Source organism: Sesamum indicum, linkage group LG1, assembly GCF_026168435.1.
Source record: "Sesamum indicum cultivar Baizhima isolate 11 linkage group LG1, ASM2616843v1, whole genome shotgun sequence".
NCBI lineage: Eukaryota > Viridiplantae > Streptophyta > Magnoliopsida > Lamiales > Pedaliaceae > Sesamum > Sesamum indicum.
The window spans coordinates 11,019,199-11,163,377 of NC_142657.1; the positions used below are offsets into that span (position 1 = coordinate 11,019,199).

The 144,179-nt window shown below is 34.9% G+C and overlaps 5 protein-coding genes and 2 long non-coding RNA genes across 8 annotated transcripts; 4 read left to right on the top strand and 3 right to left on the bottom strand.

Moving 5' to 3' along the window:
- Positions 1–14,436: 14,436 nt before the first annotated feature.
- Positions 14,437–15,840, bottom strand: LOC105158800 (uncharacterized). The gene is made up of 2 exons (XM_020696323.2): positions 15,777–15,840; positions 14,437–15,572 (listed from the first exon to the last, which is right to left on the bottom strand). The coding sequence occupies exons 1-2, from the start codon at positions 15,795–15,797 to the stop codon at positions 14,796–14,798; spliced, it is 798 nt and encodes a 265-aa protein (XP_020551982.1). The 5' UTR covers positions 15,798–15,840; the 3' UTR covers positions 14,437–14,795.
- Positions 15,841–22,767: 6,927 nt separating this feature from the next.
- Positions 22,768–26,552, bottom strand: LOC110012199 (uncharacterized). The gene is made up of 2 exons (XR_002287369.2): positions 26,229–26,552; positions 22,768–24,428 (listed from the first exon to the last, which is right to left on the bottom strand). It is a non-coding gene; the product is annotated as an uncharacterized LOC110012199 (long non-coding RNA).
- Positions 26,553–49,272: 22,720 nt separating this feature from the next.
- Positions 49,273–50,196, top strand: LOC105157575 (thaumatin-like protein). Its single transcript, XM_011073988.3, has one exon. It carries the CDS (start codon positions 49,341–49,343, stop codon positions 50,019–50,021), a length of 681 nt encoding a protein of 226 aa, XP_011072290.1. The 5' UTR covers positions 49,273–49,340; the 3' UTR covers positions 50,022–50,196.
- Positions 50,197–53,085: 2,889 nt separating this feature from the next.
- Positions 53,086–53,909, top strand: LOC105157583 (thaumatin-like protein). Its single transcript, XM_011073997.3, has one exon. It carries the CDS (start codon positions 53,123–53,125, stop codon positions 53,792–53,794), a length of 672 nt encoding a protein of 223 aa, XP_011072299.1. The 5' UTR covers positions 53,086–53,122; the 3' UTR covers positions 53,795–53,909.
- Positions 53,910–63,296: 9,387 nt separating this feature from the next.
- Positions 63,297–64,262, top strand: LOC148789454 (uncharacterized). The gene is made up of 2 exons (XR_016066744.1): positions 63,297–63,428; positions 64,026–64,262. It is a non-coding gene; the product is annotated as an uncharacterized LOC148789454 (long non-coding RNA).
- A 5,580-nt stretch (positions 64,263–69,842) lies between these two features.
- On the top strand, positions 69,843–71,893 carry LOC105157589 (elicitor-responsive protein 3). Its single transcript, XM_088881819.1, has 5 exons — positions 69,843–70,115; positions 70,350–70,415; positions 70,523–70,649; positions 71,400–71,518; positions 71,635–71,893. Exons 1-5 carry the CDS (start codon positions 70,049–70,051, stop codon positions 71,697–71,699), a joined length of 444 nt encoding a protein of 147 aa, XP_088737945.1. The 5' UTR covers positions 69,843–70,048; the 3' UTR covers positions 71,700–71,893.
- A 393-nt stretch (positions 71,894–72,286) lies between these two features.
- LOC105157598 (uncharacterized) lies at positions 72,287–80,504 on the bottom strand. Of its 2 annotated transcripts, none has more exons than XM_011074010.3 (10): positions 80,220–80,504; positions 77,981–78,127; positions 77,788–77,892; positions 76,456–76,560; positions 75,748–75,849; positions 75,404–75,511; positions 75,229–75,324; positions 74,874–75,020; positions 73,745–73,811; positions 72,287–73,625 (listed from the first exon to the last, which is right to left on the bottom strand). In XM_011074010.3, exons 1-10 carry the CDS (start codon positions 80,298–80,300, stop codon positions 72,646–72,648), a joined length of 1,938 nt encoding a protein of 645 aa, XP_011072312.1. In that variant the 5' UTR covers positions 80,301–80,504; the 3' UTR covers positions 72,287–72,645. The 2 variants fall into 2 exon arrangements, with proteins under 2 accessions (XP_011072312.1, XP_011072316.1); XM_011074014.3 differs by having other exon boundaries at positions 77,788–77,889; positions 80,220–80,503.
- Positions 80,505–144,179: the final 63,675 nt, after the last annotated feature.

Consider the following 144,179-nt stretch of genomic DNA (forward strand, 5'->3'; position numbering starts at 1 on the left):
GAGAATAAATTGCATTATTTTTCTTGAGTATGGGTGCTTTCCATTTGGAATTTAACGAGAAATGATGGGACCTTATTAAGCAGACTCATTTTCTCATTTCTCGTATCAACCTTATTTTTGTGAAATTGTGACGATTCTCATGTGATATGAGAAATGAGAAAAACCAGACAAAACACACTGTTATTAAGCAGACTTGTCAATGTCTGAACCGTATCGTTCAAGATGGGACCTTGCTGTAGTTTTTATTGTGTAATTATAGAGAGTGCAGTTCTATTTGGAAACTACTCCCACGCATGCACGCAACGTCCGAGTCAATGGCAAAGCGGCCTGTTCCATCTAAATTATATGCTTTTTCTTTTTTTTTTGTCTATTTGTTTTCCTAATTAAGAGTTATATGTGTTCACATAAAATTTTGTATCTGTAAAAATAAATTACAACACAAGAAAAAATATGAGTAAACTAAAATTTATTGATTAGATGAAAGGTGGAAACATTTTTGGTAAAAAAGATAATCGTCTGATTCTTCGCTCTGAATTTCAATATAAGGATTTAAAGTATTTTGGATGTAGGTGTGTAATTTTCTTTAGATTTATAGAGCAAACTATACGGGACAGTAAAATATAATATCAAGATCTTAAGGTTTGATACCAAGAAAAAATTAGAAACTTTTCAATTGCAGAATTTTGTCGTGGCAAATAACTTTTGGATTTGAGTTTTTGTTTTTTTCTTTGGAATGTCTTCCCTTGTTCTGAGGTATGAACAAGCTTTGATTTTTAGTTTAAGCTCACTTCCATCGGGCTTGATACCATAGTCTTAAAAGTGGATCCATCTTCTGATGGGTCGTACGTGTAATTTATTTTATCTAATTTACCTAATTCAAAATTTTAAAAAGTCTTGTATTTATCTTGAATCAATCCATTCAAATACATAAGACCCAAATTTTATATGGGCTTAAGAATATATTGTCTCGAACACATTTAGAATCCAAATATACAACGGACTTTAATTTGGATCAAGTATTAGTCAATTGTTTTGGCCTTTTAATTGATAATTTATTCTAAGATTTTAGTATCAATAATATGCCATGTTGTGAGTCAGATAAATGTATAATGATTCTTGCAAGTTGATGAGCAATTGTTGTAAACTGGAGAAAATGTACAATGTTCTTGGGCAAACATATTGTCGTAGTACCATATAATAAAATTGTACATCAATATTACATTGTATTTTAATTTTTTTTATACAATATTATTCTCCAGTGTATTGTTATATGATAAGATCGCATTTTGTGCTTATTTCATATAATATTTTGACCTATTTTGTGATCAAAGTGCTCCTAATTAAATATTATCTTGCAGCATTAGAACAAACAAAATGAAAAATGAAGAAAAACACCCAAAATGGAAATTCGGACAAGACTCAAACTCAATTTTTGACAAGAATTTGGAGTTGCTCGGACTACCTTTTGATGAATGAGGAGTTTAACTAGGATTATAATTTTAGCCAATTGAACTTGCAAATCCGTAATTGTTTGTTTAGTTCAATAACTAGTGGTAACCTAGCATAATTGATTATGTAGAAGTTTTCGATTATGTTGTGGGGAATGCACAATCTAACTTAAATAAATCATCGTAGAAATTTATTGGTTAGAATTGGGCCTTTCTAGTTCTTAATGTTGTTGGTAAATTAAATCTTGAGGACGTTCCCAAGGTTGTTTACTGATTATGGATTTAGTCAACAAACGTTCCTTGACTATCCACAAGGTAAGGAAATGTGAGGTCGTTAGGTCGAACCAATGGCCATAACCAATTTATCTATCATGAATTATTGTTATCTTTGCATCTATGATCGATCGTGGAATTAAGCATGATCCTATCTTTAACTGGAATACTCTTATCTTTTATTTATCTCTTCTAATTTAATTAGCTTTTTAGTTTAATTTAGTTTTTATTTTTATTCTTCTTCACAATCATAAACACCTCGATTATTTTTATTTTTATTTTTTTGAAGGAATTAATTTAAAACCAATTCTTGTGGATTCAAACTTACTCACACTTCTACAAAAGTGTTCGTAGGAATTATTTTTGGTGGATTCGACACCCATCATTATATCTACCAAAGAGTGAATTTCTAAACTTATACACACACACACATATATATATATGTGTGTGTGTGTGTGTGTGTGATGCATGCAAAAGTCACAAGGAGGAGACGATTCATGACTTGAAATTTGTTGGGTCAAATTCGTTAAATAGCCTAAAACAGGAATCTGCAAAACAAATATTAGCACTCCGACTCCTAGTCAGTGTATGATTTTTGAATGTTGAAATTAAAACAAAGAGACATAGAGATGAAAGAAAGAGCTTAATGAAAGAATAATCGAGATAAGTGTGTGTGTGTGTGTTAGCTAGGTTGCTTGTATGAGTGAGAAAAATGTTACCCCACCCTAAGGGAGCTAGGTTTTATAGCGATAAATACTAGTGGATGAGCAGGCATGCTCTCGGAGGACTTAGGTTGGCAGATGCTCAGATATAAGTCTCCTCAAGGTCTGGAATTGTTGGTAGAAACACTCGAGGTATCCTAGCTCCACGGGGGATCTTCTAGGGGATATGCTCTCTATGGAATGAGCCTTGAGATTTCCTAAAGTAGTTAAGAGTGAGGTGTATTTTCTCGTCTTTATCACAAGCACTCCAATGCCCAAATTAGTATATGACTTTTAAATGTTGAAATTAAAAGAAAGAGATGTAGAGATGAGATAAGGAGCTACAATGAAAGAATAATCGAGATAAGCATATGCGAGTTAGCTAGATTGCTTGTATGAGTGAGAAAAACGTTACCCTACACCAAGAGAGGAGGGCTAGATTTTATAGTGATCAATCCCAGCGGATAAAGAGGCATCCTCCCCGAGGACTAGGGTTGGAGGTGCTTAGATATAAGGCTCTTCAGGTCTTGAATTGTTGGCAAAAACACTTGATGTATCCTAGATGCACAGGGATCTTGTAGAGGATATGCTCTATAGGGGATGGGTCCTGAGATTCCCGGAGTTAGTTAGGGGCCAAGTCATGTCTTCTAATCCTTATCACGATCCATGTGGGCGTCTTTATGCAAATGGTTGCCCATCACTCAAGAACAGTATCCAACCTAGTCGCCTTGTCAGCACCAGATGTCCTGGGTCAGTGGATCTGGACAGTAGCCCACCTCTAATGGGCCTGTTGGTATGGGATCTAGCCTATCAAGAAGCCATTCCCCTTTGGGCCCTGGGCGCCTCCGAGGTTCTTTGTTTTTGCAGACTAGGCCTTTGAGTGGATTAGGCCACCTAACTTGGTTGGGCATAGTAATTTTGGGTATCAATCTAGTATAATATAATATGATAAAATAAAATATAAAATAATAACATAAAGTATAATTTTAAGTGCGTTACTTCCAGTTTTGTATTGTTTGCTAAGGTTAGGGTACCGATGCTGAAGTGTATAAATTTGGTCCTCTGCTGTATGGTTGTCTTGAATTCTATGCACCTCGAATGGTATGACATATTTATGCATCACACCATTAAATTTCGTTTGATTTATTAATAAGACTTCATCGACTTTTGGGGATATAGAACAATGTATCCTTGATGAAGTCCAAGCGATGCATTGTCCATTGTTATTCCTTGCAACTGTGCCTAGACAACAGTCTCCATCTGCTTGGAATATCGTTGCATCATAATTAATCTTGATCATGCCTCCCTTAGGATTCTGCCATTGCGAGACTAAGGAAGGAGCCTTGGAGTAAACATCAAGGTAGTACCAGGCAAATGAAATCACCTCATCTGATTGATGAGAAACATCTTCACCCATTTCTTATTCCTGCACTACTAAAGTCTCCAACAAATGACAAGAAAGAGATGATAATCATAAGACGAGAGGTCACTAAAAATCTGAAAAATCTAGTTTTGAGCATTGTTGGTCCAAAGAGAAATTGTGGCCCATGGTAAATTAGAAAGGCACCACACCATTTGATTGAAGGACAAAGGAGGAAAGTGTGGCGAAGAGTTTCTTCACCGTCTAAACATAATGGACAACATGGTTCTGAGGTCGGGATTCTACTCTATAAATTAACAGCAACAAGTAATGAATCAGTGCAGAGACGCCAAGTGAAAACTCAGATTTTGTTAGGAACCTTAGCTTCCCAAAAGCTTTTCCAGCCCTTAACAATATACGGATATGAGAAAGATGAGGACGTTGGGTTGGAAGTGCGAGCATTGTTGCAGGCAAGGTGATAAGCAGATTTGACCGAGAAGAAGCTGAATTTCGTGTAGTGCCAAATTAATTCATCTTTGAGTTCAAAGCGATTGAGTGGGATGGAAAGAATTAAAGCACTTTAGTCCATTTTCAGTACTTTTTGCATTTTAATGCACATGCTCTTACCAAATGGTATCAAAGCCTGGGTTTATTGAAGAATATTTGTTTATATTATGTTTAAATATTTTAACCACTAATGGAGGGGACTTTTCAAAGTATGAAGCCAAATGAAAATTCGAGTTACAATAACAACAGTGAATATTTCCAAACCCTGGAAATACATAGAAGGATTTTTCTTATGGTAATTCTTGAAAAATTTGACAATAGTCCAAGAAGGATTGACTTGGATCTTCTCACGAAAGAAAAAAAGAGGAATGGTTGTAAAATTACAATGTCCGATAGATACTACTGGGGAATGTGATGAGATGCTTCCATTCCACCAAGATCCATGGTAGAATACCAGCTAGGAGAAACGGAGCGGATAAATTTTTGAAAACCTACAGTTCTAAAAATAATGATTGAAAAATATGATTGGAAAGAACTTGAGGCCGACATCGAAAATCTTTCAAGATCTAAGAGAGATTTAAAAGACATTTCAAGATTATAGACATAGGATAATCCATCTACCTATGAAAATGGATCTCTTGAGCCAGAAGATGGACGGGGTCTTCAAGATCCTCCAGTATCTACACAAGAATTTTATAGATTTGAAAGCCGAAGTCACAGTTATAAAGAGAAGCAAAAGGAATACCTCTGAAATATTCAGATCTCATCAAAAGCATATCAAAGACGCCTTCGGACCAGTACCTCTTCTACATCAAAAGGAAAAAAGCAACAGAAATTTCGAAGCCAAAGACAAGAGAAGATTTAATCTTTGAGGTCATAAGATCCATAAAATAATAGAGATAATGAGGGTAGATTTGTTAGATCTACAAGAGTTAGCAAAATCCTTTTTCCAACTTGAAAATTTGGATTTGGTAAATATCCAAACAAATAAAATCACTCTAGCAACACTGTTGGGGGGGGGGGGGGGAGTACGGATTCAATTGATCCATCACAGGATCATCCAATGAGAGGGAGTATAGATTCCCACACCACAGCCACTCCAATATTTATGGGAACCAGACTTAGATAAAATTGAGGATGGAAACCCCCAAAAAGTAATAGAAAATACATCATGGGAAAGGACAATGCTCCAACGCTTGTACCCATATGGCACTATACTTAACCTGGATATAATCGACTTCCAGAATACCAAGAAGCCAATGAGTGGGTTGTAGCTATGAAGATAGAAACAACCACATTGAAACTCGACAAGGAGAACTTCATAAACCTCTTGGAGTTAAGCTCGGAGGGTTCTGTGATAATAGGATGGGATAATACCCAGAAGGCACAAAAGCAAGTATCCTAGCCGAGAGTCTAAAAGTGCAATTGAAGAAAGACTCTGAAGGCTCATCAAAGTACATTTCATTGGACATGGATACTGCGAAGGAAGCAGAGCTAAGAAAGCTAGAGAGTATGCACAAGTTCTCTGTGGCCTCAGATTGAGAAATATTTGTGCGATATCTACTTTTTGCTAGTATTTTCCAGAGTTGAAGAGCAACAGAAATAGTTGCCGCTATGTTCTTTGGAAAGATATGTAGTCTATGGAGGGAAATGTTAATCCAATCATAAAAGTACCCGAGGGATAACTGGATTCAGTAGCAAAGAATGTCTTTTCGGAAAGATAAACTGAAAATTGGTGTTATTAAGAATTCATCCAAAATAATAATAGACTAAGAAGTAAGATTAGAAGAACTCCTCTCTATTGTGATCATTATGATTTTTCAATAATTACAGGAAAATCAATTGAGCCAAGGAAGAGGAAGAAGAAAATAAATGATTCTCTCCTTAGGAGTTCTAGGAAACCCACTTTCAGAAGGAAATCATGGTGTTCCAAAGAAAAAGCCTGATCATACAAATTTGGACAGAAAAAAGGACCAACAAGGGCTTCATCTCAAAGATCTAGATGAACGAACGCAAGATCTAGAGGAAGAAACCCTACAAAGAGAACTTTCAGGCATCCCATACTAGAGCCAATTAAAGTTTCAAAGACTGCAATTGTCAGACATGTTGAGCAAAAGGGCAAATATTGCCATAGAAACATGGTGAATTATGAAAATTTGAAGCCATGAATGACATCCTATATATAGTTTACTATGGCGACTTGGTACCAATATACAAATTTGAAGACGTTCCCTTAGATGTAAGTGTCTATAAGGAAGAAAGAGACTAATTTCGATGGATTTTCGACCAAATTAGAATAATTACAACAAACGAGATAGAATTCAGACCTCTTAAAGCCTGTCAGATTCTTTTCAAGGATGACTGTATCAAACAAAATGATGAAAAGAATCATGCGTCAAGACTCTAATCTCAGCTCATATGATGGATTTAGGATTGGAGGAATCGGGAGAGTCCTCAACCAAATAGGGTTGAATCAGAGAAAGCATCAGATAATCTAGTCCAGATGAGTTTGGCATTCCTATCAAACTTAATGGTAATGTGATGGAAATGCAACTTATTTCTAAAGAAGAAATTCTTGAAGAATTAAGTAAGATTTAGAGAAAAAGTGGTTGTTACTATGAAATGGATCCATATATGAACTATTGAAGTAATGATAAAAGTGACTTTTAAGGAAGGAATTAATTCAGAAATACATTTATCAATAAAGCATAGAAGAATCAATAGCTTAAGAGATGGATAGAAAATTTGTATGCAGGAAAATTAATGATTGAAATTTAGCCTATAATCGCATACGGCCTAGTTGACCAAGATTTCAATCGTGTCGTAACACTTCATCAAGATTTTAAGAGAAAAGACCTCACAAAAGAAGGAAATAAACCATACTCTACAACATATAGAATAACTTATGTCATTTGTTTCTTAGGATAAAGTATATTGAGATTCCTAAAATTTTCAAGAAATTTGCTAAAGCAATGACACCAGATTCAATTAGGATACCTAAAATAGATGGTGTTGATATTATAAGAAAGGATTGCGCAGTTTTTGATCGAACACTCTGCTCTAGAATTGAGTTTAATAGCAGGATGTATTTTTCAAAAGATAGGCATAAAGGCTGCAAAGGAAAAAAGAAGGAATTGTTAAAAGCTTTAACTCCTCAGGCAATTAGAAAAGATAATGTAAACTTAGATGGTCCGAAGGCTGAACTAAATTCAAGTTGTATTTGACATCACTAAAAAAGAAAATTATTTTCCGTGTGATGACTTATATCATTTGCAGCAACCTCTTTTGGTAAATACGAAGGCATGTTAGAAATAGCAAGCTATGAGTCATGGTTGCAAGTGTTGTAAGATAAGAAAATGGAAGTATGACTTTGCGGTTAAGTTTCCTCAAAGATCATAAACCTTGGGTAAGAAAAGGTAACGGAATAGATCAGTCTAGATGACCTTACCATAAGAATTGAATGACTAGTCCTTTTACTATATACATATGACTAGGTATGTTATATGAGCAATATAGCTTCAAATATCTTGCAGCTTATATTGATCCATGGTCAGGGATTTGTATAGCAAAACCTATAATTTTTCCTAGCGAAGCTGTGAAAACCTTACCTATTATTGCAAGAAGGGATTTTTCATAATGAAAACCTAGTACTCAACAAAGAAATTTGAGAAGCCAAAATCTTGATTAGATGAGCATTTGGAACAACTTGATGTAAAGTAAAAACACTTCCTATCTACTTTCATGATGCAGGGCAGGTATTTTGCTAGAAAATAATTTTATCCAAAGCTTTGTAAAATATGTACAGGATAACCATGGAATATATTTTTTTATTTTTTACTATTAACATGGTAGTGAGATACAGGTTTTGCAAAGAGAAATGCATTTAACAAGATAATGCCTAGAAATTTTCGCAGCAAACTTGGTGATTATGATGTCAAATTAACCTATCATAAAATACAGGATTAAAAGGAAATTTGGTATTCAGGCAATAAGGTTTCAGCAAAGTTCTGAAAAAGAATGTTGGAGTTTCGAACAAGCTATATAGGAGTAAAAGTCATTAAACATAAATAAAGAAAGTAAGCTTTCTCTCGGAAGCATCAATAGACGTATCAAGAGGAAATTCAATGATAACCCTCTAGCATGGTGAGATAGAAACAAAATCGAAGCTATTTTGGAAATCAAAGAGGAATACAAGTACGAGTATGTTTCATAAAAAACCTATCCAGATGAATATGGAGGATAAGAAAGATATGCAGAAGATCATCAAGGATCATATCAATCTTAAACTCATCTAGCCTGGAGTATCTACTTACAGTTGCCCCGATTTTCAGGTAAGCAATCATGGTGAGATAAAAGAGGTAAACTCAGGTTAGTAATAAACTATCAATGTATTAATAAGATATTAGGATTTGATGGTTATTACATTCAAATAGAGAACACTTAATTGACTGTAGTAAAGGCGCAAAAATGTTTTCCAAATTTAATAAAAATATTATTTTTTTCGGATCAAGATGGAAAATGAATCACAGAAATACACTGTATTTTTCACACCACAAGGACAATATATTTGGAACGTACTTCCCATGGGACTTGTTAATGCACCCTAGATATAATAAAGAAAAACGAATAGTATTCTTAAGACTATCTTGAGTTTATGTTTATCTATATAGATGACATTATAATTACATCTACAAATATACAAGATCATGTTAAACATCTTGAGATATATTATGATGCATGCCATAGAGAGGGTTTAGTGCTTTGTACAAAGAAATCCATTATAACTTTCAATAAAATTGAACTTATAGGAATTCTTATTGACAAAACATGTATTGTGTTATAGGAGCAATTGTCGAAAGAAATTGCAAATTTTCCGACATTCTTAAAGATAAGAAATAACTTCAAAACTTCTTGGGACTTGTTAATTTTGCAAGAATCTTTATTAAGGATCTTGCAAAGTACGAAAAATTGTTTAGGAACAGAATTAAGGTAGTAGGGTTGAAGAACTCCCTGAACAGAACAGTCACCACAAGGCTGTTTCTGGATATTGTCTGCTTCTCTGGAAGTATTGCTGTCTGAACCTCAGGATTTGCTGAGGTGAAGCAGATAGAAATCTGAGGTTGTGTTGTTGTCTGTTTCTATGAAACAGAAGGTTAAGAGTATATGTTTATATGCATTGAGAATCTAGTGGCATCCTTTTCTGAGTGATTACTCTCAAGCCTAGGGTGTTGCAGGATCAAAAGGACGGCCTCCTTTGTGGAATTAATACTTTCTCCCTAACTGAAGTTGGTGTTGTTTCTGAATGTGAAAATCAACAAAGTAGAGAAAATCTCGATCTTTGTTTTTTTTGTTTGTGTTCATGCAAGAATTCTCAAATTTCACCAAAGGAATTTAAGGACCAAGATGGAGCAAAAACAACAAAGCACATTGCTTGGAGAATAAATCTAACTTTTTTACTTGCTTGGAGACAAAAGTCGTAATTATGTATCCTCATATGTCTCATTTTCCATTGAACCTCATGATCATGCCTATGTTAGAATCATTCCATTCAATCTAGATAAACCAGAGTATAAGAATTGGGAGAATAAATCTAATGTGGGAGGCGTGACCAAAAGCTGAAGAGAGCTACCACGATTGCATCATCTGGTAAATGTTGTCTAAATGAGGACTTTGGATATAAAAAATATTAGCAAAATGATTCCACACAAATTGGCTCTTCTCACTAAGAAGGAAGAGGTGTTCCACTATTTTAGTTTGGCAGCAAAACTGGCATTTCAAAGCATGCTGAATTCCTTTTTGCTGAATTCGGTGATCGACTTGAATCGAACTGTGCAACACTCTCCAAGCAAAGACTGAGATGGTGGGGGTAAGGCATGTGTTTCAGATATCTTTCAATAAAATTTGAGTTGTTTTCTTCTAACGAATGAAGTCTGATTTCTGATATCATTGAGAACTTTCCATCCTGGGTAGGCTTCCATTTAATGTGATCATTAAAGTCAGGAAGAATTAAAATGATGCAAATCAACTTTGAGATGGGAGAGGGGACGACCTGGTTAAGCTTGTGTTTATCCCAAGTACCATCTGTCCAGTAGAATCTGACACTTTCAGATCCAACCTGAGGGGGATTAACCATTTGAATCCATGTTCACTATCAGATCCAGTTATCACACCAGAATGAGATTTTGCCAATGGAGTCCAAAATATATGCTCTTGTACTTCAGAATGGACTTTGCACTTATTTATCCATGTTGAGCTATCATTTTCAAAACTTTGACTAGGCCAGGGAACATGACTTTGCAGTATTTTGCTTGTAGAAATTGAGCCTAAAGGGAGTTACCATTTCGAAATCTCCACTAAAAGTTGAAGGAGAAAGTAGCAAAAACATTTGAAAGTTTCCGAATGGACAGCCTTCCATCCTCAACAGGTTAACAAATGTTCTTCCAAACTATCCAATGTATCCTTTTCTGATTATCTGATGATCCCCAAAAGAATCTTGCCATGATTTGTTCAAGGCAATTAAGAACTGTCTTAAGTGGGTTGAGACTTCAATAAGATGCAGAGGCATAGAGCAAAGTGTGCTTTTGATGAGTTTGAGCCTACCTCCATGAGAGAGGGAGGATTGTGTCTGGCCTTGTAGCTTATTCCTAAGCTTGTGAATAAGATCATCATATAAGATACATTTCTTGTTGTCTTTATCGAGTGGAGTATGAAAGTATGTTAAAGGAAAGGCCCTGAACGAAAAGCCTATCATGATGGGAATTCTTTGCTTGATCCGATTGGGGCATCTATTGCCTATAATGAATGAGCTCTTACTGATGTTGATCTGTTGCCCTGAGATGCATTGATATGCATGAAGAAAATCCACCAGTTTTTGTATGCTTTTTCTGCTAGCATTGGAGAAGATGATAATGTTGTCCACGTAGATAAGTGATTGACATCAATATCCCCCTGATCTCTCATAAAAGGATTATTCTGAAACAAGGTATCAAGTCCTATGAAGGGGGTATCCCTAAGCCTCAAACTGCTCCTTACAGTCTATGAAGTCATGCTCAAAGTAAGGTCCTGCTATCTAGACCACCTCCTACTAATATCCCTCAAACTTTTTGAACTCCTTAAGGCGGCTCTCTCAATAAGCATTTAAGTAGTTTATTGCCCTCCTCTGAATTGGGATAATCCAGTACCTTCTTCTTGAGGGCCCCTCATGGTCGGCGACCTCTTTCTACGGCTTCCTTACGTCCTTCTCCAATTGTTGGCAGCGTCTTGTGACTTCCTTTTTCGCCTCCCTCAATTTAGCATTTTCATTCCCCAGGGGTTCCACCTTATCCTCCACTTCCGCCTTTGGGCATTGGTTAGAGGAACCCCATGAGACCTGGAAGAAAGTTCTTCATACATAGAGACCGCTTGCAGAAAATACGAAGCATCAGAATATCGTTTCATAAACAAAAGAGACATATCAAGGAAACAATATCTTGAATAGATAATAAGCTCCCATCCCCTTAAGTTCCTCCTTAAGAATGGGGACCAGAAGTTGATTATTCCCAGGAGATAAAACCCCCCTTCTTAGTCAGCAACCAAGGGATTTCTCCCCCTTTTTTATCCAAGGATTGGCGATTATAAAGGCAAGCGAAAGAAGTGCGTGAGGATCTAGGGGGATTTGGAGGAGGGGGCAGGAGGAGGCACAGACGAAGGACGTGAAGGGGGAGGCCTCATGGAGCCTATACGAGGCCTTTTTAAAGAACTCCTAGCTACTGGGCCCAGAGAAAAGGAGGAAGAGGGACGCTTACCTTTGATTCACTAGAGGAGGGGGCCCCCTTCGAAGATCTTGGAGTAGGGGTCCCTCCAGCACAACCTCTCAAGAAATGATCCCTCATGAGTTTTCTAAACATGATGTTTCTGCCAAAATCGAAAGAGAAGTTAGTACTCCAATGATGCACAAAGAAAATATGCAGCAACAAATAGAAAACAAAGAGATATCCAAAGAATCCCCTAAATGTTCCATTTGAGGAGGCAAGCCAAAGTGCCCTAACAACCTTCGTCAATAAGGGATCAAAGGGGGGCTCATTTAATCTAGCCAACAAGGAAGACAGAGCTGCTGTTCTCGCCTCTACATATACAAGAGGCGGGATTTCTTGAACCAACTGGCTGAAGAACAGGCATGGGGGGGAGAGGATATAAAAATAACTATTTTTTTTTAATATTTGGGGTGATTAGGAGGCAGTAAGAAGGATACCCCCTTTTGAGGGACAAAGCAAAAGAAGCCTTTTCAGCCCGTTTGAGGTGATAACATTTACCGAAAACATGTGCTATTAAGGGGGTACCATTAAAGCGAAAAAAATCACCCAAAATTCTAAAGGAGTTGGGGACCAATTGGTTCAGGCGGACATGAAAAATACGAGCAACCTCTGAATAATAAAGGAGAACAGAAAAACGCAAACTTGAGCGTACTGCGAAAAAACACAAATAGTTGGGAGGAGGGTGGAATGGACGACTTGTAGGAGAATGAGTAACACAATAAAAGAAGAAGGGATATAAAATTTTTGAAGCAACTGATCTATGGAGGAAACCTTCAGAGTAGAGGACCCCCAATCTATCGCTGACTGAGGCACCCCCTCCCTTCTTCCTCCTCCTCCTGGTGAGACCTCTTCTCCTCTTACCTAGGAAGAGATCTAGACACCCTGTCCTCCTCAAAGGAAGACCCAGGTGTCTTTTCTTCCCCCAAAGGAAACTTTAGCTCCCTTTCTTTTCAGGGGAAGAACCCTCACCTTCATTTTTCCCTTCCTCCTTGTCGGAATCCTCGTCTTCAGAAGCCGTCGCCTGTCTTAGGCTCCTCCTCTGACCCCTGGTGAATCGATGTAAGACAGGACTTGTCTTCCTTGAGGTGGCCTCAGAGGGATCATCGCCTAATAAGGTCTCCCTGAGAAAACGTACAGACTCACTAGAAGAAGACATGAAGCAAAGATGAATCATGGAAAAACAAGAAGGAAGAAAAATACTTACTGTAGATGAAGATGTAAAACCCTTATGCTTCAAAAGGGAATTTTTTTGAAAGAGGAAGACAAAGGAAGGTTACACTTAGCCAAGATAATAGTGGGAGGGAGTTAAACCCACGACCTACTTGTAACCGCACAAGAGTGGGCGGTTACCAGGTGCTTGGATGGATGGTTACCAGGTGCACAGAGGGTGGTTACCAAAACATCGCCTGTTCCTGCAATGATTATGGTTATGAAATTGAGCTGGAAATTATTTTTCTATTCTTGCTGTAGCTATCAACTCGCGTTCTAACCAAATTTTACTCACAAATTTCTTATTTATCCCTCAATTTCTCATTACGATTTATTTCTACAATTATTTATTCCTAAAGTCGGAACTAATTTGAGCATCAGAGTACTAAAGTGTTGTTTTGCAGGTCCTATTTAAGTTCTTTTGCTTAATCAGCCCAAGTCTATCCAAACTCGTTGGACCCGTGCTAAAAACGCACGCATCAAATATATATATTTTGTATTTATAAAGTTATGATAGTATTTTTTTAATTTTCAAAAATTACAAAATCAGGAGATTAGTAGATCCACCCGTCGGGTCCCCATACGGGTCTTGATCCAAGAATTTAGGCTGATTGGATCTAGGTTTTGACAAACCCGCTTCACTATTATACCGAAAGTCAGAAATTTTTTTACTTAAATTAGATCTGGTCATATTAAATTAATCTCAAAATATATGTATTATACTTGTCATCCGATTGATTACTTTTATTAAATATAACAATCACACAATAAATATATTACACTTTTTATATAATTAATTTCGATCTCACCAAACTCTTTCGAATTATAATTTTCTGAAAAGTTATAATTGACTTCAAGGTACAACGCTGTTTTAAATTATACAATAATTGAAGAACCATGTTTGAGTTTTCCAAGAAAATAATCACTGCCACATATATTGATAATTTATTTTTGAGCAAAATATAGTTTAAAATTATAATTCAAGAGTTTGAAATCTTTTGCAACATTTCATAAATTTGTTATCCTGAAATTAAAATCTTTAGTTTTATATTTATAGATAGAAGCAAAAATATTAAAGAAGGAAAGTAAACAATTGGGATCTAACAAGTAAATAAAACAAAAATGACAACATAATCATGAGATAACTAACAATCATCGCAATACAATCCATTTGCTTCTGACAAAATTCGGACACATTTTACAATACCAATAATAATAAAAAAACTGTTCCCATATGATAGAAAAGGAAAAAAGGAAAGAGAAAAACAAACAAACAAACAAAACGTTGACGCATAAATTCCCTAAAGAACTGGAAAAAATTATTCGTACACTGTCTTACACAAGTCCACGGCCAAGCAAACAAGAAAAGGCAAACTCCAAATTTTAACGTTTTTTTTCTAAATCAGATCTCAATGGATTGAAATCTTACATTAATCATACCATACTGTAATTGATGCAAGTTGGATCATACTTAACTTGAGCAGAAAGTATAGCGTGAAACATATCACTGCATGCCACGCGAAACCAGTTCGACGAAGACATTGGAGATGAGCAACGTTGGATCCCCCAAAAGAGCAGACAGTATGATCTTGAGAAACGTTTTGATCGTCTCCAAGAAACCACTACTTCCACTTGATCCTCTGTGTCTGACCAACTGTTTCAGCTGCACTTTCTCCAATCCCATCTCCCCATTCTTCATGCACGCCTCGTACACCATCTCCGTCATGCAATACACATGGAAATGGTATTTCATGCAAGTAGACAGATACGACCACCCTGGAGCAACTCTCGTCCCATCCGAAATCTTTCTCTTGTTGCACCATATGCACTTGGGCGACGAACGCTTTGCCGGCAAGAGATCAAAAACCGTGTCGTTGATGACTAGTTTCCTGTCGAGGTTGCGGCAGGTGGGATGCAAATCCAGATTGTCTGCGGCGGAGTGATAGCTGAACCCGCATATATCTTTCCCACAAGCGTCGCAGCATTTGGAGTACTCCTTGCAGTTCTTTTTGCCGTATCTTGTGAAGGGTTCGTCCCGAAATGTCAAGCTTGAGCATCCAAAGAATTCGTGGGAAACAGTCGTGTGGGGAAATCTGCACTCTTTGTGGAGCTCGTGACCGCAGAGCTCGCACTGATATCGCTCTCCGAACCCTTTCGTCTTGCAGCCGTCGCACGTGAACAGCTTTTTGTAGGTTTTGAGCTCGTAGTGCTCGGAGCAATTGTGAGTCCTTTTGACTATGGACATACTGATGAATTCGTCTGATTTGCAAGTGTGCGTGTCCTGAGCCAAATTGAATGAAAAAAAACAAATGGAAATGTTAGATCACGTATATTAGTTGGAAAATTCTTAATCAAATCAACTTTAACCTTACGTCGATCACACACAACAAGTGCACTGTATTTATGATATAATTGATTCAGGTTGAACCAAATCTAATTTAGGCTAGAATTTCCAATAATTAAAGAGAGAGAGAGAGAGAATTACCGTCGTATATAGTTTGTTCATCCTACTTCAGTGAAGATAATTGAGTACTATGCTTATTTTTATACATATCTGGAGTCAAGAACCTTTGTTGTAACTATAAATTTCTAGGAAACTTCATTGTCACAGCATTTGCTGCTTCCTCTACGCGGAGAAGCCATGTAATATCTCAGCCGTTGAAGTCGGTTTAATGTTGTCTGGTCTGCTGACTTTTGGCACCGTCTGTCTGTCTCTTAGTTAACTTACGAATGTAACTAATAATGAACAACTTCATCTGATTAACAAGTAATCTGCAGGAAATTCCCGTCTTTATAACTTGCGGCATAAGTAATAATGAATCTAGACACATGTAATATGTCGGAAATTTTAGTTCGGATGCAGTTTATATAGTTAAACCCTCAAATCAATTATAAAGTAAGTGTGATACACTTGTTGTGCGATTGGTGTAAAAGTGATCAATTACATAACAAGTATAGTACACTTATTCTGTGATTAATGATTTGATTCGCTCAAACTTATTCCAGATAAGAATTTTCTGCAAGATGCTTAATTATTTGGTTTATTCGTATATAAGGTGGCAATAATTATTAGCTGCTACGTGTTTGTGAAACTTATTACTAATCTCGTCGTAGTATAAACATATATTAAAAAACCATAATTCGAGCTAATCACTGAGGTCATGAGGTACATTGTGTAGATTATTAGTCATTCTTAATAGGAAAACTTATCTAGACAACATTTGCGTGTAGAATTCACTATAAAAAAAGAAAGCGAGATGTGGGTTGAGTTTTGTAACGGCATTTCTTTACTTTGGAACGGTTAGAGGAACATAAAATATATTTGGAGCGAAATTTAAAACGGATCGATATCCGTCTTTGCACTTGGCATTGCAAAAATATAATAACAGTTTTCGGAAACCCGTTACAAATTGGAATGCAAACTGTATCGGTTCTTGAGACCCGTTCCTAATATTAATTTAGTCTGAAAATTTATTAATTTAGCAATTGGAACGGTTGGGGACGGTCTTTGGAACGGTTAGTTATAACGGTAATTGTATTACTCGTGATTTAATTTTAGAATTGTTTATTTTTGTAATTGGGAACAATTTAAGAACTGTCGTTGGAACATTATTTTGCAACTGGTTATTGATTTTGGAACACATTTGTAGAACTACGTTAGTAATAGAATTAGGAACGGTTTATATAATTTGAAACACATATGAGATATTGATTAGTAAGGCTATTTGGAGTGGTTATATATTAATTTGGAACGGTTCATCCAGTGTAGAAACACTTTTTTGATGCAGTCGTTGGAATGGGATTTGGGACGGGACTTTATAAAATTTGTAACATATTTTTTAGCATTACTAAACCCGTTCCTATGTTTTGAATTTTTCATTTTTTATAATTTATTAATATATTTAATAAATTTAAATAAATGAATAAATTTATACAATTTAATAAATTTTCAGATATAATTAATTTAATTTAAGGAAATTTGAATTAATTTTAACTAAAAATTTAATTAATTAAATAAGTATAAATAATGGAATTTAATAAACATTAAAAAACATAAATAATTTAAAAAATATTATATTAATATAAAAAATATTTAATTACAAAAATAAAAAAAATATAAAACCTAATCTAAACGCTCCTCGTCATCCTCTTGATTCTCGGCTGGGGGATTCGTTGGGGGCGGTGCTGCAGTCGACGAGGAGGCCCGCACCCGCATCATGTCTATCATGTTGGCCATCATCGTCTCGAGACAGTCGATGCAATCCTCTATGGCTGGGTTTGACGGTGGCGATGGCGATGTGAAGGTGTGGCTAAAGACGCGAGCCTCAGACCCAAGGCCGAATACTCGGCCCTTATTCTTGCCCCCGACTGCAGCCAGCACACATCTACTGCTTCGTCATTGCCATCGAAGCCTCGGACTTGGCGGGGGCACTGAGGTCGTTGGCCATGGGCTGGGCCTGACGATACTCCGCCATCTTTTGGAACGTCTCCTGTAAAACAAACAAAATTGTTAGTACTTTATTAAATAAAGAATTAATTATTAAAAAAATCAAAGAAAATATTTAGCTACTTACCTCCACCTTAGCCACCCTCGGCCCACTCCAACCGCCGTGCTCTTTCTTCTTCTAGCACTGCTCGAATAATTTCATCTACTTGGGTGGTTGACCGAGCTCCATCTCCTATATAAGGAAAAAAAAACAGTTAATTAGTTAGCATAATATCTAATAATAATAATTTAACACACAAATAATTTATATTTACTTACCAACTTCCTCTTGTGCATGCCGACTGAGGAAGACCCCCTCCCTGGTACACAGTCGAAGACACCGCAGGGTTCGGCACCTAGTTCGCCTTACTCTTGGAGGACTCCTGATAGAAGCCCTCACTAGCCCAATACGCCTAGAGCTAGAGCCAGACCTCATTGGCCAGCTATAGTGGCCTGATCAGGCTGGACCAAGCAATGGATGAATCTTTCGGATGTACTTTTCGGCCCACATGTGGAAGACCTAGAACATGGACTCATCGTCATAGTCCCGCAGTAGGTCATCTGCAGTAATAAGATTAAACAGAACAATAGTAAAATTTTGTAAACAATTAGATTATATATTACATAAAAAAAATTAATTTAAAATTAATTACCTTTATCCTCACGAACCATAAATGTTTGTGCTCTGGTGGCACCTACCTCAGACACGACCATGGGTGGGGGAAATGTCTCAGCACGACCTCATTGATGCGCTCGTGGAACAGCCATTCAGTCCTTAAATTAATTTGATATTAAACAATGAATTAATATTTTAAAAATAAAATAGTTCATAATAAAAAAAAAATTAGGTAAACCAACTTACCTCGCATCATCGAGGCTGATGTACTGGCGCGCTGATGGTAGGGGATTGATGGTGGTGGTGGTGGAGTAGCCACTGGTGTGGCAGGCTACTGTAATGCGACATCCGTAGTAGTACATGCAGCAACAGATGTAACAGCATCATCTAGAATCTGCAGGGCAAGAGACGGTGCGGGCGTATCAAGTGGTGTGGGTGGTCAAGAGGATGCTTCCCCAACTTGGGAAGCATCTGACGGTACTAGTGGCAGTACCGGCCCACGCCCTCGACCTCGCGGTAGAGGCAGCATACCACTAGAATTATCTACACCAATTATATAAAAGTATTAGTTTAAATTTTTGGATTATAATTGACATTAATATGTTAAATTCAAAAGAATATACTAATTTTTTTATTATTATGTAAAGATGTTATATTGGAGAAATTGGTCTAAATTATTTTTTTGCTTATTTACATTATTATCTAAAAATGTAAATATGTATTGGGAATATTGTTCTAATTTGTTTTAATTTATTTGATTAATATATAAAAATATTAATATTGGAAAAATTGAACTAATGTTTTTTTTTTATTACTTACATTATTATGTAAAAATGTAAATATGAATTGGGAATATAGTTCTAATTCATTATAATCTATTTGATTAATATGTCAAAATACTAATATCGGGAAAATTGGTCTAAATTATTCTTTCGATTATTTACATTATTATGTAAAAATGTAAATATATATTAGAAATATTATTCTAATTTATTTTAATTTATCTGATTAATATGTATTATTTATGTTAATATTGGGGAAATTGATCTAAATTATTTTTTTGATTATTATATTATTATGTAAAAATATTAATATTAGAAAACTTGGCCTAAATTAAGTTTTTCATTATTTACATTACTATATAAAAATGTTAATATTGGGAGTATTATTGTAATTTATTTTAATTTTTGTGATTATGGTAAAATATTAATACTGAGAAAATTGATCTAAATTATTTTTGTGATTATGTACATTATTATGTAATAATGTTAGTATGTACTGAGAATATTGTTGTAAATTATTTTAATTCTTATGATTATTATGTAATGTATGAGTATTTATATTTATCAATGTATTATTGTTAGTGTTGAAAAAATTGTTCCAAAATTCTTTATTAATGTGATTATTATGTAAAATTTTATTACATAGCATAAATTACAAAATTTTTTGTAAATTACACATAAATTGTATAAATTACACATGTATTGCATAAATTATACATAAAAATTATAAATTGCATGAATTAAATATGTATTGCATAAATTACACATAAATTGTATAAATTACATAAATTGCACATAAATTATATAATTTAAAGAAAATTAGAAAATTTGAAAAAATATTTTCTGATAATATTTTTTTTGAAATTTTCTGAAAAAATATTTTAGAAAATTTAGTCTAAAATTTTTTTCTGACAATTCTTACAATTTTTTTTAAAATACCATAAATTTACAGAAAAAATTTTAAAATACAAAAAATTTACAAAAGTTAGAAAAATTTCAAAAATATTTACTGAAAATATTTTCAGATTTTTTAAAATACCAAAAATTTAAAAAAAATTAGAAAAATTTGAAAACTATTTTTTGAAAAGTTTTTCAGAAAATATTTTCTGAAATTTTTTCAAAAATTAGAAAAATTTTGAAAAAGTTACAGAAAATTTTTAAAATAAAAAAATAGTACAGAAAAATATTAAAATGACAAAAATTACGAAAATTTCAATACATATTTTCACAAAATATTTTGTGAGGAAATGGGCGATAATTTTGTAAGAAAACCATTGGATAAAAATGTTAAGTGAAATTGAAAAAAAAAAAAGCAAGAAAAAATGGTAGGGTTGGGGTGGGGACAGGTTTTGCAGAAAAAGAGGGGGGGGGGGGGGTAGGGAGGGGTGTGGGAATACCTCAAATGTTGTTGTTTAAACGGTGGCAGATGGCGGCAGTGGTGGAGAAGGCCAACGCTATTGGTTTTTGGAGCGGGCTTAGAAATGGTCAGTTTTAAACAAATCGTTCGCAAGCCTGTTCCTAATGCACAAAACAACATCGTTTTTATTGACAATTATTTACTAAAAAATCGTTCCTATGTAAACTTTCCAAATACTCATTCCAAATAGAACAAGACGTTGTTGTTTGGGTATAAACTTAACTACCGTTCCTAATAGTGTCTCAAAATGAATTTTCCAAATAATTAAGAAAAATAAAAAACATAGAAAAAATCGTCTCAAACATGTTAATGATCAGAAAAAGATAGACCAACAAGTAGTTAAGGCAATTGGAAATATATAATGTTATGAATAAAATTTGACAACTGTTCAAAAGATCAAGTACTTGTATGTATAGAATTGTTAATCTTATATAGATGTAAGTAGCATCTTATACTGTTGGATATTATTAAATCGATAAAATCCTACATTCGATGATGTTCCGGACATTTTTATTGCATGGATTCTGAGATATCGTATCGGATACACAATCGGTGAGATTAAAAATGATGCAAGTGTCCATTAGACCGTTTGATTTTAGATCGGATTGCTACAAATGTTCACATATGGTAAGTATTGTTATACATTTAAATTAACATGAATTAAGCTCTCAGATGTAGAGATATCATAATCGAGAACAAAACAATCAAGCTATGGACATCCATAGGCATGGATTCAGAAACTCATGTAGGAACAGTCGTTGTTGTTATTAGACAACATTAATTGTAAACGGCACAACAATTGTTATTGAACAACATTAATTATGAAATGGTACTATGGTCGGAGTTGATGAGGAATTACCAGCGATCGAGAAGAAATTATGTAAGAGATCATCAAGAGAAGCAGCTAAAAACAACGTCGATAGTACAAGTTCAAACTTAAGTTTCATAGTTATAGAATTATAACTTTTAAACTTAATTTTCTAATTAGAGAGAGAATAGAGAGAGAATAAGAAAGATTGAACAAGATAGTGAGATTAAATGAAAAGAGAGGAACACATATATATAGAAAAAAATGGAAGAGTCTTTGGAACGGGCATAGGAACACATAAGTAGCCGTTAATTCTTAATTCAGGAACGACCGTTGTCACGGTTGTTGGAACGATTTGCAGACCATTGAAATGTAGCCGTTGAAGATCATTTGGAACGGTCACATTAACACATAGGAAATAATTCTAAGGAACCATTTCAATTCGTACCTCATTTAGGAATACATTTTCTAACTATCAATTTTGAGACATATTCTGCAACGGGTGTAGGAACGGTTAGTTTGTGTCAGTTCCTACATCTAATATAGTATTCCAAATTGAGTTCCAATGATTTTTTGTTATCAATTTGGCACGGAATGTGGAACGGGTCTAGTAACTGTTCTTTTGGAACTCAATTTTGGGATGGTTGTGCCGTGCCAAATTCGTAACCCAAGAAAAATATTCTACCTGACATCATCCTTCAATATTCGTTTCTCAGACCTAAAACCCGTTCCAATATTGAACAGGATTTGGAACAGGACACTGACCATGCCAAATCCCACATTTTTTGTACTGATTGTACGTATTCTCTCTGTATATCAATGGATTGATCAGGCCAAACCGACTCAAAAAAATAAATATAACATATTGACATGCAAATTATATAAAAATTATGGGTTGACTCAAAATATCATGGATGTTTCAAGGACAATTATATATTGTAGGACAATTAATTGGTCAAAATTTGATGAAGTATTCAAGGGTTATCCCTTTCTCGAATTAAAATTATAGTTTCACAAGAGATAATTTTTTTTTATTTGAAGCGACCACATATTATTAATTAAAATAATTCGATTATAATCAATATCTAATAAAGACAACTATAATAATTATACTCTAATCAACAATATCAGATAAATAAAATTTAAAAAAGACCTACTATGCTATAGAACAATATTTAATAATTTAAACTCAAAATTTTCTAAGGAAAGCCCAATGGCGTTCTCGAAATCAAGTAGCCTAAGATTCAATCCCAATGAAGGTAAATTGGTCCATCCATTTCAATGTTTTTAAATGTTGTCTCCTGTTTCTTTATGGTTCTAATAGTTAACTGTATGCTGAATGCTGAATGCTGTTTGACATATATAAGTTCAGTAGTGTGGAAACCCCTCAGTGATGCCTTTAAAATGAATGGCCTAACAAACTATTACAAAGAAAGCGGAGTATAAAACTCCTTATATGATTACAGACCAAAATAAGTAAAATAAAAATATAAACAAATTATATTTTAACAAAAGAGATGAGAGGCTCAGATTGAACCAGATCCAATAAAATGACGCCGACAAAAGACCGGTAACAATGTCATAGAGACTCCGGCCACCACACAGAGTCAGTCCACGGCTACTCCGCAATAGGCTCGTCTTAGATCACGAAGATCTACACTGGTCACAGAGAACCGCATTGAATATTCAGAACTTTTAGATAGTAGATAGAAGAAACGGTGTATTTCTGTCGAAGGGGATGACCCCTTTTATAAAGATGTGAGGAATACATATAAAAGGAAGCCTCAGTGGCTTTCCAAAAGCCATTGCATTGGCTTTGGAAAGCCACTGCATTGGCTTTGGAAAGCCACCATGAAAGACATGGTCAGAGAAGATCCATGGCAGAATAGGAGAAGAGAGAAGGGCGGCGCAAGTCAAAGAAGAAGAGGGGAGAAAATGCTGCTAGGGTTTAGAATTAGGGAATAAATAGGTAGAGACACGGGTCGGGTTTACCGAGTGTGGACCGGGTCGGTGTGGGTCAAGCCAAGTGGATCGTGTGATGGGCTTCGCCAGATGGGCTTATGTGAGCATTGGGCCATATACCAACAAGTTCTTGTGTTCAATTTCCTCTCAAAAAGAAAAATAATGAAAATTGATATTTAACTTTAATTTACTCATTACTAATTTGTTATATATTAAATAATTTTTTTTAACTAAACTAGGAATGTAAAAGAGCAGAGCTCGAGTCGAGCTCAGCCAAAATTCGGCTCGAGATTTTGTTTTTGAGCTCAAGCTCAAGTTCGAGCTCAACGAGCTCAAAACTTTTTTTGGCTCAAGCTTTTTTATTTTATAAAGTTTTATTATAATTAAAATAAAAATTATTTTAGAATATTTATTTATTATGTTAGATTGACAAATCCAAATTATTTTATAAAAAATATATTCCTAATTTTTTTAAAACTGTTGATAATTTAAGAAATTATTAATTATATAAATAAAACATATATAGTAATAATAATGAACTTACTAACTTGTTAATTCACCTTATTTTTGTATAGAGATTAAATATATAAATAAAAATACTATATTTTATCATTAGTTAGACTTAAAATATGTGATATTACTTAATAATTATAATATATGGTTAATTTTTAATATAAAGTATTGAATATGGAGTTAAATATATAAAAATTTGAAAAATAAAAAGTATATAAGAATAAAAAATTAGAAAGCTAGCAAATTGATGAACAAAAAGTATTTTGAACTCGAGCTGACTCGACTCAAGCTTGAAATTTTGAGTCAGCCACACTACCAATAAAACAAAGGTCCCGATACACCGCCAGAGTTTGTTGATTAGCATAGCGTAGCCTCCTTTGATAATGACCGGCTAGCAGGATGGCCTCCCAAGCTGCCAAAGCTTTAGCAACCTCGCCAGTGCCTCTCCTATCCAGTCTCCGCGATAACCAACCCAGACAAGTACCTCTACCGTTTCGAGCCACCACCCCAAGTCCCATCTCCCAGCCTCTAGCTAATAAGGCCCCATACAAACCTATTAGAGGGATGCAGAACATCGACATAATCATTCCTAACTTCGAACCTATACAGAGCTTACAAAACTTTCAAAAATTTGCAGACAATTATAAAAAATATCGGATTAAAAATGATCCATTGCATTTTGCGCCAAAAAGTCGCCACTTGGATAAATTCTCAATAATAATTCAAGGCGTGAAAGTAAAATTGAATGAGAGAGAAGCCATTTTCAATTTGATGAATTTCTGCATATGAAAATTTTGATTCAATTAGAGGGAAACCCCCCTTTAAATAAACAAATCCACCACCTCTATTTCTTAACTAACTCCTAACTAACTGGAGGCTGATATGGGCGGATGACGGAGCAAAGTTACAACAAGACAAAGAAACGTAAGTTACTAAAAGAAGCGCTAAGCCAAAAACAAGACTTCAGATATCCTTTATCCAAGGTCCCAAAGTCATTCTTGTTATCAGATGCAGAGGAATCATCATCCTCACCATAGGGGCTGCAACATCTCTTGAATGTTCAACAGCCCCCCATAGGGGGGTCTACATGCAAGCGAGACAAGTCCTAATTTGGACATCATGGATGAAAAGGATTTGAATGGAAGCGGTTTAGTAAAAACATCAGCTAGTTTATCAATGCCCTTCATATGTGAAGGATTAACAAACCTTCCTTATAGGCATCACGAACTATGTCACAGTCGATTTCGATGTGCTTGGTTCATTTGTGAAAAACTGGATTAGCCATAATATGTAGAGCAACCTTGTCGTTGCAATATAATTGAACCTAAGGAACAATGTTAACACCAAAATCACGTAAAATGTAGGAAACCCAATGCAGCTCACAAATTGTAGCTGCCATGCTCCAATATTCAGCTTCCACCATGAATCAAGAAACTACGGATTGTTTCTTTGTCTTCCAGGAAATGGGGACAACACCAAGGAAGACACAAAAACCAGTCAAAGAATAGCGAACGAGGCTCAATCAACGTCACAAAAAGCACTGAGCTGAAAGTGTTTGAAGCTAGAAGAAAAATGTCTTTTGAAGGGTAACCCTTGAGGTAGTTGACAACATGAAGAGCAACAGACCAGTGAACTTCACAAGGATGAGAAACGAATTGACTAAGTTGCTAGACCGAATGGGAAATGTAAAGCCTAGTAAACCCAAGATAAAACGAACGACCAAGCAACCATCCATAGACATCTAGATGTTACAATTGAGCTCCACATTCAGTAGTTAGTTTTAGGCCTTGAGGGAATGGAGTAGAGTCCGCGTTGGAGTGTAGTAGCCTTGTATCTGTAATGATGTCAAGCATATACTTTGTTTGAGCAAGATACGTTCTTGAAGAATTCCTAGCAGTTTCTAGCCCCAGGATATATTGAGCATCACCAATATCTTTGATGCTAAATAAATTATGAAGATAAGCTTTGACGCCCTCTATTTCAGACAATGAAAGCCCCATTATTAGTATGTCGTCTACGTACATCAAGAGGGACATCTATACAATGGTCATGGGTTGAATAAACAAAACCGTATACCTCCAACTTCAGTGTAAACTCCAAATTCCACTACCTGGAAGGTTGTTTTAATCCATAGAGGGAGCATTTCTGCTTACAAACTGTAGAGAGTGGATCAACCCGGGAAGCATGGTGGAAGAGCAAGAAATCAAAACTGATCGAAAAATAAATATAAATCCCAATCAAGGGATGTAACCTTGATCTTTTTCGGGAGTTTGGTCTATTAAAAACAATCTAATTGCAAACATAGGTCAAGAATGACAAGAAAATAAGGAATAAAATAAAGCAAATACATTACCCTCGTTGATTTCTTGAACCAAATTCAAGCGTTGACTCCCCTCCTCAGATCTAGATCTCTATGTAGAGATCATCTAAAGATAGCGACACTCCCACTAGGAAGATGTAGTTTTCTCCTGTTAGCAAGAACAACCACAGAGAGCAAGAAATCAAACAACTCTTATCAATTAACGTGTTCGATCTTCTTGATTTTTCTTCGATCTCCAAGATCAATAAGAGAAACGATGGAGAGGAGCCGAGAAAGAGAGAAAACCAAGAGAGACTGTAGAGATCTAGTGTGTGTTCTCTCTTGTGATAGGGTTTTTATATGTGGTATAGATATGATCTAGTTATATGCACACATATATGCCTTAGGCTTGTGTTTAATGGATCGGGCTTATTAATTAAAATCAAATTCATGTCTAATAAATCTTAATTAAATTTAATTTAATTACAAGTCCATCATTAAACTCCACTTTTTTTAATCCAATTAAAAGATCCAAGCCCATTTTCTCTCTTTTAATTTATAAATTAGACCAAGCTAATAAAAACAATCCAATTAATTAAATTTCAAGTCATCCATGTAATAAATTGGTCTAAATAAATGATCCAAATATTTATCCTCCCTAAGAATTAAATAAATCCATTTAAATTAATTTGACTCCTCTAGAATTAATTCCAAATTAATTCCACCCCATTTCTAGTTGTAGTGTGTGACTCTTTAGGTTAACCCTGAGCTAGACTTGGACGTGTGTGATCAATACAATTAATTAAATTATATTAAACCAATTATTTTCTAATTACCCCATAACCAAAAATAACTCGTTACCATGGGTGGCTGTCTAACAATAGTCCATAGCACTAGAGATTAGGTGAATAGTGGCATGATTGTTTAGGCTCCAAATTGTATACGAGTATAATCCTACTGTCAACCATCTTCTGACCTTAGTCAAAGGCATGAAATTGGACATTGCTTCCCATTCTTGACTAGGCACTATACTTATAATTCAAATCCTAATTTACCGTACAGATTAAATCAAGAAACCTATCCCATTCATTCAGTCATCGTGGCTACAGATTTTAAGGGCATAAACGGGTTTTAGAGCTTATAGGATGCTGTCATGTACTGATAGGGACAGATTCTATCTTGACATCCATTGTCCTCACTACATATTCTAACTACACTAGATAAAAGTTATGATGACCATACCTCATGACACCGCGACAACTTGTGATATCCAAGATACATGCACATAACTGTCATGATTCCTCAAGTCTGAGAACTAATGTTCCAGTCATAGCGACCAAGCCTTCAAGGCTTCCATTTGACGATTTCTGCTAGTTAGTTCAGTTAGTCGACTACCTTACCAACTAACCCACTAGTACTGCACAAATGACCTACGTTTTCTGCGGCAAAAAAAAAAAAGGTTCATTAGTTAGTGCAAGTCTTTATAAGACCCGATGCCCTGTCTCAAAGTCCTCAATTTGGAACATTACAAACCAACCTTCAGGAGTTGGTTTCATAGCTGCCAAACCTATGTGCAATGCAACTCCACGGGTTAGATCTTTCGGTTTGTGGTCATTTTGTTATGACATTGAAACTCTGTTCAACATAAGTGGTAAGCACAACAAAACATACTGTCAACTTGATGAATTCTTACCATATTCAACAATTTAATATTACTCGATAAAGATTGGTGAATGGCAAACAACTAATCCAATTGGCTTTTGGTCACCCATTTCAATAATTTCCTGCTTGACCATTAAAGTAATTACCCATCTCACTTGAAACCTTCTAAGACTGAGCAATCTACGATACTAGCTCGATTTTGTGGGTCTACTTTATTTTTTGGTGAAGCTATACGATCCAATCGTGTATTTCCTTCACCATTGTTGCCTACAAATTGTTGTTATCAAAGAATTTTTGTGAATCTTGTGATTAGATCTCGTGTCCAACAGTTTTCGCTCTAGCCTTGTCATTCGCTTCCAAGGCTACAACTAGCTCAGCCGTGGTAGGCACCACATCCATCCAATGGATGTGAGTTTTTGATCCAAACCGCTTTCCCAGACTGATTTGTTAAAATCGTCCCAAATTCGACCTTTGAGATCGGACATCTTCTTGAAATTCTTTCAAGCTACCAGACTCACCATCAATTCCCAATGTGCCTACACTTTTGAGGACTCATTTATTATTAACAAGAATCCAGAAACTAGTATCACTTAGCCTTCAGAATCAACTCTCCACAAATCGTGTGTCAAGAACACTTCCTTAATCCTTATTTAGATATTAAAGATTGCTCTTGAGTTGTCCTCATCGGTGTATTCCCGATACATTGTGTAATGCCCAAAACATACATTGAAAGAGTAGGTATGGTCATGAACTTGGTAAGAACGCAACGGAATCATGAAAATAAGCATATTTAAATTTTAAACCAAAATATACTAGTCCCTTAATCCTGGCATTCAACACTCAACAAGCATAAATAAGTGGCTATTGTAACATAGAGTAATGGAAATATAATCACGAAATTTTACCTTTTTAATTTGAAGACTTTCTTCAAGTTTTTCTCCGCCAACCGTGTACTCATGCAAAGACTAACAATATCTCCTCTATTCGAACACACACTACACCACAAGATGGTCTATACCAAACCTTGCTAGAGGTAAAGTGTATATAGTATAAGAGATTTGGTTATAGAACTTAGTATATCAAACTCAAGAGGATTTGCTCTAAATTGAAACTAGTTCAAGAAGAACAAGAATAGAGAGTACAAGAGGGAGAAGAGAGTTGTGAAGATAATAAGTATGAGGCAGGAGTATTGTCTTTTGTATCATATACAAAAAGATATACACAAGCCTATACATTATACATATAAGAGACATCTCATGTACTTATTGTATGTATACATGTATACATTGCATGTCAAGTCGGAAATAGGTACAATATGCATCCCCATAGTACACTATCTATCAATATCACAAGTACTCAAGCAATAACTCTCCATCCTTACAACTTCATGTATATGTGTATATATTCAAGCTAGGGCTACATATACGTATATCCTATTGGGCTGAATTCAAAAATAAATTAAACCCATAGGCTTGGGCCTCCATAGAATTAATCTAATCAGTTTTTGAAAGGCCAAATGGAATTTATTTGATAAGATCAAATAATTCCTACCCCCTAGACCAATTAATTAATCTATCAAATAGTTGAGCCTAACCCAGCTTATTTTAATCTCATTAAATTACCAAGTCAAAACTCTAATTAATTGATCCTATAATTAATTCATCCTGTTCAATTAAAATTTATCTTATCAACTGAATCAAATCTAACCCAAATTTAATTAACCTCATTAATTAAATCTTGGGCTTCCCATCACATGGGTTCTCCTATTTAAATTTCATATTATTTAATCTCTCGAATTAATTTAAACTCTTTAAATTAATTCACTCCTTTTAGAATTAATTCATAATTAGTTTGACTACTTTCTTGAGTGGTGTTTTGTATGATTCTGTAGGTTCACCTTCAGCTAGACTTGAGCTTGTGTCAATACAAAATTTAAATGAAAAATACTTTTGTGCTGAATTAATTAAATCATATTTAATTAATCAATTTTCATTAACACTAAAATCCGAAAGCACTCGTCACCAAGGGTAGCTATCTAGCAACGGTGCATGGCACTAAAAAATATGTGAAAACGGCGTGAACCTTAAAGCTACTGAGTGCCACACGAGTACGGTCCTTCCATTGGCCATCTCTCGGTCTTAGTTTAGGGTATGAAATTGGTCACTGATTCTCATCCTGGACTAGACATCTATGATTAATATTCTGATTATATTTCTCCACTTGATCAACATAGAAAAGCACATTCCTATTTGATAACCCACTATGGTCACATACTCCTAGGAGCACATACATCAAATGAATAGGAGATCGCTATCATCTTATGATAGGCGACGGATCCTCTCTTGGAACTCATCAATCTTCATACACGTTCTGACTGCACTGGAACAAGGCTTATAAAAACCACATCAGAACAAGGTCATTTTTAATCAGGCCTTAGATACAGTCGTCCCATATATGAGACTGTGCGGATCCTCAAGTCTAATATTGAAGTCAAGGATTTCAAGTCATACTGACTAAGGCTCACGTGCTTCTGTATGACGACTCACCGCAGGTTAGTTCAGTCGCCTTGACAACTTTTGCCTATCACCCACTAAAATTGCGTAGATATCATATGTCTATCGCCTATGAAATACGACACCCATCATATAGACGTAATATTTAGTGCAGGTCCCATTAGAACCCTCGATGCCCATTCTTAGGGCTCTCGACTTGAAACATTTCAGATCCAACCCTCAAAATTAATTTCATGGTTGCCATCAGATACACAACCCAACTTCATTGGTTGATTAGTGATCTATGGACTTTGTTGCAATGTACGAAAATTTACTCTTATTCATTTAATTCAATATTACAAAATGAAAAGAAATTGCTTAAATAGATTATAAAATAGTCAATCTAATTAGCTTTTTGGTCACCTATTCTAACATACACAACATCAAGTCCAACATACCGAATCAACACTTTTGTGTTGCCTACTAGCGGATGCCCAAGACATCTAAGCTTTCTCATCAGTTATACGCAACTCAGACTTGAACACCTTAAGCTTTTTTATCAGTCAATCATGACTGAGTGTCGAATAATTTAAGCTTTATCATCAGTATCCTGGGACTAATTCTTGAATAGCTCATCCCTTATATAGGAATCTAATTCCTTTTAAGAACCATTTTGTGAATAATTATATTTGTGGCTTAGTGTTTTTCAAACATCTTTGCCTCATTCAAATGAGTAAGACATTTATACACTAAATACATTCGAACTCAACCTAACTCCTACTGACCTTGGGCTCATTTTAGCAAATCATACCCAGTATGATCCTGATAAATTGAACTGTTCCAATTATGTGAAGTCTCAACCTAGTTTGAACTTCATGAATCATTAGGCTGCAAGTCATTGATTCTGAACAATGTCCCACATCACTCTTCCTTATGTCCAATTGGATTATAATCCAATCGTTTGACAAGTAAGGATTGGAATACATTAGGTTAGAAAAAAAATATGCTTATTAAAAATGTTGTTTTCGAGAAAGTTGTAAAAAATCAAACTTCCACTATTTTCTTGACGTATATAAAAAACATCCTATTAACTCAAGAAATACTTTATAGAATGAAGGTTTATCGTACAATCATGGCTAAGATGATTTAGTGAAACATCGATAAAACAAAGTCCGACTTAGTTTAATTTCTTCCAGACCATTTAATCGTGGCCCCTTCAAAAAGAACTTCATTGATTGAGAATCACAATCTCATTCTAGATATTCAAGAACTCCCACTGAATACACACCCATCCGATCCAATCGAAAGGCAATCAATTTGGTTCATCACTGCGAGTCTAATTTTTTTAACCCCTCAAACGTAATCAGACTTGTGAATCCTATACTGATCTAGTGTATTTAAATGACCTACAAATGTCACATTGGATCCAATCTAACGTATAACTAGTAAGCTCACTTTGTCCAACAAAGAGCTTTTACGGACTTTCTCCTTGTCATAAAGGTTTTGAAAGTTAACGGATCTTATAATTTGTTTCTAATAGTCTTTGAATCTATTACTCTTTCTCATCCTTTACTAGAAGACATCATCCAACCAGAACTATAAGTCTCATTCTTGGTTATTATTTTAATGCTTTATTTGAGTATTCATAATCCCATTATGAGATAGTGTAAGATTTTATGTGCAACCCAGCAGACATGAATTCCACTCAATGTCAAATAAATAGCTTTTATTAATTAAAATATGTAACCACAATTGTTAAACAATGACTGAAAATATTATTTCGATCAAGATAGGTTGACTAAATACCATCCTAACATGATCACTATTAAGCCTAACTTAGTCCCTAGTCTTTATAGCAATAGCCCCGCTATCGCTCTGCCTTAGGACCTTCTTTTTTCAGCTTTTCTACTCCTTAATACCACCTGCAACTTTGCAGATTATGAATTATTGGTATCCAATACCAATAATAGAATGATGGTCATATTTATATTCAATTAAAGGTTTACCTTCATCGGAGAGGAGCTTAGGACACTCCCTCTTCTAATGGCCCTTTTTTCGGTAATAAATGCAAATATCATTTGAAATCATTAACTGCCGAACCCTCTTCCTCGTTCCTTTACCCCTCCCTAGTGGTGTAACAGGAGCAGTAGTTGATGACGTCTCATCTTTCTTCCTCTTCTCGTGTTCGGCATCGTTGCCCTTCAGTTTGAAGGTTGAAGCCTCTCCACTATTACTATCGATGCAGTTTTTTCAATTGTTGCCTCATATTGGACCAACATATTAATCAACTTATGAAGGCTTTTCTCAAGCTCATTCATTTTATAGTTGATAATAAATTGATTAAAAAAGGAAGCAAGAGATTGTGGGATCACTTCAACATACGTTTCTTCCCTCTCTAAATCAGCTTGAAGGTCTTTGAGCTTCTCCGCTAGGGATAACATCATCACTCCATGCTCTCATACAGACGATTCTTCAAGCATTTTGTGCCCAAAAATGCCTCCGTCATGACATATCTAATATGCTGGTCCGATACCGCATAGAGTTCTTTCATGTGGAGCATTATCAACCATACATCATTGTACCTCTCATACTATTTTCGGATCTTGTTAGTTATCGAGTCCAATACGATACTGCATACTTTCCGGTTATCCTCATGCTGCTGTGTGAATTTCTCACACGTCAAGTGTTCTTCGGGCAGGGACCCTTCCGACAAAGTCTGAGGTAGAGACTTATCCAGAACACAAGTCTGATTCTCGAAATTAAGGACTATCCTCAAATTCCTTAGCCAATTTTCATAATTGGTTCCATCGAATTTATTTCCTCAAGTACAGAATTAAGTGGATTCTTAGACATCCACAATTAACCAAAAAACAAAAGAATTGGTAGCTTATCATGATATTGTGTTCAAGTTAAGGACTTGGACTTCAATCAATAACTCACTATTTCTATGAAAGCCCATCCTTCTCAAATAGGGTTTAGGAAAATCATTTCTTAGTGAGCTTGAGGTCCACAAGAAAAATTCTTCATTGCCCGCTTTTAAGATTCACATGGAAATAACCTCACCTCAAATTCTTCATTGCCCGCTTTCTACTCCTTAATACCACCTTCTTAGTGGGCTTGACGTTATTGTGCCTCAACTCAAATAAGTTGGATATCCCGAATCCATTTCTTCTATGTAATGCATCCGTGATAGTATGGATTTAGGAAAACTTGGAGGTTTACGAATGAATTCTTTCTTGAACCTATTTTTTCATGAAAAACCTTGTTCTTATAAGTTCTTGGACTCGAAGCGAGGTTTTTATTGATTGTCATCTTAAGTGCATCCTCACCATCGAATGTAGTGGTTTTTCGCACCAAATGACAAATAAAATTCATGAGAAAAACATAATGCACATTATTAGAATTTTGTGTAGCACCACCAATGCTAAAACTCAACCTCTTTATCAAATTCCATGAGAATTCCGGGATCAACATCAATTTTTGTTTTAAAAGTTTTAAGGAATGGTCTTTCTAGCAAGATGGATGTGGAATTAGGAGAATTATACCCCGTCATATCAAGCACATAACAATCAGCAGAGAAAACCAATTTATTGACTTACACAAGTACATCTTCAAGAACTCTTTTGGGATAAACTACAGAGCAATCGGCAAGTTGAATCAAAATCCCCGTTTCTTTCAATGGGCTAATATTCAAAGATTTATAGATGTAAGAGGCATAACATTGATTAAAGCCCCCAAATCACACATGCCTTTTTCTATTTTAATCTTTTCGATTTTGCATGGGATAGAAAATGACCCAAATCTTTGTATTTATGAGGTAGTTTTCTTTGAAGAACGGCAGATGCATTTTCTCCCATACTTACCCTTTCATTACCTTTCAATTTGTATTTGTTGGTGCACAACTCTTTGAGAAACTTTGCATAGCAAGGTATTTGTTTAATTGCATCGAGTAAGGGAATATTTACCTCAACTTTCCATAAAGTTCTCAAGGGTCTCCTTCTCCCCTTCCTCCTTTTTAGACTTAGCAAATATCTCCAGGAAGGAAGTTTTGGATATAAACACCTTAGGGTGTTCCTCATTGGTTAGATCGAGCTTCTTAGCTTGCTTTTGGGGCATCTCAAGTTCATGCTTTGTTTTGCCCTATTCTGCGTGCCCACGCCTAGTTTAATTTTTGGCTTATAGCTCTTTTTCGCTACACACGATAATAGCACTAACGTTTTGTTTGGTATTAAGAATGGTTTAGGAGGGTAACTTACCTTGGGACTCCAACCGACTTACGTATGACGCCAATTGACTCATTTAGGACTCCAAAATTTGGGTGCTAGTATGAGTTTCTTGTTGAAATTTTGTGAGTCTCTTGTTGGAGTTGTTAGATACTTAAGGCGAGTGTTTTCACGATATCCTCAAGAGACATATCTGAATCGAAGTTGGGTTGATGAGGTGGCCGAGTTTGAGGTTGGGAATTGTAGCTAAGGTTGGGGATACCCTCCATCCCAAATTGTAGGTGTTGGAATAGGGATTGTATCTCCTTTGTGATGGTCCCAAAAATCCTCCCATAGCATTAGCATACATGGTGGCTTCTTCTTGGAGCGTAGGACAAGCATCGGTGGCGTGGCCAGAAGATGTGCATAACCCACAAGCTTTGACTTTTTGAGTGCTTCCTACTATGAACCTTTTAACAAGAGAGGTAAGTTCATCTAGACGTTCATTAATGGAAGTATTTACCTTATTAACCCTTCTTGGTGGGTTGTCACTCCTACTACCAAATTGTTGGGTGTTGAATGTCATGGTTATAATTAGCTTGCGTGCTTTGGTAGGATTTTTGTTATAAAAAGAACCTCCACTAGCTGCATCTATCAAGATTCTATTTGTCTCAAACAATCATTCATAGAAGTATTGAATCAAGAGGTGGTCCAGGATTTGATGATGGGTGCAACTCTCCACTAACTACTTGAATCCCCCCAATACTCGTGGAGATTTCATCGAAAAATTGATGTATTTCACTGCTTTCCTTTTGGATGTTTATAGTTCATGAAGCAGGGAAGTAGTTTCACGGAATTGCTTCTTAAGCTCGTTCTATCTAACATTGGACCCTGGAGGTAAGGAATCGAGTCAATCCTTTGCTTTATCGTCCAAGGAGAATGGAAAGGCTTATAATTTGACTTGCTCTTCGGTGACCTCTTGAGGCCTTGTACGGGAACATACCAAATGAAATTTCTTGAGATGTTTGTGTGGGTCTTCACTTGCAAGGCCACGACAAGTAGGAACTAAGCGAATAAGATCAAATCTGAGTTCAAATCAACATCTAAAGTAGGATATTCAATGTAGAGAGGTTGTTGATTTAAGTCAAGAGAAGTCATCTCTTTAATTGTCCATTCGGGATTTTGGGCCGTGACTTCTTCTTCAGAGTCGCTAGATGTAGGCAAGTCTAACTAGAAATCTGTTTCTGGTTCAGAAGAGGTAAAGACCTCTCCCTTGTGTTGCTTGGTTTTTTTTTGAAGTCTACGTGTGCTCTTCTCGATCTCGAGATCAAATTCAAAGTCACCTGTACAAAAAAAGCATGGCTATAAAAATCAACTAACAAAAGAAAATTAATTTAAAGACACCAATCCCCTGGCAATAGTGTCAAAATTTGAGGAGTTTTAAATCCACAAAAAATATTATCCTACTAAAAACTTGCATTAGTGATGAGTAGTTTGAATCCGTAGATATTGGTTTCAAATTAATTCCTTTAAGAGTTGAAGTAAATTAAAAAGGGGGGAGCTTGCTTCAAATAGAAGAAAACACTTAAAAATAGAATAAATATGAGGAAAAACATTCTAGTTAAAGACATGATCATACTCAATTCCAAGATTGATCATAGATGCAAAGGTGACAATTATCCATGAATATAAATTGATTATAGTCATGGGTACGACCTAACAAACTCACATTTTCTTACCTTGTCGATAGTCAGAGAGCATCCGTTGATTAAATCCCTAATCAGTAAACAACCTTGGGAACGTTCTCAAATTTAATTTTACCAACAATATTAAAAAGTACAAAGGCCCAATTTTAACAAATAAGTTCCTACAATAATTTATTTAAGTTAGATTGTGCATTCCCCACAACACAATAAAAAACTATGACATATTTAATTATGTTGCGTTAACACTAGTTATTGAACTAAACAAAAAATTACGATTTGTAAGTTCAATTGGCCAGGCAAATATTCTTGACATTGAATAATGGGTCCTATCATTTATAAATCAGATTATTTGTAATAAAAACACAGAGAATAACATAAATACTAATATGAATGAAAGTATAAATAATAAATAGATCTCACAACTCATTGAAATTAAGCATTCATCGAATCTTTAACCGAAATTAGAGAAATTAGCTATACATGCTCATAAAAGAACGCATAAGAAGAAAAGAGAAAAATATCATAAAAACGCAAAGAATGTCTAGAGAACAGAGATCTAAGTATTCAAGATCCAAAGATGAAAAGTTGTCCTTATGATAAATTATATCACATATATATACTGTTAGTTACCTAATTCTATTAGAATTAAGAAATGTTGATTCCTAATAAAACTAAAAATCCTAAAGAAATAAAACTATTGTCCTAAAGAGATTCTTCCAGCAAAGATAGTTTCTAATCAGCTAAAGGTATCCCAATCAACTACAAATCTTCCCAGAAATTACATCTTGGACTTTCCTTTTCTTATTTACTTCCTGCAGGTTTAGGCGTGGGCACGTCTAACCAATCATTATGACCTATCAAGATACTGATTGTGGCTTCTTTCTTCCTTTTTCATTCAATCAATCTCTTATAAGCTAATGTTACAATACAACACTTGATTAGGAGCATTTTAACCACTAAAAATAGCAAAATATCATTTGAAATCATAATAAAATGCACTCCTATCACACGCGATTGACATCATTCCTCAAGTTTGGGGACTAATCTCATGCTATTAGAACCGAAAATGCCCATCATACTGACCAAAGCCTCAAGGTTTCCATCTGACGCTTCCTGCTAGTCAATTCAGTCAATCGACTACCTTGCCAACTAACATACTAAAATTGCATAGATGACCTACGTCTCTTGCTTATGAAACAGGGTTGCGGTACTTAATAGAAGTCTCTATAGGACACTTGATGCCCTTTCTCGATGTCCTCAACTTGGAAAATTTTAAACCAACTCTCATGAGTTGGTTTTATAGCTGCCGAATCTATGTGCGACCCAACTCCATTGGTTTGACCTTCGAAATGTGGGCATTTTTTTGTGGCACTAAAACCCCATTAAACATCAGTGGTAAGCACAACGAAACACATTTCCAATTTGATGAATTCTTACCGTATTCATCAATTCAATATTACTCGATAAAGATTGACAATAGAAAATAACCAATCCAATTGGCTTTTGATCATCCATTTAAATATAAACGAGGCCTAGTTCCACACCATAGCCTTCTGGTGGAACCATGTATGGGTCCTCATCTAAGTGCCCGTGCTAAATCACATTATTTATATCAAGCTGTTGAATAGGCCAAGTATAACTTGTTGCAATCACCAGAAAAATTTGTACTGTGACAGTCTTTGCCACTAGAGAAACGCTTTCCCTATAATCAACTAATTCGACTTGATTGTAGTGACCAAGCGACCTTTGTATCTTTCACACTCACATAAGCCTTAGCTTGATCTTAATCACCCATTTGGGAGCTATGGCCTTCTTGCCAACAGGTTAAAGTGTTAGCTTCCAAGTGCAGTTCTTCTCTAAACCTTGGATCTCATGATTCATGGCTTCCCTCCATTCTGGATGTTTGGCAGCCTCCACAAAGGAGTTCCCGCAATATTGATAAAGAAGTTAAATGACATATATACAGCAGTACCAGAGTATAATGGGGGAAGAATTTTGATGGCAAACGAAGTCGTCTAACCGATAGATCGTTTAGTGTGCCTTGCTGATTTTCTCGGAGGCTAAGGAGCAACAGTAGGAGGAGATGGAAGACTCTGGAGGACACTCAATAGAAGGTGAGAGTCAAACTGCAAGAACTAAAGCAAAAGTGGAAGGATTGGAACATATGGAGTCAGAATATAAACGAATTGAAGGTAAGGGACAGCTAGATGAGGGTTGAGGATAGTCGGCACAAGGGTAGACTATTTCATGAAACACAACGTCCCTAGAGGTAAAGGTATCATTGGTAGTTACATCATAAAGCCTACAACCTCTTTTATGCATAGCATATCTAACGAAAAAAACATTTGGATGCTCTATTGTGGAATTTGGATTTATGAGGATCATAGAAGGAGAAGTTCCATACAATAGTTCATAAGGTGTTTTCCAGTTAAGCCTTTAAGTCGGGATCCTATTTATCATATATGTGGCTGTAAGGATAGCATCTCCCTATAATTTTGTTGGAAGCGAAGCTTGGAATAGAAGGGCTCTAGCTACATTAAGAAGGTGCCTATGCTTTCTTTCAACTCTCCGATTTTATTGTGGAGTATAGGTGGAAGAAGTTTGACGAAAAATTCTTAATTCATGGAATAAAGACTGGCATTCTTTGTTTAGGAATTCTGAGCCATTATTAGACCTGAAGGTCTTGATAACACCTCTAAAGTGTTTATGTATCATTTTACAAAATGTGGAAAGTCTTGAGAGCACTTGAGACTTATGTTTAAGGAGAAAAGTCCATAAGGACCTGCTATGATCATCTTCAATAGTAAAACTGTAACTGCATCCGAATATGGTGTGCTCTTTATAAGGACCCCAGAAATCCAAGTGGAGTAGTTCAAAAGGTGCAGACGAGTGGGAATTACTAAGTGGGAAAGGTACCTTGGCTTGTTTGGCTGACTGGCATATTTCACACACAGGTTGAGTTGAGTCATTATGGGAACTGCAAATAGAGAGGTGTTTCATTGCTTGTACAGAAGAGTGCCCTAATCTCTTATGCCAAGTAGTCTTATTACAATGGTCTATAGCAAAACAAGATACATGAGCCGGTGACAATTGAGTAGAAAGAAGGCTTTTAGTAGTATCCTATCTCAACATATACAGTCTTTTAAAAATAGATCCCTTGGCCAGGATCTTCCTAGTATTTGATCCTGCAAAAACCAAGAATTTTGAGAATAAAAAAACCTTCAAGGTGATGAAGAACACAATTGAGTAACGAATAGAAGATTGACTGAAAAATCAGGGATATAGAGCACATGATTGAGTGTCAAGTCAGCTGAAACTTGTATAGTTCCAGCGTATCGTACAGATTTCTTACTACCATCGGGAACATTAATGAATTATGGATGTTTAGATTGTGTATAGGATTGGAAAAGTATAATGTCTGCGGTTATGTGGTTAGTTGCTCCTGTATCAATTATCCAAAACGTGAATCCAATGCAGATTTGCTAGAAACATTTATCTGCAAACCCACCATCATTATATGCATAGTTCGCATAGTTAGGAGTCAATGGATCTGAAGGCAAATTTTGTTCCTTCACAACCTTCAATATTTCAGTCGTCATAGTTGTGATAGCGTCTTGATTAGGTACAAAAATGTGTTGCTCACTCGATCTTTCATTACTATATACACCTGCCACTGTAGCTGCAAAGTTCTTCACCGCAGCTCCTTTCTTCCTTTCATTAGGTAAACTCTTGTACCAGTCTAGTACACCTAATAGTTTGAAGCACGATTCGTTTGAATGGCCTGATTTGTGACAGTGATCACAAACTAGAGATCTTTTATCCACAAATTGCTTCTTCTTCTGTATAGGCTTATCATTGAAGCCTCTCATATTTTCTTTTCCAGCAGAATGATAAGCAGTGTTGTATTATGAGAGTCAGCCATACCTATACTCACAGATTTCTATATTTCAACACTCGAGATCATAGCATGTCTTTTCAACGTCAGGTAAAGGATCCGTCATAAGTACTTAATTACGCTCATATACTTCATGCAATTCCATAAGAAATTGCATCAACTATGTTGATTCGTTTTGAACTGACACTGGGTTACAAATTTCACAAACACATTTTCCACAAGTACATTTTGGAGGAGGAGCTAAGCGGGCAATCTCATTCCATAGTTTCTTTATTTTCGTGAAATATGCAGCGACTGATAAATCTCCTTGTGAAACTGTGGATATCTCTCGTTGTATTTGATAGATCATTGGTCCATTGCTCCTCTCTTATCTCCTTTGAAGCTCCAACCGCAGTTCGTGAGAAGATGAAGCTTACATGAATGCTTCGACAATATCTTTTGATATGGAATTCCATATCCAGGAAGTCACCATCAAATATACGCTCTGCTATTCCTCGGAAATCAAACCAAGCTTCAGCCTTGTGCCAAGTGACATATATATAGATCTACTCCAAGCAAGGCAGATCCATTAAGTGGTACACTCAATAAAGATAAACTAGTATGTTCAAAGGGTTGAAGATACAGTACATCCTTCTTGAACTGGAAATCGTTAGCTGCAGTGCTAGTAATTGCACTCTTAGCCATTATTGTAATAGAACATTAAAAAAATAGTTGCACAGGTGAATGTATGATGAGTGTCGAAGTCACCAAAAATAATTCCTACTACACTTGTGAAAGTGGGAGTAGGGTCGATCCACAGAGATTGGCTTTAAGTTGATTTCTTTGAGAAAATAGAAAATAATGGGGGGAAGGTTGTGATAAATAGAAGGGATCAAAAACTAAATAATTAAAAATACCTGATAGAGATATGAGAGAGAGATTTCCCGGTTAAGGCTAGGATTATGCTTGATTCTTGTGAGTTGATCATTGATGCAAGATTAACACATGTATGGACAAATAAACCAGTTATGGTCGTTGGTACGACCTAACAACCTCACCTTTCCTTACCTTTTCGTTAGCCAAGGTACGACCGTTGGCTAGATCTCTAATTAACAGACAACCCTGGGAACGTCCACAAGATTTAATCTATTAACAGCATTAAGAATTAGAAAGGCCTGATTCTAATCAACAAACTCCTACGAGGACAATTCGTTTAAACTAGATCATGCATTCCCCATAACATAATTAAATACTGTGACATAACTAATCATGCTACGTTGCCACTAAGTATTGAACTAAATAAACAATTACACGGATTTATAAAGTTCAATTAGCTAAGCAAACCTTCTTGATAATGAACAACCGGCCGAATAATTCATAAATCAGACGTTTGTAATTAAAGCACAGAGAATAACATGAATATTTGTTTGACAAGTGTAGAACGCAGATTAGATCTCACAACATAACGGGAATCAAGCAATCACCATACCTTAACTAGAAAATAGGGAATTTAGCCGGACATGTTAATGGAAGAACACACTATAAAGTGGAATTCCATTAATTCCGGTAGTGAAATAAAATAAAAGAGAAGAGATGAACAGAGAATTCTATAGAGTTCTAAGATAAAAACTGAATGTCTTCTAATGAAGAGATCCCCCCTATTTATAATAAAAGTTCCCTACGAATCTAGACGTAGTGGGGGGATAGATATATGATAAACTCTAAAAAGGTAAAAAGATTACAAAAGATAAGCTTAAAAGAATCCTTTCTAAATCTAAACACTTGATTCCTTTATCTCTTAGGAGAATCGTTCGTGCTTATCCTTATCCCGAGTTGACTACTCCATTAAGCGTGGGCACGCTTTGTCAATTCTGCAGAAACGTCCTTGTAATCTTCCTTTTTGCTGAATATGCAATAAAATCACATAATTAGGAATATTTTGGCTTAAAAAAGGAAGATTAAATGGCTATAAAATCATTATAATTGCAGAGTTATCAATGTATGAGTATGCAGAGACCCTCACTAATAAGGCTTTGATACCATAATGAAATGCAAGGCGTCAGAGTAAAATCTAATGCGAGAGAAGCCATCAAATTGAATCTACCAGATGCAGAGGAATCATCATTTTCACCACGAGGGGTTGCAGCAACTCTTGAATGTTCAACAGCAACACAACACCCCCGAGTTTAGCCAAGTTCCTGTTGGGAATATATGAATACTGGAGAGATTTTGAAGCGTGATTTCATTGTCCTTAAAGTGAATTTGCTCCCACTATATGTTGTTGCCGGTTAGATGCTTCTGGAAAACAACTTTTAAAATTGTAGCTTTAAGCTTTTACATTTTCAAAAAAGTCATCTTATTTCAACAAAATGCTTTTTATTATTTGCAGCTTTTTATTAGAGAATAAAATAATTATAAAGCATAATTTTCAACGTGGCCAAGTGCCAAGTGAATTTATATATTAAATAATGTACATAAATATATTTAAATTCCCTCCTTTTCGTAATTATTCCCTCAATTTTTCATGTTACACTTTTAATTGGATAACTCTTTATTCATATGTTAGACGAAATTAACGGTAGCATAAACCTTAAACCAAAATTTCTCTAGACTAACTGGCAATATTAAAACCATTATAATATCGGTGTTCTTTACCAATTCTCTTGATAGACCTTTTGTCAATGGATCCGCTAAATTCTTTTATGATCTCACAATGTTATGGTAATTACACCTTCTAAAATCAAATCCTTTATATAACCATGCCTTAGGTTAATATGTCTATTCCTTTCATTTAATTTATTAAGAGCTCTAGACATAGCTGCCTCACTATCACAAAACAAAGAGATGGTTGGCATTGATTGTGGCCACAACGTAATATCTAATAACAAACTGCTTAGCCATTCGGCCTCCTTGATTGTTGCTGCCAATGCAACAAATTCGGCTTTCATTGTAGAATGTGTTGAATAAGTTTGTTTCTTGCCCATGCAACTACTCCTCCAGCAAGAGTAAAAATCCACCCAAATGTAGACTAATTATTTCCAATTCTAGTTATCCAACTAGCATTGGAATAGCCCTCTAATAATGCTGGAAATCTATTATGGAAGAGTCCCAAATTCACAGTTCCTTTGAGATATCCAAAAACTCTTCTAATCCTTTTCCAATGTTCTATACTAGGATTATTTGTAAACCCATATAGTTTACAAACAATGCATAACACACATTAGACTTCCAATTGCACTTGCGTACTCTAATTGTGCAATTGTTCTACCCGTTTTTCCACGAGTAGACAATAAACGTCACAAGGGTACTAAATGCTTTAATATGGGACGTAAATTGCAACGCTTCTAGACTTATGGGACTAAATCTGTTGAGTCATAAAATAATGGAATCAAAATCACAAATGGGTAATTTCTGGGATGTAAATTGTAATTTTTCTACTATTTGCCATTTGTGTTCTCTTATGTTTTAAATGCTTTTTTCTTTTAATCAATAAATCAAATCGATATGAACAACTACTCTAATACACAGATAGAAACATAATGGAGGCTAACAGAACGAGCTCGTTGTTAGATAGACGTCAAAATTAGAAGCGTATTTATAATTTATCAAACATCGAGAAGATTTTTGTAAATAACAAATTTTTAAAAGATGTGATTGTATTTCACCATTTTTTATGGGCTAAAACAGCTAACATCCTATTTAATTTAAAATAAGTAACTTTTTTCTAATGGGTTAAACCAACTAATCCATTGCAACTATTTTAAAAAATAACAATATTAAAATATACATACACAAAAATAATTATTTTGTTGAAACCAAAATTTTATTTAAAGAGAGAAGAATAGGGATGGAGAAAATATTTGGGTATGAATAAGCGGGTATGTACGTTAGTTGAAGATGATCCAATTTTTGAAACGTTAATAAATTTTATGATTTGAAAGTAGGTAAGGAGGATACAGGCTACAACTAGCATGTAAAATTAGGCCAGTTGGACATGAGCCATGTAAATATCTTTTGTACAAGGTCACAACCCCATTTCCCATTTCTCAATGCCATCTGCCGAAAAAAATTACAATATATATCCAATAACTTAGTCATTTGCAATTTTGGTCCCATTATTTTATGACTTAGCAGATTTAGTCCCATAAATTCAAAAAGAATTGTAAATTACGTTCCATTATCCATTTTTGTTGAACTGTTAAAGAAAGAAGCACTGAACGTGCATTACACGTGTTTCTTCCATTAACAGTTTAATGAAATTGATAATGGATCGTAAATTATAATCTTTTTGGATTTATGGGACTAAATCTGTTGAGCCGTAAAACAATGGGACTTAAAAATCAAAAAAGGGATAACTTATTGGACGTAAATCGTAATTTTCCCACTGGAAAGATTTTGAAGCAATGAGTTCGCTCTCCTTGAAGTGAATTTGCCCCCACTATATGGTAGTTGCCGTGTTAAGCAAACTCACTTTTAGAATACGACAAAATCAATCATGGCTTGCCCAACAGCAATTCTGGATGCCTACTTTCAGAAACAACTCAAAAAGTAAAAATATCAAGTGAAACAACTTACGAATATAAAGTATATATTCTGCAACTTAATTTCATCTATATATAAATATTTAAATGTCTTTTCAGAAAATATGCATCCATTCAATTTAGATCTCTTAATCTAAAAGTTGCAACACTTCACAAAAAATTCCTTTTTCGATTAGATGCTTTTGGAAAACAAATTTTAAAGTTGCAGCTTTTAAAGTTTTTATATTTTGAGAAAAGTAATCTTATTTCAACAAAATGCTTTTTATGATTTACAATTTTTTATAAAAAGGAATGAAATAAGTATAAAGCATAATTTTTTAAAATAAAATAAAATAAATTATCATTTATTTCGCAGGATAAATGTGCACGTTCCACGTGGTCAAGTGCCAAGTGAACTTATATATTAAATACTATATATATTCCCTCCATTTTTCATTTACGCTTTTTAATTACATAACTCTTTATTAAGTATTTAAAGCTTAATTAATCTTTTCATATGAATATGGAATTAATATGTGCAAGCTATCCAACAATTTCTCCAACGATTGAGGATGACATTCACCAAAGTTTTGCAAGTTTTAACCCGAGGCTATAATGTACTAATACTTCAAAAAATTATTTAGTGTAGTGTTGGATACATGTCGGATTTGCACACGATTTAGACACGCCTTGAATACATGGCCGACACACTACAAAAGCATGTCTGACACATTTTGGACACGTTTAGCGATTTTTTTATAATTTTAAAAAGTTTTGGGCTCTTTTTAAAAAAAAATCTTTTGTACTTAGTAAAAAAAATAATCAATTCACTCATCTCGGAGTACAAATTTTGGGATGATATTACTAAAAAAATCAAGAGATGGTCATGATGATTTAACAAATTTATTGTATTATATAATTTTTTTATTGCATACTTTTTAAAATAAACTGATTATAATATTTTCGAATCAATATTTAATTAAGAATTAAAATATAAAACATGCATATTTTATGTTTTATCTTAATATTTCTTATATTGTATTTTTTAATTTTATTAAAAAATGTGATTATATATAATAAGTAAACATAATATATAGTGATGTCCGTGCCATGTGGTGTCCTAATTTTTTAAATTTTTCCTGTCGCTATATCCTATCATATTGTATTTGTATCACAGTATTTTTATCACATATTTGTGTCCGTATTCATACATCATACACTGCAGGCTAGCAAAATAGTGTAAGACAAACAAGGAATCAGTTTCCATGATCAAATACTTGTCGCCATCAGCTCTTAGTGAGATTAATTAAAAAAACAAACAAAAAACATAAAATGTATATTATTTCATCTAAAAATTCATAAAATTTATTGTTCTTGGGAAAATGAAACTTTGGAGGGTGAAAACCTCATTTGCTTCGAATGTGGTATTAAGCATACTTTACATGTGAAATATCGTCAATTTTTTCAAAGTTAGCCATTTTCGTATTTTGTACCTTTTAATATTAAAATAGGTTAGGAACTGATGGTTTAATATATATAAATTGACATATGTCGAACGTCATCTCCCCTTAATTAATTAATCTGGTCTGTGTGTACATATATACATTAAATGAACACAAAAAACAATTATAATTAATTTATATTAATATAATAGTTTAAAAAATGTTGAGAATTCAAAATTTCAACGAAAATTAAATATATTCTTACTGTAATAGGTAATAGATTTTAGTCTGAAGTACATATTATTGTGGAAGACGGCTAAATCAATTTAATATTTGTGGACTCCTAAATTTCCACATTTCTTTGCTTGGTGTACAAAAGACAAAGAAGATAATTTTATTTGAATTTTTGACCTTAGTATTTCGGGTGATCATTAAGGCGGCTAACAATTGTTAGGCCTAACAAGAGGAAATTTTTGTTTCGTGGAATCCAATTAAATCATCCACCGCAACAAATTCAATATTTTATCATAATTAATTATCATGATTAAAAATAAATAGTCGTAATAAATAATTATTGATAACGACTACGTAACAGTTATTGACCGTAATTTTTTGCGAGTTCGGCTAAAATATTTGTCATGCCTAAAAATCACGGTAAAAATGTCTGTTGTGGCTTGTTGACATGGAAAATATAATTTTTATGATGGATAATCTAAATTTTTGCATCCATTTTTATTTAACCATAGTTGATTAAAATTATTATTTACCACGATTTTAGTTTGTAGCCAATAGTAATTTTTTTTCTAGTGATCTGAGGTGAGGTTGAGGTAATTTGATGAAGCTCGTATGGTGGGCTACGCTCCCGACTCATTTTCAAATTGTGGCCGACTCGAAACCGGCTTTATTCATTTCAGATCGTCATGATCTGATCTTGGTACTTCTGTAATATTAAGGGGTTAGTGTAATTATTCGATTATTTTCGTATTTGTAGTTCGCTTGAAATCGTACAATTTGGATAAATTAATAAATAGCCACCTTTCATGCTCGAGGTATAACTCTTATTATCTTAACATTTTTTACGATCTTAAATACTTTATTCTTACATCTTGTCAGACTCATACATCGACCAAAACAATCATCACCGAGGTCTTTTCTGTGTGATTCTGATGATGTTTTACTTGTTGGTCTCCCGCTAAAATCAGGTAACAACAAATAGTACAAAAATTGTTATTTATATTAGCATATGATGCGTACATAATTTAAAAAATATATATTCGATGCAATAATATTAATTATAATTAATTGCCTAATTTAAACAAAAAAAATTAAATAACAATCGATAAGTCTAATTCAACGGGACATAAATACAATTCTTGAAAAATTATATTTGTGATATTTCTTGCAAATTTTCATAGGATAATTAAGAAATCGAACATTCCTCAAATGTCCTGTCAAAGTCTAAACATGTAATTACCTATTGTGTACGTCGAGATGAAGTTGACCAGCCAGTTAATTACTTCTTCCACAATGGTTTTAATTTCTCCAAACGAATGAAGCATATATAATTTAGTAAAATGAATTTCATTTTTCAATTTTAAACATAATAAATTTTAATTAAAAATATTAAAAATTTGTGATTTTGTATTATAACAAATAGATCTCTTGCTTGAAAGTAAACAATTATATATATTCATCCAGCAAGCCAATTTAATAAACCATTGATTTTTTAATGTGGTCCATTTCATTTAAATCATGTGATATGAAATATTTTAGAGTAATCTTAAAATTAATGAGTAGATCGGCCAATCAGATAACAAGTGTAACAAGTTTATAATTCTGAAATTACATAATATATATTTCTTGTAAAGAATAATTATTACAATATTCGGGGTAATAACCATGTACACGCCGTCATAAACCTGCAATTATTGAAGAAAAAATTATAATTTCAGTCCTGTAATTTAAAGAATGTGGCATTTTTGGTCCTATATGAATTGATTGGTGCAATTTAATTTTGTACCTTTATAATTATGGCAATTTTACTTCTTTTCCAGTCAATTTTTAGCCGAAAAATTGCATTTGACTTGCACATGGTTCAATTAAATTTTAATTTTAATTCCGTAATTTAAGGAGTGTTGGATTATTTTTAGAAAATCAACAATTAACTATTTAAATGCCTTTAACCTCTATTCTCTATAAATTTATTTAGTAAAGCAAACAAGAACGGAAAAGAAAATAATCCTCAAAGAAAAATGGATTATTCTCTATATATTAATCAATATGACTTAAAATTATATCATGATAAATTAAAATTATCTACCACAATTAAATAAAATCATAGAAAAAACTCAAGTTTTGACCACGATTAATTGTCATTTGTTATTTTTTTATCTGATGCCAAAAATACTTATTATAGTTTTTAATTGTAGCAGATATTTTGAATTTGCTCACAAAAACCAATGTTTAATTTCCATTGAGCATCCATGATTAACTAATTAGTATTTGTCATATTCTTTTATTTTTATTTATAGTAACTAATTAAAATGAAAAGTCATACGTTTTAGAGTGCATTAATCGATAATGTTTTTTTTTCTTCCATAGGGCATTAATTGATAATCCAATGTGACTAATTGACTGTTTCAACGAACTATCAATCTATGCACTCGGTTTAACTTAGTTACTACAGAGAGGACTTTAGGGACATTCTTGATTCAGGACCATCATGCGAAAATCTTAGTGCGCACCTAATATCATTAAACTTGAACCAATTGTATGTCAAGTGTAATAAATTTGTCGTGTGATTAGTGTAAATTTAAAAAAAAATGACCATTCATATAACGAGTGTATCATCATACTTGCTTTGTAATTTATTTAGTTTGACCGAACCAAATTCGGGCATGAATTTTCAGACCATCATGCAAATTCCTAGTTGGAGATTAAACCTAGTATAGGTGAAAGGAAAATAAAAGCAAGCAAGTTGCTGACATTTCCAACAACATGGTACTAATGTTTGCTGATATTTTTCACGTAGAAAATTTATGTTGGCAGTCCTTTCTGGAAGACCAGAAATTCCAGGATCAACATCAGGACAAGAAACCCTTGTCAAAACCTTTGAAATGTCTAACTAAAACTTAGGAAGGTCATCGAGAACACGCAATATCTAGGCCGCCATTCTTCTATATAAACCCCCATTCATTTGTTCTTGGAAGCACACAACTACTGAGCTAGCAGCAATCAAGTATTGTACTTGCTTTCTCGATCGAACAACATGGCCTTCGCCAAAAACCTCACTTTTGTTGCTTGTATTCTGACAATCGCATTCTTCACTTTCACCCATGCTGCCACTTTCGACATCACGAACCGATGTAGCTACCCTGTCTGGGCTGCTGCTTCGCCTGGTGGAGGCAGAAGGCTCGACCAGGGCCAGTCTTGGCAGATCAATGTCGCACCAGGCACTGTCCAGGCCCGGATTTGGGGCAGGACTAATTGCAATTTCGATGGCAATGGTCGAGGCCAATGTGAGACGGGTGACTGTAACGGGGTCTTGGAATGCCAGGGCTACGGTCGGGCCCCTAACACCCTAGCCGAATTCGCCCTGAACCAGCCCAACAACTTAGACTTTGTCGACATCTCCCTTGTCGATGGGTTCAATATTCCAATGGAATTCAGCCCGACAACTGACGTGTGCCGCAACCTGAGGTGCACAGCCCCGATCAACGAGCAGTGTCCCAATGAGCTTCGAGCCCCAGGAGGATGTAACAATCCATGCACTGTTTTCGGAACTAATGAGTACTGTTGTACTGACGGGCCTGGAAGCTGCGGGCCAACAAATTATTCGAGGTTTTTCAAGGAGAGGTGCCCTGACGCCTATAGCTATCCTCAGGATGATCCAACAAGTCTTTTCACTTGCCCTGCTGGTACCAATTACAGGGTCGTGTTCTGCCCATGAATCAGTGTCTAATACTACATGGATCCTGCGGGCGTTTTGACCTGTAATAAGTTTACTGCTTTCTTATTTGCCTGTAATAAATAAGTTGAGTGTCTGGTCTGTCGCGCACGTGCAGACCTATTTGGAGTTGAATAATGAAATATTAATGGAACGCTCATGTTCAAATTGATATTCATTGCGTGACTGTTGATTTCTAAACTTGATTTTTTCACAACTTTTCACTCTTTTCTTTTTAGCAAATTTTTGAGGTACGGGAGGCAATAAAATTGAGAGATGATTGAAAACTCGTCTGCTACCTCCTAAGAACATGATGAATTAATTCCTTGAAAAGAGATTGAATGTATTTAAAATAAGAATTTTAACCTAAGGTAAACAGATCTCAAATGTGCAGAAATTTTGGACTATATGAATTAAGGCCAAAGAATGCTGTAAAATATGAGCAGTAAAACATGAGGCTCAAACAACTACTATAAAAAAGAAAAATTTAACACGATAATGGTTGTCGAAACGATGAAATTTTATGACGGATAATGACCCCTAATTATAAAAACGGAGAGGGGATAGTCGTTTCTAGACAAGACAATCAAAAGATAGGTTACTCTGTAACTTCTCCGATTAAAAAATTATGAATATTTAATGTTTTATCAACAATGCACATACTTACATTAATATGTTTTCGACTTCCATAAATCCAAATGCTCTCGGAATAGACATATCGTACCATACTCATGGCTTGTTCTACAAAATGTTAATTGACTAACTTCTCTACTTGAAATAAGGTTAGGCCAATTTCCGGGTGGACCTAAAGACAAGTAGAAAAAAGTGGTCAAGTGGCTTGTTTGGCTAATAAGTTTACGATGCTCGACTTGAGGTGGTTGGTTTTCAGTACATTGATGAACATAAAAATTCTTACAAAAATGTTAGAAGAAGAATGAAAGCGACATGAAGACAATCTTGTCTGTTAAATTAAGGTTTAAGGGAAAATTATTTTTTCATCCTTTAACTTTACACTCTATTAATTTTAGTCCTATAAGTATAATTTTGCTTATTTAATTTTGTAAATTAAAAAAAAATGATAATAAATAGTACGAATTAGGGTTTTCTACATTAATTTCTAGCGAGATTTTGAAAATCAACCAAAAATTACTACCTGGCAGATGATTTGTTGAATTTTCAACAATTTAGACATGTGTACAACCACGTGTAATGACATATGGCCATCAATACTGACTGGATATTATTTAAATACAAAAATTCCAAAAAAAATTATATAAATTTAAAATTTTTATAATTTAAATTAAAATTATAATATAAAAATTAACTATTTTAATAACTATATTATTTACTATAAACAATATTAACTATATTTATAAATTAAAAAATAAATAAATTAACTTTTTAATTTTTTTAATTTTCTTTTAAAAACATAACTTTTTCTTAATTTTTTAATTACTTTTAATTAATTAAATTAATATTTTTTTTTTTTAATTTGCAGTGACGTGGATTAGATTGTCGCCGCCACCACCGCTGCGAAGAGGCGATCACGCCCTCCTCACCTCTAGGCGACGCAAATCTATTTCAGATCTAGGAGATCGTCGCCGCCACCACAACATAGGGCAATGGAAGTCGTCATCCTCTACGTAAATCCCAGGGATTGGGAGGAAGGATGGAGGGGAAGGAGGGGGTGCGGGCGGGGGCGATGCCGGGGGCGGGGTGATGGGTGGAAGATGGGGGAAGAAGTTAATTTTTTAAAAATAATAATAATAATATAATTTTTACATATTATAATTATATATATATATAATATTTTAAAATTTGTTAATTTATATCCTTTTTAACACACGTCCAACATGCCTTCCAATTCATATCCAAAGCCACATAGGACTAAAATCCCCCCCAAAATTGTCTAATTCAGATGACATGTCATATTTCCAACCAAAAATCAAAATTCCGGTGATCAGAGGACTATTTTTTATTATTTTTGTAACTTATGAAACTAAATAAATAAAAAGCATACTTATAGAATTAAAACTAATAGAAGGTAAAATTAAAGAACAAAAAAAATAATTTTCCCTTACGGTTAATTACACCTCCACCCTCCTCCAAACTAGCTTATTAAGTTATACTTTTCTTACCAAAATATCTTAATAAATTGATAAATAATCAATATATTAATATAATTAATAATAATGAAATGTGATCCGGGTCGAATTCCGCAATCTCGGGAAACGATCTCCACATAGATAACAGACTCTCCAAGATCAGATTTTTGGGTCCCTTGAGAATAAAACAAGAACAATGAGCTCGTCGGGCACGTCCCTGACAATGATCCTCCGACGCTCAAGTTAGGTTGATCGAGAGAAAAGTGTGCGATCAAAAAGTTCGATCTCAATTAATGCGTCACAGTTACCTTAATAACGGCGTTTCGAGGTCTATTTATAGAACGCAGCTGGACACTGTTGATTGGGCCACGTGGCCTTATCCTACTGGCTCACGTCCTGATCGGACGATTTTGATTGTCCGGGTCTTCAAGGTGGCTGTTCGAACCGGGTCGGGTCCTCCGCGACCCGCCCGTTACAAAAGGCGCGGATCCTATGGCGAAAGGACCCTAATACCCTTAATGAAGGGTATTTTTGCCATTTCTCAGCAGGTTGCAGTAGATACCCATCAAAATGAATTTCAATAAATTTATAAATTCACATAAATTAAGTGAGACAAGTATCGAGACATTTATTGAGACTCCAACCCAACTTGTCATGAGATATTCCGTTTACCACTTGAAATGACCATCCCTAGTTAGATTAAAACTTGCATATGGGAAAAGAAAGTAAAAATTTTAATCAACATGCTAATTAATATATGTGGATTTTTCACGTCCAAAATTTACATTGACAGTGTTTTCTGGATGCCAAAAAATATTCAATTATCAACATCAGGACAAGAGATGTTTGAAACTCTTATCAAAATCTTTGAATTTTCTTAACACTTAGGAAGATCATTAGGTACACGCAATATCTAGGCCGCCATTCCTCTACATAAACCCCAACCTATTTGTCCTCGAAATCATTCAACTACATATCATTGATCTTAATTGGAACAACATGGGCTTCATCAAAGTCCTCTTACCTTGTATTCTGTCAATCTCATTTTTCACTTTCGCCCATGCTGCCACTTTCGACATCACAAACCGATGCAGCTACACAGTCTGGGCCGCTGCTTCGCCTGGTGGCGGAAGAAGGCTCAACTCAAGCCAGTCTTGGCAGATCAACGTCTCATCAGGGACTGTCGGGAGAATTTGGGGTCGGACTAATTGCAGCTTTGATGGGAGTGGCCGAGGCCAGTGCGAGACGGGTGATTGTAACGGGCTCCTAGAATGCCAGGCCTCTAGCCGGCCCCCCAACACGCTAGCCGAATTTGCCCTGAATCAGCTCAATAACTTGGACCTTTTCGATATCTCCTTAGTAGATGGGTTCAATATCCCAATCGAATTCAGTCCAACAACTGATGTCTGTCGTGGTGTCAAGTGCACGGGCCGAATCAACGAAGAGTGCCCTGACGAGCTTCGGGCCCCCGGTGGATGTAACAACCCATGCACTGTCTTTGGTACCAATGAGTATTGTTGTACTGACGGGTCTGGAACCTGTCCGCCGACAGAATATTCGAGGTTTTTCAGGGAAAGGTGCCCTAATGCTTACATCTCTCCCCAGGACGGTCAGACAAGTACTTTCACTTGCCCTGCTAGTACCAATTACAGGGTTGTGTTCTGTCCCTGAACAACCAAATGCTGAATTGATCCAGGCATTTGCTTGTAATAAGTTCTGAAATTGTAATTTTAGTCCTATAATTTATGGATGTCATTTTTAATTCTATACAAATTGATTTTCGGAATTGAATTTATAATTTTATAATTTTGACAATTTTAGTTCTTTTTCCAGCCAATTTGACCGGAAATTGCAATTTACTTTTAATTTTAGTCTTATAAATAAATTCATGAAGGACAATAAATGCAAAATTTTTCAAGTAATAGGACTACAAATGCCAACCCCCTTAAGTTACAGGACTAAAAGTGCAATTTAAATTGATCATGAGCAAATCACATGCAATTTTCCAGAAAGATTGGCTGAAAAATGATGAAAATTATCAAATTTTTAAAATTACAGGACTAAATTAAAAAAATCAATTTGTGCAAAACCAAATTGCCCCATATAAGTTATAGGACTAAAATTACATTTTTCCTTAATAAGTTTACAATTTTCTAGAGCAGGTATTTGGTTTAATGAATAATGTTGAGCCTTTGGCCTGTTGGGTGTGAATAGATTTTGATGAAGTTGATGGAGACTAAAAGCAAACTTTTAGTAAATATAAATTAGACTTTTAGCCTCATTTGTTATAATTTTATCAAATTAGATTTTATAAATTATAAATTTCGCATTTTTTTATCATCATGCAACTTTCCCGTCCAATAATTAATATAGAATTCAAAGGGCCGTTAATTCAAACACATGTTGGACTAGTGGTCTCGTGATTTCTCCGTTAATTATTGGACGAAAAGCCACGTGATGAATAAAAAAAAAATTAATATAAAGTATGAAATGTGAGAAAATCATAACAAACGGGGCAAAAATACAATTTTTCCAATAGGAGAATAATGAAAAATTAATTAATGAGGTGATCATGTTTCAAATTGATCTTTACTTGCATGATTGTTAAATTATTGAAATTTCTAATAAAATTGTAATTAGTTGACTAAAAAATTGATCCGTCAATGCAGACACCGGAAAAATCACATTACTTATAATGTCCTCAAATGAATTTCCTAGAATGCCCTTGGAAAAGAATGAATTAAATAATATATATAGGTCCGGGTGAAATGAAATATATAATGATAAAGAAGAAACATACGTATATAACTCTATAGAGAAAATTAATTGTTGGACAATGGAAATCAAAGTGTAAATTCAAGAAAAAACAGTTTGTTAAAAAAAAAAACTATATTTTGCGTTTTTCAATGATATATAGGTATAGATAAGAAACGTAAAATAAAATTTTTATGGGAAAAATGTAATTTTCCTCATGTAATATATGTGGGGTAGCAATATTTTTTGTCCTGCAAAAATTAATTTTGTAATTTTCATCTTTTTCCAGTCAAATTGACCGAAAAATTGCATGTGATTTATATATGATCCAATTAAATTGTAATTTTAGTCCTGTAACATAGTGGTCGTTGGCATTTTTATTCCTGTAACTTAGGAGAGTTAATATTTTTTTTATCCTGCATCAATTGATTTATAAAACTAAAATTATAATTTAATTGGGTCATGTACAAGTCACACATAATTTTTTGATTAAATTAGCCAAAAAACTATTAAAATTATCAAAGTTATAAAATTATAGGACTAAATTGCAAAAATCAATTCGTACAGAACCAAAAATACCACCTCTTAAATTACAAGATCAAAATTATAATGTTTTCAATTTTTATTTGCGGATGTTGCCTGGAAAAAAGGTTTAAATACATAGAATTAAATTTTATTTAACTAAATTCTCTGCATGAAATAAGGTTAGGCTAATCTTGGGTGGACCTAAAGACAGAGAAATAACTGGTCAAGTAGCTTGTTAGGCAGAAAACTTAATACAAATTGACTGTCGTCGAATTTAAATAATTATATGACAAATACAATATATTTATTCTGTGATTGGTGTACAGTATAAAAAAAAATAATTTGCCACATGACAAGTATATTATATTTATATTGTATATTTAATTCAATCGAACCTGATTTGAGCTAATAAATCCATCGTGTGTGACTTTAGTTGGTACTAATGAACGTAAATTCTCGTAAAATTTTAAAGATTATCACATAGAAGAAAATAACCTTTTTCCCCCTCATAAATTAGATGAAGATCATCTTGTTTGTTGAATTTCGTATTTGACACACCACCCCTAAAATATTTTTGGAATCGCATTCATGTCCTGAAGTAGGAACAGAATAACAATTACAACGCCCTTCTCATTTAACCCCTAATAAAAGAAGTTATTTCTCTAAGGTGTTTCTTTCAAAATCCAATACTCCACTGAACTATATTTAAAAAATCAGTTTCAGTATTTTCAAAAGCAATTTTAAAAATAAAAATTATCTATTTCCAATTCCACTCTGATTTTTCTTAAACCACTTGTAATGAAAAAACATCCTAGGCTAGCTCCCAATTGAAACTTGTACGGAGACAGAAAATGAGAGCAGCCCATTTAAGATCAGTACATTCAGAGAAATTTCCAACATTGTACTATATGCGGATTTCCACGTCCAAATTATGCCGACAGTCCTTCTGGAATGCTAATATTTCAAGAATCGACATGATCAGTACCAGACGTTCTTATCGACATCTTTGAAATGTCTAACTAAAACGTAGGAAGATTATTAGGACATGCAATATGTCTTGGCCGCCAATCTTCGATATGTAAACCCCAACCCTATTTGTTCTCCAAATCACACTACAAGTCATTGATCTTAATTCGAACGACATGGGCTTCATCAAAGACCTTGTTGGAGTTAGTCACCAACAGCACCATGAATTGCAGCAGCTGAAGTCTATGCATTTGATGAAGGAACAACAGGTTGATGATGAAGAAGGCGTTGGAATTTTAGATACAAGGTGAAGTCGTATTATAGAAACACGTTTTTTTGTATTGTTGATAAGTTGCTTATGTGGACTGCTGCGTCAATTATTCGTGTTTCTATTAGGCTAGGTCATTATTAATTCTGTTAGTTGGTTATCAGGTAGTTAGCTGATGTGTCATATATATTTTTTGTATCAGCCTTCGTCTTCCACTGTACAACAGATTTTACAGAGATTGTTTATAGAAAAATGGAGAACTCAATTTTCTCCTGATTGCTGCCTCTTTCATTTGTTCATTTAATTTTGTATTCCAACATGGTATCACAACCTTCTATATGAAGGTCTCTGGGATACCTTTGAATTGAAGAAATATGGCAGAACCAAGCTCAAACAGAGCTGCGGTGGAGCGAGAAGCGCTTTACATTCATCCCTCGGAGAATTCTAGCTTGACACTGGCTACTTCTCCTCTGGATGGACGAACTTTCTACCGTGGAGTCGCTCTATCTACATTGCCTTAGGTACGAAAATGAAGCTCGGCTTCATCGATGGTCCGTTTCCAAGGCCAGAGACAGGATCAACATCCTTTGAACAGTGACGTTGTGTTGATCTTATGGTTACTTCCTGGATATGGAATTCCATTTCCAGAGAAATTGTTGAATCTTTTATGTTTGTTAATTCATCTCGGGAACTTTGGTTAAAAATACAAATTCGATACGGCAGAAGCAATGGACCGATGATTTATCGGATTCAACAAAAAATTTCCTCTATTACGCAGCATGATTTGTCCCTTACTGCTTATGTGACCAAGTTGAAGATGTTTTGGAATGAACTTTTAAGTTTTGCACCTAATCCAAAATGCACTTGTGGGGTGAATAAGGCTATTGAAGAACAAAATGAGCACGTACAATTGATGCAGTTCCTTATGGGGCTTCATGAGACATTCGACAACGAAAGAAGCCAGGTGCTAATGCAGGATCCTTTGCCTACCTTCGAATGGGCTTTCTCTATGCTTTTCACAATTGAAAAGCAGAGGCAAACACTTACTGAAGTGGTTGTTGTACCTCCACATGTGGCTTATCAATTTGCTTCAAAGGATATCAGGAAAGAGAGTGCTGACAGGTTTCAGAATAAGAGAAGGTCATATATGGACAAGAAAAACTTGATTTGTGCGCATTGCTATAAAACAGGCCACACGTTAGATACTTGCTTTCAAGTCCATGGTGTACTAGATTGGTACAAGACTTTGGATGAGAAGAAGAAGAAGGTCTTGGGGGTTAAGTCCTTTGCAGCTGCAACAACGAATGAACAACATACTTCTGCAGAAAATAATAATGCTAAGCAGATGACAGATTTAATAGCTGACCTGATCAAACTCATGCAAAGAAACAATGCAGCTAGTGATCCTATCACCAGCTATTTGAATTTTGCTTGCAGTGAGAACATCAAATTTGCTGGTAATGTTTCTACACCCTCAAGGATTGATTTAGGTTGTTGGATATTGGACACTGGAGCTACAAATCATATATGCACTAATCTTCATCTATTCCATTCACTTACAACTCTATTTGGGATTTTCTCGACCAGATATTTCTTATCCCGTACAGCAGCTCAGCCAGTACCTTAATCAACCTTGTGACTCGCATTGGAAGGCTGCTTTGCATGTGGTACGATACCTTAAGGGATGTCCCTCCAAGGGGCTATATTTTCCAGCAACCAATTCCTTCACTCTTCATGCATTCTGTGATGCAGATTGGGCATCATGTCTAGACTCTAGACGTTCTCTTACTGGATATTGCATCTTCCTTGGTGATGCATTGGTGTCTTGGCTTCGACGGTTTGTGAACTTCATTGGATTTCCTATATACTGTTTGATTTTAACATCCATGTTTCTCATCCGATTGACTTGTTTTGTGACAATAAGGCCGCATTACATATAATGGTGAATCCCGTCTTCCACGAGCGAACTAAACACATTGAATTGGATTGTCATCTTGTTAGAGATGCCTAAAAGGATGGATTTGTGTCACCTTCCTTTGTTTCTGGTTTTTTACAATTGGCAGATGTCTTTACCAAGTCTGTACCATTGAAGTCTTTCTTGTCACTCACCTCCAAGTTGGGCCTCGTCTCCTTCGATCCCAGTCCCACTTGTGGGGAGGGGGGGGGCTGTTCGAGTTAGTCACCAGCAACAACATGAAGTGCAGCAGCTGAGTCTGTGCATTTAATAAAGGAAAAGCAGGTTGATGATGAAGAAGGCGTTGGAATTTTAGATACAGGGTGAAGTCGTATTATAGAAACACGTTTCTTTGTATTGTTGATAAGTTGCTTATGTGGAGTGCTGCATCACTTATTCGTGTTTCTATTCGGCCAGGTCATTATTAATTCTGTTAGTTGGTTATTAGGTAGTTAGCTGATGTGTCATATATATCTTTTCGTATCAGCCTTCGTCTTCCCCTGTACAACAGATTTTACAGAGATTGTTTACAGAAAAATGGAGAACTCAATTTTCTCCCGACTGCTGCCTCTTTCATTTGTTCATTTGATTTTGTATTCCAACAGACTCTCACCCTTTTAGCTTGAATTCTGGCAATCTCATTCTTCACTTTCACCCATGCAGCCACTTTCGACATCACAAACCGATGCAGCTACACTGTTTGGGCCACTGTTTCGCCTGGTGGCGGCAGAAGGCTCAACCCCGGTCAGTCTTGGTAAATTAACGTTTCACCAAGCACTATGCGGGCCCGAATTTGGGGATAGACTAATTGCAACTTCGATGGTAGTGGCCGAGGCCAGTGCCAGATTGTTTATTGTAATGTGATCCTAGAATGACAGGGCTACGGCCGAGCCCCCAACACCCTAGCCGAATTCGCCCTGAACCAGTTCAGTAACTTGGACTTTGTTGACATCTCCCTTGTATCTGGGTTCAATATTCCGATGGAATTCAGCCCAACAACTAATGTTCGTCGGAACCTCAGGTGCACCGCCCGGATCAACGAAGAGTGCCCCAACGTGCTTTGGGTCCCCGGTGGATGTAACAACCCGTGTACTGTTTTTCGTAATAATTAGTATTGTTGTACTAACAGGCCTGGAAGCTGCAGCCCAAAAGATTATTCGAGGTTTTTCAAGGTGAGGTGCCCTGATGCATATAGCTATCCTCAGGATGATCCGACAAGTCTTTTCACTTGCCCGGCTGGTACCAATTACAGGGTTGTGTTCTGCCCATGAATAGCAGAATCCGAAATTGACACAGGCATTTGCCTGTAATAAATAATGTTGAAAAGTTGGGCTGTAGGTACAGACCTTATCGGATAATGAAACAGTAAAGTATGATCACGTTCGAATTTATCTTTATTGCGTAGTTGTTAATTTCTGAACAAGCAACACAGATGATCATGGATAAAGGGTTTTCACAATTTTCCATGTTTACAATTCTCAAAGAGAATTTTGATTTTGACGTTTGTATGCATTATGTTTGAATCTGGTAAATCTTTGTCAAAATGATCCCACGACCAGGATTTGATGCTTACTTAAGGGTTCGTTTGGTTTAAATATGAAAAAAAGAAAAGTAGAAGGGGAGGGGGAGTGAAAAGGGGAGGGAAAGAATAATAATTTTCTTTTATGTTGTTTGGTATGATTGGAAGAGGAGTAAATCTCAAAAAAAAATTCTTATTTGGTGAGAAGAAAACAGATTGAGAAGAAAAGACCAACTTTATAATTTTACTAAATTACCATTCTCTTCACTTTGTATTAGAAAATAAATAAATTAATATTATACTAATCCAATTTTAGTATATCAAAATTTAAAAATTTTATTAATAAAAATATTTATCAAATAAGAATAACAATATTTTTTATTAATGAAAATATTCAAAATGAGTATTTTCAGTTATTCTAAACTATTTAGTTTAAATAAATAAAAATTACTAAAAAGATTGTTTACCTGATTGTTAACTTCGATGCAGTGGTTCTTCAGCGATTATGTTCTTTTTTCTTTGGCAATTTTGTATGGTATTATCAGCGAGAAGGAAAAACATAATTGGAGAGAAATTATATATAAATATATATATATATTATGGGTAATAGAGTAAATAAAAGTAAAAACTAATTTTTTTATATATTACAAGGTGATCGTGTTTATTTTTAAAAAGAATGGACTCTTCTAAAACTCTCTCTTCTCTCACACACACTAGCACACCTAAAATCTCACACACATCACACAACAGCAACTCGGCTGAGGAGGATGATGGCGAAACTGGGACTGTTTCTGGAGATGAAGGAGATCCGAAGGCCATGGATGGTATCATTGCTAATGAATTGGGGCGTTCGGACGAAGAGGAAACCATTCTCTGTAATAAGAAAGCTGCAGCCATGAATGATGGAGGCGCGAAGGAGACGAACAGCTTCCGATTCGCTCAATTTCTGAAGTTGTCTCATTGGGTTATAGACAAAGGGATGCAGATTCAATCACTGCGTTGAAAGACTTACAAAGATGTTGGACTGAGAATTTTGACGAAGAAGATGAGAGTCCGCCATTGCTGTCGCGTCCTCCTCGCATGATTCCGCCTCGTACTATGGTTCCGTTGCCCATGTGCTAGGAACTGATTACAGACGCGTCTATTGTTTCTGTTGCTGCTATGTCTCCGACCACTTTTCCTATCGCCGCGATGCAGCTCCAACCTGTGGCTGCTGCTGTCACATCTCTTGTTGTTTCTCATGCAGACAACCTTACTGCAATTCGCCCCTCGTTGCCAGATTTTTCGGTCACTCTTATAGCGGAAAAGGAAGCTGATAATATCCAGATTTGAGGAGTTCGATACCTGGGAATGTTGCTGCAAATTTCATATTCCAACGAGTTCACTGATCTATATTTTTATCGGTAATGTGCATCTTCACCCGTGCTCGAATATTGTGAATTCTGATGATAAAATTGCCAATGTGTTTCATAATTCGACGTGTAAAATATTGTCATATGTGCCACCCACGATGCAAAATGGGAAAATAATTGTGCGACCCTCGTTGGATACTATCCGGAAAGGTTCACGAAGATGGAATGCGACAGTGGTGGGTTATTATGCTCGTATTATCACCATGTGAAAGATTATGTCACATCTATTTGGCTGTTGGTGATGGAAGTCACAACCACGACGATTGAGTTTTTCTTTTTCAGCTTTAAGACGGTTGTGGCTATGGAGGAAGTCATTCAGGGAGGCCCGTGGTTGTTCCAAGGACAACTAATAGTGTTGCAGAAGTGAAAGCCGGGCATGATCCTACGCAAATAGAAACATACGCAAGTGCCAATCTGGGTCAAACTTCAGCATTTACCGGTTGAATTGTGGACTAATGATGGTCTAAGTACCGGCGAGTGGCATTGGGAGACCGCTATATCCAGATGCGATCACTAATGCATGCACGAGACTGGATTTCGTTCATGTATGTGTCATGGTTGACGTTAACGCAAAGCTACCAAAGCATTTGATTATCATGTCGCCGACGGAGGAAGGAGGGGAACATGCATGCAAGGTTGATGTTGAATATGAGTGGCTTCCACCAAAGTGCACCACTTGTATAAGCTTGGGACATGCTACTAAAGATTGTTCCACCAAAAAAGCCCTAAAACCACTAGTGAATGTATATGTGCAGCGTGTGTGACACTCAGCCCCTATTGCACAACCAACAATGGAGAAGTATAAGGATGAGGCACAGCAGTCGGTTGGTCGAGATATACCTACTACACGTGGGGAGCAAGTGGATAGAGATAAGGGTAAGGAATTAGTCATCTATAACACTTTTGATGTACTAAATTTCCTTGATGATATAGATGATGCTACTTGTTTTAAGTTTAAGTAGTCATAGCCCACTCTTTTATTTTAGCGATCATAGTCGATTTTAGTCCTTCGTGGTCTCAATCCACCTTTTGTTTTTATCGATGGATATCTATTTTGATGTTTAGCAATTTATGCTTCATGTATGTCTCCTTTTGCTGTCGAAAATATAAGATCATGCTTTAGCAAGTAAACTTTTATTTCATAACATGTCACTTGTACTCCTTTTGCTGAAAATATAAATTCGAAAATAAGGAATTTTTTTTTGCCCCTGATATGAAGGAAATGGTTCTACCAAGTCTATTCCCTAATGGTCGAAGGGCAGGAAGCGTTCGTAAATTCAAATTTGACTCCGGAATCACGGTGTAGATTTTCGTGTATCTAGTAGCGAGGGCATTTTTTCACCAATTGCATGCTGTCTCTTTGAATGGTTGGCCAAAAGTACCCATTCCTCATAATTTTTTTAGCTTGACTCCTTCCTCCTCTGTGATTCCTACAGCATCCCTCATGAATTTCTCCCATTACTTCCCAAGTCTCTTTAGGTCGTAAGCATCGTAATGCTGACAAAGTGAAGGATTTGTTGAAAAGGTATCCTCATTTTGTGAAAAATCGTGCTGATAATTTTTTTATTCTATTTGTCTCCATATTGTCTCCTGTTAAATTTCTATTTTCGATCAAATCTTGGATCCATCCAACTATGCCTATAAATGGGCCAAAGTTACCATAATAATGGGTCTAGATCCATTGAATTAAAAGAATTGGATCTGGGTCGGGTAGGAGACCCGCTCCTACCTATTATTACCCAGACACATCCCAATTCTCTTTGTAGTTCCCCAAATCATTCCCCCTCTCTGCTTTCTCAATCTCATCTCTCATCAACCTCACTGTCTCGCTCCTCCTTCAAACTCGCCTCCTCCGCCACCACATCCGCCGATTTTGCCGCACCTTTGCGCACCCACCCAAAAAGAATGTAAGTTTGCTATACTAAGAAAAATTCCATATAATTACATTAAGATTCTTGGACTTTTTTTTCTTTTTTTTTTCTTTTTGATGTATAGTTGAATTTTTTTGTGTGGGTTTGGGGTCATCACTCTTTTTTGGGTTTGTTTTCTTTTTTAGTATTACAAGTTTGAGTTTGATTTCTATTTTCACTCTTGTTTGGGTGTTTGTTTGATTTCTATTTCACAAACAACCATGATTTATACGCAATTTCTTTAGACACACAGGAATAGAAGTTAGACAGATACTTTGTTATACCTAAAGTGGTGAATAAATATAAGCTTAAGCCTAATGTTCCGTGCACACATAAGGTTATTTATTTTCAGTTCTGACAAGAGTTTTGGGGAAGGGGAGGTTGTGGTCATGATTTAGTTTATGATAAGGCAAGATATAATTGTTCTGGTGAATCAATTTATGGAAACAAGTTTCTCCATTTGCTAAATGTGATATTGTGCTTAGTGTGCGAATTATCTCCATGTTGTAATAAGCCATTTTAAATTCATTATGATGTCATCTTGTCTTCATATCTTGTGTCTTCTGAAATAATGCTGATGGCATTGTAATGCAGGCCTCAAGTAACAAATAGCAGCGGCAATAACATGTTTTCCCAAGTTGTAGGAAAAAAGGGATGGTGTGATCAGTAAATATATAATGTACATCAAACACTTTTCAGTTTATTTAGACCTTATTAATGTAGAAGATAGTTTGTTGGAGTTCTCTTTTCCCCATATTTTTGGTGATAAAGTTGACAGGATGCGTTTTTCTGTTGTGTGATCTTTAATTATGAGGAAATGAATTTTCTCCAGGCTCCAAATAGATTATGCGAAATATAAGAAAATGTTGTTTATGAGTTACTTTAACATCTAACTTTTTGTTTCATACTTAAGATTTTCCTTCACACTGTCACCGTAATATATAGATAATCTCTTTTGTCATTTTTACCATGTTTTTGTTTGAGCAATGTTTTGTTTGATGGAAGTTAAGGAAAAATATAATTTTAAAAGAAAAGAAAAAAAAAAGGGTCTGGTCGAACCTTACCTTAAAAATTGGGTCTGACTGGGTCTTGAGTTGAAATTAATGAATTGGGTAGGGCTTGGGTACAAATCTTTCTCTTTGGGCCTTCTTTGGTTCTGGGTCTGGGTAGGTGCCCTACCCATTGATAGTTCTATATCCATCCATGATTTTTTTATTCGATTCATCTCGTAAGTTTGACCCTCAGGGCTTTGTGTCAACAAAGTGATTTGGGCAGTGTCAATACCATCCATGCAGGGCTCCCTATCCTAGCTAACCTATCCGCTCGATTATTTTTAGTTAGGAATTTGGACCAATTCACTCGCTTTGGATTAAGACAAAGACTCTTTACTCATTCCAGTAGTCGTTTCGAGCCTCATATGTTCCCAACACTTGTTCGATCGTAAGTTGGGAATCTCTATGGATCTTCATTTACCTTACTCCATTTTCGGCGGATGAAGAGCCTCGTATTCCACTTCATTATTGGAGATTGGTTCATCGAACCCAATTACAAATTGGAGCTCTTCCTTTTCAAGATTTATTAAGACAACACCTCATCTGCTTGTTTATTTGTTGCCTACCCGTCCACGTATAGAATCCATTCCTCTGCTTTATCTTTCTCTTATATCCGGCAGTCGACTAAAAAAGTCTACTAGTGCCTAAGCCTTGATGGAGATTCGAGGTCGGTATTCTAGATCAAACTGATTGAGCTCATACGAAAATTTCGCCATCCTAGTGTCTGTACTTCTTTGTAAGGCATGTTTTAGTGGTTGATTGGTAAAAGTTGTGGGAGGATGCACTAAGAAGTAGGGTCATAATTTTCGAGCGTGTGAATTCAGGCGAGAACTAGCTTTTCCATAGGGTCGTATTTAATCTCAACTCCTTGTAGTAATGATTGGTGTAATAGACGGGAAAATGGATCCCTCCCTTCTCCCTAGTTAGGACGACATTAGTTGCTTCGTTAGATAAGGCTAGGTAAATCCACAATCTTTCTCCCTCTTCAGGCTTATTCAGGAGGGGGATCGTACCAGATAGGATTTCAATTCTATGAAAACTTGGCTACATTCCTTGGTCTATTGGAAATCTTTTATATGTTTGAGAACTTTAAGAAAAGGTAGACCACTATCTGTTGCCTGAGATGAATTTGTTCAGGGCAGCCATCCTTTCCCATGAGTTGTTGTGCCTCTTTTATGGACTTCGACTCCTTCATCTATTGTATAGCCATGATACTAGGTTTGCTTCTATCCTTCCCTAGGAGACTAGACATCCTAAAACTTTTCCTCCTCCTATTCCAAATACACTCTTTTAGATTGAGTTTCACCCCATGACATTTTAACTGTGTGAAGCATTCCCTCAGATCCTCTAGATACTGCTATGGTGCCAGTTTTTGACTAACATGTCTTTCACATAAACCTCCATGTTCCCTCATATTTACTGGGAGAAAATTTTGTTTACTATCCTTTGATAAATGGCTCCCGCATTTCTAAACCCGAATGGTATCACATCGTAACAATACAATCCCTGCTCAATTATGAAGCTGGCTTTTTCTTGGTCTTTCTTAGTGAGTTTTATATAATTGTATCCTTGGTAATCCCATTTGAAAGAATCTCTCCATTTGTTAACTTAAATGAAACATTCTTTCATGTTATGCCCTCAATCTCGGTCAAAGTTCTAGTATTTAGAGGATTGTTGACGATCCTCATTGTCTTTCATCTTGGAAGGCTATCTCACATGTTTGTTTTTCTAACTGTAAGAGCCTGCATCGGTGTGGTACTTAATTGGGTGTAAATTTTCACACAACATCAATGTTCTTCCTTATTTCCTCATAAGTTTTCTTGGTGGTTTCTTTCGAGTAATCCTTCCGGGGATGATAAGAATTTTTCACCTTCCTCGATTATTCAATGAGGATAAACTTTTTAGTTCTCATCAGCAATTCATCCCAATTAGTGGTTGGCTCCCCTATCAAGGAATCAACTAGTCCCCCATTCCGAAGTCTTTGAGCCATTATTCCCGACAGGAGTTTTGGACTTATATTAGATATATCTCTCATTAGCAAATGTGGAAAAAGATTCTCCTTCTTCTTGAACTACAGCAAATAAGTAGGTCGAGTTTTTTGGATACCTTTTATTACCTGCAAAATGCTGCACAAAATCCCTTGACTATTTGATCAAAGTTTTGAATGGACCCCGGGGAAAGTTGAGAGAATCAAGTTTGTGCCCCCCTAGTAAAGTAGTGCCGGAAATTCGACATAGTGTGGCATCACTAGAATCTATTAAGTCCATGGCCGCTATAAATTGATTATTATAATCTCAAGCTTCGATGCATGGATCCCTAGGTAATGGTTCCACGGGTCATTTTGATTTAAAAACCCGACTACTTCCCTCCGAATCTTTGAATACTCTTTGAGAGTGATTTTCTCCATGTAAGGGGTTTTGGGGAAGTTTCTTTCCTTCTTCTCGTATCCATCTGAGGGCAGTTTTGGCTCCTTTTTCTACAACTTCTTCTAATAGGGCTTTCATATTATCGGATATTGCTTATCTCAGGCTAGAAGGTAGTTGAGATAGATGTTCCTCTTGAGGATCATCCCGAGGTGGCTCCTCAAGGATAGGAATACATCCAACCTTCGACCGCCTTCTCTCCTTGAGAGCCCATTACATCCTTTTCCTTACCATCTAATGACTTGAATTTCCCACACACAGCGCCAATTTGATGTGATATGAATTGTTTACTCAAGCAAGATGATCTTTTGGCCTCGGATGGAAGTCTTTTTATAGGAGGATTTTCCCTGGATGAACCTCCCAAATTCATCTTCCTTGGTGCATCAGTGTTGAAGATTCTCTATTTTGCTCGTAGATTTTATAGTTAGGAAACGAAATCATAGATAGTTGCTCCTAACTTTGTATCTGAATACTAAATTCTTGTCATATGTTTTATTTTGGGAATTCGAACATGAGGCTAATAATGCCTCATATCCTCCTTTTCCTAGCACTTCGTACCCACATATTACCTTGGCATCGCATTGCTTCTTTCAAAGCTTAAAAATCAAATTATCATATGTTGCCTCCTACGTATTCTCTTCCTCAGGCTTCGCATTTCTCTCCTTCAAGGCGTCGATTGTCAAATGCTATCTTGATCTCGTACCTAGATGACATAATACCCACAGCAATATTAACTCACAAATATTAATTTTAAGTTAATCTCAAATTTCTTTATATGAATCATGTGACAAATGCGATCCCATGAAAAACCTTAAGAAAGTGGAGGAATCATGCATATAATTTAGGAGCAGTAATTTTGATTCTATTCGATTTAATTTTCATAATTTATTTTTATAATTTTAAAATTTTGATAATTTTAATCTTTTTGATCGAAAAATTGAATGTGCTTTGTATATGGCCCAATTAAATTATCATTTTAATTTGAAAACATAGGGTAGTTGGCATTTTTAATCCTATTAAATTGCAATTTCATCAGGTCGTACACAAATCACATGTAATTTTTCATTCAATTTAGCCGGAAAAGGAAAATGAACTAAAATTGCGCAAAATTTTAAAATTCTAAAATTAAATTGTGAAAATCAATTCATGCAGTACAAAAATTATCCCAAATTAAGAGATTAAAATTGCATTCTTTGTTTTTTTTTTTTTTGTAAAAATGCCTGAAATTTATTGACCTACCATAATTGAAGTCAACTTTCCGTGATTAGGTCTTTCCCAATAATTTCGCACCATACCTTAGCCTTCACTAATCATTCATCACACCGACCACTCCATTCATCATTGACTTCTGACAATTTTATGATATTAAAATCATTATAAAAAACATGTCCTTTCCCTTCCAGATCAGATCAGATCAAACCAAGGAAATCTCAGACCACCATACCTTTTTTCTCACAAAACATTGTAAATCAAATGTGACTTCCTACATAAAGAATTCCTATGTATGGATTAAAACAATTAACGTATATACATATTTCCTCGAGTTTGGACCAATAAGTGCATTGTTATTAGATTGAAATTAATGTTAAATTTTTAAATTTATTTCATCTTGCATATAATTTCATTCGATAAGGTTCCACAAATTTTATATATATGCAATAAAAAACACCCCAAAAAGATCCCAACTATGATTGTATTGGTTTTTTTTTACTAAAAAATTCTTTAAATCAAATTTCGCATAAGACATCCCTTATCATTTCATTTAATAAGTGTTGTTAGGGGTGGGCGTCGGATCGGGTAATGAAAGTTTGGATAATTCGGGTCGAATTTCTTAACTTTCGGGCAGCTAAAATAGTTATCTGATCTCGATCCGTTTTATATCGGATACCCGACTTTCGAATACTCAATTTAATTGGATGCTCAAATTTTTTCTTTTTTAAAATAAAAAGTTAGAGGCAAAATTGCCTTTTTTTTCCTTTTCTTTTTGTTTCTAATAAAATTAATAAAAGGTTTTTTTCTATTTTTTTTTCAATTTTTTTATTAAAATTAAAGTGTTTGAGTTTACAATAAATAATAAAAAATTAAATTTATAATTAATTAAATAAAAAATAATATTAATTTTGGATTTGGTATTCTAATTCTATCATCTTGTTATGACATTTTAGAAACTTAGGGTTTGAGAGAAAGAAGAGAATTTTTTGTTGGGGTTGGGGGTCTTGCGACTTAGTAGTTGGGAGGAAAAAAGAAGAATAGAAGGTTGAAAAGAAAAGGCAATGTATGTAACCTAAACTCAAATATAAAACGACATATAATTCTTTATTTTTTTTATATAAAAATTCAAGAATCCGATCGGGTAGTTCAAGTAGTGAAATCCTAACTGAACACAAACCCGATTTTTTTAATTCGAATATTGAGTAGTACGATACCCGAATTTTTTATAAAAAAAAAAAAATTGAAAAAAAAATACTTGAACCCAATTGGGTCAGGTCGGGACCAGAACAATCAAATCCGAATGCCCACCCCTAAGTGTTGCACTATTTTAAAATGAAGATCCACATAAATGAAGAGATTTCAAGAAACTGCGACATGGGAAGACGATATAGAAAGACGGAGAAAAAATAAAATAAAATTGGTGTAAGATGATATTATCTATTTTGGACATTTTGGTCATTTCATTAAATTTTATCTTATATTTGTTTTCTTTTTATTGGGAATGAATGAGGGCATTCAAGTACATATACACTTTTTAAATTGGGTTAGTTAGTAATATGTTGCAAACCTCAACCGAAGTTAATGTAATTTTCGATCTTATATAGATGTATTTGTAATTAAGTTAAATTTTAGGGGTGTGAGAATGTAATTTGACCAAACAATTATTTACCACTTATAAGTAACTTCCGGTTCAGTCAGTGCACATTGCATGGCGGTCCAATTCCAGGCTGACCCGGTTCTTGATTCGCGCGTAGAAATAGTCGACTCCCCTCGTCTGATCAGTTTCAACTCGTACATTGATCGGACAACAGCTACAGACAAAAGGATCATTTCATCATCGTTTTCACATCAGTCCCAGATTTTTTCCTTCATCAAGATCTGCATTTTCTCGGAGATCCCTTCACTTTAATTCCGTCGCTGAAGAAGAAAGATGGTACGAGGAACTCTTGAAGTCCTTCTTGTCGGAGCTAAAGGCCTCGAAAACACGGATTTTCTAAGTAAGTTTCACTGAGATTTTGACTTGGGTTTACCCCACAATTCGCTGATCTGCACTCTCCAAATCTCGTAGTAATGAATCAAGAAAAGGGTTCAAATCTGGTTTTACCCAGAATCAAGAACTAGAAATTCATGGGAAATGTGTTCTTTTCTTAGCAATCTTGGCTCCGTACATTGAACTTAGTCACTCGATGTTTACTCATTCTTGTCATAATTCTATGACTACATGTGATCAGGCAACATGGATCCGTATGTGACAATCACTTGTCGTACTCAGGAGAAGAAAAGCAGTGTTGCATCAGGTTTACAGAATTAGATCTTGTAGTACTGTTTCAAGAGCATTGCTTCATTTTGATTTTCCATTTTAATTGTGTTTTTCAGCTTCAGACACGACTGTCTTGTTTTGCAGGAAAGGGAAGTGATCCGGAGTGGAACGAGACATTTGTGTTCGCGCTTTCTAATGACGTTCCGGAGCTCCTGATTAAGATACTGGACAGCGATGGCGTTTCTGGGGATGATTTTGTGGGAGAGGCAAAGTGAGTAATTTCTTACTTCTATGTTCTTATATATGCGGATCTCCAAGTTCTCGAGTTTTGTAGACAATTTGAGTTTATTGCAGACAAGAACTCTAAAGGTTATTACAGGACAAAACGACTATCAAAGCATTAATATTAAGTCAGATGATTCAAACTTTGTAAGTAATGGTTCACATATCGGTCGGTATACGATAATTTTGGGCTAAACACATTTAGAAAAGTCCTACCTGATTCGTAAATATCCACCAATAGTTAATTTTTTTCGAGTATATATGTATTACCAATAATATCGAATGATACGGCAGATTTGATGATATTATTGGTTGCGTCCAGATATGATAATATCATGAAATACTATATACGTTAATGTTTTATTACATATATAACGAATAGATTCTTATTACTTTTGTTATTATTTTTTTTTTTTTACTACATGAATTTCCCATTTGAGAACAATGTTTTATTAAATTTTATTCTAAAACTCTTTATATATACTAATGAGTAGTATTTTGTGTTAATTGCACTTGATTTCTAATATATTAAATTTTAGCAATCGCTATTATAGTCGATATATACTACAACAACTTTGAACTATTTACGTAGCAAAAGCAAGAAAAATACTTGTGTTCATGCAAATGGATTCAAAGCATTTTCTTTCCTCTTACAAGAATTTCTCAGATGTGTTCCCAATCAGAGAGCAAAAGACGTGTAGAGAAATGCAAACAAGCTAATCTTGCCGGAACATTGCAGGATTCCACTTGAGCCGCTGTTTGCTGAAGGAAGCATCCCGCCGATGTCGTACAATGTCGTTAAGGACGAAGAATATTGCGGCGAGATCAGAGTCGGGCTCAACTTCACTCCCGAGGCAAGTAAAAAATCCAGCTTCCGTCGTGTTCTTTTTCGTTTTTTCCCGGTAGTGTAAGAACTTGATGAGAGAATGCATATGGTGATTAAGAATTAGTGATATTGCTTTGATTGCAGAGAGGCTGTGAGGAGGGATTTGGTGAACAAGAAGAAAGCTATGGTGGCTGGAAGGAGTCTTCATATTGAAGTTGATAGTCATCAGCTATTTCTGATTTATTACCTCTTTGTGGCTCTGTATTTGAACTGCATTGGTAATAAAAATTGAGTTCTTTACCATGTGATTTTGGAATTTGAGGATGTCCGGATTGGTTTTCATTGAGACATTATAGTTAATAACACTATGTATTTTCATAGTCAAAGAGCATAAATCTTGTATTTCATCAGTCCCATGACAACTAGAAAAGAATGACAGAGTATGCAATGTTTCAATCTAGACAGTATTGGGTACTAAAAAATCAGCAAGCTGAATGTGAATATTACTGGAAAAGTTGATCCTCAAAACGCTCGGATGTACAGATCACGTAATCTAAGAGCTGCAGCTTCGGCAACTCCAGGTTGCAGCTGAGTTCTTCCAAAAATCAACTTCTAGAAACATTAAAACCAAACAGGACATGGGTGTAGCCAATGTAGGCATACAGACAGCTTTTGTAAAGTCAAATCACTGTTGTTTAACATTAATAACCGAAGCCCAGGATTTCATGCTAGGCTGGGCAAACTACATGTATTGCTCTTTCATACCGCAACATACAAATGGCAACAGTTGGTCGGCATGATAACATGTCAAAAGGTGTAGTACTATCAGAGGATTGACAGAACATAACATAGTTTTTACATGGAAGGGCAGTTTCAGAGTTTGCATGTATGCATTGATGGAGACAAAGATTCTGGTCCTGAAGCTACATCTAAAGATTCCTCCAATAATCCTCCATCATCGAGCACAAACCTTTTTCTTCAATGCCTCAAAGGTTGCAAGAAAGGCAGCAATAATGTCTATGTCAAGAACAAGAAGCTAAAGGCACACACACTGGTTCCAGAAATCCATTCACAATTGTGATTCTATTTAGACCTAACATAATTTAGCATCTCTTTGGCAAACTAACCTTTTGTTCAGCTTAGGATTCTGCTTTGCTTTCTAAGGATTAAATGTCGTCTGGCTATCCTTTTTCACAGCCCCTGTGCTGGATTGACTGTTGAAGCCGTTACAAGTCGGGAAGCTGATATTACCCAGGGGAGAGAACGATGATGGATTAGCTGGCAGATCATTAACGGCCCCCTGTTGCTTTGATGATTCAGAATGGTCGCCAAACGCATTTTGGAAAATGATGGGCTCGTCACATTGTGATGCTTTTAAGCATCCATCTGCCTTATTGTAAGGAATGCCAACCTGCTCACCGAAGCAACCAGCGAACGAGAGAGTATCGTCTATTGGTATTTCCCCCCTGAGAGTCTTCAAGGCAAACTCTAATGGATCGGACCAAGAGTCCCCAAAGTCATAGCAAAGCTGCGACTCTTGTGGTCGTTTGCCGTCATCCTGTTGCTTCTCACTAGCCTGTGTACCTGCTTGCTCATCTGGAATAGCCTGGTCCTCTGTAGGAGGCTTTTCAGCTTTGTCCGATGACTCGACTACAGGAAGAGTTTCTTCTTTTGCTGGCTCAACATCAGATGGCAGAGGAATTCTAGCTGAAGCCTTGACGGACGGACTGGAAAACGTATTGACTTCACTGCTGGAGGATCTCTTAGCCGCAGCCCTAAGAGAACGTTCATTCAAGACCGAGTTAGGCTGCACCTCCGGTTCAGACCCTGCAAGTCTTCTTGAAGCCCGTTGTGGCAAGCTTGTATCCTTTCTTTTCTTCGATGTTCTAGATTTCACTGGAGTTATATCAGTTTGGTTTTCTGTCCCGCTTTCTAAAATCTTCTGATTGGACAAGGGATCAGTTACTGTGGAGGAGATAGCTACATCTACAGCCATAACTCCAGCATCTGGTTTAGGGACTTCATTTGCTGGTTCAGGATTCTTGTCCGTTTCAGCATTGGAATTTGAGTTATCTTGCATTTGTTTCAAGATCTTGGCCTCTGATTCTGCTGGAATTTCAGCACCAGAATTTTCACCACCTGCAGCACACAATCAATTTTCAGTGGCTCGGAGTTATGCAGATCTGTTTAATGGCTAACAAGAACCCCTCAAACTTAGTGTACCCCGAAATTGCTAGTTTAAATTGAGTTATTCATACCGCCATATAATTCAGGAAAAAGCTGTCTCTTCTGCTCAGACAACTGCTCACTAGCTGGAACAGTAGACTACAAACAGAAAATAGAGATTTTCAGAGAACTTACATAACCAAATTATAAAATTGGAAAGAGCAGACAATCAGGATTACTATTTCAGAATGCACTTATATTGGTTGTATCTGGACATTCTTTAATGTGACGGAAAAATTGCTTAGTTTCTTTTGGCGAAATCCAAAACAAAGTTGAAGCATTCCAATTAAGCTGGAGAAAGCGACATTATGCATACAACAGGGCCTGGATAACGATTGACAAGATTTGTTTATATCTTGTGAATCGCACAAATCAACATAGGCCAAATGACTGGGATTTTTATTGTAGTTACTTCATCTGTTCAAAATCCCCTGGTGGATGGATATTATAAGTTTTTAATTGATGAACACACAAACAAACTCGGCAGTCAATTATCAGCCTCACTCAATAAAGAAACCCTGCGCAGCCCCACCAATAGAAAAGGAATAAATAAATAATATACAACAAAGAAGTGCACATTGAGATGCAGGCAGGCGGCAAACGTAATGCAAAGACGCATGCGCGCGCAAAAACACAGAGAGGATAGAGAGACAGAAAGAGAGAGAAGAGGGGCCGGGTGGGTTGATTTCACAAATGAGGCAGGTGAATCTCACGCTTATAAGGGCTTGAAGTGCATATGCTGTAAATTTGCATGAAATTCATGAAACATCTGGAGTTGTATACTGCAGGAAAGGAACAAAATGCACGCCATGTTGTATTTCAGCACTTGGACGAGGATGTTTTTGTTATACATCTAGCAAGTTTGTTGTGTTTAATTATTATCCAACATAACTTTCGTTTCTAGACATCATTTTACCATCAAAGTAAAAAGAAAAGGTTGGAAATATTGACCTTTTGCCATGTCTTCAAGTGACAGATTAAAAACCTTTCTGTTTGCACTTATACGAAACAAATCCAACAGTTCAGCTTAACTCACTCCAAAAGGGTAATCAAGTGCAAGTTAAATATAACGAAATGGCAAAAATATATCAGAAGAAGATTAACAAAAGGCTAAAACAAATTATTTATACACGAAGGAGGTCAAGCAAGTTGCTGACTTACTGTGACTTTATTCTTAATCAACTTGAGATCTTCCAACTCTCTTTTCTTTGGTCTGCAAGCACAGCTACCAATATCGTTGGTTTTTAGATACCGCAAGGCATCCATTTTGGAACGGAATACGTAACCACTAACTGGATCTGTGTAATACTGCAGAAATCATGCACACTTTTCATGATGAGATGTAGCACACAGAAACTGATCTGGACTAAAAGCACTCAGCAACTATACATAATAAGCAAACACAAGAGACATGTTGAAACCAAAACAAGGAAAGTGCATTAGTGCACAATCACCAGGAATTAAGGCATTGAGCTTTACTGTTGGAGTACCAACAAATGGTAAAAGGATTAATTACCGGATCCTTTCTAATTCTGTTCCCAGATTTACTTGTAATGATTTCTTTTATCCAGCCTGGTGGCAGGTCATCAGCTGCTGAGCTCTCAACAGCCACCTGGATAACCTTGAAATATCAGATGATGAAATTACATAAGATGGTTTCATTGGATCTAGAACAGCATTGAGCTACAAACCGTCTCGAATGAGTTGCTCTTCTTTTTCTTTTCAGGAACGTGATCTGTATTTGTCATGGATATGCCTTCCCGGAACATGTCTGGAGAGGGCTCATCCACATTGTCAAGCTGAAAGATGGATATCCAGGAACGGAAAACAGAGATCAGTCACATGGGCAAAATTAACTAAGGATTATAAACCAAAATTACACTAATGGAGCATCCATCTACGTCTAGTTATGTCACGTAAAATAAGTAACTTAAACTAACAAACTGGCCTTTTCTATCTCTTTATGTCAAGTGCAAATAACAAATAAGGCATAATTTAAAGCAAAAGTAATAACATAAACTAATGAGCTACAAACCCTCTTGAAAGAGCCGTTGTTCTTTTCAGGAATGTGATCTGTACTTGTCATGGATATGCCTTGTGGAGACACGTTCTGAACGGGCTCATCAACATTGTCAAGCTGAAAGATAAATATCCCAAAAAAGGAAGAATAAAGATAAATGCAATGCCCAAAATGATCAGTTTCATACTAAAATTTAACTAATGAAGCATCCATCTATTTTCGCCTTATGTCATGCAAAATTAACATAAATTAATGAACCATCCATCTTCTGTATCCTTATGTTAAGTGCAAATAAACAAATCAGGAGTAATTTAAGGCAAATCCTGTATACGAAAACCAGAAGCAAGCATAAAATATAGAGAATGATATAGATGGTTCACCCACAAGTTCGAACACAAGAAAATAACTAAACTGAAAATTTACAACTTAATTTAGTAAACATGAATTGTTTTCACTATGGGCAAACCCACATAAAACATGGTTGTGCAGACACTTCAACCATGTTTCTATGGATGTTTGGGCACAAAATATGACGTTTCAAGTGTTTAAATAGTTCGAAATAGCTCTGGATTCTTGTCTGTAAGATTGGCATCATATCAACTTTCAATATTTGAATGCAGTGCAAACCAAATAACTAAGGAATATTTGTTTTTGACTAGGAAAAGGAAAAGATGATTACAGCAGTTTGTGACACCAAAAATTACTAAGAGACCCAGTGCGTACTTTATTTTGTACAGTCACGGTGTTAGAATGATCTACAGTATTCAGATATCGAGTCACAGCTGCCCGTGAATAAAACCTGCTTCCGGATGATAAATCAGTATATACCTGAAAGAAAATGAAAAAACACAGACTCCATAAGATGTCTAATGGCTATCTTAACTGTAGGTTAAAAATGTATACAACAGGAGAGCTTCAAGTGGTGAAACAAATAGAGGTCCAGATTACCCCGTCAGAATAACCCAACTTCATAATAAAGACACCAACTTAGAACATATAAATACAACGGAATGCACAACAGATTGTGCCAGGAATGTGAGGACAGAGAAATAAATGAGACAAGAGAGGTTTGTGCTATTCTGATAATGAGGCCTGTGCTTCCTTCCAGTCACTCACAAAAGGATTTTGCATTAGATACTAATAACAAGTAATGATTTCTTAGGTTGACATTATCAGGAAAAATCCAATCATTTTTGTTAACAATAAAATCTTTCAAATTGCTGCATCTTCATGCATTGCAACTGTAAAAATACGAGATCTACCAGCAACTTCCAGAAATCTAGAATATGGTAACATCTTAACTTCTCTGCAATCTATGTTACAATCTCCAAGCCACATGCATTAGTGGCATAGCATGCCTCCAATATGGCCTCATGGCATTGTAAAGTCAGTTCTTTTTATTTTGGCAAGGACTTATGGTTCCACGTCGATGAAGAATTCTTGGATTTGAAACTAACATAGAAAAAATACCCTTTCAACCAATTCTAACTATCACTTTTCATGACTTTCAACAATGGGACAAAAAAGGTGCAGAAAAATGAAACATGGACGGTCAATGTGCCGTGCTTAATACATTCAGTAAAAAAAGTAAACATGAAAGCTCATTTAACATTTATTTTAGACCTCCATTGGGAAAACTTTCTAAGCTGATAATTGCATGTATTCAAACATAAGAGTCAAATTATGGGGCAATAGTAGTGGAGACTGACAAAAAAAGCACATAGCAACAGGTCCCTTGTATGTGACCAAAACACAGGTTGCACTGACCAGAAACAGAAGTTCTGCATGCATTTATAGTGTTTGCATTAGTAAATAGAACATGATCATATTAGCATTAACTTCAGCATGGGAATTTCTGTAGAAGCTCTGACAGCAATCATAATTGCAAAAATTTGGTAATCTTTTAAATTTCAAACACCTTTTAGAAAGTGTGAAATTATACAGCATATTCTTTTTCCATAACCCTAACATGGAATATGTAAAAATGCAACTGGATAGCAGCTATGCCCTCAACAATTGGAGAAAAATTATATGCTTCCTATGTACATTACAAACCTTGTAAACTGATCCCTTGCGGGAACCGCTCTGTCGTGTTTTTTCCTCCATTGTCCATCCACTGGGCAACCACCCAGGAGAATCATTTGTTTTATCTAATATCTGCTAACAGTACAAGAAAATCATATTTAAGGGCAAAGAAAGCATAAACGAGAATAATTACAGGATCCGACCAGTTGATCTGAACACTCACAGTATCAACTTCCTTATTTGAAGAGAGCCCACTGTTGTTAACCTTTGTTGTTTCAGGTGTACCAAGGAGGCCATTCTCTGCTGTAGCACAACTTAGGACTTCCTTTTTGGAATGATATTTGGCACCAGTTGCAACATTATAGTAGTACTGCAGCAATGAGAAACACACGACATGGGTCTCAGTTCCTTAATATTCTATTCACATATCTTCCTCCAACAGATAAATGTTTCTTTTGACATTATGCCATTCTAGAGACAAAAAACAAGCAACTTGTCAGATAGCTTCTTTTTATATTAATGACTTCTACATAAGTTAATAGATAGTTCTACTTTTTACAACGGGGACCCTGGAAGATGGAATGCTTCAGAATACAAGCAATCCTCAAGTTATGAATTCTGAATCTCCAGCAAAGAAAGGAGCAGAAACTCCTGCTCAAAATGACAAGCGAAGAGAAAAACCTAAAAGGCAGAATAGCATAGAGAAAAAGGAAATTCTCGCGATGGTCTGCAGTAACCTATTTCTCCCCCCTCCTTTTCGTTGTGGATGTCAGCTTTTGATCGACAAAGTGTGCTGTATCTTCTGGAGAAGAGTAGCTAAGTAGCTAACAGAAAGGATCACATAACTTTTAGTGCTTGTGTAGCTAAAAACAATTTTACCTCATGCTGATACTTATACTTCCTTTCTTAAGAATCTTTTTAAGTTGAAATACTTCCATTCCCTTCCCATTTGTAGGAAAAACATATTTAAAGGTTCATATGGTAAATTTTTAAGTCTCTTTCCATCTTTTCCTCTCCTAGTTATCTGAATCCCAAACCCCTACACAATCAAGAGAGAGACAAACAATAAAAGGTATTTACACACGAAAGATGGTTTACTTACTGTCTCCTATATCACTTTTTCCTATTTTTCATTTTGCGCAATATTCTCACATTCCACCTGCTTAAGGTTCCCATGTATGTTGAAACTGCCAACTCTCACTATTTCCTTATTTGTTTATAAAACTACAAAAATAAATGTCTACGGTATGTACCAACTTATAAAGGAAAATAAATTGAAAAAACAGGATATGCCAAATCTTACTTCTCATTTTGTTGCAGATAGTCAGTCACCTGAGCATTCTATGCATTTTAGGCGAAAATATAAAGCAGAAGTTTGTAAGAACTGTAACACATGTAAAATTAAAAAAGCACATGCTCGATGGTTTCCGTAATGATTCCATGAGCCCTCCTTGTGTAGTAAGTCAAAACAGAAGCATAGTTTCCAGTTTGGAAGATATGCACATGATTATTATAGAAACTGGGAGGCATCTGTCATAAATTGTTTACCCTTTTCAAGGCCCCACAGCTGTTTAGATATTCTGACTGTGACCAATATGTAGGCTACAGCAATATGGTGCACCACACCCCGACAACAAAAGCCACGGATTTTGCAGGTGCCCAAATGGCAAACCATCTAAAGCTGGGAGATTATTTCAGAATCGATAACAAGAGTTAATGAAACACATCCCACTTCACATTTCAACTTTAAGTATCAGTTAGGTACACTACTGAAAGGTTTAAGCCCTACAGTCCACCGACTAACTTCACACGATTATCTAACTAATAGAGGCAACTAGAAAACAAATGTGCAAACTGTCATTTGTTTCTACCAGACGACCGCTAACGGATTTTCCAAAAGCCAATCCGCCAAGTCCACCCTGCCATTCGTTTCCAACAAACAAACATCGGAAGAGGAAGGGTTAAGGTCCTTCAGGAGTTCAGGTAAATACATCAGACAACACATGCAAGCACATAAGCTCACAACCATTCCGCATCAAGTATCCTCAAACTAATAATTAAGCTAACCCACTTAAAGATTGACAGTTACGAGCCCTAGGAAGCTCGAACCATATGCTTCCCTACATTTTTGCAAGAAACCAAACGCTTGTTAACTCAAAATCAAACCAATCTAGCTCTTTCTATTCCGACATGCAGCTACTTAACCAAGTCGAGGAACACAAGAACACTTTAAGAATCCAGCGGAAGATGCCAAATCCAACGTCTCTTTAGCTACAGCATACATCCAAGACTCAATGCCCAACTCGCCAAACCAAGATTCAATTTTTCACTCTTCATTAAACAGTAGAGCAATCCTCACAAACTCAAAGGCAGAATAAAGCATCAATTCTTCGTTCTTAATCCTCCATAGATTAAGAAAAAAAAAAGCTCAAAGAAAATGAAAAGAAGAAAAACCCAATTACCTTAATTTTCCTCCCATTCTTGTATTTGACCTTCTCAGTAAAGCCAGGAGGAAGCCAGTCTGGGGACTTCCCAGCAACCATTTTTGCCCTGAATTCCAAGATTTATAGGCCCCTTCTTGAATTCTGTACTAAGTAGTAAAAATTCTCTGATTTTTCAGAAGTCGGGTCAAGATTTTCTTTCAGAGGAGAGATTTTGTAGGGGGTTGAAATAGAGAAGGTGCGTCTGCTGAAATTGGACGAAAAGAGTGTTCTAACACGTGTTAACACATTTGTGTGCGCACCGTCGGACCTCTCTCACAATTTCTCATACTATGACTTCATTTTCTGTAAGTGGGCCAAAAAAACGTTTTTTTATGTACTATGATCATTTTTTGTTCTTTCTTATATATATATATACACAAACAAGTTCCTCTAAAAGACTCATTTTTGCTTATTTATACTGCACAGAAATTTAGAATAAACGGACATAACTATGTTCATATTTCCTTAAAATTGTTGTTCGATTCCAGTTCACTGTCTGAGCTCCTCAATTATGCCCTTTTCTCCTTTGCATGTAACGGTTATGTTTTTGCTCAAATGTGGATATGATAGGTAAAGATCCATTGTCTGAACTTCTTTAATTATTATTATTTATTTTGTTTGAAGGAATTCAGTAAGATGTAGGAATATGAACTACCTTAAGATCTCGACAATATTACACAAGAATTTGTTAGATTTTAGTTTTCTTGTAATAGAAAATTTAAAAAAAAATAATGTTGTGAAATGTAGAAGAATTATATTTAGCTCTAGCATTGCTTTATATGTAGTTAAGTTTTTAAATGCTAATTTGTAACTAATAACATTAATGAATTGTAATAATCAACTTTTATTTCGCTTGTTGTTTATCGAAACTTTTACGTAAAGATTGTTGAATAAACTTGCATTACGGCATTTATTCAACTTCGACGATGACTATATCCATACTATATATTAAGTGAGAGCACCTTTTTGGTGTCCCACTTAAATTTGGTACGTTATTTATTTTTAAAAATTTTAAATTAATTAATTAGTTTTTTCCGAACTTCTCTATTTATCATAGTTTTTTTGTAACTATCTTCTGGCGGTTATTTTCTTTCATGCATTTTTTTTAGTTAATCTACATTATTTATTATCTTTGTTCATCAGCTTTTTTTTATAAATCAATATATTTATATTAATTTATTATCATAACATATATTTTTTAAGTACTTCTTTAAACTATAAAAATAATAATAAATTTATTTTTAGAAATTATACACACACATACAATATTCCAGACTAATTATATATTAAGGGAGAGTATTCTTTTGATATCTCCCTTTTTTTGATCGTTTTTTTTTCATCCATTAACTTTCATATTTCTCCCACTATCTACAAACAGTAAACTTTATGTTTGAAATAATGTTAATATTTTTTTTTCTCTTTCAAAATGATTTACTTATTTATCATAATTATTTTTATATTATTTTTTCTACATAAAAACTAGTAAATAATATTTAATTTTTTAAATGATTTGTGCACGTACATAAAATGTATCACATACAATTAGTAATAATTGAAAATCGAACTCGTCAATATTGTGTTGTATGTGAAGATGAAAACTTACATTACAATAGTGCTAACGAAATTTATGAACTAAAACACAATGATGATTACTATGTAACAGGTTGATGTTTGTGAAGATATTTAAATAATAACATTTGTATATTTGATTGTGATTATATATCATAAGGAACAAATATTAATTAAAGTTTATGCATTTTAATAATTTATGTATTAATTGTTACCTTTCATAGTATAGTGTCATAGCATGAGGTAGTTACTCTATATAAAAATTAATAAGAGTATTTTAGTAAAATAATATGTAAGTACTAATTGTCGAGACACATCGTTTTTATGTGCATATAATAAAAGAAAGAAAAACAAAATCAATTTAAGGATATTATTTACACAACAAAAGAATTAGTACATTAATGTTTAGAACAGTCGTTTATGAATAAAAAATGCGTTTTCTATTTATAATTATGTTTGATTTTAGATTTACGTAAACTATATATGCCATATAATAAATAATAATAATAATATGTAAATAAATACGATTTTTTTGTTATATGATTAGGTTAAAAATAGATCCACTCATCCACATATTAATATTGGGTCTCATAAATTATTGGGCTTCTCAGTAATTTTAGGCCCATAAACTCATAAAATTTTAAATAAGTTAATAATTGAGGCCCATATAAGTAGTCAGGTATGTATTGGTCCTACATAAAAGGTAAATTACAATTATCTTTCTTGAAATTCGACATAATTATAAATACTTTTTCATTGTTTGAAATATCCTAAAATACCATCCTAATTTTGATGTCCGTTTAACAACGAGCCCATTTATTAAGTTTTCATCAAATTTTTACAGTGAATTGCCCAAAATACTCTTTCGATATGGATTATAATTTTATGTATATTTTAGAATTTTATAAAAAATATTTTTTATGAAGTAATATTGTCAATGAATTATTTATTATACCTACCATAAAATATTCTTTTTTGAAATGTTTTCTCCCTAAAAGAACTTCAGCAAGATGAAAAGTATTTTTCACCTCATCGTTCAAGAACTAAATAATTATTTTTCGTTCAACGGTATTTATAATTTTAAAAAAAAATATATTTGTAATTATATCGAATTTATGAGAGACAGATGTAATTAATTTACCCAAATTAAGGGAGTTGTCTTTAAATTTGGAAAGGTACCTGAAAAATGGTAACTTATTGTTAATTTTAATGGTTATAATACGTTATATTAATTGTTTGCGGAATTCTAATTTAATCCTCACACATGCGTCCATTGCCATTTATGTACACATAAAAGGTTCGAATCCAAAACCTTTAAACATAGATTTTTAAGCCAAAATTCGCAAATAAAAAGAAATTAAAACTTGTACACTTTCCGGTGATGTTTCTGTTTTCAGATTACGTAACTACCAAATCTTACTTTTACAAGAAAAATTAAAATGGCAACCACAAGACCTGAATTGAAATTAGGGTAAATTATAATCAACTTTCTAATATTTGATTTAATTACAAATACTTTTAATTGTTTGAAAAATTATAAATATTCTCTTAATTTTAACGATCGTCTAATAATTAGCTCAATCTGTTAGTTGCCGTTAAGTTTCCATCCATTTTTTTGTAATGGATTGACTAAAAACTATAATTTTTTTTTAAAAAAATAATTTTTCTAATGGTTATGTGGATTTTTTTTATATAATTTTAAAAAAATTTCATCCACCAGGTTTGATTTTCATACATCCATTCAAAAATTACATAATTTCATTAAATATTAACGGGTATTTATAATTTTTCAAACAATAAGGAGGTATTCATAATTATGTGAAACTTTTGAAAAAATCGTTGTAATTTACTCTTGCAATTCAGCTGCTGGTAAAGAGCGACCCATCACTTAAATAAATATGGAACAAAGCAGAAAATGGAGCAACAACAATACATGAATAATTAAGAGTTCCATCAGGTCGTATAAGATCGCAAAACCATCTACTAGTCAAAAGGAGAATTACAGAGAAGATGGCTGAGTGATCTAAGAACATGAGTCACCTATCACATCTATGGCCCTAAAACACGATTACAACCGGCACTAACTCGGACAATCCACTTCTTCAATTCAAGTTTTCGATTATGTTGTGGGGAATGCACAATTTAACTTAAACAAATCCTTGTAGGAATTTATTGGTTAGAATTGGGTCTTTCTAGTTCTTAATGCTGTCGATAAATTAAATCTTGAGCACGTTCCCAAAGTTGTTTACTGATTAGGGATTTAGTCAACGGACGTTCCTTGACTATCCACAAGGTGAGGAAATGTGAGGCCGTTAGGTCGTACCAATGACCATAACCAATTTATCTATCATGAATGATTGTTATCTTTGCATCTATGATCGACCATGGAATTAAGCATGATCCTGTTTTTAACTGAAATACTTTTCTCTTATATTTATCTCTTCTAATTTTATTAGCTCTTTAATTTAATTTAATTTTTATTTTTATTCTTCTTCCAATAAAAAATCCCCCTAATTATTTTTATTTTTGAAGGAATTAATTTAAAACCAATCCCTGTGGATTCGACCCTACTCACACTTCTACAAAAGTGTTCGTAGGAATTATTTTTGGTGGATTTGACACCCATTATCATGTCTCCACATAGAGCATTTCAAGGAAAGGTTGTGTCCAAAAGCAGCAACCTGAGCATCAAGAATAAATGTTAAGTTGAGTGAGGTAAGGATAAAGTAATCCATATGTACTAATACATACTTGCTCGAGCACATGGACGAGACATTGCTTGATTGTAGTGTGCGATGTCTTGGCCAACAAGATTTGATCGTGGTCCAGACAACTAGCTTTGTATAGTTCCAAGAATCTTGACCAGTATGAGTTTTCAACATAGAGCTGGACGGGGAGATGGCCTAGTTTGGAGCGATCCTCTCCCCGACCATCACCGTGACCTTGCCACTTAGAGACATTAATGCCCAAGAGCCTTGTTCCATTGCCTTAGTTGTTGTCGCATGGTGTTGGTATTTTGCTCGTCCTCAGCACGATCTGCCACTTTGACCGGCCTGCTCCATAAAAGAGATTTACTTGAATACGAGCCCCTGTTGCGATTCTTATGTTCTCTCTTGCGCTTCTTGGCCTTTTGGCCTCTCAGGAACGTTAGGAATTTCTATCTCGACTTCTTGGGTGTTCAAGTACCTCGACCCCGAATGAGGCTTGGGAGTATATTCCCTCGCCCGTGCTGCGGTTTGGGTCCGATCACTAGCATTTGCAACTCGACTTCGATAAGGATCGGCTCCACAGGGTCTATAGGGTCGGTGGAGAGTGAATTGTCCTTAGGGGCAGAAGAGTTCTCTTTCTTGGCCTGCTCCAGCAAGACATGCTCGGGCAATATCCCCTTCTTCGCTCGAACTTTATTGGCGATCCGAGCATTCATCACTATCTTATCTGCAAACAATGTGTGGTTATGAGATATGAAATGAAAACAAGTGGGAAGGTAGAGAAAAGATTGATCACCTATGGAACCCTTAACCAGGAGGGCTGCTGGAGTTGGACCTGTATGCCTCAAGACCCTCTCTATGAGAAGTTTCTTGGGCTTATACCAATATAAGGTAAGGCTATTGATAAGATCGCCACCCAGCCCCTCCGTAAGTTGGAGGGTCAGGTTTAGAGACACCCCAATCATAGTGGTTCTCGGTCGGGAAGAGGTCGAATAAAGATGAACCTCTCAGCCCAAAGACCAATATTAGATTTTGTATCTTTTAAATAGCAACAATCCTTACGGGCAGTGAGGTAAAAGAAGCCTCTGTCACCCGACCTCTTCGAGGTGGTGAAACAAACTTATCAAAGCTAGGCTCATGGTCAAGGTATCGCATTATTGTGATAAAAAGAAGAATATGGCTAATAGAATTCGAGGAGAGTTGTATAGGACAAATATCTAATTTACAATGAATGTTATCTACAGGACGAGCTAGATGAAAATGGAGACCGGCTTCTAAAAATGTAGAATGGAAAAGGAACAAAAACCTTGAGGTGGAGAATGCATCCTATCGAATGATCGCGGAAGCAAGATTTCATTTTCATGAGGAATGAAATATTTTTTTTTTATTTGATGGATTACAGTGCTAGTTATTCCCGTCCAGGGATCTCTGGACATCATACTTTGATACCTAATCTGAATGGGAATATCATCCGGATCCACTAATTCTATTGAGTGATCAACATTTGCGATCCTACGGGACAGAGAGATCGTTTGGGGAGGGGGGATCGGCTACACAAGGGATAGGAGCCTCGGACGTACCTACTAGTTCCCTAGGTTGTGGAGAGGTCGCACTTGACCTAGAAGAGCTAGAGCTAGAATTTGAACCAAAAGAAGAAGTAACCATGGAGAGATAAGTACTAGAGGAGAACGATCGAGATTGCAGGAAGAAGGGCCCTTGGTGGCTGCTCGAAAGCGATTATGAAGTGAAGACGGTCAAGCGAGTCAAATGAGCGGTTAATTATAGGAAGAATGCAAGGTAAGGCGTGCTTTCATAGTGAACAGGATGATGACACGTCAGCAAGCACGGACGGCTGGAGATGCAATGACGCAAGATGCAACTGTTTAACTTCTTCTACTATATTGATAACAACACTAGAGGGAGTGGGGGAGTAATGATGGGGATATACTGCCCTATTAAGTTAAATGGACAAGAATGCCCTTTCAAAAGGAAGAAAATACACAAAATCCCAAGGATCCGTGCACTTTCTCTTGATCTGATTGCAAAAGCGACCCGTAGGCTCCGACCCACATTAACAACTCATAATTTGGACTATAGATCCTTTAACGATACCAAGCATGAGATGTCGCCATGTGGACCAGTTATGCACGGACACATAGGCCTATAAATACCACTGTTTACACATATTTATAGTACGTTATATTTACTATCTTTTCGACCTCATTTACTTCTCCAGATTGTTTGCGACCAACATCAGAGGTTCTTAGCTGGGGACCTCCCAACTAGCTTAACAATCTGTTCTTTTATCAGGAAATACACTTCGGGGCGATCAGGAATGAGCACGATCCAACCATTAAGGGGCTCATCCATTTCGACCCGGATCAAAGTTGATATCGATTTTTTGTAGAAAATCAATCAACATCCAGTAGATTGGATGTAGAGATAAAATTACAAGCAATGGATAAAACAACTCGATCCCACACGGTTATAAAGACTTAATACATTCAGGATTTGTCATCTCCAAGAAATTGCTTCTTAGTAACCTCATAAAGCTATTTGTTTGATTTTCAGACAAGAAACAGTGTATAGAGTCTATTAATTTCCTTGTTTATGTGTAATCCATCTCCTAATATATCATTGATCATATGGCTCTCCATATATGTAATTGGTACAGTTAGAAATAACATGTAAATAGTGTAAACATATTAATATTAAATAATTATTTTTTTTAATAATTTAAATTTTTAAATGAGGTGGTCTTTTAACACGATATCAAGGTTATTCCAAACAAAATATCCAAGCTTTGAATCTCATTACCTTCCATTTATAAAGAATTAAAAAAGAATGTTTAACATGCAGGATTTGCAGTTGACCTGGACTTGGAAGGTGTTTGGTTAAATTTATTTGAAACATCTTATACTTAAGATGTCTTAAGAGCATAAATATGTTTAATCTTATTTTAAAAATAAACTCTTAAAATATTTAGATAACTAAGATGTCAAAATTTATAAGGTGTTTTAAAGTGTTTGACTTAATAGCCTTTTCATATTGTAATAATAACAGAGAAAGCCATCAAACTATTCAAATTTAAAATTATATAAATAGAGGGTTAAATGCTATTTATCCCCTTGTGATATGTGAAATAACCAAATACCCCCTTGTGAAAAAAGAATTAGCAAATTACCTCCCTGTATTCTAAAAAATGAAGCGAATTGCACCCTATCAATGGTTTAGATAGAGGGTAATTTACTTTATTTTCCAAAACATAGGGGATCATTTGCTATTTTATCTTTTACAGGGGGTTTTGTGCTCATTTCTCATATTAAATGGGGATAAATTGCATTTTTTCCTATAAATAAATAATCTTTGCTTTGGGGAAAAAAATGTCAACTATATGAAGGATAAAAGTGAAATATTAACAAAATTATAAGTGTGTTTTTGTTTGTTGAATATTAAGAAGTGATAAGATGCTCTAAAAAAAGATGGGTTAAGTTAACCTTTTTTATTTAAAAAAAAAAAAAAAGAGTTTGTAAGATCCAAAACACCTTATTGTAGGATCTTATAAGCTCTTTAGTAAAAATTTTATCAAATAGTTTTCATGAACTTATAAGTTTTCAAACACCTTATAAAATGTTTCGAAAAATTTATAAGTTCTTCGAAACATCGCTTAATAATGAAACATCATATGTTGTCTGTTATAACCTATTTGGTATCATCTGCTTCAGTTCTCTAATTTGCCATTTCTTTTTAGTTGGTCACTGAATCCAATATGTTTGATTGTTGGCTATATTTTTTGGCACATTATCCCCCCTTTCCCACTTGATCAAGGTCGCTTATACTAATTGGGTCGTGCTCGATCCTAAGCCACCTGGGATGTGGATCATGAGAACAAAGAAACTTGTTAGGTTTGTTAGGAAATCCCCAGCTAAGCTCTCCGATACTTAAGTTAGAATGAATAAGGTTGAAAACAATTTAGAGGGCTTAATGAAGTCAAATGAGCAATAAATACAACATACCATAAATGTTTCTGAACAACAGTATTTATAAATCCCAATATCCGCATAGAGTAGGCCCACGTGGCAACACCTCACGGAATACCTACAGGAAAATCAATCGATTGACAATCTGGGTCCTGATTACAGGTCAGACAGGATGGGTTGATCCAACGACCCGACCCGACAAAAAATGCACGAATCCTAGGCTATTTTTGTTATTTTTCTTCATTGAGAGGGCATTTTCATCATTTTGCCTTATGGGATGGTTAGCATCCCTATCATTAGTCCCCCACTTCTTCTAGTGTCATTAGTTCGCTAGGAGAAGTTGAACCATCACTTGTCAGACCGTCGCTCCCCCAATCATTGATCCCTATCGACGTGTTGATAACTACACAATTTACCATGATTTGATGATGATTTTGCCTCTCGTTTTGAGCTAAAATATTACTAATCATGCGAATTTATTGCATTTCCAGCTCAAAAGAATTGGTATGGAGTAAAAATGGCAAAATCAGGCTAAAAAGGAAAATTGAAGGCACCAAAAAGGAAAGAAACGATTTCTGACAGTTTTGCTGAGCCAACTAGACGTGCCCACGCTTAGTGCTCCAGTCAGCGCTGAAGAAAAAGGAAAGATGCAATTTGCATGAAGGAAAAAGGAATGATTTGCTGCGATTCTTGGAAAGGATCTCTTGAATATTTGCCTGATGTAATAGAATGATTTACTAACTTTTTAGGATCAATTATGTACTTAACCACCACCTATGTCTATATTCATAGGATGTTTTTAATATAAACAGGTTTTAGTATAAATAGGGGACACCTCAATTCCATAGACATAGATTGAATTCAATTGACGATTTCATTTTCGAATTCGTCTTTAGTTTTAATTCATTGCCTAGTGTTAATGGAAGTCCACTTCCTAGTGTGTTCTTCTATTAACATGTCAGGCTAATTTCATTATTTTCTGGTTAAGGTTAAGGTGATTGCTTGATTCGTAGAATGTTGTGAGATCTAATCCGTGCTTATTGCGCTTGTTAAATAAGTATTTATGTTATTTTCTGTGCTCTTACTACAAACATCTAATTTATGAATAATTCAGCCAGTTGTTCATTATCAAGAAGGTTTACTTTGCTAATTGAACTTTACATATCCGTGTAATTATTTGTTTAGTTTAATACTCAGTGGCAACGTAGCATAATTAATTATATAAAAGTAGTTAGTTATGTTATGGGGAATGCATGATCTAACTTAAATGAATTATCCTCGTACAAATTTGTTAGTAAGAATTAGGCTTTTCTAATTCTCAATGTTGTTAATGGATTAAATCTTGTGGACGTTCCCAGGGTTATCCATTGATTAGAGCTCTAGCCAACAATTGTACATTGGCTGACAAAAAGGCAAGGAAAGATGAGGTCGTTAGGTCGTACCAACGACCATAACTACTTTATTTATTTGAACGAGTGTTATATTTGCATCAATGATCAACCCACGGAATCAAGCATGAACCCGCTCTTAACCGAATTTCTTATATTTACCTCTTTTATTTTATTAGCTCGTTAGTTTTAATTTAGTTTTTATTTTTATTCTTCTTCATAATCAAAATCCCCCAATTATTTCTTTTTTTTGAAGAAATCAACTTAACACCAATCCCTGTGGAATCGACCCTACTCCCACTTCTACAAAGTGTTTGTAGGAATTATTTTTTGTGGTCTCCGCACTCATCACATGTCGCCATCTAATTGCCCATGAAAAGGTGCATTTTTCTCCTTCACATGTATATATAGGCCCTCATTTGACCCTCTTGTCCGCTTTTTCCGACTTCGCTTTTGAGCAGCATTCGAAGATTGCTCAGTCTTCCCGTCTTCTCCTCTCTTCCCAGGTACTACTTCTTACCCCTTTCTCATGGCTTCTAGTTCTAATTCTAGGTCTAGCTCGAGTTCATCTTCTAGATCGTTTGCGGTCTCCCCTAGGGAGTTAGTAGGTACCTCTAGTGGTCCTAGTTTCCCTTTAGGTGCTTCACGATCCCCTTCTCCTCATTGCAGGGTCCCGACCACTGATCGCTCGGTTGAGTTGGTCGATCCTAATGATGTTCCTCTTCAAGTCAAATATCAAAATATGATATCTAGGGATCCTTGGGCCAGGATCATTATTACTGAAAAAACTCCCACACATCAAATAAAGGAGAAGTACTACATTCCTCATAACTATGAGGTCCTACTTCCTGATCCTTTGATAGGATGCACCGTTCTCCGGAAGAGTTCTACTCCCTCTTGATTTTGCATCTCGAGACGGGTCTCCGTTTTCCTTTGCCTGACCTGTAGAAAATATTCTTCGTAAGCTGGATCTTTTCTCCATGCAACTGTCTCCCAACTCCGTGTGTCATATTCTATTTTTCATTATAATAATGCGTCATCTCAACCTTCCACCCAGTTCTGAGAATTTTTGGTCCATTTTTCTTTCACCACCTCTAAAAGGTCAGGAGATAGAGGTTGGTTTTACTTAACTGCTCGTAAGGATTGTCGGTATCTAGGTGACCTTAAGTCTAGTGTAGGCCCTTGGAGAGAGATATATCTTCATTCGACATCCCCCCTGAGAAAATTGGTCTTTTCGTGCGATTGGTATTTCTCCAAGCGTAATCCTAAAACTTACGGGGAGGCGCAAGAAGGCGATCTCATAAATTTTCTTACCCTATTTTGGTATAAGCCCAAGCCTCTCCTTGTGGAAAGTATCTTGAAGCTTGTCGGTCTCTCCCCAGCGCCTCTTCCAGTTAGGGGTTCTCTAGGTGACTTGTGGTTTTTTTCTTTTTCTTTCTTCGATTTCTTTTACCGTAATCTCCATAACTATCTCATTTTGTGCATATTCCAAAGTCATGAATTCTCGCATAGCGAACCGAGTTAGGGCTAAGTAGGGGACCCTTCCCCGTCACACTATGTTGGAGTTGGCTAGTGCTAGGGGCCCTTCAACCCCTAATGGAAGCACTCCTTCCCTCGACCCCTCTTGTGTTGTTGCTGCCCCACCTCTAGAGATTGAGATCGCCAGTGGCAGTACACAAGATGCTCAACCTTCTCAGCCTTCTGCCCATTCTTCGAACAATGTTCCTGCAGCACAATCCTCTGAGGCCAGGGTCGAGGTCAAGGCTACTCAAGCGCCTAATAAGAGCAAGAAGAGGAAAAGAAACAAAAGCAAAAGCAAGAGCCATAGTAAGAGTTCTCAATTTACCGAGCCTAGCAAGCATAAGCGTCAAGAAGCTCACAAGGCCTCTGATCATGCTAACAAGGCCCAAACTTAAATTACCCTGCAGGAGTAGGAAGAAGTTTGGAGACAAGCAAGGGAGGCATTGTGATCCCTTAACAATCAGGTCGCAGAGATGGTGGGAGAAAAGATGGTTCCAAGCTGGACAATCTCCAGTTCAATTAGCGTCTTCAGGACAGACTCATAACCAATTCAAAAGCAGCTACATGTTGCTGAGGGTCTTTTGTTCTGTCATACTTGGGCAAATCATGAAAAATGAAGCTTTGATCCACGACCTCCGTGGAACTATAACAATGGTGAATTCCTATTCTAGGTGACGATCTCTCCTCGTTTCTTTAGTTCTTCAATCTATTGGCCTAATTTCTCGATCTGTCGATTGATATTGTCGACCTCTGTCTTGGAGATACCAGGTTGCCTTGGTAACACCTTTCTGCTAGTTATTTCATTAGAAATTGTCCTTTCTTGATCTTTCTCGGGTCCTCTAAGTGTGGTTCTGTCATGCTCCACCTCTACTTCTTTTCCTTTAAATAACTGTCTTTTCATGTTATCCTTAATGCAGGGGTTTGTTCTCCATTCATACTCTATGATAGCTTTCCTACTCGCCTCCTCAATCATACGCTGAACTCCGCTCGAGTTAGGTGCAAGATTTGATCCTCCTCTTGTGTAGGCATCTCATCCTCATATTAATGATCTCTCCTAGATGCTCCCTCTATATCGCTTGACACGTTCTCAAGATATTTCCCACAGACGGCGCTGAATTGATCCAGGTTGCTTATACTAATAAAGTCGTGCTCCTTGTTGACTGATGGTTGGGTCGTGCTTGATGCTAAACCACCTGGGATGTGGGTCCTGAGAACAAAGAAGCTCATTAGGCTTGCTGGGAAGCCCCTAACTGAGGCCTTCGGATGTTTAAGTTAGAATAGGTAAGATCGATAACAATTTAGAGGGCTTAATGAAGTCAAATGAGCAGTAAATGCAACATACCATAAATGCTTCTGAACAGTAGTATTTATGAGTCCCAATATCCGCATAGAGTAGGCCCACGTGGCAGCATCTCACGGAATGCCTATAGAAAAATCAATAGGTTGACAATCCGAGTCCTGATTACGGGTCGGATAGGTTGGGTTGATCCAGCGACCCGACCTGACAAAAAATGCGCGGACCCTGGGCTATTTTTGTTATCTTTCTTCACCACTTACTTTGGCCTTTTTCCCGTCGAACGGTAGAGGAATAGTAGTTTTAGTCTTATAAGATAGATTCTTTTTTATCTTTTATCCCATTTATTACTATATTAATGCTTTTGGTCCCATAACTTATGAAAATTTATATTTTTGTTTCTAATCCACCTTTTCGTCTATAATTTAACATTGTATGCCACGTGCTTATTAAGTATTTTTGGCTAGAGGAAAAATTGGAGCATTTTTCAGCTTGGGACCACTTTTGGTGGAAAATATAACTACAGTTGAGGAAAAAATAAATTTTGAAGGAAATTAGAGCAAAAAAGGGGGATTTCTCTCTTCTTTCACAAAAATTGAAGCCAAGTAGCATCAACAAAAAGAATCATGTAATCAACAAGTGAATCAAGTATAGGCCAAATAGAATATTCATATGTATTGTTGGAAGAAGAGCCAATTTTTCCTTCACCTGAAACACGCAACAGCCACGTGCTAGGTGCATGACCTACACTATTAAATTATAGATAAAAAAGTGGATGAGGACTAAAACTGCTAAGTTTTGTAAGTTACAGGACTAAAATTGCTAATCTTGTAATGAATGAGACTAAAAAATGAAATGGGCCTAACTTATGGGTCAAAAAAATATTATTTCCTCTCGAACGGTAATAAAACAATGCAACCTCAATTACTCTTGTTATATTATGCTTTCTCTATTTTTTTTTGAGTGTGGAGTTTGACCTAATATTACATTCAAACCAGACCATTCACCATAAATCCAACTTTATTAGCAGTAAAATTATAATTTTATAATGCTGAATTACAAACTTCATCATATAAATAATTAATAAAAACTTTTTGTTCACCATATATCGACAAAAATTAACATAATAATTATATATGGAAACTAATTCGTAAGACTCTCCTAATGCTTTTGTCCGAAACGCAACAAATTCAACTCTCGTTCGAGAGACATGTGACATAAGTGTTTCATTTGTCTGAAAGAATGTAAGAAAACAGCCAACTTTATCTCGCCTACATGCTATCCAGCACTTTTTCATGTGTACACCTTTGTCTGCTACATATACAACAAAAGAACTCCATATAACTCTATACTAATCAAGATCAAATATACCTTTTCTACATCAAGAAAAACTGAAAAACTACTACCTAATCAGAAAACCCAATCAAGACACATTGTACTAGATTAAGCAATCATGTCCGCGGAACTTTTTGAATCAGCTGTGAGAAAGAAGAGAGTAATCAGTTGTGCAGAGGATTCGGGCCGGCCGGAGTCTTGTGATGCGACACTCGGTAAGTCCATTGGTCATCGTTTCTTGATTCCTTCGGCGCTGGTTGTGGAGAATACCATGGAAACTGAAACGGAGAGTGAGAATCCGAGGTTGTAGCGCTGTCGGTAATAACGCGACAAGCGGAGAGGCGGCCGTGGACGGAGAGGATGATAAGCATGAACATCAAAACTGGAATTGGGGTAGAATTTATTCTCATAATTTGTGGAAATTCTTGTGGAGGAAGAGGAAAGATGCAAAGGTTGAGGTTGCTGGAATTGAGTTATTACACAAATGCTGGCAGTGTCAGGTGGAAGTTGTATTATTATATGGACCCAAGCAACTAGTGGCAATAGATGCCTATGCTAATATGTGTCATCTGGCCTGCGAAATGACGAAACTGCCCTTTGCACTTTTTTCTTGCATTATAAGATTAAGGATCTCAGGCAATTTAATTTGCAGACTATTACTGATTATTATCGGGTTTTTTCTAAATTAAAAAGAAGCACCATTTGTGTCTATGTGGATGTTTGGTGAGAACCCTACCAGTTGATTATATTATAGAAGGTAAAATTCAAGAACCTCGTGTGCCATTGGGAAGTTCAAAAAATTCCTTATAAAAAATAAAGTATCAATTACACTTTGTATAATATGAAAAAAAATTTAAAAACTCCTCGAGTCCAGAGCTTGTGACATACGCATGTTGACTGCAAATATGAGTCTCAAAATTGTATTATTTTGACAATTTTATCCTTCTTTCTCCCATTTTAAAGATGCACCCAATCATATATATATAATTTATATAATATATAATATGTATAAATAATTTAATAATCTTAAAATAATATGTAAACTTAATTATATTAATATTTTTAATAATATAATTAAAACTATTTTTTTTAAAAACTCGTCGCCACTGCTGCAGAGGTCGCGCCCTCCTTTGCCCCTACCCCTGGACGATGGAGGTTGCCTAGTAGGAAAGGCGACGGTGTTGCCCCGTCTGGGGTGGGGGCGCAGCAGGTCGGGTTGGGGGAGAGGGGTAGGCATGGGGTGGGTGGGGGGGGGGGGGGGAGGAGCTGGGCTGAGTGGGGGAAGGGGGAGCTGATCTTGGAGATGGGGGTGGGGGTGGATTAGATTATTATTTTTTATAAATAATAATTTTATTTTTATAAATTATAATTATAACAATTATATAATAAGTATCATATTTTTATTTTTATTATAATTAAATATTATAATTTTATTTTTATAAATTATAATAATTCATATAATATAATTACATCCAACATGTCATTCAACTCATTTTCTAAAGTGATGTAGGACTAAAAACCTCAAAAAAATATTCAATGATCATGCCATGTTATTCTTTCTGTTAAAAATCAAAATTTCGGACACCCAAGGACTAAATTTAATCAACTTTGAAACGTAATGGACGTACAAAAATGAGTATAATTATTGGACTAAAATCAGAATTGAGCTTATTTGATGGACTAAAAAAATAATTATTTCTATATGAAATTCTAATTTTATATATTATAACTATATTTTAATCGGCCTAGGTTGACCAGGTTGACGAAGAGGTTATTCTAGTCATTGTTCCTAAAAAAATGAGCTCAGATTGATTAAGGAGAATATTTACATTTGACATTTGAGTTGGGTATATTCATGTCAAGCTATCTTTATGGGCAGATCAATGTTTGTTAGAATACTGCAAGTCTCATGTGCTGAAAGTAGGGGTGAGCATTGACATCCGGAATTCAGGTCTCGATTCGATTCGATTCGATTGAGTTTGGGTAATTTTTCTGGATTCTTTTTAGAAAAGAATTAGGTATCGGATTAGACTTTTAAAAGTCGGGTTGGATTTTAGGTAGGGGAGTTCTATCCGAATTACCCGATTTGGTACCCAATATCTAAAAAGAAAGCTTTCTCCTTCTTTCAAATCTTTCTTTTTTATTCTTCTTCTTTAATAAAATATCTTTTTCAAATATTATTTTATTTTTCTCTTCTTTCCGTAATTTATATTTTTAGAAACCCTAAAGATATTTAATGAATTCAAATATTAGTATTTAATGTTTAATTTTTTTATATGTTTAATTTATAATGGTTAAGTTATTTTTTTATTGTTTAATAAAATTTATTAAAATTAAAATTCTTAAATTTTTTACTTCTTTTTAATATACTAAATAATTGAAAAAGTATATCAGAGTATTTTAAAACTAAAAATTTAATAAATAAAAAAATGGTGCAGTGAACAGAGGCATTGAACATCCTCTCTATAGAGGCATAAAAGTGTTTTAAATTGTCTTTTAGAAATTTTGATTTCAATTTTTTTTTTATAAAAAAGGGTAAATTGGATATCCAATGTACTCGACTGTGGGGTACCCAATTAAATCAGGTACCCAAAGTTTCAGATACTCGCAAACTAAATAGCTACCCGAAATTTCGGCTATCAGACCTTAACTACTCGAACTCGAAATATCTGACCTAACGCCCACCCCTAGCTGACAGGCAGGAGTGTTTTATATCTTGCACATGAGTTGATAGGGTTTCGTTGTAATTATTATTGATGATGCCCTCTAAAGCCTTTTATGAGCTAAGACCACAAATAATGCACATCAGTTCGACTGGTCGCAAGTTCAATTGGCTCATCAGTTGGGAGGTAACGCCCATAAAGTTATCTCCCTTTAACTTTATTGAACTGTCAACCATAGAAATTGAGTCTATTCTAGCCGGACACGTCATCATACAGTTCGACGAACATGTCATACTGCTCGTCAACACATTACAACACATCTCCTAAAATATTTTCAAGCAGCTCCTAGTATATTGGTGGCAAACGAGCTAGTAATCTACACTTAACAAATTTTCGAATTTCTAGATAGATCTGGCAAGACTTCGTCAACCAGGTGTATATCAGTCAATCTAAGTCCAAATTACATGCACTTTCTTGAGTTAGTTAACTGATTCAAAGAGCTTTCAAATGAGATAGGACTCTCAACAACTAACTCATGTATTCTACTCTGTACATGTCTATAAATAGAGGCTTGTGCAATCATTTGGTAATATACTCACTCTCAAACTCTCACTTATCTTTTCAACTCTCTCTCGTTTTTAGGCTGTTCTAAGCATATATTTTTCACACCACACCAATATATATCAGTTGAACGTCATATTTCACCATTATTCCCACTTTGATTAAGTTTTCCTTTTATCTTTTTTAGTAAACTATTACTAACTTAAATTAAAGTATTAACTTTTGTTTTACAGGATTGGTCACTCATTGATCTTAGAATTTTTGTAAAACTTCCTTGGCTCTTGTAGTGCGGCTAAAATCTGTATGCATCAATTATTATGGTTATGGACATTGGATGTGCTAATTGCAGATGAAGTTCCTATATTCCGTAAGGTAGTCAAAGGAATATCATCCCGCAAGCTGCAGCCAGAATGCTGCAAACTAAGAGTTGGAGGGCCCTTCTGCGGTCGTCACGTGTCCATGTTTGGGCATTTGATGTTTATCCGATCTTATAAGGTCTGCTAACATGAGAGGGCAATGGTTTCAAAGTCAGACCGGAGATTGCATCGGTCAAATTATTTGGTCACTGTTCCTGTCGGACTGAATTGAAAAAATGGATTGATTCGAATCCTATTATATATATACATAATATTGCAATATGTTATATATATATATATAAGTTAATAAGCAAAACGATAAGAAAATAAAAGCAAATTTAAAATAAATACACATTCCATCAATAACTAATAAGTGCACACACTCAATATAAATTTTAACTAAATAGACAAATAATTAAATAAAAGTAGTCAAATGTACTATAATTTTATAAAAACTTAATCCTAGTTTATTTTCATTCGCATATATTTAGGAAGGAAAAACAAAGGGAAAAAAGATATTACCTTTTGAGATTCGGAAAGAAGTTGAATTCGATTTTAGTTTTGAGATTTGGGAAGAAGTTGAATTGAGGGTTTAAGGTTGAGAATTGAGAAAGATGAGAAAATTGCAATTGATTTATGGGCAAACTCTATTCTCGTTTCCCCTCCTTTTTTGTCGATTTTCAGCTTCTTTTTTAATTATATTTTTGATCCTACACGATAGAGAGTGTTGCACTTTTGATTGCACAATTTATCAGCTTACCATGTTTGGTCTTATAGGATAAAAAATTGTGGCTTTTTTATCCTACAAGATAAGAATTGTGTACCTAAGATTAAACCAAAATGCTATAACTTTTTATTTTAAAGGACTAAATGAACTGAGCTGTAAATTGTGGGACTAAAAGTGCAATTTTTTTCATTGTTTTATTACAAAGAAAAAGAAATTCTTTGAAGACTTTGATTGCCTGATTGCCTAGAATCAAGTTAATAGGCAGGAAAAACAGATCAAACTTTTCGAGAAAACTTAAAAAAAAAACAAAAAAAATACTTTTTTGGTAAGTGTTAATATGGAGGGCTTGTCAAAAGTTTGAAATATTTCCAAATTGATTCTGTACGTATATTTACATTTAAAATAAATTCCGTTTCTAATTTTTAATAATTATATCTGAAAATGAACAAATTATATGTATACCATTCCAATTTCTCATTTACTCAAGAAATCCTGACAAAGACAGTATTAAATTCCAACATATATACACTACTAATTAATTTTAGCCTAATTTAATAAAATACCATAACTTTCCATGTCATGTATATATATGGGGAAAAATGCAGCGCATCCCTGTGATATGGATAATATGCATGATACCTCATGTGATATAAAAAATACTAAATTATCTCTCTATGAAAATTGTATTGTAGCAGCTAGACCCCTGCGAGTAGGGGTGGCAGATGAGTCGAGCACGCGAGCCGGCTCGATTTTGAAGAGCTCGAGGTCAATTGTTTCTGTTCATAAACTCGTGAGCTTTTTCTATTTTTTTTATTTTTTATATATATTTTTATTTTTGAATTTTTTATATATATAATTTATATTTAATATTTAATTAATTTTATAATCAAAATTGACCATATATTATAATTATTAATCAATATCATATATTTTATTTTGAATAATAATAAATTATGGTACTTTTATTTATACATTTAATCTTTATACAAAAATAAATTTAATCAACAACTTAGTACATTATAATATTTTTTATAAATAAAATTATTATTTAATATGACATATATAAACTTTATGTTATATTTTAATATATATTTGTATTACGTTATACTTTTTTTAAATTGATATGTAATTCACTTATGATGTTTTTATCTATTTTTGAGTTTTATATTTATATCAGGATACATACTATGCATTCTATTTTATTATTTATAAATTTATGTCAAAATTTAGTGATTCCTATGAATTAATCTAAAAATAATGATAATGATAATAATAGTGATGGTTGAACAATTTTAATTATTATTTTATTATATATATAATGAGATAAAAAAACTTAATCAACAATTATGAGATCTTACCAAATTTAAATATATATATATATATATATATAAGACCGTGTCCATTAGATCATATAAGACAGTCTGATTTAAAATTACATGGCTTGATTCTCAATACACCGACTTGAATGATTATTCTTATGTTCACAGTACGATATCTTGACATCCGTATATTTAATAAGTTTAAAACTTTACTAAATGTATTTTTCTGTAAATTTGATCATATCTAACGGTCGGACCTGAATTTTGATGGTCCGAATGTTGTTTAATAATGTAAATGATAGTTACATCAATGTAATACTAACATTTATAAATATATAAATTTACTGCACATTGTGAACATATATTAATCTCAACTATAAAATATTTTTATGTATTTCAATTGTATTATTTCAGATAATTGATACTTTTCTATAATTTTAAGCTGTTCAATATGATTTTTTTTGTACATTTTACTAATTATATTACTACTAAACTAATCAGTAGTTTATATTTATAACAATAAATTAAAATTTCATATTATATTTTGGTATATTTATAATATAGTATACATCATACAATCTATTTTATTACTTATAAATTTATGTAAAAAATTAGTGCTTTTCTATTATTTAATCTAATAATAATAATAATATAGTATTCATTATATAATCTATTTTATTACTTATAAATTTATGTAAAAAAAAATTGGTGATTCCCATAATTTAATATAATAATAATAAACAAAAAAACAAAAACACACCAAAAAAACAAGAAATCAGCTTGAGCTTGAAATCAGCATAGAGGATACGAGTTCGATCTCGAGCTCGAGCTCAAGCTCGCCAAAAAAGGTCGAGCTCAAGCTCGCCAAAAAAGGTCGAGCTCGACTTGAGCTGGACTCTTTTACACTCCTACCTGCGAGTCCAATGTGTGGTGCACGCGCTAATGTTGCGGCTGGGGGGCCATATTTATGTTATTTTCTGACAATTCTGCCCCTCCTTCATCAAATGAAAGAGGTTAAAAGAAAACTACCCCCTGTGTTAGTGATAAAGAGCAAATTATCCCCCCCCCCCTGCATTTTTTCCCAAATAAAAGTGCAGCAGCTTGCTCATCTGTTATTGCAATTTCTCCTTCTTCCCATTGTTTCTCATGATTTTTTTTTCCAAAAATAGAGAAAATGTCAAGGTCATCTTCTTCATTTTGAAAAAGCAAATCAAGACAAAACACACAATTACTAGATCTGAGATTTCCAACTACGCCTTTATGTGGGTGCAATTTGAAGGCCGAAATTAGAGTAGTGGAGTCACAAACTAAACCCTCGAAAGGTAAGTTATATTATTGTTGCAAATATCAAGTTTGTAGATTTTTTCGTTGGTTGGAGCCTGAAAGAGCTACATGGGTACCTAGTGGGTTTCTTCTAAAATTTCATGTTGAAGTACACAGTGGTGAAGAATTATTCTGTGGCTTTGATGAACACTGCGATTCGAACGATGGTGAGGTAGTAGTGTCAAACTTGCAGACTAGTGGATCTATTAGTGTTAACATTAAAGAAAAAACATTTGCTAAAAATGTCAGTTTTTGGATTGGTGTTAGCAGTGTTCTTTTTGTGTTAGTGTTAGTTTTGTTGTTAAAATGAAAGAAATATAAACTAAATTTGTAAAACTCTAATGTTTAAGTATTTTAACTTTTTTGGCATTTTTGTGACTGGATTCCTGATGCTTAAATTTCAGAAATAGAAGCTAAAAATATACAAGAAAAATAAACACAAACACTAAACAAAATTGACAAAAATATAAAATTGGGTTTCATTAGAAATGACTGAAACCTGATATTGTTTTTACTGCTACATTACAAAAGGAACGTTGAGTGCCATATTATAGACAAGTTTTTGTCACATTTACAAAAGGAACGGGCCATTTATCCCCCCCCCCCCCAAAAAAAGTCATTTACGAGATAAAGATGCAGTCTAAACTACTGTTGTTGTCTTCTCTTGTCTTTCCTTTATCTTGTCTAAAACTTGTGAAATAGTTGGCCTCTTATTGTATCTCCTAGTTGTAGGTACTGAAGAAGTTGCTGGAGTATCATTCCCCAACAAGGATGCATTTCTGGGGCATTGATAGCCTACTTGGTGTTGCATTAAATTTGGATTTAGAAAAATATTTGCTGCAACTGGGTTAGATTAATAATATTTTAATAAAGAAGAACATACCTAGGTTGCAAAGCTTGGTGCAGGTGCAGGTGGTTGTACTACATTTCTGCTTTTTCTCTTTCCTTTTGCTGCAGCCTTCAAATTGTGATCAGAATTGAGTTTAAAAAAAAGATGAAGGGATAAAACAGAAAGAGCATAATTCAGTAAACATGCTTGATGTTACCACTTGGTTGCTCCTGGCTTAAAGAGGGGGGACTTGAGATCCATGTGGGATTTCTTCAGGAACAACAACATCTGCCTGCAAAAACTTGTTACATAACAGATTAAAATTATTATATGATATATTAAAAAATTGACACAAACCTTGAATAACTTTGACTTTGGATGTATGTTATTCTTGCAATTGCCTTTGTTGTGGCCTATTTGAAGGCATTTACTACAGGTATGCGTCCATCCTTTTCGGATGTGATTGACTGCAGCTCATTAAGGCCCTTGCTCCTAAGTTTCTTAGGTCTGCCCCTTTTCTTTTTAATCTTAGGAGATTTAAAGGGTTGAAAACTGATTTTTACGTAATCTTGTGTCCCAGGAACAACATGTATCATGTCATTATACATTTTGAGGTAAACTGTCTTCTTATAAAAATCATCCAGATAATAATCTATTCTAGCCCTTTTTGAAATAATTGCTGAACAAGCATGACAACATAGGTATCCTGTTAAATGAAACATGCCACAACTGCATGTTTTCTTCTCTAAAAGTCAACCACATACTTATTCAAGAAGTGGTCAATTTCGTACTCTCCACCACCACACCACCTAATGAAACAGTTTCTTGCAGCTATTTGTTTCTTGTTTATCTTCTTTAGGATGTTAGGACAAATTGATCCTCCATACTTCTCCATTACCTCTCTTTTCAATTGCAACCTAGACATGAATCTTGTTCTAATCCACTCAAACATATGTATAATTAGTTTGTCCGCTGCCTCAAGTATGTAATTGTTAAAGCTTTTACATAAGTTATTCACCAAAATATCGTATTTGCTATGAACTGGAAAATGCGATCTTGCCCAATGTTGGATTTATCTTTCTTAGCCATTCAGAAGCTGTTTCCACATCAACTTTTATTTGTGGATCAAGTTCTTCAATCTTTTTCATAAAACCCTCAAATTCCCTTATGTTTGCAGTTGAGGTTGCTTTCCAAAAGTTTTTTTTCAGTTCAAAAGATTTGAATTTCACTTTGAAATTTTCATACATGTGTCTCAAATAGAATCTATGTTCAGCATCTGGCACTAAATCTTTTAAGGTCTCAACAAGACCTTTCTATCTATCAGAAATAAAAGAGTATTTAGTGGTGTCCATCCCCCCTATTTAATCCAAAATATCACTCACAAACCAATTCCAAGTGTCCCTGTTTTCTACCTGGGTTACAACAATTGCAATTGGGAACATATTATCATTTTCATCCCTTCCCACAGCTACAAGCAATTGACCCCCATAAATTGTTTTCAAGAAACAGCCATCAAGGCCTATGATTGGCCTACACCCTTCCATAAAGCCTTTCTTTAATACATTCTGTCAAATACTGGGGGATCAAAATTTTTCAGTTTTTTAAGTATGAGCTTAGACCCTGGATTACAATTTCTGACAGTTTCACAATAATCCCACAATAGTTTGTATTGCTTTGCATCATCTCCCCTGATTCCCTCTAAAGCTTCTTTTTTGGCCCTCATCACCTTAAATCTACTCACATCCACATTGCATTTTGAGAGAATTTTATTTTTCAGTTGCTGAATAGGAATTGTTGGATTATCTCTTATTGCATTTTCAATTCTTTTTGCAAGATAGGATGCATTGGCAAGCCTATTTTCATATGTTCTTGCATATGTATGCTTGTCCTTTATTATTTTAATTTGGAATGTAGGTCCACCTTGTATTGGTGAGGCATGGATCCTCCATTCACAACCCTCCATTTTACATTTTTCAATCACTCTTACAGCTTTATTTTTTAAAAACTCAATATCTACCCCATTCCGTATGCACCAGTCCCTCAAAGCCACCCTAAATTGTGCAGCATTTTGGAATTTCATTCCAACTACCAAATTTACATTTTTCATCGAATTAGATTCTTTAGAAACAGGGTGCTTTTCATTTTCAGATTCATCACTACCTTGCAAGCTAACCAAATCATCCTCATTTCCATCATCACTAGCCCATTCATTTTCTCCAACTTCAGTTTCAACTCTTTCAGGCAATTTTTTTCTATTTTTGTCTTTCATCACTCTTTTCAATTTTTTCATTAAGTCTTTTTTACTTAGATTTTTTTACAGGAACAACGTCATATTCACATTCAATGTCTTCCAAAACCACACTAGGGGCCTCACTATCACTCCCGTCACTACCTTGCACATAGTAATCAGATGAATCATCAAATTCCAATGAGGGCGCATTCAAAAATCTTTCATACATCTTTCTTCTTCCCTTTTCAGTCATCTTTTCAGAATAGTTTTGAACTGTAATTTCAGTGAAATTCTTAGTTGGATTTTCAACATTTTTAGTTATTGGACCATCAGTGAAATTTTCAGTAGTTGGAACCTTAACATTTTCAGTTATTAGAACATCAGTGAAATTTGGTTTATTTTCAAGTGGTTTTGGTTCATTTTCTTGAACTGAAATGAAATTCCAATCCTCACTTTGATTTTCAGCATTTTCAGTTATTGGAACATCAACCCCCCAACGCCACACCCCCCTGCCCCTCACAGGATTTATGAGCTTACCATATTTGGTCCCATAAGATAAAAAATTGTGGCATTTTTATCCCATAAGATAAGAATTGTATACCTAAGGGTCAACCAAAATGCTATAATTTTTATCTTAGGGGACTAAACGTGTTGAGCACGTAAATTGTGGGATCAAAAGTAAAATACCCCTTATGGTAAGGAATTAAAAGTGCAATTTTTTCCAATGTTCTATTACGAAGAAAAAGAAATTCTTTGAAGACTTTAATTAACAAGAATCAAATACAAATTAATAGGCCGTAAAAACAGATCAAACTTTTCAAAGAAAATAAATAATACTTTTTTGGTAAGTGTTAATATGGAGGGCTAGTCAAAAGTTTGAAATATTTCTAAATTGACTCTGACGTATATTTACATTTAAATAAGTTCCGTTTCTAATTTTTAATAATCATATCTGAAAATGAACAAATTATATGTATACCATTCAAATTTCTCATTTACTCAAGAAATCCTGACAAAAACAGTATTAGATTCCAACATCTATACACTACTAATTGATTTTAGCCTAATTTAATAAAATACCATAACTTTCCAAAAACATTTTTGTAAAATTCAAACAACATTTTGTTTGAAGCATTACATATATCTGAATTCATCAATTTCAAAGCTATATACAATACAATTTTAATATATAAAATGGCCATCATCTTCAGGAAGAATGCCCTGTTCATGGTCTTGCTGCTTATAAGTACATCTGTTTCAGGTATAATATCCATTTTTGTTGCTATAAGAAATATGATTTTCGATTATTAGCCATTGTTTTCGTAATTGAGGTCAAAATATTAACTATATATAGTTAAAATAACGACAACTATTGATTAATTATAGTAAATGTTTAAATTTTTGCATTAATTTTGTATTATTATGGTTATTAATTTTGAACTTTAAGTCGTGATTATTTATGATGTATCACAAAAAATCATTTTCTTTTGTTTCAGGTGCCGTATACGCAGACGACAAAATGGTGGGCGGCGGAGCAGTGAGTGCTGTCCGGCGTCCTCCTCCAACGTATGAATGCACTAGTATTTTGGGCATCTGCGGGAGGGGTCTCACAGAAGAGCGATGCCAACAATTGTGCTTCAATTACTTCAGCGGGGCTAATCCATACCCTTATTGCGATCAACCTTCTAGAACTAGTGAAACCTTTTGTTATTGTAGACATAATTGCTTATGATCACGTTAATAGTTTTGCTACAATATATTGTTTCTCGTAAACTATATAAATATATATATTTGGCAAAGTGTATTGGAAATTTCGAATATCTATACATCTCTTTTAGTACCTAATATTACTGATTAAGGGATAATTACACTGTTTTTCGTAAAACTTTATGTGATTTGAGAAAATTACACCAAGCGATGTTTAATTCTAGCCAAGAATTATTTTTATCTGTCAGTAAAATTCACAAAATTCACCCACATCAACAAAAAGTTGGATAAAAATCGATATATACTCCCAATTGATTTATTTAGATAGAGGTCAAACAAGTTTTTTATGATTAAACAACTCTTTTAAGTGTGAAGATCCATTTGTTAGGCGGAAAAAAAAATATATTTTTTAAAATTATAGGAGATTTACGTATAATTATCATCACACTTGCACCTCTTAATTAATCCTATTTAACTTTTAATCATGAATATCCATATTATTACCTTTTTACTGTTTTTTGTTGTTTTACATGTTAAGATTGATTGCAATTTTTTAGTATAGTATTGGGAGAGCAAGAATGTCCATTTTTATTACTCCTAGATACTTAATTCTATTTTAATTTTTATTATGAAAAATATTATATAATAATGTAGATTGTTTCACATACATAAAATCGAAAGCTTGAAATATATATATAGAGAAAGAGAGGGAAAAAAATGATTTTTGTCATTTATCATTAGCCATTTAATTTTGGTCCTCTAAGATCATTATCATATATATATTTTTTTAAGTAAGAGCGATAAATTACTATTAATTAAATTTCATTCATTACAATTATTCTTATAAGATATCAATACTAACAAAAATTATTAGAAATATCGTATTCTGATCAATAATATAAACACGTACTATTAAGTAGAAATAATACACCTACTATTCAGCAGATACAATATCTCACGCATATGGTTGGTTCGAACCTATGACCTCTAAGATCATTATCATATTTTGACCATCAATTTACAAATTTTAAAAATTTCATTTGATTTAGGATTTTACAGCCAATTTTTCTCCATTAATTTCGAAATTCACCGGAAATTGTACATGTATTGTGGCTGAATCCTTTTCTAACTTAGGGATTTTGGACTTAGTAAATGTTCGAACCAATAAAATCACTCCAGCACTACCACCGACGGAGGAAAATACAGGTTCCAATGATCCTCCATAGGATCATCCAATGAGGAAAAGTATAGATTTCCACACCAACTAACCGCCTTGTAGGCGTAGTTCTTAAGTAATCCCACGCTCAAACCCTATAACCCAAAAGTATAGAGTCAGGCTACGTTCTAACCCCTAGTGCTGGTATATGAGTCTATCCCTCTAACCTGGAGCTATCGTATCCCCGAAAGAGGAAGTGAAGTTACAAGACGGCGGATGGTTAGGTGCTTCGGTTCGCTGTGGGGAGGGAATGGATGGAAGAACTTCCGGAAGCGGTAAGTAGAAGGCAAGGTAAATAAAAAAAGAAGAGCTAAGCGGCTTCGACCACTATTGCTAGGAGGGGCTTTGCAGGCTTGTACTTTCTATCAATAGATGGGCTAGCAGAAGCAGGAGAGCTCAAGGGGTTCCTTAGATGCATTTACAGGCGTTTTGTGGGATCCAGACTTAAAGAAAATTCAGGTAGAATTCCAAGGAAAGCGCTTGAACATACACTTTGGGCAAGGACCATGGTCTAGCCCTTGCAAACATACGATACCATACTCAACCTGGATGTTATCGACTTACGAAACATCGAGAAGCTGATAGATGAGTGGATTGCAGCCATAAACATAACGAGAAAAACCTTAGAACTTCACAAAGAAAATTTCAGAAAACTAGTGGAGTTGAGCTTGGAGGGTTTTGTGAAGATAGAATGGGACGACACCCGAGAAGATACCAAAGCCAGTATTCTTGCTGGAGTAACAAAAGGCGCAATAGCAGATCGGCTAGGTATACTTATCAAAATACACTTCATTGAAGATGGATATTTCAAAGGAAGTAGAACATAAAAGACTGGAGAGTATGCAAAAGCTCTTTTTGGCCTTGAATTAAGGGTATTTGCGCAGTAGATGAATAGATCTAATGGTTCGCAAATATTTCTTTCAGAGTGCAGTAGCAATAGAAGTAGCAGCTCCAATGTTCTTTCCAAAGATCTGCAGTCAATGGAGAGAAATGTTGATCCAGTCATATAAAGTACCCAAAGAACAGTTGGATTTAGTTGGAAGGAGAATGCATTTTTTTAAAGATAAACTAAAAATTAGTGTTATCAAGCATCTATCCAAAAAACATGAAGAGACTGAGAAGTAAGATAAAATGAATCCTTCTCTATTGTGATAACGATGATTTTCCTACTATTATAACATATCAAGCGAACTAAGAAAGAGGAAGAAATAGAGTAGTGACTCCTACCCCAGGAGTTCTAGATGAACCTCTTTTGGAAAGTGAACATTGTGGTCCAAATCTAAGGCCAGAACGTACAATAATGGACAAAAGGTAGGACTAACAAGGGTTTCATCTTAGGAATCTAGACAAACAGATGCACAATCCACAGGAAGAACCTCTACAAGGAGAACTTTTAGATGAACCCATACCCAAGGCAATGAAAGTTTTAAAGGTTGCAACTACTGGGCCTGCGGAGAAAAAGGACATATATCTCCAAACTACCCGCAAAAATATGGTGAATTATGAAATTTGAAGCAACGATGACATCCTAGATGCATTCTACTATGGCAATCTTGTATCCATTTACCGATTTGAGGACTTACCTTCAAAAGAAAGCGTATATGAGGAGGAAATAGAGACAGATTTAGATGGATTTTCAACTGAGTTAGAATAACCACAACGAGGGAGATAGGCTTCAAACCACTAAAGCCTGTCGGGATTTTTTTAAGGATGATGGTGTCAAACAAAACAATGAAAAGAATCGCGTCAAGAGCATATCAATCTTGGACTCCTCGAGCCTGGAGTATCTGTTTACAGTAGCCCTAGTTTTTTGGTAAGAAATCATGATGAGATAAAAAGAGGTAAACCTAAGTTGGTAACTAACTATCAAGGTATTAATAAAATATTAGAACTTGATGGTTATTACATTCCTAGTAGCGAGTACTTGATTGATTACATTAAAGGTTCAAAAGTATTTTCTAAATTCAATTGCAAATATGATTTTTATCAGATTAAGATCGAGAGTGGATAAAAGAAATTTATTGCATTTTTCACACCACAGGGATAATATATCCAGAATGTTCTACCTATGGAATTAGCTAATGAACCCCATATATTCCAAAGAAAAATGGATCATCTTTTTAAAGATCATTTTGAGTTCATGTTTGTTTACATTGACGATATATTGATTGCATGCAAAATTATAAAAGATCATATTAAACATCTTGAAACAGTTTCTAATGCAAGCTATAAAGATGGATTAGTGCTTTATGAAAAGAAAGCTACAGTAGTTGCGAATAAAATTGAATTTTTAGGAATTATTATTAACAAGATAGGTATTGAGTTGTAGGATCATATTGTAGAGAAAATCCGTAAGTTTCCAAACGTTCTTCAAGGATAAGAAGCATTTACAAGCTTCTTGGGAGTTGTTAATTTTGCAGGTATCTTTATTAAGGTTATTGTAAATACAGAAAGGATTTATGATTACTCTTGAAGAAAACAGAAAGCTCAATCTGGAAATGGAAGGAAATCCATACTCAAAGGGTTCGTGAGCTGAAACAGGTTTGTTATAACCTGCTAAAGCTTGCCATACTACAGGACGAGGACGAATTGGTGGTCTACATAGACGCCAATGACTATAGATGGGCAACAGTGCTCATGACTACAGGAGAACAACCTTGTAAATATATTTGAGGGTTGTTCAGAACAACAAGTTCAAGTTTGACACATTAACAAGAAGGAGTTTTGCAGTTTGGAATGTTTTTCTGAAATGGCCTTTACTTGTACTTGCTAAATAATTCATGTTAAAAGTTGATAATACTGATTTTAAGGCTTTCTTGAAAATAAATTAGAATCTAAGATTGAGAAGGCTCGTATTATCAGATGGCAAGATGAATGCCAATATTATTGTTATAATATTTTTGTTATAAAGTCTCACGAGAATGCTCTTGCAGATTTTCTGAAAAGAGATGGAGGCATTTGAAGCAAACTCCATCATGTTGAGGCTCGGGCACCTCGGAGAAAACCTTGAGGAGCTTGATAAGAAGTTTGGACAGTTAGTGGTGAATGCCCAAATAGCCAGATAAATATAAAGAGCTGATGTTAACATTGTCCCAATCATGATGAGAAGTACCATGGTGGCTTCAACTCGCTATGGAATGACCTACTAGAACCACTCGGATAAACGGAGTAATTCGAGAAAGGGGAGTATCCTATAGTTATAGTAAATTAATACATCATCTATACAAGAAACAGTTGCTTCTTAATCGTAAAATACTGGCCCAAATAGCTATATCAAATAGGAATTGTCTTTATATGATTTCCAACGAAATCAAAAAAGAAGTAGATTTGAAAGAATACACCGCAATAATTTAAATGGAGTTCCCCGGAGATTGAACTCCGGGAAGGTGGAGACCAATTTGAAAGATATCACCCTTGGAGATGACTTGCGAGTTGAGGGAGCATAACCCTAGACATGCACTTAGAGTACAAGACTCTAAACTGGTAGCATCCGAATCAAGTACCGATTGCATAAAGGTCATCAAAGACTCTGGTGAAATGCCTTAGGCCAATGAAAGGCACATCTAGGGCTAGTATTAACGAGTTGATATCTTCTACTTCTGCTTGGTAGGTATACCAGCTAATGTGGGAAAAATTAATTTCTGGCAAAGGAGTAAATCCAAGCAAGACCATAATTGGAACATCTGAGTACAACAGAATCTAGATGTTAGTAGGGTCCAAATCAGAATATGATCGAGAATGGTATAATTTTGGAGTCCTGGCTTCAGTTCATACTAGGTCACAAAGTTTTCCAAAAATTTCAGAGCTCCCAGAATGGATTAGTGGGGCAGTTTATGACTCCTGGCAAAATAACAAACACTTGAAAAGAGGAGATATTCTAGAGTTAAAATTCGTATCAGCAGCTCCAAAAACAGCGGGGAAGGGGTCTCATCCAACATTCCAATTTATCAAGCTGTGGAGTTTGTAGCTTTTAATAAAATTAAAGCTGCCTGAGGAGAAGCTTTTTTGGTATCAACTACTGGTGAAGATGATATCTCTACCAATAGAGCTTGGGGGTTATAGATATGTCTCATTGAGATTGACAAAGTTAAGTATCCATTTACAATTTTTTCAAACAAAGTGAATGGATCATTCCTATAAAACTCCATGACAAGAAAAAGTACTAAGTTCTTAGAAAGCTTATTTGCAAAAAAGAGGATGTTGATTTGAGAAAATAAGCTACCAACTACCGAAGCAACTAGGATGAACACGTGCAACATACTGTATGTTTGCCAATGATATAACCATGTATGCCCTTGCTGCGAGAAACCAGAAAAGCCCCTATTCGGGGTGAAAATTCGGGTCACCTAAAAGGAAATCGAACCGAATCAGGACAAGTGTAAGTGAAATAATTTTTAAAAAATGAAGTAAAAGTTGAAGAATGTAAAAACTAAAAAATAAGACTATTGGTAGAAAAAAACAAAAGGGCGCGGTAGTAAAAAAACAGAAAAACTAGCTAGCAATTACGTGGCTGACAAGCAATGATGAACGTAATGACGTCATCGAAAAACAAGTTTGGATTTCGAGTTTGAAGTCTGCTGATGCCTATAAATAAGGAAGCAATGAAGCATATGGGAATCGTTAGAAATCTTTCTCCAACTCTTCAAAGCATTAGTTTTAAAAGTCTTCAAAAGCTTTGTAGTTTTAAATTCTCTATTTTTATATGGGCTTCCCCAACAAGTATAGTTCTCTTTATGAAAGGCTAAACAGTTGTCTTCACTTATAGAGGAAGAAGTATTTTTGTAATATTTCAAATTTTTTTCAATAAAGAAATGCTTCTGTTCCACAAAATTTTATTAAGTCTCTATTTTCGAGTAGCTTCTACGTCCTAAGGTAGGAAACGAAATAGGACTGTGTTGTTTTGTTGTAGAAGGACCCTAGAGCCTGTGAGCCATCAACTACGGTTGTGTGGTTGGAGGAAGTCGTAAAACTAAGAGCTTGGAATACCCGTGAGCAAGGCAGTCAGAATAAGGTACGGGGTTATGGAAACTTAGTTTTATTTTGTAAGCATGTTGGGCCGTTTTGATCATGAAAATGGATTATTAAAATGAAAGGGTAAAAGGGCCATAAATAGGCCGAAGGACTAGATTTACGCAAAATTGAAAGATAATAGACTAAAATTAATATTGCCAAAGTTAGTGGACCAAAATTAAACCGAGACAAAGTTAGTGGACTAAAGTATTCTTTTTCCCATATTATTTTAGTAAATAAAAAATTTTAAAATCTATTTAATAAAAATATTTATCAAATAAGAATAAGCATGTTTAATAAAAACTATTCATCAAAATGAGTATTTTTCATTTATTCTAAACTATTCAGTTTAAATAAATAAAAATTACTATAGAGATTGTTTACCCGATTGTTGACTTTGATGTAGTAGTTTCTTAGTGTTGTTCTTATATTTTCTTTGACAATTACATATGGTATTATCAACGAGAAGCAGAAAAATTATATATATAAATATATATAGGTAATAGAGAAAATAAAAATAAAAAGTGTATTTTTTTTTTTATCTTTTTGGTCTTATACTTTAACTTTTCTGACCCAATTTTGATGGAAACAAAAGTGGACTCTGGGGGCGTTTTATATACATCGAGCTTTACTTCACCTCTATCTCTTCCCTCTTACCAAACACCAAATTATCTTCTATACATTTATTTTTACTTCCACTTCTCTTATACTCTTATTTTTCACTCGAACCAAACATACTCTTAGGGAAAGGAGGGTAGAGGCCATAGAGGAAATAAAAATAATTTTCCTAGGGCTGAAAGACCAAGAAAGTACGACAAAAATAGGCACTGGCGAGACCCCCCCCCCCCCCATTGAGGAGAACTTGCACCAATTTTCATGAAGTGTTCCCATGGAGTATGGTAGACCTCCATGGATCTTGGTTGTTGTTATCACTCACCACCATAATGTGAACTCCGACTTAAAACTCGTTAAATAGAAGAGAAAGATATTCAGAGAGGAAACACATAATATAGCAAAAAATGAATAATTTAATTATAAAAAGAATATTATTTCTAAAAGTGTATTTTTACAAAATAAAAAAAAATCCTAAGATAAATTATTATCCCCAACGACCGCGTGTTCGTCGTCGTCGTTGTCGCAGTCGGGTGCTGAGGGATCAGCTGGAGGCTCAGGTGCTAGATGATCGTGCTAGTTGGGATTGATGTTTCTAATATAGTGCTCGAGGGCCAATATCCGATCATCTAGGCCGGGGCGCTGCGGCTGTGGTAGCAAGGGTGATGGAGCAGTGGAACAGTTGGCTTCTGATACTCTAGCAATCGAGTGGTGGGCCTCAAAGCCGAGATCGAATACTCGGCCCCTCCTTCGGCGATCCGACGCTGATATCCAGACTTGCTGCTTGTTTGGGGCCATGCAGCCTTTAGACAATAATGGAGGCGCTTCATTGCTGTTGTGTTGTCTCTAGCGTTCCTCCATCATCCGCAAGAACATCTCCCCCGAAAAAGTTAAATAATTAGATTAAAAAAATAATTTGAAATTAAAAGAATAAATTACGTAATTTTTTGTAATTACTTACCGCGACCTCATTCGCCTCAGACCGCTGCACTAGCCGTCCTCCTTCTTCTTGTAGACCTACCCAAAGACCCCCATCTGAGCGATGGGGCATCTGAGTCGTGTCTCCTATTTAAGAATTATTTTAGAAAATGATTAAAAATATAAAAAATTAAATAAAATTACTAATATGCGTTAAAATACTTACCATCTTGCACTTGTGCGCCCCAACAGATGACGACCCCTTGTAGTGGTCGGTCATAGCTGCTTCCAGGTTGGCTGCCTCATTGACCTTATTTTTGATTGATTGTGCTTGGAATTCTGGGCTTAATCGGAACTCCAGGAGCTGGCATCAGATCTCCAAGGCCAACCACAATGGTTGGGCCAACTGGTTCTAGGGTCAGCGAATTGCTTCCGTAGGAACATGCCCGCACAACTTAAAGAGTTTGAACATTGACTTGATGTCACAGTCCCACCAGTATGATATCTGCAAATTTGATAAATAAAAAAATATAAATATTACATAAAATTAAATAATATTATCATTAACTTCAGTTTTTGGAACCAGAATAAGTGGTGTTGCTATGAGTTTTGTGATATGTTGGTCAAAGGATGTGGATAATGTCCTTTGACTGCAGCGTTGATAATAAAAAATTATAACATAAAAAATCTCAATTGGGCCTAAAAATAATAATTAGATTTTAAAATTAATTCAAAAATAAAAAATTATATCATCATTGAATAAATTTGTGTACGTATCTCGCATCCCAGAGGCTGATGTAATGCCTCTGGGCCACTGTGGAAAGTAGTGGCGCTGGTGGTGGTGCATCCCACGCTGGGCCAGGGCCTGTGAACTAATGGGTCCCACTATATCTAACCCCACTGCGGGGGAGTCTTCAGGAATCGGCATGGCCTAGGACACTCCCTCTAAGGATTGGAGGTGGGGGGACTGGAGGTGCATCCATTGGCTTATCCCAGGGAGGATCACGATACCGGCCACGATATTGTCCCGTGGTGGCTAAGCACCAATCTTCATTATCGACAATTTAAAAGATTATTAACATTAAAAACACATAATTGTTTCTATTATTGATAAAATTATAATTTTTTTTTTGTAGAATTCCTTATATTTGCATTAAAGTTCAAAATTTATCATAAAAATTGTATTAAGGTCCTAATTTTTTCCTTAAAACATATATAAAAATTTCATTAAATTCTATTCTTTTCCTAAAATTGGCATTCATTAAGGTCCATTAATTAATTTTCTAAAAATTACATTTAATTAGACAAAGAGAGTTACAATAATTGTAAGGTCGTCACATCGTTATAAATTATACAGTGTATGGAAGCCATTACAAACGGTAATACAAAGTATGGATACGATGTCGTTTTGTTCAATGCCGTTACAAAAGCCATTATAAAGAGTGTTCCAAATAATTAATTATTTTTAATGAAATGCCATTTTCAACGATTTAATGCTGTAGAAATGTATCATTGTAGTGGAACAATATAACTAAAATACATTAAAAAAGAAAAAAAAATATTTGAGATTGATACATGTACGCAGTATGCAATAAATTTGTATATCCATAAATGTTAATATTACATTGATATAACTATTATGCTACTGTGTTGAACTGCATGGGTTAATCGGGCTGGCCAAAATTAAGATCAAACTATCAAATATGATCACATTTATAAAAGAATCTATTCGGCCAAGTTGTAGCCTTATTTGGTGTATGGATTTCGATGTATCGTTCCTCGAACAATGATAAATATTTAAGATGGTGAATTTTTAAATTAGACCATGTGATTTAAGATCATACCGTCAGATATGATTTAATGACACATAATTGTATCTATCAGAATTTGGTATGAATCGGGTGTTCGGATGTAAAGATATCGTATTTTTTCATCTGAATTTTTGAGATAGTTCATTTTTGGTAACTGCTTTTGTAACAACTGGTAAATTTAGAATTGTAACGGTCTTTCAAGCAATCTTTGTAAAGGCCAACCGAAATTAAAATTCCTACCTTCATTTTATTTTGATTTAAAAAATTTTAGTTTGTAACTATATTTGTAATGGTTGTTTGTGTTTTGGCTGTTACAAAATTTTATTTCTCGCCAGGCACCCAAAGTTGGCTTTCTTACATTGTAACGAACTTTGTAATGATTTTTGAATTAAATTGGCCGTTCCAAAAAGTAAATTTTAATTAAAAATTAAAAAATTTTATAATTTTTTTATTTTTAAACATTGCAAAATAAAAATATTTTATTAAGAAAATATACATTATGTAGCCTCATATTCGTCATCGTCAGTCTCGTTGTCCTCGAAGATGTCGTCATCATCCTTTTCATCTTTATTATTAGTTTGACCAGCTTGAGCGTGAAGTACCTGCACCCTGTTGGTGTACAATCAAAAGATCGACCACAATTTATAAACCGTTGGGATCACGTAGGTCATACGACTGATTATCCGTAGCAACTTCAGGGACTGGTACGACTTCTTCTGGCTGATATGCAATCTCCGTCCACTTGGACTCATCAACAACTATCCAAGCCTTACTTTCAAACAATCATTCAATCCGCTTTGTCTTTCTTCATACGTGGGTACTCAGTGTGGTACACTTGTACTGCTTGTTGTGAAAGTATGAATGACTCATCCTTTTGGTACACCTTTTTGAAATTTACATCAACGAGGTGATAGCGTGGGTGTACCTTTATGCTTCTTGCTGAATCAACCCAACGGCACTTGAACAGAAAGATGTGCAAGTTTGGAATAAGTAGGTATGTTAATTGAATGATCTATTCGATGATACCATAGAAGTCATTGTCCTTGTTTGTATACGATGAACTTTTGCCACACACCCCATAATTCATGGTTGACTTGTCGGTGTTGTGACGTTTCGTGTGGAAGTTGTACTCGTTAACAAAATAGCAAGGGATCGACATCACTTTTGCGCTTGGACCCCAATAATGGCACTTCAAGAGCTCATTGTTCGTGTAGTTTTAACTCTGGATGTACCTGCACATTCATATATTAATTAGATATTTTGAATTTGGAAACAACGTATTTTTAAAAATTAAAAAATAATGTATTAACTTACACATCGTTTGAACCAATTCTTGAACTTAGTTGATAAAAGTTGATCAATAATTAGGTCAGCCGAATGGTGATGCTGGTACAATTTGTTCAAGTATGATCTGTACATATATTAATTAGTTAAATTATATATATAGATGAATACACTAGTTAACATATATGGATATAAAAATAATAACTTACTCATAATATGGAGTGACTACTTCACAGTTGGTCAAAATGTATGTCTCGATGATGTGCCGTTCTAGTCCACTGAGCCATCTCTTATTCGAGACACCACTAGCTCGCCCATGGTAGTTGATAATAGAAACCTAGATTCCATCATTGCAACCATAGCTAGAAGGGAGTGTCAACGATATTTCAACTGCAGGACTAATGTCTGCAACCCAATCCAGAATCTGGTCTTCTGTCAGCCTTGGACATGCAACTTTATATTCAACAAGATTTTTCGTGAAGGCTTTCTTGTTCCTTCAGCAGGGATGGTGTGAGGGAGAAACTGTCTGTGGCAGTTAAGGAAGCACGCCTTTCTACCATGCTGCAAACAGAATACCCGTATGTTGTCCATACAAATCGGACAACCTATAACACCGGCGGTACTCCACGCAGACGCCATCCGATGGATGGGTAGGTCGTTCACAGTCCACATTAACACTGTCTACATGATGAATGCGTTGTCCGTGGCATTGTCGTACGTTCTAACACTCACATGCTACAACTGCAATATCTCTTCGATCAATGGTTCCAAGTTCACATCGATCAGATGCTTCTGATTAGAAAGGCCAGGCAACACCATCGTCAAAAAATGTACTCAGATCTGATGCATATACCAGGGGAGAGATTGTACAGTGTAATGATAACAGGTCAATATGAATAAGTACGATTGTACTGATCGTGCGATGCAAAATCGTCTGTGAAAAGACCCAGCCGAACATTACAAAGCTCTTCTCCAAAATCAGGATTCTTTTGGTAGAAATGCTTCATAGCTTCGGCATCGGACGGAAGACACATTGACACCTCCTCCATCTCTGATGTGTGGCATGACATGTCATGTGCTTGGCAATTGCCTTCTAAGAATACAACCTCTACAAACAGGGAGTAAGTAGCAGGTACCTGAGAACGACATATGTGGACTTCTTGCGGCGTGGGTCTCGCCCTCGGGTCAGCTTGTACCTAGCATCTCCACAAAACTTACAGCAGTCCAAATTGTGGTGGTTCTTCTAGTATAACATTCCGACATTCTTACATGCATTGATCTTCTCAATGGGTAAACTCAAATTCTTTATCAACTTCTTTGTGCTGTAGTAATCTCTCAGAAGGGTGTGACTCGGGGGCAATAGTTTATTAGCCTATTGGGATATTCGGTCATATCATCGCTCAGAAATATGGCAGTCCATCTTGATATCCACCAACTCAACAACAGATGCCAATTGAGATTGGGTGCAAACATTGCACAATGGTTAGTCGGTAGCATTCACTACATTATAAAAATGGCCTGCCAATCCTGACTCATAGTCATAGGGACCACCTCCATAATAATATGAACTATGACCGGCATCAACAAGTCAGGATCCCGTACCATCATCAGGCACACTATCGTGAGAAGAAGAAAAATAACTCGGCCAGGCTGCATAAAAAACCATCCTCTGTGCCCCAATCAATATGTTGCTCATCACCACAATGTGAATAATTACCCTCGACATGGGTAGTTGGGGTTTGCTCCTCCAGCACCGGAGGGACAGTCACAGCGTCAAAGTACTCCTGCACCCTATACCATGAGAAGGCCAATTATTAATATTTTGGCATAAACCCTCGCATACACAAGGGATAACTGACATCGTCGGGTGTTCTGAACTTTGTGGTTTTGCATTTTTGGAAAGGGCACCTAATTTTGTCTCCATCCATATATCCACGCCGACCCTTTGCCCTTTCTATAAAAGTTTTAAGCCCATTCTCAAAGTTCGGTGAAAGACTTGCTCTCCTTGGGAGGTTTTTATTATACATCTATCTCCTTTATTCTAAGGCCATGCGGTTATTACAAATTTCGCTTTTTTTTTGTAGTGCCATGCTGCTTCAGAACGACTTTCGAATCCGCGTGATGTTTGATGATGGCCTCCAAATGACCGACCTTTAGTGAGGGACTACAAAAACAAAAAAATCAAATCAACAAAAGTGATAAATAATACATAACGAGTAAGCAAAATCATGAATAACATACAGGGCCTTATTCTCATTTCCCCTCCTTTTTGTTGATTTTCAACCCCTTTTTTTTTAAAAAAAAAATAAGAATTAGTCAATCAGTTTTGACCAATTTTGGGAGGACCGATTTTGACCGATTCGCACCGGATCTATTGGAACCTATTTTCTACGTATGACCCATACTAGAAGCATGGCCGATTCTCGATTGGACCGAACGACCCAACCCCTTTGATCAGGGTCTTAGAAGACCGTAACCAAGTAAATTTCAAGGGTGATAAGTGTAACTAACCCAATATTTTAGAAAAATTTATACTTTTAGTCGCACACGATAGAGAGTGTTGCACTTTTTATCATACAATTTATAAGCTTACCACATTTGGTTTTATAAAATAAAAAATTGTGGCATTTTTTATCCTAAAGGTCAACTAAATTACTATAATTTTTTATCTTAATTAAAAGACTAAACGTGTTGAGCTCATAAATAATGGGACAAAAAGTGAAACATCCTTTATCGTAAGAGATTAAAAATGCAAATTTCCATAGTTTTATTACAAAGAAAAAGAAGTTCTTTGAAGACTTTAATTACCTAGAATCAAATAAAAATTAATAGGGAGGAAAAACAGATCAAACTTTTCAAAGAAAATAAAACATAAAACATAATACCTTTTTGGTAAGTGTTAATATGGAGGGCTTGTCAAAAGTTTGAAATATTTCCAAATTGACTCTGTACGTATATTTACATTTAAATAAATACCATTTCTAATTTTTAATAATCATATTTGAAAATGAACAAATTATATGTATACCGTTCCAATTTCTCATTTAGCCAAGAAATCCTGACAAAGACAGTATTAAATTCCTACATATATACACTACTAATTAATTTTGGCCTAATTTAATAAAATACCATAACTCTCCACGTCATATATATATATATATCCCAAAAACTTTTTGTAAAATTCAAACAACATTTTGTTTGAATCATTACATATATCTGAATTCATCAATTTCAAAGCTATATACGATACAATTATAATATATAAAATGGCGATCATCATCTGCAATAATGCCCTGTTCATGGTCTTGCTGCTTATAAGTACATCTGTTCCAGGTATAATATCCATTTTTGTTGCTATAAGAAATATGATTTTCGATTATTAGTCATTGTTTTTGTAATTGAGATCAAAATATTAGCTATATATAATTTAAATAACGATAAGTTTTGATTAATTATAGTAAAAATTTAAATTTTTACATTAATTTTGTACGACCATGTATCACAAAAAATTAATTTTTTTGGTAGTGTCTGCATGCATAAAATGAACTCATAGTACATAACTCTCTACATTATGTTTCAGGTGACGTATACGCAGACGACAAAATGGTGGGCGGCGGAGCAGTGAGTGCTGGCCAGCGTCCTCCTCCAACGTATGAATGCACTAGTATTTTGGGCATCTGCGGGAGGGGTCTCACAGAAGAGCGATGCAAACAATTGTGCTTCAATTACTTCAGCGGGGCTAATCCACAACCTTATTGCGATCAACCTTCTGGAAGTAGTGAAACTTTTTGTTATTGTAGACATAATTGCTTATGATCACGTTAATAATTTAGCTACAATATATTGTTTCTCGGAAACTATATATATATATATTTGCCAAAGTGTATTGGAAATTTCGAATATCTATACATCTTTTTTAGTACCAAATATTACTGATTAAGGGATAATTATACTGTTCTTCGTAAAATTTTATGTGATTTGAGAAAATTACACCAAGCAACGTTTAATTCTAGCCAAGAATTATATTCATCTGTCAGTAAAATTCACAAAATTCACCCACATCAACAAAAAGTTGAATAAAAATCGATATACACTCCGAATTGATTTATTTAGAATTATTAGAGGTCAAACAAGTTTTATGATCAAACAACTCTTGTAAGTGTGAAGATCCATTTGTTAGGCGGAAAAATATTATATTCTTTTAAAATTACAAAAGATTTACGTATAATTATCATCACACTTGCACCTCTTAGTTAATCCTATTTAACTTTTAATCATGAATATCCACATTATTAACTTTTTACTGTTTTTTGTTGTTGTACATGTTAAGATTGATTGTAACTTTTTAGTATAGTATTGGGATAGCAAGAATGTCCATTTTTATTACTCCTAGATACTTAATTCTATTTTAATTTTTATTATGAAAAATATTATATAATAATGTAGATTGTTTCACATACATAAAATCGAAAGCTTGAAATATATATATAGAGAGAGAGGGAAAAAAATTATTTTTGTCATTTATCATTAGCCATTTAATTTTGGTCATCTAAGATCATTATCATATATATGTTTTCTAAGTAAGAGCGATAAATTACTATTAATTAAAACTTATTGATTACAATTATTCTTATAAGATATTAATACTAACAAAAACTATTAGAAGTATCGTATTCTGATCAATAATATCAACACGTACTATTTAGTAGAAATAATATACCTACTATTTAGCAGATACAATATGTCACGCATACTGGGTTCGAACCTGTGACCTCTAAGGTCATTGTCATATTTTGACCATCAATTTACAAATTTTAAAAATTTCATTTGATTTAGGATTTTACAGCCAATTTATTGCCATTAAGTCGAAATTGACCGAAAATTGTGCATGTATTGCGGCTGAATCATTTTCTAACTTAGGGATTCTAGATTTAGTTAATGTTAAAACCAACAAAATCACTCCAGTACTACCATCGACGGAGGGAAGTACAGGTTCCAATGATCCTCCGATCATCTAATGAGGAATAGTATAGATTTCCACATCAATGCAACACTAATGTTTGTGGAATCTAGACTTAAAGAAAATGCAGGAAGAATTCCAATGAAAGCGCTTGAACATACACATTGGACAAGGACCATGGTCTAGCCCTTGCATCCATACGATCCCATACTTAACCTGGATGTTATCGACTTACGAGACATCGAGAAGCTGATAGATGAGTGGGTTGCAGCCATAAAGATAACGAGAAAAACCTTAGAACTCGACAAAGAAAACTTCATAAAACTAGTGGAGTTGAGCTTCGAGGGTTCTGTGAAGATAGGATGGGACGACACCCCAAAAGATACCAAAGCCAGTATTCTTGCTGAAGTAACAAAAGGCGCAATAGCAGATTGACTAGGAAGACTTATCAAAATAACTTCATTGAAGATGGATATTTTAGAGGAAGTAGAACAGAAAAGACTATAGAGTATGAAAAAGCTCTTTTTGGCCTTGAATTAAGGGGTATTTGCATAGCAGATGAATAGATCTATTGGTTCGCAAATATTTCTTTCAGAGTGGAGTAGCAATAGAAGTAGCAGGTCCAATGTTCTTTGCAAAGATCTGCAGTCAATGGAGAGAAATGTTGATCCAGTCATATAAAGTACCCGAAAGACAGTTGAATTTAGTTGCAAGGAGAATGCCTACTTTTTTTTAAGACAAATTGAATGATTGGTGTTATCAAGCATCCATGCAAAAAAACATGAAGAGACTGAGAAGTGAGATAAAATGAATTCCTCTCTATTGTGATAACAATGATTTTCCGACTATTGTAAGAGAATTAAGCGAACTAAAAAAGAGGAAGAAATAGAGTAGTGACTCCTACCCTAGGAGTTCTAAACAAACCTCTTTCCGAAAGTGAACATTGTGGACCAAATCTAAGGCCAGAACGTACAAATATGGACAAATGGTAGGACTAACAAGGGTTTCATCCTAGGGATTTAGACTAACAGATACACAATCCACAGGAACAACCTCTACAAGGAGAACGTTTAGATGAACCCATACCCAAGTCAATGAAAGTTTTAAAGGTTGCAACTACTGGACCTGCGGAGCAAAAGGACATATATATCCAGACTACCCGCAAAAATATGGTGAATTATGAAAATTTGAAGCAACGAATGACATCCTACATGCATTCTATTATGGCTATTTGGTACCCATTTACCAATTTGAGGACTTTCCTTCAAAAGAAAGTATTTATGAGGAGGAAATAGAGACAGATTCAGATGGATCTTCAACTGAGTCAGAATAACTACAATGAGGGAGATAGGCTTCAAACCACTGAAAGCCTGTCAGGATTTGTTTCAAGGATGACGGTGTCAAACAAAATCATGAAAAAAAATCGCGTCAAGAGCATATCAATCTTCGACTCGTTGAGCCTGGAGTCTCTGTTTACAGTAGCCGTAGTTTTTTTGTAAGAAATCATGATTAGATAAAAAAAGGTAAACCGAAGTTGGTAACTAACTATCAAGGTATTAATAAAATATTAGAACTTGATGGTTATTACATTCCTAGTAGTGAGTATTTGATTGATTGCATTAAAGGTTCAAAAGTATTTTCTAAATTCAATTGCAAATATGATTTTTATCAGATTAAGAGTGAGAGTGAATCAAAGAAATTTACTGCATTCTCCACACTACAGGGATAATATATCTTGAATGTTCTATAAATGGGATTAGCTAATGAACCCCATATACTCCAAAGAAAAATGGATAATCTTTCTAAAGATTATTTTGAGTTCATGTTTATCTACATTGACGATATATTGGTTGCATCCAAAATTATGAACGATCATATTAAACATGTTGAAACATTTTATGATGCATGATACAAAGAAGGATTAGTGCTTTATGAAAAGAAAGCTACTATAGTTGTGAATAATATTGAATTTTTAGGAATTCTTATTAACAAGATAGGTATTGAGTTGTAGGATCATATTGTCGAGAAAATCTGTAATTTTCCAAAAGCTCTCAAGGATAAGAAGCATTTACAAGCTTCTTGAAAGTTGTTAATTTTGCAGGTATATTTATTAAGGATCTTGTGAAATACAGAAAGGATTTCCGACCACTCATGAAGGAAATAGAAAGCTCAAAGTGAAAATGGGAGGAAATCAATACTCAAAGGGTTCGTGAGCTGAAACAAGTTTGCTATAACCTGCTAAAGCTTGCCATACTACAAGATGAGGAACGAATTTGTTGTCTACATGGACGCCAACGACTATAGATGAGCAACAATGCTCATGAAAAAAACTACTACAAGAGAATAACCTTGTAAATATATTGGAGGGTTGTTCTCATAACAACAAGTCCAAGTCTGGCATAATAACAAGAAGGAGTTCTTTGCAATTTGGAATGTTTTTCAGAAATGGCCTTTATTTTTACTTGTTAAAGAATTCATGTTAAAAGTTGATAATACTAATTTTAAGGCTTTCTTGAAAATAAATTAGAATCTAAGATTGAGAAGGCTCGTATTATCATATGGAAAGTTGAATGCCAATATTATTATTATAATATTGTCGTTATAATGTCTCACGAGAGTGTTCTTGCAGATTTTCTGAAAAGAGATGGAGGCATTTGAAGCAAATTCCATCATGTTGAGGCTGGGGCACCTCGGAGAAAAACCTTGAGGAGCTTGATAAGAAGTTTGGACAGTTAGTGGTGAATGCCCATGTAGCCGAACAAATATAAAGAGCTGATGTTAACACTGTCCCGATCATGATAAAAAGTGGCTTCAACTCGCTATGGAATTCAATTAATCGTACAATTATGTATTATAATCTTTGGGGCGTCAGAAGAGACGTACCTGAATTGGAGTTAGATTGAGGAGGTGGTGGTGGTTGTTGTTATGGAGGTCCTTAGAAATTTTGAGCTTGATTGCCTTATATATCAAATTTGGGTGGTCTCCCCATTCAAGGTTATATGTATAAAAGGGATCATGTCCCCTTTGTAATAGTCTGGAGAATACTCCTACGACAATAGCATGCATGGTGGGTTCTTCTTGGAGTGTAGGACATGCATTGATAAAGTGACCCGAATTTAATGCACCACTACCTCGGCCAGGGTAGTTGAAAGTGGACCGTTGAATACAAGTGTCGTTCGTACAAAGGTCGTCATTTCTGCATACCCTATTTTGTTTTGCAAAGAATTTGCGGCTCAAAGTACTAAGAAGTGAATAGATTGATTTCTTCTACAAGGTAAGCCTCTAATGTTGAAGCCTCGACATGTGCTTTGTTTTTCTTCTTCACTTTCAATTCCCAAACAAATCTAATAATCAAATGGATACATCCACGTGTATTGCACAAGCCTCCCACGCCCGCTTCATATGGCAGGTGAACAATTTGGTGTTTCATTGAGTCGAAGATAGCTAGCAAAAATATTTTGTCGAGGTTGCACAAAATGGTGGCGACACTAGCTTCCAATTCTTGTACCTTAGTTACATCGAGCATTGTTGAACATAGAATTTGGAATAGAAGGCTGACCTCTGTCAATGCACTCCACACAAGCTCAAGAAGTATTTCACGGAAGGAAATTGGGATCAACTTCTATATGAATCCGTGACAATCGTGACTCTTTAAGTCGTGATGCCTTAGCTCTTTTTTGTTGACACAACGGACCAAATTAGATGTGTAACCATTAGGAAAGTTCATATGACTAATCTATTTACATATTCTCCTCTTCTGCTCCTTGGTCAAGATATATATGGATTTGGGCATCATGTTCGGCCTCCTTTCATCCACCTCAAGCTCCGGTCAATTATATATGATCTTCAGGTCCTTCCGTGCATTCAGATTATCCTTCATTTTTTCCTTTATATCTATCACAGTATTGAATATATTGTCAAACACATCCTTCTCGATGTGCATGGCATCACAATTGTGTCGTCTATGCGTCGACCAGTACTCGAGCACCCCGAAAATGCTTTTCTCTGTCCACTTATGCTTCCTACAATACCCGTCTAGGAGTGACAACGGTACTTTAACTGCAGGACTAAACTCTTCAACCCATTCGCGGATTTGTTCCCCCGTCAATTTTGGCAATGCAACCTTCCTTTCTACTCGATTCTTAGTAAATGCTTTTTTGTTCCTATGGTATGAATGTTCCTTGGGGAGGAACTATCTGTGGTAGTCAAAGTAGCACGCCTTCCTACCGTTCTGCAGGTAGAATGCTTGTGTGTTTTTCATAAAAATTGGACACCCTATAACACCAGTTGAACTCCATCCAGACGCCATCCCATATGCGGGTAGGTCATTCACAGTCAACATCAATGCAACGCGCATTGGAAATGTCTCGTTCTTTCACTATTGTGCATTAGTACACCCACATGCCACAAATTCTGCAACTTCTCGATCAGTAGCTCCAGATAAACATCGATGAGACATTTCGAATTGGAGGACCGGTAATCACCACCGTTAGAAACATATACTCAAAACTCATGCACATACTAGGTGGGAGATTGTACAATGTAAGTATAATAGGCCAACATGAGTAAGAATGACCGTCCTGCCCGTGCGATATGAACCCATCCTTACACATACCCAGTTAACATTACAAGGTTTTGCTCCAAAAGCAGGATATGTCCGGTTAAAATACCTCCATGCCTCTGCATCAGATAAATGGCACATGGATCCCTCCTCAGTGTGATGGTTGCATGCTATGTCATTAGCTCGGCACTCGCTTCTAAAGCATACATACCTTTGCAAGCGAGGGGTAATCGTCAGGTACCTAAGAATGGCATATAGGGTCTTCTTGCGGTTAGGATTTTGCCCCCCAGTCAGCTTGTACCTAGTTTTTCCACAAAGCTTATAGTAGTCCACATCAATGTCGTCCTTCCTATAAAACATGCAACCATTCTTACACGCATCAATCTTCTCACCAGGTAAACGCAAGTCTCTTATCAACTTCTTCATACTATAGTAATCTATGGGGAGGGTATGATCAGCCCACTAGGATATATATGCTGAGAAATATGGTCCTCGTTCATGATTGTTGTACTATATCTTTTTCTATTTATAAAAAATTATATTTACCGAAAAAAAAATATGGTCCTCGACTTTGATATTTACTAAGAACCCTCAATTGAGATTGGGTGCAACCGTTCCACAACGACTACTCGGCAGCATGCACTACATCATGAAACCGATCTGCCAGTCCAGACAAATAATCATAGGGGGCCCATCTTAATATGAACTAGGCACTACATCAGTAGCACATGATCTCGTACCATCATCAGGCACACCATCCTGGTTAAAATTAGAAGACTAAAAATTTGACTCGGCGGCATAAAAAACCATCCTCTACTTCAAATCCATATGCGCCGCATCACCCCAATACGTACTAGTACCCTCTACCTCATGAGAAATGAGAGTTTGTTCCTCTTGTAAAGGGGCTATAGTGACAGCCTCAAATTACTCCTGCACCCTCTCCTCACCATGAAAATTCCAATTACAATACTGCGGCATAAAACCTATCATATACAAGTCAAAATTTATCTCGTCTGTAGTTTTGAAAACTTTATTTTTGCACTTCTGACAAGAATACTTAATTTTCTCACCGTCCATATATGCATGTTGAGACTTGGCCCATTCTATAAATATAGCAATACCATCCTCAAACTTCGAATTAAGACCCGTCCTACTCGAAAGGTTCTTCCCATACATTCCATCTCCTCAACAGTCTTAACATGATGATGAATCCTCACACACACATACACATATATATTATTATAATATTAAATTTAAATGACAAATGTACAACAAATATAATCAATTGACAAATAAAGAGTTAAAGTTGTTATTTGATCAAAATAACTTCAAATATCAACAAAATTTCGAGAGAGATTGACGAACAAGAATATAAAAATATTAGTGCGATAGTGAGAGATCAAAAAAGAGAGATTGAGAAAATAGAGAGAAAATAAGAAGAATGAAAGAAGGTAGTGAGCTTAAATGGAAAGAGAGGAACACATATATATAGGAAAATTTGGAACAGTCTTTGGAATGGTTACTGAAACACATATTTTGCCATTAAAAAATAGCTATTATTTTACAATTTGAAACGATCATTCGACAGGGTTTTTTTACCGTTGAATTATAGCCGTTGTACTTTATTTGGAACGATTTTAGTAATACAATATTAATAAAAACTACAAAACTATCTCAACTTGTACCAATTTCTGGCACAGTCATTGTAACACATCCGGTCTTAGTAAAACACGTACGAACGATTTTTTCGCATAATTGCTTAGGTGAGTACTCAAAATTGTTCCAAATTGTACCTCACTTTTTAATATATTTACTAACTGACATCTTTTGGATATCAATTGTCACAAATATAGGAATGGTCAATGCAAGACCGTCCCTAATTCTATTAATGCGTTCCAAACAGAGTTCCAACTGTTTACTATTACTATGTCCGAACGATCTTTAGAACGGTTGTTGTAACTGTTATTTAGGAACAACTGTTGGCATGGTTTGACCGTTCCAAAAAAAAAACCTATAAAATATGGGGATCGTGACGTCATCTATCATGTTCCGTTCCTATTGCGTTCCAATACCCGTTCAGATATTGCGTTCCAATACCCATTCAGATATGGAACGGGCTTTAGAACGGTCAGCTAATCCGTGCCAAATCCTGCCTATTTTATAGTGTTAAGGTTAACCTCAAAAGTCCTTGATTGTATTTAGCATAAATACACGTGTCACGGGCTGCGAGGTTCTCGCTGGTATCCCTGGTTTCAAGGTAGTAGCTAAGCATGATAAGTATTTAGGCATGCCTGCGGTTGTCGATTGATCTAAAAGGGAGGTTTTTCTGAACCTCAAAGATAGGGGGTGGGCTAGACTCCAAAATTGGAAGTGCAAGAATTTATCTCAAGAAGGCAAAGTGATCTTGATTAAATCTGTCATGGTCTTGATTAAATATGTCATTCAAAAAATTCCAACATTTGTGATGAGCGGCTTCTTGGTGCCTAACTCTATCTATCATGATCTTGAAGGAATGATGGTTGACTTTTCTCGCATAATAAGGGAGTTCCGAAGATCCACTGGGTTGCTTGGGATAAATTGTGTGTTCGTAAGGAGGAGGGCGGCCTTGGCTTCCAAAGGTTGGGCAATTTTATTCTTGCATTGTTGGCCAAACAACTTTGGAGGATTATTTCTCACCAGATTTTCTGTGTGCTCAAGCAAAAATATTTCCCCATGTCCGACGCTCTTACGGTCCCTATCTGTCGTGGTCATTTTTTTACTTGGATGAGTATCATGGCAGCACGTCTTGTGATCTTGTTAGGTTTTCCCTGGCAGATTGATGATGGCAAGACGGTGCGTATTTGGTCGGATTGATGGATTCCTCGCCATATTTCTTTTTGGGTCATTATTCCTAATCAGCTACCCCTTGATGCTACTGTGGATACTCTATTAGAAGAAGGTGGAGAGGTTTGGAATGAGAGCTTGGTCAGAGATATTTTTAGGCTTGAGGACGCTGAATCAATCTTGGTCATTCCGCTGGTTTGTAGTTGCCCTGACACTCTCCAATGGCACCACGAAAAACACTGGCACTTCTCAGTCCACAGTGCTTATCATCTTGTGGTCCAATTAGGGGGATCGCCTGACGCTTCCTCATCAAGTTCGCCTAGTTGGAACTTTATTTGGCGAGCTGAGGTTCCTCCGAAAGTATGACTGTTTGCTTGGAAAATTCGCCGAGAAGCTCTGTCCACAGAGTTGAGGCTGGTGCCGCATAGGATTCGATAGGCAGTGGTTGTGTTTGGTGTGGTGATGATGGTGAGGATCTGCGAAAGAGAACTGGTTGTGTTTGGTGTGGTGATGACGGTGAGGATCTGCTCCATGTTCTCTTTCGCTGCCATTATCCTTGCTTGGTTTGGGTGCTGTCAGGACTTCCTTTCCGTCATTTGGTTTGTGAGCATAATAGTCCTGAACTTTGGCTCAGAGGACTACATCAGCAACTGCATAAGGGTGGCTTGTGTCGGGCTCTTCTCGTCTGCTGGTTCTTGTGGTGGGCAAGGAATAAGTTGATCTTTGAGAATGCAAGCCTCCCAGCTAATGCGCTCTTGGATCGAATTCTGGGATATGAAGCTTGTTTTCAAGAACGTTTCCTTGGGGCTGAGGGTCAAGAGGCTTCACGTCAGGCGCTACATAGGATTCATGGGACCGTGATACATGTCTAAATGTCTAATTGATTTTGTTTGCTTAGTTTTCTTTCTGGTTTTGTGGCTTTTGATTTTGTTTTTCGGCTGTATGCGTACATTGGTTTACTTGATGGGTTTAAGCTATATTATCACCAGTTTTTCTCAAAAAAAAAAAAATAACTTAATTAGTCAATTCTATATTAAATCATTTTAATTAAAAAATTATATGTTCCTGCAGTGGACGGATGGCATTTAAAATTGTGCTCGTTGATAACCTGGGCGCACTAAACATAATCCTCTCCGTCCAAAAGCGCGGGAAACTGCCAATCAACCAACTAAATCAGAACGACCCCAAGAAACCACCCATGAAGAAGACAAACGAAATTCTTAGCAGACAAATTCGTGACATCAAGAAATCATTCAGAAAACAGAAGAGAAGAAAAAAAAAGGAATATCGTGTAGAGGAATAACGGTTCTATTTTCATCATCTGGGTTTCGCTTTCACTTCTATGAATGGCTCCAAAAAGGAAACAAAGAAAAGGAAATGATGGAGCCTCCACGTCGGCGGCAGCCACCACCTCCTCCCCCACCACCAGGGCAGCCCAGAGATCCGCCAACAGGGCAACCCGAAGCGCCACCAGTCGCGGCGCCGCCACCCTCCGCCCGCCTGTCGCCAATCCAGAACCACGCAAGAAAAGGAAAAACAAAGCCTTCACCAGCGCCAGCACATCCTTATCTTCCGCCGCCAAGACTGTGATCATTGAGCACTCCACGCAGTCTAACACATTCAAGAAGATTGCTAATAAAGTTAAGATTGCGCTAAAGAAAGAGCTTGCTGGAATGAAAGTCGTGCTCAACCCCGAGAAGCCTAGGAAGGGTTGCTTTCAGATCCGCGAGGAAGGAGGGGAGGTTTTCGTCAGTTTACTGGATATGGTGGGGCCCTTTGAGCAATTGAAGGCCTTGGACGTGAATGCGACCGTCGCCGAGATTGTTGGAAAGATTGGTTAATGGGTTTTGTGTAGTAGGGTTTCAGAGTAGGTGGGCACTTATTTTCTTGGAGGTTGATAATGGGAGTAAATTGATCTAGGGTTTAAATCTTGGTAATACAACCCTACTTTTCTTGATCTTTTGTAACCCTATTTTTCTTGAATCTTGGTCGTATTTCCAGCTATCTTGATCATCTCTCTCGCTGGATTTTTCGATCAGGGATTCCAATCTAATTTGTAATTTCTAAGTTCTTCTGATCTTTCTAGATGTAAAGAATTATTGTTCAGGTCTTCAATTTTTGTTTGTAGAAGTCAGGGTTTAGGATTCTTTGGCATTCCTTCTAGTGTTCTTGATTTTTCTTGATTTGTTGATGCATAGAGTTTAGGGTTTTCAATCTTGGGTATTCTTTTGGTTTTTTTCTTGATCCTGTTTTGGAAGGAATTGCTGTATTCCTCGGTTACAGCAGGCTTCAATTTGTCGTGCAAACTGTTCTTGTCTTGAATTTTGAATGCCAACTCGCGTTGGAAGAGGATTTCTGAAGTTTGAATGCATTATCCTATTGTGCTGATGTCTTTACATTGCTTTTTCCAGAAATTCTACATCCGCACGTTCAGACATTGTATTGTGATCTTTAATATATGAAGAACAAATTTTGATATATACTAAGCCAAAATTGACACCAGTGCATGGTTTTTGAGTATGAGGAATGTTAATTTCGCTCTCTTGTTTATGTCTTTCCAGTTATCAAATAACCTATATATGAATTGTGATGAGCTTATACATTGTGCCTAAGTGCTTGTTTAAATCGGTCCATTTATTTCTGATAATCTTCCAACATTTTGATTAATACAGAATTTTGTGAAGCATGAATTTGTGATACAACTTCTTTATATTTAGTACTTAAATTCTAAATTCTTATGTTTTTATGGGCTCCTCAACATCATGAAAAAACAATATGAATCCCCAGTAATAGCAACATCTTGTCGACGTATAAATTTGAATTTACAATCACTATAAAAAAAAGGTGGAATTTGACACGAATCAGATAATTGTTCGAAAATTCAATCCATATTGAAACGGATATTGAAACACATTAGGAACGGAACTTGGTAGACAACGTCACTATCCTCATTTTTTATGAATTATATTTTTGCAACGGTCAAACATTGCCAAAATGTGTTCCAAAGTAACAATTACAAAGACCATTCCAAAGGTCGTCCCAACATAATAATAACGGTAAATGGTTAAAACTCTGTTTGAAACATATTATTAGAATTAGGAAAGGGCTTGCAATGACCGTTCCTATATGTGTGACACTTGATGTCTAAAAGATGACAATTAGTAAATATATTCCAAAATAAGGAACAATTGGGAATAGTTTTGAGTACGCACGTAAGCAATTATGCGAAAAACTGTTTCTAATTATGAAGTTTACATAAGACGGAATGTGTTACAATTATCGTCCCAAAATCTGATAAGTTGGAATGGTTGCATTGTTTTATTACGACCTTTCCAAATAAAGTACAACGACTATAATTCAATAGTCAAAATAACCGTCCCTATGTCCTATCAAATGACCGTTTCAAATTGTAAAACGACAGCTACTTTTTAACGGCTAAATATGTGTACGGTACCCTTTCCAAATTTTTCTATATATATGTTCCTCTCTTTTCATTTAATCTCACTATCTTCTTCCATTTTTTTTATTTTCTCTCTATTTACTCAATCTCTCTTGAACTTTTTTTATCTCTCATTATCCCACTAATATTTTTATACTTTTGTTCGCCAATCTCTCTCAAATTTTTATTAATATTTGAAGTTATTTTTATCAAGTAACAATTTTAATTGTTTGTTTGTCAATTGATTATATTTATTGTAATTTTAATTTCACTACAAGAAAACAGGGTATCAGAGACGGAAATTTCCGTCTCTGAAAGTAGAAATTTCGCGACGGAAAAATAGCGACGGAATTTCTCTAAAACAAATTAGCGACGGAAAAATCCATCGCCGCTGTATGTGGCTGAAAGCCCCGTGGCTAAATTATTAGCGACGAAAATACTCCATCTCTAATTCTGAGACCGAACATTTCCATCGCTGATTCTATCGACAAACAAGAAGAAAGTTTACGTGTAATCCGTCTCTGATTTCCGTAGAAAATCCGTCTCTAATTTCGTCGATAAAAAAGTAACTTCTGTCTCTAATCCGTCTCTAAAGGTAAAGTATTTATTTGTTAATTCAGTCTCTGAAACGCAGAAAATGTTCCGTCTCTGATTCGGCCTCTAAACTTTCAAAATTTTCCGTCTCTAATCCATCTTTAATTTTTTTGATTTTTACTGGGCAGATTTTTTAATTTCTGTACCCAAATTAATATCTGGTCATTATACCATCAAATACTTCAATCAATACCAAAATCTGAATTTTCCAAACAAGAACAATAAATATTAACAAAAAAGATACTCATAATACAATAACACTAATATAATTGATGTCATCATCCAAATACTACCAAATAATATCAATGTCTGCACTCCTAAGTCAACAAACATAAATTAAAGTACAATCCAAATCAACATAAAATAAGTCATAAACAACCAACAGAAAAAATAAACTAATTATCTTTCCTGGAATGTTGTTGCTCCAGTTGTCCAGACCCATCAGCAAATTGACGGTTTCTGTATCCCACATCTTGAAGTAATTTTCGAACTAATTCTTGTAGGTCTGCCTCCCTCTTTCGAGCCTCTTCCTCCCTCTTTCGAGCTTCTTCAAGAGCAATTTCAAGAAATTTTGTATTTTCTTCTTCTCGTCTTGAAAACTCTTCTTCCATCTTTGTAGCATTAGTCGCATGTCCTCTACAGCTTTTGTTAACTCATCAACCTTCTCGTTAGATGCTTTAAGATTAGAATTGACTGAACTTGAACTTGTAGATGAGGAGCTACATCCAAATCCATATAAGCGTCTTTTAGAAGGACCTCCAGTGATATCATACCAAGTTGAGATATCAAATGAAGACTGTGAAGAAACATCAGTACCTTATGGGATTCCGTACCATCCCCACTGATGCCGATAACCTCAGCTCCTGCTTTCTTGAATTTTTCATAAGAATCCCTGAAGGCACATGCCTGTAAACATTGTGAAACATTAAGGAGCACATAGTATTTTTCAGAAAAATTCAATTTGATCATGCTTGTCGCAATGATGCATGTCACTTGATTTTATATATATATTCTGATTTGGTACCATTAAAAAAGTTCAGTTTTGTTTTTCTTTTTCTTTCCTTTATCCTTAGGTTGTGCCTTCTCAGATGTCATTACACTGCGCAAGTTTGATAAATTGACGTATTCTTTGCCATCCTATATAATGATATCTCCAATAGGACCTGTCATATTCAGGTTAAAGCTAATTAGATACATAATAGAATTATGACAGCAAAATATAAATTTAATGTGAAATTGTTTACCTTGTGTGGGACGAAAAACAAAATAAGGAGGGTGTGCAACCATAGGTAGTGATGGCCTAATGTTGATCCTTGTATGCATGAAACTTGGTGGTGGTACTGATGTAGGATTGACATGTTGTTTAGAATTAGCGTCATGGAAATATATTGTTTGCAACACAGTTTCCTTAAGGAAAAAATATTGGGGATTGGTTAGGTTGTGAATTACGACATGTAAAAATAATAATGGTCATAAGACGCTCCAAAGATTATAATACATTTTGTAGGATTAATTGGTAAATCTTTATGAAATTCAATTATTAGTAAATAAATTATATATCATAATTGAAATATAATAAAATTTGAACGGATTAAAATGGAGTTCGTTATAATATTTGGGGGTAACTTATATTAATTAAAAAATTTAGGAATGATGTAATGAATATTTTAAAAAAATTCAAATTAAATAAATAAAATAATAATAATATTATAAATGTATTAGTAAATAATATATATATATATATATATGTATATATAAAGGGCGGAGAGAGAGTTGAGAGTGGGAGGTGGGGCCATCAACCCCCACCGCCTCATTCTCCCCTTTTTTTCCTTTGTTCTTTAACACACACACACATACATAACACATAGCACACACACAACCCACAGAACACAATTGAAAAATTGCAATTCTCTCGACAGAAAAAAGAAAAGAACAGAGGTACGAAAATTGTAATTTTGATTTTTATTAATTTATATAATTATATTATTTAATTAGTCCATTTATTAAATATTGCTTATATTGAACAATATACTATTATTAATCGGAATATTTTTTAGGAGTTTCGCTATTTAAAATAGTGTTGAATTGAATATCAAATCAGATATAAAAATGATATCATTGGTTAATTAGATTATTAAATTTATTAGATTTAAATATTACTATAGTTAATTTATACAATTTTATCAATTTATTAACCAAATACACAATTCTATGTATTATTATTTAATTAAATTATATGATAGCGAGAAATTGATAGAAAATTTATAGAAATATTCTGAAAATTATATTTAATAAATATTATGTTATTTATGAATTTTATTAAAAATGATAATTATAAATATTTAAGGGGTTTGGTTAAATAAATCTCTATGAATTAATTGATAAATTATAAATATTTTATGAACACTAGATTGTCTAGTTATTAAGAAGAACTAGAACAAAAATTTATATTTCGATAGAAATAAAATATTAAAAAATTATTAAGAATTGTGTGAATAATATTTAATACTCTATTTAAAAAAATAACGATATTCTTGATATATTAATTGTATGCATTATAACCAATTATAGGCTACGAGGAAAAGGTGAAAAGACTGACAAATATCGATTGAGTAGATAAAAATATTGTAAGGTCGAGGTAAGTAAAATAATTGGTATTATCGATATATGTCCCGTTTATTGGTTATTACCGCTTCATAAATTTGTGGTTCATGCTGACGTTGATTTATCTAAAAATATATGAGTGGTGAATGATTTAATTTGATTGATGATATTGTGTACGTATAATGAGAAAATACATTGAAATATTATGTCTGTTGTTTGATGTGTTGTGGATGTCTGAAAATGAGAGTGTATCGATATATGGTTTTACGTTACAAGTTGCTTAAAAGAATGGTGGTATGTGAAAATGAGGGAATGGTGGAAATTGAATATAATTGTGGTGTGAATACCCCTTGATGTTGAAAAGCCTGTAAAGCAAAATGAGATGAAAAGAGCTATTATGTGATATAAAAGAGCTATGATGCGAATTGAGATTGATGAGTCTGCTGTCAAGAGGATTCACTTGAACTTATATAATGATGAGATTGAGTTGATGGAAAAAAATACGATATCACCTTCTAGCAAGCAAACTAGGAAAGAAGGGAGTTTAATTGGTAGTTTATTGCGAGTTAGCTATGTGGTGCAATGAAACTGATTATGTTAGGATTAAACTAACTATATTCTATGCATGTATCCTACTTATCTTGTTTGGCGTTGTATTTGATATACATATATAGATATGGCTGGTTATTTACTTATTAAGTTGCAGGCTCATCCCTCTGCTTACATTTTTTTTTTCAGAAATAGATCTTGAGGTGTCTGCCTGTCCAAGGCTAGGTCTAAACGCTATATTCGGGCAGGTCAGATCATACGTCGTTTTCTCCTCATTGTCAGTTAGAATACAAATCACATTTTGTCAATATAAAGAGAACGTAAAAGTATGGGGATTACTTATGATGATTCACCTTGTGGTGTTTGATATATATATATATATATATATTTGATATATATATATATTATATATATAATAATGTTGAGGGTTGGTTATACTTGTTATGACGTTGGGATGACGTGTGCATATTGATTAGATGATTATGTGCATATTTATATATATTGATACAGGGATTACTTTAAGTATGATGTTTAGGAAAGATATAGCCCTAGTAGCGATAGGGGATGCTACAACTAAAATAGAAACAACAACAATATTAACAGCATCACTAGATTAACAACATGAACAAACCTATTTTAGATGCTACTATTGGTAGGGAGCAAGTGATAGGGCCTATCTGCTCACCTATATAAGGAAAATTATTTTCTTGAAAGGTCACATCTCTAAAGCCTATAATGGATATTTTGTTTAAATCAAACAACTTATATCCCTTTTTATTTTGTGCATAGCCTAAAAATATACATTTTATGGCTCTTGAATCAAATTTGGATTTGTTTGGTAGTGTATTGGTTGCAAAACATAAGCATCCAAAGGTTCTAAAATAAGTGTAGTTTATTGGCTTCTTAAAAAGTATTTCATATGGTGTTCTCCACTTTAAAGTATGTGTTGGTATTCTGTTGATAATGTATGTTGCAGTCAAGATAACATCTGTCAAAAATATATATTTTGGGCAGGTTTGAGCATCCAAAGGTTCTAAAATAAGTGTAGTTTATTGGCTTCTTAAAAAGTATTTCATATGGTGTTCTCCACTTTAAAGTATGTGTTGGTATTCTATTGATAATGTATGTTGCAGTCAAGATAACATCTGTCAGAAATATTTTTGGCAGGTTTGATTGAAACATTAAAGACCTGGCTACTTGTAAAAGGTGTTTATGCTTCCTTTCTACAACCCAATTTGGTTGTGGGGTGCAAACACAAGTTGTTTGATGAATGATTCCCTCTTCGTTGAAAAAGTTTTGACATTGATCCCCTAGGAATTCGGTACCATTATTAGTTTTTATTACTTTGATTCTTTTGTTAAATTGAGTTAGGATCATTTTATGAAAATTAATAAGAAAGCTGTCAGTTTGTGATTTTTGCTGCATTAAATAGGTCCAAGAACACTGGCAGCAATGATCCACTATTGTTAGCATATATGTACATTTTGATATAGAATATTGATACAATAAGTCAAAGCAGTTATGTGAAGAGGATTCACTTGTGGGAAAGGACAACATTTGTTGTTTAGCTTGAGGACATATCTCACAGGGTAAAGCTTCAGTTTTGTTTCTTTGTATCAAACCAGTATGCATCATTACATTTTGAGAAGTATGTGCTAAACTCCTATGCCATGTCTCAAAAGTAACTGAGGATGTACTAAGGTCATAATCCTTGCTGAGATTCAACATCCTATCTATTGTCAAAGGATTGTTTCTTGAGGTGATGAAGTCTTCCTAACTTGCATCCTACTACAACCACTTCATTAGTCTTGTGGTCCTGCATAACACAATAAGATGGAAAGAATTTAAACCTAATGCTAGAAGTATTGCAAAACTTACTGACAGAGAGTAAATTAGACTTCAAATCAGGTATAAGCAACACATTTTAAGACATATTTTGTTACTAAAGTGTATGTCTCCAGAACTTCCTACAGAATGCTTGGTTCCATCAGCAAGGTGTATGAATGTGTGAGAGACCTTAGATTCACATTTATCAAACATTGAAGCATTGCTACACATATGAGTGGTAGCACCAGTTTCAATAATCCAGATATTGTTTTTCCAGCTATCAAGAACAGAGTTTCCAAGGAACTTACCTGAGAATTCTGCACAGCCTTCACCAGTTGGAGAGGGAATATCATTCTCCATTCCTCCAAAATATTTGTGAAGCTCTGCCCTGATGATTTCAGTGACTGGCCTTTCATCAATGGCATTATATACTGATTCTTCAGACTCAGTAGCAATTATTGCTTTGTTGTTAGTAGTTATGTATTTCAAGGCATACTTCTTTCAGGTGACTTGGTTTTCCACATTCTTTGCATACCTAAGTTCTTTTGTCAACTGGATTTCTTCTTCTTTGAAAAGGTCTTTGAAATTCATTCTTCTTGATAGCCTGCATTGCCATATTTTGAGTGGTGTATGAGCTACCTAAATTAACTTCCTTTTGCTTCTCAGTTCTCAAGATCATGGAGTATGCCTTGTTGACATTGGGCAGATGATCCATCATGAGAATTTGGTTTCTCACATGGTCGTAGCGTTCTTGGAGCCCCATCAAGAATTGCATCAACTAGTCTGACATCTCTGCCATTTCTTTGACAGCTCCACAGGTGCATTAAGGATTGGGTGTGATGCAGGCCAGTTCATCCGAAAGCCTTTTAAGCTTGGAAAAGTAGGCTGAGACTGACAAACAACCTTGTGTTATAGAAGCCATTTCTCGTTTTAGTTGGTAAACCATTGGACCATTACTTTGCCCAAACCTGGTCCCCAACTCAACCTAAAGCTCTTTAGCATTGTTGATGTACAGAAAACTTTCGACAATTTCCTTAGAGATGGAGTTAAGAATCCACAAAGTACCATGTAATCTGCCCTTATCCATTGCTCCAGTTCTTTTCCATTTTCTGTGGATTTGATTCATCCCCCATTGATGAAACTCAATTTCATTTTGGCACCTAGAGCTATTTTCACTGATCGGCTCCATGAGAGGTAATTAGATCCATCTAATGGAGTTGACACCAAGCTCAAGCCTGGATTGTCACTTGGTTGTAAATTCAAACTTTCAAGATCATTTGCCATTTTTCTTGCAATTATCTGGAGGTAAATTAAGGAGATCTGAAAAGGAGGATCCAGAGACCATTAAAGATTGCTTCCGATACTATGTAAAGAAAGTAAATGAAAAGAAGAACACAATATTAAGTTCCATTGATAACTTGGTTCTATTTCTTGAATAGCTCATGTACAGAAGAAGAGTTTCTCTCCTAGTGATGTACACTCTCTTGCTCTTTTAAAACCCTTCTTTAATTAACCGCTATTTCTTAACTAATTAGCCTCCACTAATCAAATAACTAACTAGAAAACGTTAAAAAAATGAAAGCGCGAGCAACTACTTTAAGTAGTGCCCCAACGACTAGTCATAGTCGTATTTACAGAGAAATAGGAAAGCAACTAATAAAAGCGTAAATTCCACGACACGATTTCTTCTAGCTCCAAGGTTCTTCTTCCTCCTTTGACAATGAACAGAGTACGCAGACAAAACACGTGGGGTAAAGTGAAACTTAGCCCGGCCATACGTCATCTCTGTCAATTTTATTTTGATTTCATGTGACTTTCCCGCCAAAGTTACACATAATCCGACAATCAATAGTTTCACGTCTTGTTTCGCTACTATTTTAAACCTAAGCTCCTTGATTTTCATGTTCTTTACTTGATTGATATATAATAAAAATAAATTATTTAAATTCTCGATGACTATTTACTTTGATAATTGTCGGCAATTGTAGAAGACAATCTTCAATTTTCAGAGCCATTTTGACTCTGACAAGATATACTCAAGAACAAGAATTTCAAGAGTAAACATTGCTAATAAAGTTGAGACAAATTATTTATGCTAACATCTTCTATTTTTAGCATAAATATAAGAATATAGCATATTCCTTTGATCAGCAACAACCTCAGTACCTCATTGGAATTAAGGTAGATTTATAGATAATAGGTCTAATGAAAATTTTGAATTACTAAAGTGGAACAATAGTTGCTCAATATTTGCACTAAGACATGGCAAACCTACCAAATCAAATAAATTATACTAATTGCATTCATAATTGAAAAATTCACGAAATCGAAGAATATTTGCACAAAGTCGCAAAACATGCTAGATATTGAGATATTTGTAAGTATATTCATATAAAACAAATAAAAAGTTATTTTTAATAAATTTTATTAATATTATGTGTCCAACCAATTAACAATCCCATGTATATACTTTTTTGTATACTTCATACACATCTCATTCTAGTGCACGAATAATTACGTTCTTGTCTATAACTACATCACCTGTATATTCATTATAAATTTTGATAAAATTCAATTATTTCGTAAACCAATCAAGAGCAAAAGTAATCCATTGTAGTAAATTATTGAAAAGAGTAAATTCTGAAATCAAGAAATTTCCTAGAGTATAAATCAAACGATGTTGAGGTAGTCTGTGGAGTGAACTAGTAGAGTTCTTCAAGTATAAAGTATTAAACACAAACGTGCTTGTTAAATGTAGAATTGTTTCATCTCTTTACGCATGACTTTTCACTTAGTGATGAGTAAGAATTATTTAATTTAAAATTTCTAATTTTATATATTGCCAACTACAATATAAGTCCTTTTCCGTTCAACATTTATAGTGGTATACACACGTGAAATCTCAAAACAAAAGAACTTTGAGACTCCATGATCTCGGAGATCCTTACTGAGGTCAATGTTTACAAAATAAGCAACTTCAAGTAAGCATATTAGGAAAAAAGAAAAATTATACGAGAATGAGGATAATGAAACCAAGTGTAGGAGGACATCAACAAGGCGGGCAAACTCTTTTTAATTAGGGAAAAAGAAAATTCTGGTCCTATAACTACGGCCCGAATTCCTTTTTGTCTTTTAACTTTGTCAATATTAGATTTAGTCTTTTATCTATCATTTTTTGTATAGATTCGGTTCTTTAACCTTTATGAGTCTTTTTCCCTTTTAATAATAAAGCTTAATAGTCCATCCTAATGCTTTTAAAGGCCCAACATGCTTCCAACAAAAAATTAAGTCTTTATAAATTCATACATTTTATGTGTAATTAATTATTAGATGCAAAATGAATGGGGATTGACTAAATTTGCTCTTTAAAAAACTATGCAAGGGTAAAATTGTCCGAAATTGGATCAGAGGACTAAAAAAGTACATATTTTTTAAAGTTGCGGGACTAAAACTAAAACGCATAAACTTAAAAGATTAAAATTAATAGCAGACAAACTTAAAGGATTAAAGAAATAATTTTTCGCTTTTAATTATTTAAATTCTTAATTATCACATTGATGATTCACTATCATCTATTCTAAAAGATAAAAGTAGTAATTTTCAAAGCCGTTTTTAGGCCAAAATGCAAAGAATATAATAGTAAAAAAATTAGCATAATTATATATCTTTCTTATAAATAAAAAAACTCATAATGGTATGAAATACTATCAAATTCATAACGATATGACATACTATATATGAACCCAATTCTTTAAAATATAGAATAATATTACATTGTACTAAAGTTCACTATATGTAAAAGTATTGTGCAAATTAACAGTGTACATATCCAATAGTAATTGATGTGGTCGAGGATTTTTACTAAGGGATAAAATTAGGAATTTTACCTCGGCACAATTGCACACCAGATGAATTGCGATTTTCAAAAGAGGTGTTATTTTCAAGAAAAATGGGTCTCACTCAATGAATAGTAACTTGTCTTAAAAAATTAATATTTTGGTATTTATAGTAATGTTGGAAGTTATATGGTGTGGTGGATTGCATTTGCTTAATGCATGTCTCATACATATCAAATTACTTTTTTACCCTTATAATTTAATATATTTTTTACTAATGCACATCAGTAATTGACCCTTGAAATGGTTATAGTGAAATACAAAGACAGATTTTGAAGGGATATTCTCAAGAACACAAATTTCATTATTAAGCATTGTGAAACACAAATTTCAAAAAAAGTGCAACTCCCACCAAATTGTGCATGAAAATAGGGAAAAATTGATGCACAAAAATGAATGAAAGATCTCACCAAAATCGCACATTTCGTCCTAACAGAGAAAACTTTAGATTGCACCAGTAGTAGAAAGAAAAAATCGATTCTTTATATACATATATATTTCTTTTTTTATTCAAAACAAAAAAGGTATATGAAAAAATTAATTCTCATATTGAGACAGGGAATGATTGAAATTGTTTGATTATTGATTTACATATATATGTATACACAAATATACTCACAACTCCGCTCATGCTTGAATTGAAAAAATATAAACTATGTGCGTACTAGTTTCTCACTTCAGTCCTTACGCTATAAGTCCTTTGTCTACTCGCTTTAGTCTGCGGTACTCCAAACTATTAAATTATTTATTGATAGTAAATTATCCTGAAATTATTTCATCGGTCTTCTGCACCCACTGCCATCTGTCATCTTTATCAATTTTATTTTTATTTCATGTGATTTTTGCACTAAATTTGCACATTCAAGAGTTGTTTATTTCTGTTAAATTTCATGTCTTCTTTGGTTACTTTTCTAACTCTTAATGAAATTTTTAAATTAGTAAAGTTGAAAATAGTGCTCAATATCTGCACAAAAGACATAGCAAAGCTAGGAAATCAAATATATTATACTAATTGTATCAATAATTGTAAAAGTTTGAAGTCAAGGGATATTTTTACAAAGTCACAATACATACTAGATATTGAGATATTTGTAGTATATTCATATAAAATAGGATAAATTACAACTACCTTCCTTGATGTTTGTCATAATTATGAATATCCCCCTTGTTATTTGAAAAATTATAAATATCCCCCTAATGTTTGATGAAATTATGTGACCTTTGGATGGAGGGATGAAATTGCCAACTTTGCACTTACTGTATTATTCTTATTTTTTAGAAAAAAACAAAAATTTATAAAAAAATTGAACGGGGTGGATGAAAAAATTTTAAAAATTATAAAAAATTACCCACATAGTCCATAAAAAAGATAAAAAAAAATAAAATTATAAATTTAATTCACAAGGGCATTTTGGTCAGTTCACCACAAAAAATGGATGAAAACCTAATAGATTTGGCTAATTGTTAGACGGACGTTAAAATCAGGGGATATTGATAATTTTTTAAATAACAAGGGAGTATTTGTAATTATGTCAAATTTCAGAGGAGGTCTTAATTCACCTTATAAAATAAATGGAAAGTTATTTTAATAAACTAGTATTTATATCAAATGTCCAACCAAACGCATTTCATTCTAGTGCACGAATGATTATGGTCTTCTGTATGACTACATCACTTGTACATTCATGTCCTAAATTATGATAAAATCAAATATACAATTATTTTGAAAACCAATCAAGAACAAAATTGATATTATTAGTCAATGTTTCTTTGTGGTAAATTAATAAATAAAAATAGACTCCAAAATCAAGAAAGTTTCTCTAGAAAAAATCAAATGGAGTTGAAGTAGTCTGTGGAGAGTACCAGACCCAGAGATTTTCAAGTACAAAATATGAAATACAAATTTAAAATATTATAAAGAATTATTTCAACTCTTTGCACATGACTTTTCACTTGTTAGAATTATCTAATTTGAAAGTTCTAACCCGAAAGTTCTAACCCTATATATGTTGGCGACTATGAAGGAAGTTCTTTCGTTCAATATTTATATTTGGTGAACTTAGGTTAAATTTCAAACCAGAAAAGCATTGAGACTCCATGATCTCGGAAATTTTTATTGAATCTGATTTATGCAAAATAAGCGACCTCAAGTAAGCAGATCAAGAAAAAAGAAAATATAGGAGTTAGAGGATGAAGACGAAAATGAAAGTAAGTTTAGAAGGACATCTAATAGCAATGCATTTTATTATAATTCCAGTGATATTTTTCTATCATTTTATGCTAAAATACTCTTGATCAAGTGCTGCATTGCAGAATTAGCTTATA

Excerpts from the sequence above, each read along its gene's own strand:
- LOC105158800 (XM_020696323.2), bottom strand. The coding sequence starts at position 15,797 with ATGAACAAACTATATACGACG. Across the intron at positions 15,573-15,776 it reads TGAACAAACTATATACGACG|GACACGCACACTTGCAAATC; the intron begins GTAATTCTCTCT and ends AATTTGGCTCAG.
- LOC105157575 (XM_011073988.3), top strand. The coding sequence starts at position 49,341 with ATGGCCTTCGCCAAAAACCTCACTTTTGTTGCTTGTATTCTGACAATC.
- LOC105157583 (XM_011073997.3), top strand. The coding sequence starts at position 53,123 with ATGGGCTTCATCAAAGTCCTCTTACCTTGTATTCTGTCAATCTCATTT.
- LOC105157589 (XM_088881819.1), top strand. The coding sequence starts at position 70,049 with ATGGTACGAGGAACTCTTGAAGTCCTTCTTGTCGGAGCTAAAGGCCTC. Across the intron at positions 70,416-70,522 it reads GAAAAGCAGTGTTGCATCAG|GAAAGGGAAGTGATCCGGAG; the intron begins GTTTACAGAATT and ends CTTGTTTTGCAG. Across the intron at positions 71,519-71,634 it reads CAACTTCACTCCCGAGGCAA|GCTGTGAGGAGGGATTTGGT; the intron begins GTAAAAAATCCA and ends GATTGCAGAGAG.
- LOC105157598 (XM_011074010.3), bottom strand. The coding sequence starts at position 80,300 with ATGGTTGCTGGGAAGTCCCCAGACTGGCTTCCTCCTGGCTTTACTGAG. Across the intron at positions 75,512-75,747 it reads ACAACGGCTCTTTCAAGAGG|CTTGACAATGTGGATGAGCC; the intron begins GTTTGTAGCTCA and ends TCCATCTTTCAG. Across the intron at positions 75,021-75,228 it reads ACAGAATTAGAAAGGATCCG|TATTACACAGATCCAGTTAG; the intron begins GTAATTAATCCT and ends TGATTTCTGCAG.